General features: G+C 43.7%; 1 protein-coding gene and 1 long non-coding RNA gene across 2 annotated transcripts; both read left to right on the forward strand.

The window, feature by feature from the left end:
* Positions 1-2,868: 2,868 nt before the first annotated feature.
* TBC1D2B (TBC1 domain family member 2B) lies at positions 2,869-69,688 on the forward strand. Its single transcript, XM_040413643.1, has 13 exons — positions 2,869-3,484; positions 24,988-25,141; positions 29,181-29,328; positions 41,732-41,904; positions 43,313-43,479; positions 56,396-56,776; positions 61,478-61,588; positions 63,112-63,305; positions 65,281-65,775; positions 65,968-66,085; positions 66,600-66,785; positions 68,837-68,958; positions 69,087-69,688. The coding sequence occupies exons 1-13, from the start codon at positions 3,137-3,139 to the stop codon at positions 69,280-69,282; spliced, it is 2,793 nt and encodes a 930-aa protein (XP_040269577.1). The 5' UTR covers positions 2,869-3,136; the 3' UTR covers positions 69,283-69,688.
* A 29-nt stretch (positions 69,689-69,717) lies between these two features.
* Positions 69,718-80,866, forward strand: LOC120985612. The gene is made up of 3 exons (XR_005775561.1): positions 69,718-70,119; positions 79,024-79,031; positions 80,827-80,866. It is a non-coding gene; the product is annotated as an uncharacterized LOC120985612 (long non-coding RNA).
* The last annotated feature ends 63,313 nt before the right edge of the window (positions 80,867-144,179 follow it).

Here is a 144,179-nt window from a genome sequence, read left to right on the forward strand (position 1 = left end):
CAAGAAGACATAGGGACAGATTTATCATGACTCTGACAGCTCACTCCACTTTCACATATGGCTAAAGTCAGTTTTAGCCAAGTCAGATTTATGATCGGCCCTTTAAGACTGTAATAAATGTGGTTTGACGGTAGCAGTTATCCATCAGTAAGCAGCTTTACAAAAGTCGCACGTTTTTATGAAAAAGTCGCATGTTCTAAAAAGTCTCATAAGATAAGCATGGTCCTCACTGGAGTGAAATTGCGACTTTTTTGCGACTTTTTTGCAACTTTTTAAATAGTCCCAATAGTAAATCTGTCTAGAGATTCATTTACATAAGAAAACACGCCCACTTTCAGAAAACTGGCGAGCATAGTGCAGAGCAAAAAAAAGTCGCAAATTTGTGCACAGTTTTAGCGTTTGGGACTTTTTTTGGGACTTTTTCACTCCATTATTCTGACCTGAGCTAATGATAAATCTGGCCCATAAAGTTCGTAAATAATCTAGAAGAAAGTATTTATCAGAATCAACAAGGTCATCTTGAAATGCCCTTACCTTTTAGAGAACGACCTCATCTGCTAAATAACAGAAATCTTGCCCTAACAAGATTGAAATATTTGAAGAAAAAGATGGGAAGAGATCTCAAATTGAAGCAGGATTATTTGAAATTGATGGAAGGCATCCTCGAAGAAGGACATGCAGAGAAAGTTAATAACCAACCTAAAGAAGGAGAAGTGAGGTACATCCCACATCAAGGTGTTTACTACTCAAAGAAACCAGATAAGATTAGAGTAGTATTTGATTGCTCAGCAAAGTACAATGGTGCTGCATTAAATGATCATCTACTAAAAGGACCAGATCTTACAAACACTCTGCCTGGAGTACTCTGTAGTTGAAAAGATGTTCCACCAGTTTTATGTGAAAAATGAAGATAGAGACTTCCTGAGGTTTCTATGATGGGAGGATGGAGATACAGATACAGAGCCAGCAGAATACAGAATGAAAGTACATTTGTTTGGAGCAGCATCATATCCAGGTTGCGCCAATTATGGTATGAAGTACCTGGCTAATCAGAATGAAAAGGATTGCCCATCAGCAGCATATTTTCTGAAGAAAAACTTATATGTAGATGATGGTCTCATAAGTCTAAAGTCTACAGAATCTGCAATCAAACTAGTGAAAGAAAGCCAAGAGTTATGCGCAAGAGGAAACCTGCGCCTTCACAAATTCATCTCAAACAACAGAGAGGTACTGGAATCCATCAGTGACTCTGAACTTGAAGCAACAATGAAGAATGTACAGTAGATCTCAATTATGATCATCTTCCAGTTCAGAACGTACTTGGATTGGGATGGAATGTAGAAAACGATAAGTTCTTCTTTGAAGTATCTATTGAAGGGAAAGTTGCCTCTAGACGTACCATTTCAATGGTTCCGCCAAAAAAAACGGAATGTACTCCTTATGCATTCCGTTTCCGTTTTTCCGGAAACATGTCCTATTATTGCCCGCAAATCACGTTCCGTGGCTCCATTCAAGTCAATGGGTCCGCAAAAAAAAATGGAACACATACGGAAATGCATCCGTATGTCTTCCGTATCCGTTCCGTTTTTTCTGAGCCATCTATTGAAAATGTTATGCCCAGCCCAATTTTTTCTATGTAATTACTGTATACTGTACATGGCATACGGAAAAACGGAACGGAAAAACGGAACGGAAACGGAAACACAACGGAACTCAAAAACGGAACAACGGATCCGTGAAAAACGGACCGCAAAAAACTATAAAAGCCATACGTTCGTGTGAACTAGGCCTAAAGCGGAGCTTCTAATTGGTTGCTGTCCTGTTGCTGGGGGAGATTTCCAGCTCTGTGATTTGCTCTTGCCCGCAAGGCGGGAAATTTGTCCCCTTTTATATTCCCAGGTTCGCCGCTACCTCAGGGCAGTCGTCGCGGATCTGGACAGCGCCCGCCCTCCCTTAATTTTGTGCTACCTGTCGCTGTGCTTTATTAGAGGGGCTGTATCGCTCAGCTGATGCTGAGTGGATCTTGGTCTATATGGATGGTTTTAAATTGGTATTTATTGTTATGGTTTTAATTATTAATTCATTTATTAAATTATTTATTGGTTTTAATTTTGGTTACCCTTAATAAAGCACTTCGGCCATTTCTATTCCATTAAAAGTTGTCAGTGTTGTTATTTATCTAATCACATATAGTTGAGGCGGAGCGGTGTCATTTGCCTCCATGATCCCTGCACAGCCGCCGAGCCTTACTAGCATCGCGTGTGACGCTAGGGAGGCTCGTCCCTGTTACTGCCTGCTCCCGCGGTCACCGGGGACATGCAGCGGTGGCTGTGCGGGGATCAGGAGCGACGCGAGTGGCGGGGAGCGGGGTAGGTATAATCTACACGAGGGGCCCAGCCATTAGGGGGGTCATTATAGGGGTTGGATAACCCTCTTAATGTGCCAGGGCTCAGTGTGCAGTTCCTTGTGCCGGGGGTGGCACCCAGTCCTGGGATAGGACCTGCACACCTTGACAGACCTCTCCTTAACCTGGACACGTCTCAGGCTTCCTGGAAACGTTTATTTGCAGTATTCATGTATGTGACATACACTGGTGCTAGGCACGAGTGCTCCAGCGTTACATACGTGGCAGTGCGCTGTACACTAGGGTGGAAACCATATTAATATATTTATTTTGCAATGGTCGTGACTAGTTGGCTAAGAACTGGTCAGACTAAAGGGGAAACATACGCCCCTCTGAAACTTACTTTCATGGCACGGCTAGGCATGACGGGTAATGTAGTTTGTGCTTTGATTCGTGCTTAGGTTTTCCTGGACGGGAAACTACAATTCCCATGAAGCACTGCGCTGGCTTGCAGTCAGGGGATATGGAAAGCAGTGGAGGGCGCAGAGTGCGGAGAGTGTGAACGAAGGCTTTTAGCAAGACAAGTGATTGAGAGACTAGGCAGCAGTGGTCAGAGCCCGGAGGCAGGCTGTGAGGAAATGTACTGCGATCACATGTGCAGCTGACAGGATATACTGGTGCTCAGCCCTCATACACTCTGCATTGCAGCTTCTAGGAAGTTCCATCTTCTCCTCACTGACTGCTGTATGACTGGAGACACTGGGCACCAGTGCCCCATGGGAAGACCCACTCATGCCGGAGGTCACAGAGATGCCAGGGGTGGAAGACAGAAGAGGTAGTCAGGACCCTCCTCCCATTGGAGATCACAAGACTCCATCATCTGGAGACCCCACCAGAGACTCACCACCCAGGCTTTGTGGACATCTGGCCAAGCTCTCTGGAAAAGGACCTTTGAGGAGCTTCAAGAATCGTTGGTTTGTCTTTGACCCAAGAAGGTGCCATCTCTATTACTTTAAAAGTCCTCAGGACACCCAGCCACTGGGTCACATAGACATTGGTGATGCCTCTTTCAGCTATGACCTGGAGGCAGATGAGGGACAGTTTGAGATCCACAGCTCTGGAAGGGTATCCATGGTGCGGGTAAGTATTGCCATATGTTTCTGGTGTGGTTACCTCTTGTGTAGGTGGATCTGACCATAGTTTCCTTAGAAGCTTGTTCTTTAGCTGCATTTGTAGTTTTCCTTACGAAATGCAGCGTAAGTATGTCAGCAAGGCCATTCTGTCGTAACCATTGGCAGTATGACTACGTGATGGTTCTCACAATGTTAATGAACACTGTTTAACTCTAAAGCCTTGTCTTGCTTTCGAGAAAGCTTGGTTTTAAAGTGTTCCTCCAGGCGTACTCTCCTACCCGGTGTCAAATTGACAGATGCGCCTACGTTCTGGGTGGTATAGTTGGCGAGGCATGCAAAACCTGGTGAGTATCACAGGGATCTTACTACGACCCTTGTGCAATATAGTCACACTTGGCTTAGAGCCACCACCAGGGGTGCACCACCAATGAGGCCAGGTGAGGCGATCACCTCAGGCAGGGGCAGTGGAAGGGCCATGGGCAAAGAGCGCTTTCATTGTGGCAAAGGGGTTAGGTTAAGAAATTGGCATTGGGGGAGGGGGCGTTTTAGTTTTTGCCTCAGGCAGCAGAAAGGCTAGGTTCACCCCTGGTCACCACCCAGCATGCAGCAGTCTCTCCCCAAAGAGTATGGCTGTAGGAGAACCTTGATAGGGATGCCCTGTCTCTAGATGGGATAGACAGATAAGATTAGGGACTGCACTTATAATAGAGGGCCCTAACTACCATCGACAATGGAAGTTACTTGAGAGAGAGTCACGCATGCGCCGCAGTGCCTGCACAGCTCTCTCCATTCACTTCCATAGGAGCTCTGAAAATTGCTATACAAGCGTACTCTCCTGTTTCAGGAACGCCCGTAGTATTGAACGGAGAGAGCTGTGCGTGTGTGACCACCTCTCCATCACAACAGCCGCAAGATGCAGTGGCGGGGCTCAGACCCCTTTAGTTTTATGTGCAAGAGACAAGGACAAATGTCCGCTAGGCGGCTCCCCACCAGATGCTCACTGTGATTGACAGGTCTCTCCCAAGGCACAGACATGCCTATAGGTATCACCGACTGCAAGCCAATGTTAACACTATGAAGTTCTAGAATGCGGGATGAGCAGTGATTGAACAGCAGATTGAACTTACTGACAGTTTCCCTTTAAATAACATATAATGTACATGTGTTTATTGTCCTGCTGAATTGTGAACTGAATGGACCTTTTGTTAGAAGGTCACCCTGATTTTAAACTGATCACTGGAGGTCTGGATGAGAACCCTAGTCATCAGCTATAACCTGGGGGAAAACCTAATTGCAAGTGTTCAGTTTTTTTTGCTGTGCTGACAAACCACCGTGTGAATAAACCTTAAGGGGCCGATCACATGGCTTCTTTTCCAGGCTGATTTTAAAGTGGCTCTCCGGGAATTAAGAAAATGAAAATACTTAAATATTCCTTCATTAGAAATATATTCCTAAATACCTTTCATTAGTTATACAAAAATATAACTATTTATATAAATACAGTTTAATATGATCTTCAGCTGAATCTCTGTAGGAAATGAGTTCATGAGGAGACATGAAGTGCAGAGAGGAGGCGGGGGTGTAGATGATGAGCAGCAGCTCTTGTATGTAGTCTCCATTACCACAGCCCCACAGCTACTCAGACACTCGCGTTTTGTGGGGATCCGTCATGGACGGATCCGTTCAGATAATACAACCGTCTGCATCCGTTCAGAACGGATTCGTTTGTATTATCTTTAACATAGCCAAGACTGATCCGTCTTGAACACCATTGAAAGTCAATGGAGGACGGATCTGTTTTCTATTGTGCAGTATTGTTTGGCTCAGTTTCGTCAGATGGACACCAAAATGCTGCAAGCAGCGTTTTGGTGTCCGTCTCCAAAGCGGAATGGAGACTGATCGGAGGCAAACTGATGCATTCTGAGCGGATCCTTTTCAATTCAAAATGCATTAGGGCAAAACTGATCCGTTTTGGACCGCTTGTGAGAGCCCTGAACGGATCTCACAAACGGAAAGCCAAAATGCCAGTGTGAAAGTAGACCCTGTCCTGTCCGTCCTCTCTGTACTTCATGTCTCCTCATAATTAGAGATGAGCGAATTTCATGTCATGAAATTCGTTCACACTTTGTTTGGTGGTAAAAGCAGAATTGCGTTATGGATTCCGATACCACGGACCATAACACAAATCTATTACGGAATGCATAACGGAACGCCTTTAGAGGCATTCCGTCATAATAAAAGTCTATGGGCTGTGTAATGGATCCTTCCCGTTTCCGTTATGCAGGGGAGTCCTCGCCTGCATAATGGGGCGGATCCGTTTTGCAGCCCATAGACTTCTATTATGATAACGGAATGAATAACGGAATGCCTCTAAAGGCATTCCGTAATAGAATTGCGTTATGCTCTGTGGTATCGGAATCCATACCACAATTCTGCTTTTACCACCAAATGAAGCGTGAACAAATTTCAAAATATGAAATTCGCTCATCTCTACTCATAATCTCCATTCCTACAGAGATTCAGCTGAAGATCTTATCATCTGTATTCAGGATGATAATCCCTGACAAGTACAGCAGAGAGGAGGACGAGGAAGCTCTTTAGCTCATAACCTCCAATTGAAAACAATGGGAGGCGGATTTTTGATGCAGAATCTGCGCCAAAGTCAACTGCAAAAGACGCCATGTGAATGACCCCTTAGAGTGGTTATATACAATGACACCCAGGAATAGGGCCGCGTTCAAATCCCCGTCAAAAGAACAGGAAAAAAACCAAAAACGTATACTGTTTTTAAAGCATCTATTGTGCTCAGTTATGCACATTTTGCATCCGTTTTAGCCATTTCTGGCTTAGGCTACTTTCACACTAGCGTTCAGAGCGGGTCCGTCTGATGTCTGCTCAGACGGATCCGCTCCTATAATGCAGATGTTTGGATCCGTTCAGAACGGATCCGTCTGCATTATAGTTTGAAAAAAAAACTAAGTCGGAAAGTAGCCTGAACGGATCCGTCCAGACTTTACATTGAAAGTCAATGGGGGACGGATCCGTTTGAAGATTGAGCCATATTGTGTCAACTTCAAACGGATCCGTCCCCATTGACTTACATTGTAAGCCTGGACGGATCCGCTTGCCTCCACACGGCCAGGCGGACACCCGAACGCTGCAAGCAGCATTCAGGTGTCCGCTCGCTGAGCGGAGCGGAGGCTGAACGCTGGCAGACTGATGCATTCTCAGCGGATCCGCGTCCACTGAGAATGCATTAGGGCTGGACGGATCCGTTCGGGGCCGCTTGTGAGCCCCTTCAAACGGAGCTCACGAGCGGACACTCGAACGCAGGTGTGAAAGTAGCCTTAGTTATTTTAAAATTCCTACACAAACTATTCCCCCCCCCGTCTAAAATAACGGATCTCAGACAGAGATGGTTTAAACAGATGCAAAATGTGCATAACTGAGCATAACGGATGCTTAAAATACAGGATCCGTTTTTTTTTTGATCTTCTCACGGATCAGAAGAACGGAAAATTAAACGGTGATGTGAACCCGGCCTAAAAGTTGTATCCTTATTTTTTTCCCTAGACCCCATTCACACGTTACGGATGTGATGAGGATTTCAGTGCGGAACTTGCACCGAAATCTTTATGAAATTCCCAAACATTCTGCATCCAGTGCATGTAAATGGAGTTTTTGTCTTCCCGTTCACATGCATTGAAAACATTATGCACTACCCAAAGAAAAATCAGCCAGAAGCATACGCGAGCATCAACTTTGTAGGATAACAGGCCGACGTGGATGGACAGATCAGCGTCACAAACTGTTGCTATGTATAAAAAAATGTTTAGGCCTCTTTCACACGTCCGTGTCGACATCCCTGCTCATTGGTTCATCTATGAAGGTGTCCTTGAAGGATCTGTATTTGGTCCGTGTGTCCATTTTTTGATCTCCATGTGTGATCCTTGTTCCTTGGATACTACTAGGCTGAAAATTAATTTCCAGAGCAATGATTCATGAAAACAATGGACTTACTACAGATGCCCTTTGTGTTGTGTCCATGTTTTTCATGGAACCATAGACTATAAGGTGCATGAGGGATCCGTAATCATGGACAAAAATAGGGTGTGCTTTTGTGGTGTCAACAAGGTCCATCATAAACCCATGATAAGTGAAGACACACATGAAAGTCAGTGGATACTTGAGCTGTCTGTGGAGTCCACCGGCGGCACATGTCCACGATTCACTGAAATATGAGAGAAATGATCTTATTAGTTGTGTTGTGAGTCCGCGTACTTATGGTGGGGTCGGCAATGACAGACTCACAAATATCAGGGCTTAAAAGTCCAAACAGCTTTTATTTTCCATCCAACACAAGACAGTGGCATGCAAGTTCATTAGTCACTTTTTACATCTACCAGAAATTACCTTGCCCATCTGGGCGCTAACTATACATTAGGTTACCTCACCTATACAGGGAGTGCAGAATTATTAGGCAAGTTGTATTTTTGAGGATTCATTTTATTATTGAACAACAACCATGTTCTCAATGAACCCAAAAAACTCATTAATATCAAAGCTGAATATTTTTGGAAGTAGTTTTTAGTTTGTTTTTAGTTTTAGCTATTTTAGGGGGATATCTGTGTGTGCAGGTGACTATTACTGTGCATAATTATTAGGCAACTTAACAAAAAACAAATATATACCCATTTCAATTATTTATTTTTACCAGTGAAACCAATATAACATCTCAACATTCACAAATATACATTTCTGACATTCAAAAACAAAACAAAAACAAATCAGTGACCAATATAGCCACCTTTCTTTGCAAGGACACTCAAAAGCCTGCCATCCATGGATTCTGTCAGTGTTTTGATCTGTTCACCATCAACATTGCGTGCAGCAGCAACCACAGCCTCCCAGACACTGTTCAGAGAGGTGTACTGTTTTCCCTCCTTGTAAATCTCACATTTGATGATGGACCACAGGTTCTCAATGGGGTTCAGATCAGGTGAACAAGGAGGCCATGCCATTAGATTTTCTTCTTTTATACCCTTTCTTGCCAGCCACGCTGTGGAGTACTTGGATGCGTGTGATGGAGCATTGTCCTGCATCAAAATCATGTTTTTCTTGAAGGATGCAGACTTCCTCCTGTACCACTGCTTGAAGAAGGTGTCTTCCAGAAACTGGCAGTAGGACTGGGAGTTGAGCTTGACTCCATCCTCAACCCTAAAAGGCCCCACAAGCTCATCTTTGATGATACCAGCCCAAACCAGTACTCCACCTCCACCTTGCTGGCGTCTGAGTCGGACTGGAGCTCTCTGCCCTTTTCCAATCCAGCCATGGGCCCATCCATCTGGCCCATCAAGACTCACTCTCATTTCATCAGTCCATAAAACCTTAGAAAAATCAGTCTTGAGATATTTCTTGGCCCAGTCTTGACGTTTCAGCTTGTGTGTCTTGTTCAGTGGTGGTTGTCTTTCAGCCTTTCTTACCTTGGCCATGTCTCTGAGTATTGCACACCTTGTGCTTTTGGGCACTCCAGTGATGTTGCAGCTCTGAAATATGGCCAAACTGGTGGCAAGTGGCATCTTGGCAGCTGCACGCTTGACTTTTCTCAGTTCATGGGCAGTTATTTTGCGCCTTGGTTTTTCCACACGCTTCTTGCGACCCTGTTGACTATTTTGAATGAAACGCTTGATTGTTCGATGATCACGCTTCAGAAGCTTTGCAATTTTAGGAGTGCTGCATCCCTCTGCAAGATATCTCACTATTTTTGACTTTTCTTAGCCTGTCAAGTCCTTCTTTTGACCCATTTTGCCAAAGGAAAGGAAGTTGCCTAATAATTATGCACACCTGATATAGGGTGTTGATGTCAATAGACCACACCCCTTCTCATTACAGAGATGCACATCACCTAATATGCTTAATTGGTAGTAGGCTTTCGAGCCTATACAGCTTGGAGTAAGACAACATGCATAAAGAGGATGATGTGGTCAAAATACTTATTTGCCTAATAATTCTGTACAGGGTGTATACTACAAATCCAAACACTGGGATCAGGCTTTTCATAGCCATCACAGGTCATGCAACTTCCAGGCACTGACCCTGAATGAGGCTCTCAGCCCTGTCTTTATCCCCACAGCAATGAGCCCAGCAGCTACACCCGGGGTTATCTCGGGCTAGGGGAAAATGGAATGAGAGGGAATGGCAGGTCCCTCTACCATAACCCAAAAAAACCCACCAACAACCCCCAGAAAAGTTAGAAAAACACTCATATGAAATATGCCCTCCATTCCGTAAAAATCCAGGCCCATGAAATACTTTAAACCGAAAATGCCTCAACAAACTACACTTTGCATCGGAGCATTCTGAGTGAGATATACACCCGCTCCAGTACTGTATAATAAAAGAGAGAATTAAATTTTTTTTTTTTCTTTTTTACGGTATGTACAGAGGTATATCTCCGTATATGTGGAGCTTGTATGGCACTGTATTGTGGTTTCCGTGTGGAAAATCTGCAGCATAAGTCCTCTTTCACATGAGCGATACAGATCACGTCAGAATCTTTTCAGGGAAAAACTGATGGTTTTGAACGAAATATGAATTTGTTTTACGTTCAATGTAGGGCTGCAGTAAACGATTATTTTTAGAAATCGAGTATTCTATCGATAATTTTTTACAATTATCGAATAATCTAATAAGAAAAATATGAATTAATAGACTGTTTTCCTTTATAAAAACTCATCAGACCCCCTACAATCAGTCCCCAACCCCCTTCGTTCCCCCCCTGTGCGATCAGCTCCACTATCCCCTTGTGCCATCAGCTCCCCCCCCCCCTTGTGCCATCAGCTCTCCCCCCCCCCCCTTGTGCCATCAGCTCCCCCCCCCCTTGTGCCATCAGCTCTCCCCCCCTTGTGCCATCAGCTCTCCCCCCCCCTCTTGTGCCATCAGCTCTCCCCTCCCCTTGTGCCATCAGCTCTCCCCTTGTGCCATCAGCTCTCCCCCCCCCCCCTTGTGCCATCAGCTCCCCCCCCCTTGTGCCATCAGCTCCCCCCCCCCTTGTGCCATCAGCTCCCCCCCCCTTGTGCCATCAGCTCTCTTCCCCCCCCTTGTGCCATCAGCTCTCTTCCCCCCCCTTGTGCCATCAGCTCTCTTCCCCCCCCCCTTGTGCCATCAGCTCTCTTCCCCCCCCCCTTGTGCCATCAGCTCTCTCCCCCCCCCCCTTGTGCCATCAGCTCTCTCCCCCCCCCCCTTGTGCCATCAGCTCCCCCCCCCCTTGTGCCATCAGCTCTCTTAGCACCCCCCGCCCCGCCTTGTGCCATCGGCTCTCTCCCCCCCCCCCCTCCCCCCCCACTTGTGCCATCAGCTCTCTCCCCCCCCCTTGTGCCATCAGCTCTCCACCCCCCCCCCCCTCCTCCTTGTGCGGGAGGAGAAACGGGAGGCCGCCCGTTGTGCCTTCCGCAATTTGCGAAACAGAACGGGCGGCCCATTGTAGAAATGCCTATTCTTGTCCGCAAAACGGACAAGAATAGGACACGCTAGATTTTTTTTGCGGGGCCTCGGAACGGTGCAACGGATGCGGACAGCACACGGAGTGCTGTCCGCATATTTTGCTGCCCCATTGAAGTGAATGGGTCCGCACCCGAGCCGCAAAAAATGCGGCTCGGATGCGGACCACAAAAACTGTTGTGTGCATGAGGCCTAACACATGGATTTTGGTGCGGAAACCCAGCAAAAATCCACACAAAACTTAGTGCAGAAAATCCACATAAGGCAATCTGCGTTTTCTGCAGATCAGATGCCGATCCATTTATTTCAATAGGGTCACAAACGATGTGGACAGCACAGGGTGTGCTGTCTGCATGCATATTTCCGTTCTGCGGGATCCCCCCCCCCCAGAAAAATTTAAAATATCCTATTCTAGTCTGTTCTGCGGACAAGAATAGACATTTTAAGAGAGGGCACGATGTACCGATCCACAAAATACGGAACCTTCACGGCCGGTATCTGTGTTTTGCGGATCCACGATTTGTGGACCACAAAAATGGATGCAGTCGTGTGCATAAGACCTGCAATAAATGCAGATCGGATGCAAACAAAAACCACGGTTGTGTGCATAAGTCCTAATGCAGTCTAATCCTGCAAATGTCTTCATTATGCTACTAAATAGATAAAAATCCTTTAAGGATAATTCAGCTATACTGCTTTCTGGGCCAGTTTTCAGGAGACAGATCCTGTTGGGGAGGAGAGTGTTTGTTTTAGGGTTAATGATCTACCAAGTACGGTAAAACTATGCACTGTGCGGATAGATTAGATGACGTATATACCGTACAAGAAGAGATGAATCACTCTAGTATTTCATTAAAGGGGTATTCTCATCTCAGACAATGGGGCCATTTGGCTAGGATATGCCCCATTGTCTGATAGGTGTGTGACCCATACCTATACCGAGAACGGAGCCCCAAAAGTGGTGGAGGGCACACTGTGCATGCGCAGCCACCCACAATTCATTTTCTATGGGGCCGGCAAAAATAGAAATAGCTGAGCCAGCGCTTGTCTATGGGGAGAATGCTTGGTGGTGTCCGGACCGGAGTCCTCCAGCCACTACCTTGCGGGGCTCCGTTCCCGATATAGGTGCGGGTACCAGCGGTAGGACTCGCACCTATCAGACAATGGGGGCATATCCTAGCGATAGATTAGACAACCCCTGTACAAATGTTGGGGTCCTGGTAAGTATTTCACCAGGATGCACCATTCGCACTGGAGGTTCCTCGGTCACTATAGTGCTGTATATGTACTTCAGTGGAGCAGTTCTCTGCACAACTGCTGGTCGGGGTCAGTGCGATGCAGAGAAAGTACTTGGTTTCCCAGTGATTGCTCCGCCACCAACCTGAAAGTTGCTACCTGCATGGGAAACCACGTTTATGTAACTCTCTTACAGACCTCAGGGTCATCTGCACAGATCTTTTGGTACACCATGTGCCGCAATCTTGTGCCCAGTATGGCACTGTATTACACAGGTATTCTAGAGGTAAAACTGGCTTAGCTTCCCAACTAATCAGATTGCACCTTTTAATTTTACACTGCAGACAGGGCCGGAGGGTAGGAGACCAATGATGCCTGCCCCTGTCAATCTAGGGTAGCAGGGCGTGGCCAGAGGTGGGAAAACAGAGCCTCTAGGACGGTCCTAGGAGCAGGGGCAACACCCCCCTGCTCCTAGAGGCTAATTAGCATATTATAAAAGTTTGTTTTTCTCAATAACGGCGGCAGGCAGTGAGATGGCACTAATATAGTTATGTTCAGCTGACACTAGCACATCGCTAATGTCAGTCAGCTTGATACCCATTTTTCAGGTTACAGAAACTATTTAATCAGTATTTTGTGGAAGCAGGTATATCAAACCCCTTAATTAGTATTTTGTGGAGGCAGGTATATCACACTCCTCAATTTTATTTTATTTTTTGCCACAACAGTTATATCACACCACCCTGTTTATTTGGGGTGACAGGTATAGCACACCCCTCAATCAGTTTTTTTGGGGGCAACAGGTATATTACACCTGTTGCAAATAGTTGTTCCAATAGCGCTTGTCCCTCTATATACCTGCGGTATCGCAGCAGAACCGCACACAACTGCCGCACAATACAAATGCACTATATACTTTCTATGTTAGAAAGTATATTATAAGTATATCACACCTATCGATAGCACACCTATACCTTAAAAGGACTTTTGTGGCCCTATTAGCTAGCGTTTGGTGTCCCTAACAGCCTGTCCCTGCTCCACAAAGCAACCTCTCCCTACACTGGCAAAACACAGAATGTAAAATGGCGGCCAGATCGGGTTCTGAATAGAAATGTGTTCCCTGTACAGCGCGTGGCCATGAGTGCCCATGTGCTCACAAAACGGAAACTGGCTTCCTCCTTTAATTCTCAATATCAATAGGATCCCATAGGATGGACTGACACTGATCATAATCTTAAGGCCTAGCCCACACATCTCTCTGATTTTTGGCTCACAAATACAGAACTGGAAGAAATCTTTCTGTAAGGCTTCATGCAACAACCAACCGTATTTTTCATTTGTGTGCTATCTGCATTTTTTATGCGGATGGCACACTGACCCATTCATTTCTATGCGATCATGCGCACATCCGTAGTTTTTTGCAGATCCGTGTGGCCGTTTCACAGAATATTGAACTTGTCCTTTTCTGGTCAGCGTCCTTTCTATTGATGGGTGTGAGACACAGATGGTATCTGTAGTTTTAGGATCCGTGATTTTGTGTACCGAAATTTTTGGCTGGTTTTGGCTAATAGTTCACGAATGGAAATCACCTGAGCAAGCACTGACATGTGAATTGGGGCTAATATTTCTTGGCGATATAACATCATGGTATATGATGGCCAAGTGATGGCATTCGCTATCAGGTTGTTCTTTTTTTGTACTCTTTTGCATCCTGTTTTGTGTTGACTATGATGCTTGTATGAAACCTGCCTACGCACAGGTATTTTCATTTCCTGACACGTGGTGTTTGAGGACCAGGTCATTGTTAAATGTGTTGACTGGAAACAGGATTAAGAACAATTATCAGGTGCAGTTTGGTCATGTAAACACCCACGTGCTCTTCGTAATGTGCAAAAGTCAAATCCCCTTCAGTGTCAGGCCCTGATCGCATCACGTTTTCAGCCTACATTGGAGCTACGTATGTACGTCTGGAGGTTGCAAGCTATCACACTGCATAGGTATTCAGCGGGATATGTCGCTAACAGGCTGCCATTGTGATAAAAAAAGCATAGATACCACCCTACATAAAGTTAAAGTAAAGAGAAATCTAGTGTATAGCGTGAATAATAAAACAGCAATTATTATACCACAGCGAAATACAGCAGTGGTTAGTGCAGCCCAATGCGTTTCATCGTTGGCTTCCTCAGCGGTACAGAAGCCACCTCACACTTCACCAGTATAATGTATGTATGCAGGGTGTCCAATCAGTGTGTGTATGTATGTATATATATATATATATATATATATATAATCTCACAGAAAAACAAGGGTAAGCAGGCACACTCTAATCTGGGTACAAACAAGTATTTTATTTGTAGTAAAATAAGATGGGTCGGGGTATAAAATTAATAAATATAGAGATGGTAGAGATAAAAAATATAGTTAATTTAAAAAAGATAGTCTTTTAGTAGAAAAATATGAGTAGTGGGTGATCACCACTGGGTAATGAATACCCTGTAAAATATCTGGAAAAAATATATCTGGAAAAGAGATCTGGAAAAAAAAGTCTTAAAGTCTTTCATATACTGTTATGCATATGATGATGGCCACTGTTTAGAAATAAAGTTGGATAAAAGATATCTTATAAGATAGCGTAGTCCTTTATGGAGGTGAAGAAACGCCGAGCAGAGGATGATGGCTCTGTTTGTATGGTTTATATAGATGTCAGTTGCCGCACAGTGCGGGATAAATATTGCACTGTTTCAATATTTCTAATAAAGCAGCAGGCATGTACATATAGCTGTAATTCAAAGCTTTGGATAATATGTAATTTGTATTTCTTATGCCAAGCTGTGGAGGGAAAAAGGAGCTCTGAGCCTGAGTGCGGCGTCCCGCACTGTCTCTGGCTGCAGAGGTCACTTACCCTTCCTAGCGCTGCTTGTGTGTAATTCTCCGGCAGTGGTCGACAGTTCCTGGAAGGCTGTGTTGGTTCAGTCCTGTTCAGAGTCGATAGCGTCCCTCGTGTTGCCTAGGACGCTGGGGGGCGCGGTTCGCGCGTCTGGTGGATGACGTCAGCGGTCCCGTGATCGCGAACTTTTCAGAGTTTGTTCTCCGTATTCCTCCTGCTCTGTTTCAAGTGAATGATCCAATAATCCTCAGCTGCTTAAACGCGTTTCGGGACGCAGGTCCCTTCATCAGTAAGACCTTATGCTCCTGACTGGGTGAGTCAGACTAAGCAGTTCTGCACCTCTATCATTTGGCTAAGAGGTAGAGCCGTCTATCCCCTTGATTTTACTATATAATATATATATATATATATATATATATATATATATATATATATATATATATATATATATATATATATAAAAAAGGAAAGCAAATGGCGGCACTGGAAAATACAATGTGGGTGCTAGGTCCAGGGATGTAGCAGCTTACCCAGTGGCGTGGGGCCCGCGGCACTGGGGGGCCCGTAGCGCAGAGAAGGCCCCGCCCACACTATTTGGCCCCGCCCACTCATGACCTGCAGCCGGCTAATTGCTTTTTTCTCCCCAGGGCCCAGCCCTAACATCAACTCATCTTTGACCTGACCTCCTCCTTACCGTCTGCCGGAATCAGGATCAAACACCAGCCTGCATGTGGCGCTCGTGCCGCTGGCCAATCAGCACAAGGCAACTCTGTTGAGGCAGCTGCTGATTGGCCAGTGGCGCAAGGGGGCGGGCGGGAGAATCGGCTCGAACTTCGCCGTCGGGCCGGCCCTTCAACAGAGACGAGTCAGTGCCTGCCCTGAGCTGAGGAGAGAGAGGGAGTCCGGAGGAAGATTCTGAACTCTGAAGCAGTGGTGAGTAGTACTGTGAGTGAGCACTGAGCAGTGCACCGGTTGTGTCCCTGGCTGGCCTGAACTTGAGTCTTGAAGTAAGTCACTCGTCTCAGACTCAGTCAAGTGAAGTACCGTTCGTTCGTCCCACTCCCTGCAGCAGTGCCTGGCCCGGCCGACTAGTCCGAATTCCAAATATATTATGGGGTGTCTTTTTACATATACCCATGCTGGGTGAGATAAATATCTTGGTCAAATGCCAACTTTGTATAAAAAAATGGGAAAAGTTGTCTTTTGCCAAGATATTTCTCTCACCCAGCATGGGTATATGTAAAATGACACCCCAAAACACATTCCCCACCTTCTCCTGAGTACGGAGATACCAGATGTGTGACACTTTTTTGCAGCCTAGGTGGGCAAAGGGGCCCATATTCCAAAGAGCACCTTTCGGATTTCACTCGTCATTTTTTACAGAATTTGATTTCAAACTCCTTACCACACATTTGGGCCCCTAGAATGCCAGGGCAGTATAACTACCCCACAAGTGACCCCATTTTGGAAAGAAGAGACCCCAGGGTATTCGCTGATGGGCATAGTGAGTTCATGGAAGTTTTTATTTTTTGTCACAAGTTAGTGGAATATGAGACTTTGTATGAAAAAAAAAATCAAAAAAAAAAATCATCATTTTCCACTAACTTGTGACAAAAAAATAAAAAATTCTAGGAACTCGCCATGCCCCTCACGGAATACCTTGGGGTGTCTTCTTTCCAAAATGGGGTCACTTGTGGGGTAGTTATACTGCCCTGGCATTTTCCAGGGGCCCTAATGTGTGGTAAGTAGGTAAATGACCAGTGAAATCCGAAAGGTGCTCTTTGGAATGTGGGCCCCTTTGCCCACCTAGGCTGCAAAAAAGTGTCACACATCTGGTATCGCCGTATTCAGGAGACGTTGGGGAATGTGTTTTGGGGTGTCTTTTTACATATACCCATGCTGGGTGAGAGAAATATCTTGGCAAAAGACAACTTTTTCCATTTTTTTATACAAAGTTGGCATTTGACCAAGATATTTATCTCACCCAGCATGGGTATATGTAAAATGACACCCCAAAACACATTGCCCAACTTCTCCTGAGTACGGCGATACCAGATGTGTGACACTTTTTTGCAGCCTAGATGCGCAAAGGGGCCCAAATTCCTTTTAGGAGGGCATTTTTAGACATTTGGATACCAGACTTCTTCTCACGCTTTGGGGCCCCTAGAATGCCAGGGCAGTATAAATACCCCACATGTGACCCCATTTTGGAAAGAAGACACCCCAAGGTATTCAATGAGGGGCATGGCGAGTTCATAGAAATTATTTTTTTTTGGCACAAGTTAGCGGAAATTGATATTTTTTATTTTTTTCTCACAAAGTCTCCCGTTCCGCTAACTTGGGACAAAAATTTCAATCTTTCATGGACTCAATATGCCCCTCACGGAATACCTGGGGGTGTCTTCTTTCCGAAATGGGGTCACATGTGGGGTATTTATACTGCCCTGGCATTCTAGGGGCCCTAAAGCGTGAGAAGAAGTCTGGAATATAAATGTCTAAAAAATTTTACGCATTTGGATTCCGTGAGGGGTATGGTGAGTTCATGTGAGATTTTATTTTTTGTCACAAGTTAGTGGAATATGTGACTTTGTAAGAAAAAAAAAAAATTCCGCTAACTTGGGCCAAAAAAAAGACTGAATGCAGCCTTACAGAGGGGGGGGGATCAATGACAGGGGGGTGATCAATGACAGGGGGGGTGATCAATGACAGGGGGGTGATCAGGGAGTCTATATGGGGTGATCACCACAGTCATTGATCACTCCCCTGTAAGGCTGCATTCAGACGTCCGTATGATTTTTACGGATCCGATCAGTCTATCAGTGGATCCGTAAAAATCATGCGGACATCTGAATGGAGCTTTACAGGGGGGTAATCAATGACAGGGGGGTGATCAATGACAGGGGGGTGATCAGGGAGTCTATATGGGGTGATCAAGGGCTAATAAGGGGTTAATAAGTGACGGGGGGGGGGGGGGTGTAGTGTAGTGGTGCTTGGTGCAACATATTACTGAGCTGCCTGTGTCCTCTGGTGGTCGATCCAAACAAAGGGGACCACCAGAGGACCAGGTAGCAGGTATATTAGACGCTGTTATCAAAACAGCGTCTAATATACCTGTTAGGGGTTAAAAAAATCACATCTCCAGCCTGCCAGCGAACGATCGCCGCTGGCAGGCTGGAGATCCACTCGCTTACCTTCCGATCCTGTGAACGCGCGCGCCTGTGTGCGCGCGTTCACAGGAAATCTCGCGTCTCGCGAGAGGACGCACCGGCGCGTCCACCCAGAACAACAGGACCGCCGCAAAGACGCAATCCTGCGTACGGCGGTCCTGAGGAGGTTAACAGAGTACCTTTTTTCCATCTGTCTTGTTCTTTTGATTGGATTTGTCAGTCTTGTAATTTCTTAAAAAAAATCGATTCTTATGATATGTAAATGACGCTGTAAGGAGCCCAGAGGGGCGTTCTTCTTTCTCCACGGTGCCCAGGAACGCCCCTCTGAAGTGCCGTGCCCGGCTAAATTTGAAAACTAATAACGCCTCCAAGACATTTTGCGCGGGATTTGGGATGCCGGCGAAAGGAGGATCGGGGTGTTTGCAGCAGAGCGCGGCGCTGAGGAGGGGGGGTGTTGAGCACTTAGCCGCGCCTCTGGGAGGCGATTTAGATGAACTTGTCTTGGAGGCGTTATTAGTTTTCAAATTTAGCCGGGCACGGCACTTCAGAGGGGCGTTCCTGGGCACCGTGGAGAAAGAAGAACGCCCCTCTGGGCTCCTTACAGCGTCATTTACATATCATAAGAATCGATTTTTTTGAAGAAATGACAAGACTGACAATCAAAAGAACAAGACAGATGGAAAAAAGGTACTGTGTTAAACATGGATGCATGAGAATTTTTTTTTGGTAAATTGCTAGTGACAGATTCCCTTTAACAGGGCACCCCAAATAAGGAGACCTGCAGGCTGCAGCAGATATCCCATGTGACAGGTCACCCCCAGGAAACCCCTAGGCTCCATTCACATGTCCGCAATGTGTTTTGCGGATACACGGAGCCACGGATCCGCAAAACACGGAAAACGACAATGTGCGTTCCGCATTTTGCGGACCGTACATTGCCGGCACTAATAGAATATGCCTGTTCTTGTCCGCAATTGCAGACAAGAATAGGACATGTTCTATTTTTTGGCGGAAACGGAAGCACGGATGCGGAAGTGCGGATCCGCAAATGTGGATGCGGACAGCACATTCCGGCCCCATTGAAAATGAATAGGTCTGCACCCGTTCCGCAAAATTGCGGAACGGATGCGGATCCATTTTGCGGACGTGTGAATGGACCCTAACAGTTTCTGTAGGTCATGTATAAATTTATTTAATGGGGGTGTGGCACGGGAGGAGACAGGTCAGGAAGTGGGAGGGGTCATGGTGGGTAGTGGGCGGGGTTAAGGGGCCCAATTCAGATTTTTGCTATGGGGCCCAGTGATTTCTATGTACGCCTCTGAGCTTACCCCATAGGATACAGATGAAAGACGGACAGCACTCCAAGTAAAAATAGTGGTGTTTATTCACCCATGTGGATGGCAACGTTTCAGCTCATACAAGAGCCTTTTTCAAGCTTGAAAAAGGCTCTTGTATGAGCTGAAACGTTGCCATCCACATGGGTGAATAAACACCACTATTTTTACTTGGAGTGCTGTCCGTCTTTCATCTGTGTAATATGTATGTGTGTGTATATATATATATATATATATATATATATATATATATATATATATATATATATACACAGCAGATTGATTTAGCGTAGTTATGGTTAGCTTAGACAGGGGTATTAGCAGACATATCGCCACCAGCACAAAGGGGCTAAACCCACATGGTCATATGCAGTTGCAAGAAAAAGTATGTAAACCCTTTTGGAATAATATGGATTTCTGCACAAATTGGTCATAAAATGTGATCTGATCTTCATCTAAGTCACAACAATAGACAATCACAGTCTGCTTAAACTAATAACACACAAAGAATTAAATGTTACCATGTTTTTATTGAACACACCATGTAAACATTCACAGTGCAGGTGTAAAAAGTATGTGAACCCATAGACTAATGACATCTCCAAGAGCTAATTGGAGTGAGGTGTCAGCCAACTGGAGTCCAATCAATGAGATGAGATTGAAGGGGTTGGTTACAGCTGCCCTGCCCTATAAAAAACACACACCAGTTCTGGGTTTGTTTTCACAAGAAGCATTGCCTGATGTGAATGATGCCTCGCACAAAAGAGCTCTCAGAAGACCTACGATTAAGAATTGTTGACTTGCATAAAGCTGGAAAGGGTTATAAAAGTATCTCCATGAGCCTTGCTGTTCATCAGTCCACGGTAAGACAGTCCACGGTAAGACAAATTGTCTATAAATGGAGAAAGTTCAGCACTGCTGCTACTCTCCCTAGGAGTGGTCGTCCTGTAAAGATGACTGCAAGAGCCCAGCGCAGACTGCTCAATGAGGTGAAGAAGAAAGAATCCTAGAGTGTCAGATAAAGACTTACAAAAGTCTCTGGCATATGCTAACATCCCTGTTAGCGAATCTACGATTTGTAAAACACTAAACAAGAATGGATTTCATGGGAGGATACCATTGAGGAAGCCACTGCTGTCCAAAAACAACATTGCTGCACGTTTACAGTTTGCACAAGAGCACCTGGATGTTCCACAGCAGTACTGGCAAAATATTCTGTGGACAGATGAAACCAAAGTTGAGTTGTTTGGAAGAAACACACAGCACTATGTGTGGAGAAAAAGAGGCACAGCACACCAACATCAAAACCTCATCGGAACTGTGAAGTATGGTGGTGGGGGCATCATGGTTTAGGGCTGCTTTGCTGCATCAGGGCCTGGACGGATTGCTATCATCGAAGGAAAAATGAATTCCCAAGTTTATCAAGACATTTTGCAGGAGAACTTAAGGCCATCTGTCCACCAGCTGAAGCTCAACAGAAGATGGGTGTTGCAACAGGACAACAACCCAAAGCATAGAAGTAAATCAACAACAGAATGGATTAAACAGAAGAAAATACGCCTTCTGGAGTGGCCCAGTCAGAGTCCTGACCTCCATCCGATTGAGATGCTGTGGCATGACCTCAAGAAAGCGATTCACACCAGACATCCCAAGAATATTGCTGAACTGAGACAGTTCTGTAAAGAGGAATGGTCAAGAATTACTCCTGACCGTTGTGCACGTCTGATCTGCAACTACAGGAAACGTTTGGTTGAAGTTATTGCTGCCAAAGGAGGTTCAACCAGTTATTAAATCCAAGGGTTCACATTCTTTTGCCACCTGCACTGTGAATGTTTACATGGTGTGTTCAATAAAAACATGGTAACATTTAATTCTTTGTGTGTTATTAGTTTAAGCAGACTGTGATTGTCTATTGTTGTGACTTAGATGAAGATCAGATCACATTTTATGACCAATTTGTGCAGAAATCCATATCATTACAAAGGGTTCACATACTATTTCTTGCAACTGTAGCTAACCAAAGTGGGGTTGATTAAAGCAGGATACCTAGCACGAAGGAGCTGTAGTGCTAGGATTAACAACAGTTGCAGTGGGTGGCAGCGCACATTACCACCACTACACTGAATAAATTAAGGTGCTGGACTGAGGCACAAAAAAGAGCCGCTGTATTGACTGGTATGCCAACAACCACCAACTCTCCGGCCACCGCCACGTATAATGTTTGTTAAACGCGTTTCCGTGCACCTAAGTGCACTTCATCAGGAGCAGAATGCACCTCGCTTGAGACCGCAACCTCTGGTGTGAGGTATGGCTTAAAGCTAAAGCCTAGGACAGATGTAGGGTAACCTGCCTATAGCCGGATACCTCTAGTGTGTGGCACGGCGTAATAGCTGGAACCTACAGCCCTGCCTAAGCCGTCCACCTCAAAACTGAGGGGCGGCGTGCTAGTGTGCAACACAATCGGCGCTATGATGGCCGCCTTAGCCCCTTTGTGCTGGTGGCTCTAGTTTGTGGGACCCACCTTTCATGCTTCTGTCATACATACCTCTCGTTAAGTGGCGCTATTAGTATCTTCAGTAGGTTAGGTCCCACAATTTTGTGATATTCACCTTTTCTACCCAGCTGGTAGCTGTCGTTTGGGTATATACCCTTCTATTTTATTCTAGTATCTTATTAATAAAGATTTGTTATTTTGTTTTAGCGTTCCTCTTCATATATACAGTACAGACCAAAAGTTTGGACACACCTTCTCATTCAAAGAGTTTTCTTTATTTTCATGACTGAAAATTGTAGATTCACACTGAAGGCATCAAAACTATGAATTAACACATGTGGAATTATATACATAACAAACAAGTGTGAAACAACTGAAAATATGTCATATTCTAGGTTCTTCAAAGTAACCACCTTTTGCTTTGATTACTGCTTTGCACACTCTTGGCATTCTCTTGATGAGCTTCAAGAGGTAGACCCCTGAAATGCTTTTCACTTCACAGGTGTGCCCTGTCAGGTTTAATAAGTGGGATTTCTTGCCTTATAAATGGGGTTGGGACCATCAGTGGTGTTGAGGAGAAGTCAGATGGATACACAGCTGATAGTCCTACTGAATAGACTGTTAGAATTTGTATTATGGCAAGAAAAAAAGCAGCTAAGTAAAGAAAAACGAGTGGCCATCATTACTTTAAGAAATGAAGGTCAGTCAGTCAGCCGAAAAATTGGGAAAACTTTGAAAGTAAGGGCTATTTGACCATGAAGGAGAGTGATGGGGTGCTGCGCCAGATGACCTGGCCTCCACAGTCACCGGACCTGAACCCAATCGAGATGGTTTCGGGTGAGCTGGACCACAGAGTGAAGGCAAAAGGGCCAACAAGTGCTAAGCTTCTCTGGGAACTCCTTCAAGACTGTTGGAAGACCATTTCAGGGGACTACCTCTTGAAGCTCATCAAGAGAATGCCAAGAGTGTGCAAAGCAGTAATCAAAGCAAAAGGTGGCTACTTTGAAGAACCTAGAATATTACATATTTTGAGTTGTTTCACACTTGTTTGTTATGTATATAATTCCACATGTGTTAATTCATAGTTTTGATGCCTTCATAGTCATAAAAATAAAGAAAACTCTTTGAATGAGAAGGTGTGTCCAAACTTTTGGTCTGTACTGTATATATTTAATCATTTCCAAAGCCCCAAAATGTCACCCAATATAATAGAAAATGAAGATTTAAGAAAAATAAGCAGATAACTAAGACAGATAAGACAAGTCCTTACATGTAACAGTCAGGAATGGCTGCTAACTAACAATGTATACAGCTATTTTACCAGAGAAGTGGCTTTGATTGGCTGGATCTGATTCTGAGACATTGTATGTGGAGTCTGGTTTCAACTTACGATGGGTCAGAAAAGACCATAGTATGTTGAAAATATTGTATCCTGAGGCCATTGTATCTTGAGGGATCACTGTATACAAATCTATAAAAAGTGTGTAATTCATAAACGTGATAGACACATTTAAAAAAAAAAAAAGGGGGAGAAGGCAAGTAAGTGCATAAAATGTAACAGTAGTCTGGATAAAATGTGGCATAGATATAAAAGTACCAACTCCCATTCCGTATACAGTTTAATTGTCACAAACTGCTTCATATGGAGATGCCAAATCCCGGGATTTTTCTCTGTATGACTCACTTCCTATATAGGGTTTCTGTACAATTGCAATTGTTTACTTATGTTTTGGTATACATTGATGTCATTGTTTTTTTTGTTTTTTTTAGCACAGTTTATTACCCCCCTTCTTTGGTGTATGTCAACTCCCCTATTTTTTAGCTTTTTTGTGATTTAATTATCACTATGATTTAATAAATGAATGATTATTACTCCTGTTGGTATTGTGTGTGCCCTTTTTGTCAGGGATATAATGTACACGTGTTGGCACTGTGTGCCCATTTTGTAGGTAATATACAGTACACGTGTTGGCATTGTGTACCCTTTTTATAGGTGATATACTGTACACATGTTGGTATTGTGTGCCTTTTTGTAGGTGACATACTGTACACATGTTGGTATTGTATGCCCTTTTTGTAGGTGATACACTGTACACATGTTAGAATTGCGTGCCCTTTTTGTCTGATATACTGTATACATGTTAGCATTGTGTGCCCTTTTTGTCAGGGATATAATGTAAACGTGTTGGCATTGTGTACCCTTTTTATAGGTGATATACTGTACACATGTTGGCATTCTATGCCCTTTTTGTAGGTGATATACTGTACACATGTTAGAATTGCGTGCCCTTTTTGTCTGATATACTGTATACATGTTAGCATTGTGTGCCCATTTTGTTGGTGATATACTGTACACGTTTTGGCACTGTGTGCCCTTTTTGTCTGTGATATTCTGTATATTCTATGGGACTGCTCAGCTATTTACAACAGTCCCATAAAGAACAAATGGAGCAGTAGAGCGCTTGCTCAGCCTGCCGCTTCATCAGGGCAGGATCGTTGGGTTCCCATTCTGGGAATCAGTTAGTGATCCTCTCTACTGTGGGTAGGGGATAACTTTCATACTTGGCACTACCACTTTAGTGTGATTATTTGTTATTACATTACATAGTATGTGCAGATGGAACGTTTAGTAAGTGTGTAAATAGATTGCCTCTCCTTTTAATGGTGAGTCTGGATCCAAAAGCAACCAGCAGAATTGTGATTGCAGCTCTGGAGAATTATACTGACCATTAGACTGTTAGGCAGGATCAGTACAAGATAAGTGATAATCAGTTTTATGTAAATTATTTGTACATGTAAAAAGATGAAAATACACAGATTTATAACTTTTCAGCTGTGAGCCATGGGACAATTGGGCTAAATGTGACTATTTTTTTCTCTCTTTTACTTCAGGCTTCTAGTCGTCAAGCAATGACTTACTGGCTGCAAGAATTACAGCAGAAACGTTGGGAGTATTGTAATAGCCATGCTATAGGAAAGCGAGACAGCATGGTGAATCCTACAGCTGGGCAGGTCCCCACTGGTTTGGTAGCCAAAGAAAGCTCAGGTAAAACAGATTCAGATTCTCATTAGTGTTTGTAAAAGGAATCTGTGACCGGTTTTATGTCTTCTCTGAGGGCAGCATAAACTACTAATGGAGACCCTGATTCATAACGGGTCACTTACTTTTTTTTTTTTGTAGTTAGTTTTTGACAGATTCCCTTTAAAGGCTGTGTATAAAATTTTGTTTTTTAGGATTGCATCTTAATCATTTTTGGCTAAAAATATTTTTTTCTATTGGCCTTTATTAAAAATATTGAGCTGTTCTGTCACAAAGTGTTAACAGTTTTTCTAGCTGCGTGATTGGTACTTTTACTTTGTGACGGTCATCTAATAAACCTTATCTCTAAACTACTAAAAGGTCATAAAAACTTAGGCCTCTTTCACACTTGCGTTGTTGGGATCCGGCATGCACTTCCGTTGCCGGAGGTGCCTGCCGGATCCGGAAAAACGCAAGTGTACTGAAAGCATTTTAGGACGGAACCGTCTTCCAAATGCTTTCAGTGTTACTATGGCACCCAGGACGCTATTAAAGTCCTGGTTGCCATAGTAGGAGCGGGGAGCGGGGGAGCAGTATACTTACAGTCCGTGCGGCTCCCGGGGCGCTCCAGAATGACATCAGAGCGCCCCATGCGCATGGATGACGTGATCCATGCGCTTGGGGCGCCCTGACGTCACTCTGGAGCGCCCGGGGAGCCGCACGGACGGTAAGTACACTGCTCCCCCGCTCCCCGCTACACTTACCATGGCTGTCAGGACTTTAGCGTCCCGGCAGCCATGGTAACCACTCTGAAAAAGCTAAATGTCGGCTCCGGCAATGCGCCGAAACAACGTTTAGCTTAAGTCCGGATCAATGCCTTCCAATGGGCATTAATTCCGGATCCGGCCTTGCAGCAAGTGTTCCGGATTTTTGGCCGGAGCAAAAAGCGCAGCATGCTGCAGTATTTTCTCCGGCCAACAAACGTTCCGTACCGGAACTGAAGACATCCTGATGCATCCTGAACGGATTACTCTCCATTCAGAATGCATTAGGATAATCCTGATCAGGATTCTTCCGGCATAGAGCCCCGACGACGGAACTCTAGGCCGGAAGACAATAACGCAGGTGTGAAAGAGCCCTTATTTAAGCCACATTCTTATCAGTAAGATAAGGACTGAGTGTTTATAGTGCCAGAGAGCAGAGATAAGGAGTCCGTCAGCTCCTGCTCTGACGGAAAAGACAGAAAATCCACAGGGTGCTACTACAGCATTTAAGCTCTGTACACAAAAAAGGGCTCCATATTTTTTTTAATAAGGACCAATTAAAAAAATTATTTTAGCTCAAAATGAGTACAATGCAATAATAAATAAAAAATTCCCCCAAAGGTGTACATGGCTTTTTAGGCTACTTTTACACCTGCGTTAGGTGCGGATCCATCTGGTATCTGCACAGACGGATCCGCACCTGTAATGCAAACGCTTGTATCCGTTCAGAACGTATCCGCTTGCATTATTCTTTTTTTTAAAAAGTCTAAGTTAAAACGTATCCGTCCTGACTTACATTGAAAGTTAATGGGGGACGGATCCGTTTTCAACTGCACCATATTGTGTCAGTGAAAACGGATCCCTCCCCATTGACTTACATTGTAAGTCAGAACGGATCAGTTTGGCTCCGCATCGCCAGATGGACACCAAAATGCTGCTTCGCATCCAGAAGAGCCAAACTGATGCATGCTGAACGGATCCTTATCCATTCAGAATGCACTGGGGCTGAACTGATCCGTTTTGAACCGTTTGTGAGATCCCTGAAACGGATCTCACAAACTGAATTCAAAACGCCAGTGTGAAAGTAGCCTAAGGCTTACTATAAAGTACCACAGATGGGAGAATTTGCCTATAAAATGTGGAGCTATGCAAAAGCACTGACCACCTTCTGCCAACCTTTATGACAGTCTGTATCTTGTGAGCCGGTTACAGGGTGCCGTAAAGTACAATCTATGGTCTGCAGCATGAGAGGAAGAGGACAAGCAAGAGAGCTTTAAACTTGGTATTGAAAATGTCAGTGACTATTGTTTTCTAGGACATTTGTAGTAATACAAGTGTATTATGCCATTGCTATTTGAGCTCTAACATATGCTGTACACTTAGATATAGAATTTTTTCAATATCTTGAATATTGAATTGACTTGAATAGGATGGAGCCGTCCCATTGACGTGAATGGAAAGGAGTTGTTGTAATTGCACTGCTCGCCACTGCGATGGTAAACTGGGAAGAGGACACAGCACTCGCACAAGCGCTGCCTTCTCTTCATACAGCTGATTGGCGGGGTGCCGGCAGTTGGGCCCCCCTCCTATCTGATATTGATGACCCATCCTGAGTGTAGGCCATCAATATAAAACAAAAGCGGATAACCCCTTTAAAGGGAATCTGTTCGCTCCGAAACAGCCCCCCAACTAGCATGAGCAGTATGTAGTGTAAGTGATGCTGAGTCCAATGATGTAATTTTTATCTTTATACTTGCATGTATACCTGCGCTGTGCTCCCACAAACAAGCAGTAAAATGCATTGAGAGGACTCCTCTTCGAGACCTCTCCATTGTGTGCACGAGCTCAGGAGTCCTCTCAATGCATTTTATTGCTGGTTTGTTGGAGCACAGTGACAGAATACAAGCAAGTATAAAGATAACAATTACATAGTTGGACTCTGCACCACCTAGGCCTGTTTCACGCAGCCAGCATTAGTTCTGGCCGAGCTATCTGGGTCCAGCATATCCAGATGTTACCGGAATGCCAACCGGCCCCATTGACTATAATGGGGTCCGGCAGAGATCTGGCTGCTACCGAGCAAATATGCCGGGAATCAGCTGGACAAATGCATGCATTATAGTCAATAGGGCCGACAGCCATGGTGCCATATTCGACAATTTAACCTTACATTATAATAAATACACAAGACTACCATTGTGGATAAAAATGGCCGCGGTCTTTATTAAACTGAGGGGGAAGGTGGGTAACCATAAATAACCACATTCCATTAATTAATAAACCATTGAAATTCCCACCAATATCAACTCAAGTCCATTAGTGCACTACTCATCAAGAGTCCACCCAGTAAGGCTGAGCGACTAACCCCCCCCTACCTCCCCCTATATTAAAAGACCGCGACTAAACCCTTGGGAGGGCGGGCGGGACACGATCTTCCTTCTTCAGTCTTCAGCCGCTGACAGAGCTCCCGATGGTGAGTGCCTTCCATAAATACACCTTTCTTCCCGCCGAAACTTGACCTTGACCAATCCATTGTTCCAGCTAAAAATAGCCCTTTGCCCAGCAACTGGTCAGAGACCTTCACTGCCAATCACCTTTACTCCAGCTGCCGGCTAACCACAGACTTCACCTGAGGAGAAATAAATGGCGGGAACAGAAGGGAAAGAAAGGGGGGGGGGGTGCAGAGGGAATAGAGACACCTAGCCACCAACTATACATAATATATGTCTCAATGACACCATGAGGGGCGAATGCCAATTACTGGCACTGCCCCATTCATTCCGGTAACATCCGGCAGTATCGGATCCAGGTATCTGGCAGGCTGTGTGATACAGGCCTTACACTGTACACCTTTTGCTCTAGTTTGGGGGGTATTTTGGGGCACACATACAGTTCTCTTCTGCTGTGCCACGTCACATTGATCTAGTTTACGTTCTGCGCTCCCATTCACATTGTGTGACTAAGCATTGGGAGAATTGTTTGTGTGCTGCTGCTTCAAATTGTGGGGGTAGTGTATATAGGGAAGAACCCTGCATGAGAATATAACATCAAGAATTAAAAAGAGGAAGGAAAAAATCTGCCATATACTTCTGCTGCAGGCTGTATGTAAATCCTGTAGATGTGAATTCTCATAGGTAGTGTACCTGTTCTGGCAAGACTAGAGATTTTCCTGTAACTACTCGTCATGCAGTTATGAAAATAGAACTTCATTTTGGTTGGCGCTCCAAGTTTTTTGTCTCTTTTTTTTTTTTTTTTAAATGTTATTTTTGTGACACTTTACACCTTTTTACGTTTTGCTGCAGAAATCCCAAGTCTACCCTGTATGGCTAATTCCGCAGAACGGGCCCGTGTCCACTTCACAGCTGACCTCGGAGATCAGACCCCTGACCATGGACCCAGTCAGTCGGGTGCAGTGCAGGGCTTGCTTAGGCAGTGGAGCAATGACATCAGGTACTCTCAATAAAAGGATGAAATTAATACATTTTCTTGTTTGTGCCCACACAATACGGCTGCCGCTTGTAAGTCTGTGTGATCGGCTGGGCTATGAAATAAGTATTTCAGCATAAGGAAACGTAAGATTTGGATTACAACATGAAGCTAGAGATGTTGTAATCCTGTTACATACGTTGTGCACTTGTGAATTATCCTCCCACAGACAAATAGAACGCTGTTACTTACTACAGTCTATAGGACGGCAGAGCCCGAGAGGCCTACTTCAGGTTCTGCTGTGTGGTTTAGATATGTATCACAGCCTAAACTTCCTGTGAAATGGCTTGTTATCTAAAGCCGAATGTGTTGCTGCTGTTGAGTCGTTTTACTGTTTAGTGAGTGGGTACTGTGAAATGACTGACGTCACCGCTTCAGGTCAGTCTCCTTGTACTAAAGGTTATTTAACCATTAGCCTATCTGTACTTGCCACCTACTTAGTTAGCAGGTTTCTGTGCAAAAAAGGGCAATCTACTACTCCACCAATCATGCTGAGAGGGTCTAGGAAGCCGAGAAGTGGGTTTCTGCTTGTAAGATCTTTGCACTTCAAGGCTGCTTTAGCTGTTTGTGTCTACAGAATGAACATTTCGTCAGGGACCACTAAATTGTTTCTTTAGGGTAGTTTTTTGGAGGAGGAATTGAGGCAGATCTTAAAGAGGACCTTTCATCGGTCCAAACAGTGTGAACTAAGTGTCATGATTTGTAGAGCGGCGCCCAGGGATCTCACTGCACTTACTATTATCCCTGGGCGCCGCTCCGTTCTCCCGTTATGTCCTCCGGTATGTGTTCGGTCACTTGTTTATAGTAGGAGGAGACTGCCCTTGTACTCCTGGGCGTCTCCTTCTCCTAGGCTGTAGTGCTGGCCAATCGCAGCGCAGAGCTCCCAGCCTGGGAGAAGAAGATGCCCAGCAGAACATGGGCAGTCTCCTCCTACTATAACCAAGTCCCCTAAGTCTCCGCCTACTATAACCAAGTGACCGAACATACCGGAGGGCATAGCAGGAGAACGGAGCGGCACCCAGGGATAATAGTAAGTGCAATGAGATCCCTGGGCGCCGCTGTACAGATCATGACACTTAGTTCACAATGTTTGGACCGATGAAAGGACCTCTTTAAGGCCTCCTGCACACGGCCGTTTTTTTTTTCCCGTTTACTGGCCGTTTTTTGCGTTCCGTATACGGAACCATTCATTTCAATGGTTCCGCAAAAAAAACGGAATGTACTCCGTATGCATTCCGTTTCCGTATTTCCGTTTTTCCGTTCCGTTTTAACATAGAACATGTCCTATTATTGCCCGCAAATCATGTTCCGTGGCTCCATTCAAGTCAATGGGTCCGCAAAAAAAAACGGAACACATACGGAAATGCATCCGTATGTCTTCCGTTTCCGTTCCGTTTTTTGCTGAACCATCTATTGAAAATGTTATGCCCAGACCAATTTTATCTATGTAATTACTGTATACTGTATATGCCATACGGAAAAACGGAACAAAAACGGACCGCAAAACACTAAAAAAAGCCATACGGTCGTGTGCAATAGGCCTAATGCTGTTTTTTTTCAGCCAAAGTCAGAAGTCCTTTATTTCCAGTGTCCTCTATAACAGCTACTATGTCGCTTATAGACCGGTTTGGTAGACTCTCGGGCCTTACGATTAATTGGCAAAAATCAGCACTGATGCTTATTGATGGACATGTAGTGTCTGAAACGGTCATAGCTAATAATATTCCCTGTGTGGAAAGTATTAAGTAATTAGGAATTCACATATCTCCTAGGCTAAGGGACTTTGAGGACTTAAACCTGTGTCCATCGTTGGGGGAATTTAGAGCGAAGGCTAAAGCATTGTGTAAACTATTCCTTTCAGTTGTGGGTAGAGTTAAAAGGAACCTGTCACCTGGATTTTGGGTATAGAGCTGAGGACATGGGTTGCTAGATGGCACAGGGACAGGACTCATCTCAGGTTAATTTGTATATGTATCAAATAGTTTTTTTTACACAATAAAAGCACACAGCGCTATGGGGACTGGGTATTGCGGATCTGCTAGCGGCCATCTAGCAGCCAATGTCCTCAGATCTATACACAAAATCCCAGTGACAGGTTCCCTTTAATCTCCTCAGGATGGTAATGATGCCGCAGCTGCTACACGTACTTCACAATGCCCTGGTTTGGCTACCCTTGGACAGATTTCATAAAATTAATGCTATATTCAGAGACTTAATATGGAGAGGAGGTCAACCTAGGATTAAATTGGAGACACTGCAATACTCAAAAATGGCGGGGTGGCTGGCGGTACCAAATCCTTGGATTTTTTATTTAGCAGCGCAATGTCAGCATTTTAAAGGGTGGAAGGATTAGACAGTTGCAAGAAAAAGTATGTGAACCCTTTGGAATGATATGGATTTCTGCACAAATTGGTCATAAAATGTGATCTGATCTTCATCTAAATCACAACAATAGACAATCACAGTCTGCTTAAACTAATAACACACAAAGAATTAAATGTTACCATGTTTTTATTGAACACACCATGCAAACATTCACAGTGCAGGTGGAAAAAGTATGTGAACCCCTAGACTAACAACATTTCCAAGAGCTAATTGGACTGAGGTGTCAGCCAACTGGAGTCCAATCAATGAGATGAGATTGGAGGTGTTGGTTACAGCTGCCCTGCCCTATAAAAAACACACACCAGTTCTGGGTTCGCTTTTCACAAGAAGCATTGCCCGATGTGAATGATGCCTCGCACAAAAGAGCTCTCATAAGACCTACAATTAAGAATTGTTGACTTGCATAAAGCTGGAAAGGGTTATAAAAGTATCTCCAAAAACCTTGCTGTTCATCAGTCCACGGTAAGACAAATTGTCTATAAATGGAGAAAGTTCAGCACTGCTGCTACTCTCTCTAGGAGTGGCTGTCCTGTAAAGATGACTGCAAGAGCACAGTACAGACCGCTTAATGAGGTGAAGAAGAATCCTAGAGTGTCATCTAAAGACTTACAAAAGTCTCTGGCATATGCTAACATCCCTGTTAGCGAATCTACGATACGTAAAACACTAAACAAGAATGGATTTCATGGGAGGATACCACAGAGGAAGCCATTGCTGTCCAAAAGAAACATTGCTGCACGTTTACAGTTTGCACAAGAGCACCTGGATGTTCCACAGCAGTACTGAAAATATTCTGTGGACAGATGAAACCAAAGTTGAGTTATTTGGAAGAAACACACAACACTATGTGTGGAGAAAAAGAGGCACAGCACACCAACATCCAAACCTCATCCCAACTGTGAAGTATGGTGGTGGGGGCATCATGGTTTGGGCCTGCTTTGCTGCGTCAGGGCTTGGACGGATTGCTATCATCGAAGGAAAAATGAATTCTCAAGTTTATCAAGACATTTTGTAGGAGAACTTAAAAGGGTTGTCCGAGTTATTTTTTTGTTCTTTCTATGTTCCTAACTAGGCAAATTCAACAACTTTACAATTAACTCACTTTACCTGCAGTGCCTGGTTTATCAGATTTGACTGAGGGTCACATGACCTGTGATGTCAGCCTCTCTCCCTGCTCTGATGAAGTTTGTTTACAAGCCTGTAAACAAGACGTCACTGTGCTGGCCACGCCCCCCTTCACTGCCGGGCTGTCTGCTCTCTCCTAGGATTCTTAACCCCTTCAGCTGCACAGACTGGGTAGCTGCAGGCAGTGAGGAGACAATGCTGGGCACTGGAGCTGACAGACTAGAGAGAGCATTGCACAAGAAGGTAGGGGGAAGATCCTGTGTGTATTAGCAGTGTCATGATACAGGTGGGACTTGTAGTTCTATACTTACAAGTTGCTGTTGATTCTCCCAGCACTCAGGGCAGCTCTTGTATCCACTCCCTTAGCAGTGCAGGGGGAGGGGCAGAGATTGTTGTTATTGCATGTAAACAAGGGCCAGAAGAGAAACAGGGAAATGAGGATATATATATATATATTTTTGCCTGAAACTTGCTTAGCTTAGTTATTTATTGCTGCCCATCAGATTTTCAGTGCTATATATTTTTTTTTTTCATAACTCGGACAACCCCTTTAAGGCCATCTGTCCACCAGCTGAAGCTCAACAGAAGATGGGTGTTGCAACAGGACAACGACCCAAAGCATAGAAGTAAATCAACAATAGAATGGCTTAAAGGATAACTGTCACATTTAGACCCTAATGTCAATTTTTATATATGTAGTTACTAATAACATGATATTCCAGAATTAGTTACTATTAGACTGACTTACCCCATATTTAATAAGATTCAGCCCTTAGCAACCAGTCTGCATAAAACTGCAATTTCACTATTCAGTTAAGATGGCCGCCACTGCCCTCACCCTGAGGCTAATCCCGCCTGCCCTCACTATCCAGTAACAATAGCCCCCCAAAAGTGTCAGTAACCAGAGCCCTCCCCCCTAAAGGGTTAATCTCCTGCAGCACAAAGGGGTCCTCTTACCACATGTTGCTTTCATTTATACACTGAGCAGATGTCAGATCTTCCTTCCCTTGTCTGCGCTGCTTCAACTCTACTTCTCCAGCTCTGCTGAGTGAGGGAGCGTCTGCCAAGTGCAGGGACAGGGAGAAGTGAACTGTTATCAGCTGCTGGGGAGGACCTGGCTTTAATCATTTACTTACAGTCCCTGGCTGTCAGTAATTTGACCTTGCACGCAGCCTGCTTCTGCGTCCTCCGTCTTTCAACAGATAGTCGGAACATGCCTAGCAACCCTATTTTAAGCACAGGTAAAAGTAGGCAGTACAGGGAACAAAAATGTGGAATTAAGGGGTAATTGAATACACAGTGAAAAGTTGAAATAGGGCCACCAAGGAGATATTAATCACCACAATCCAATACTCCAAAAAAAATATATATGACAGTTATACTTTAAACAGAAGAAAATCCGCCTTCTGGAGTGGCCCAGTCAGAGTCCTGACCTCAACCCGATTGAGATGCTGTGGCATGACCTCAAGAAAGCGATTCACACCAGACATCCCAAGAATATTGCTGAACTGAAACCGTTCTGTAAAGAGGAATGGTCAAGAATTACTCCTGACCGTTGTGCACGTCTGATCTGCAACTACAGGAAACGTTTGGTTGAAGTTATTGCTGCCAAAGGAGGTTCAACCAGTTATTAAATCCAAGGGTTCACATACTTTTTCCACCTGCACTGTGAATGTTTACATGGTGTGTTCAATAAAAACATGGTAACATTTAATTCTTTGTGTGTTATTAGTTTAAGCAGACTGTGATTGTCTATTGTTGTGACTTAGATGAAGATCAGATCACATTTTATGACCAATTTGTGCAGAAATCCATATCATTCCAAAGGGTTCACATACTTTTCCTTGCAACTGTACATTGATGGATATGACTAGTCAGATATTGCAGGGAAAAATAGGGGGGAGAAATCTAATGTGGATACTGGAGGGCGCAGGGATATATAGTCTGGAGGACCATCTTCCCTTAATAGGGCTTATGAAAAAAGTATGGGCCAAGGTTAAGCAGCTGAGAGGGGTCCTGGGTATCAGTGAATTCCGTTACGGAGCAACCCCCTCTTACTGGAGTCTCTCTCTCTATCTCTATCTCTATCTCTATCTCTCTCTCTCTCATAAAGGAATGGATGAATAAAGGGGTCCTTAGGATAGGAGATCTATTAGATAATGGAGTATTCAGGTCCTTAGCGGACCTACAGGAGAAATTCTGGATTCCTCGTACAAGGTTCTTTCAGTATCTTCAGCTGCGTCATGCGTACCACGATTAAAAAAGGCACTAATATTAATAAGTTAGAGACGGCCCAAAAATTAACGCTAACTGGGGGATATAAGAGAGGTTTGATATCTACGCTATTCACATTACTAATGGATACGTTTCTAGAGTCCCATCCGCTGACATGAATGAAGGAGTGGGAGAGGGATCTGGGGGAGATACAACAAGAACAATGTGAAGACATTTTAGAAGTGGTTCCACTGAGGTCACAGAGTTAATTTACAAATCTCAGATTTCAAAAATGCTATTTCCTGCTGCATTATCGAGAGCTGTCTACAGATCAAACAGCATCCAAACCTCCGAAGAGTGGAACCTGAAATAAAAGCACAACAATTCCTGCACAGAACCAGGTCTGCCATTTTAAAGAGGGGAAAGATTTTAAACAAACAAATCTTACTTTTTTAGATTGTATCCACCTCCAGATTACCTCCTGAGTATCTCCAATGCACTTATAAATGCTGCACTTTGAGAATGAACAAGAGAAATTGTCCCAGCTGTTTATAATTCATAGAGTGTACAAAATGCAAATATTTTTACATCATATTGGAGTCAGAATTAATGCGAGATGTCCAAGATGCTCATTGGAGCCAGCCGACCTGCTGCACATGATGTGGCAATGTCCGAATCTAAACAGATATTGGGAAGGCATATTGGAGACAATACATCAAGTATTCTCGAGAGAGTGGAAAGAGATCCCAAAATATGTATATTAGGTTATGTCTCTAAAATTGGGACAGATGAATATAGAAAGGTAGCGGTGGGGTGGATGTTGTAGCCAGAAAACTGATAGCCTTGTACTGGATACAGGAGAGGACTCCCTCACTGGAGGAATTCCGGATAAAGGTTAATAATATGTTGCTGTGTGATAAAGCTATATTCCTAAAAAGAGGATGCCCACAAAACTTTGATAAATTATGGAGTGACTGGTTGTCTCAGTCATATTGTGATTTAAAGGGGAAAGTAGGTGGAAAGCCACTGCTGGAGTGAGTAAGGGGTTGGGAAGGGGAGAGGGGCTAAGGGCAAGAGGGGTTGAGTGGGTAGATTTCCTTGCTTGTATAAAAAAAAAAATTATATATATACATACAGTGGATTGTACTTTATTTTTTGTTAAGATGTGATACTAACTGTATCTGTAACAATTATTTTGCTAATAATAAAAATGCTTTGATTAAAAAAAAAGAAGTCCTTTTATATTTCCAATTCCTTTCAAATCCACTTCTGGCTTTGGCTGAAAAACATGCAAAACTCTGTTTTAACCTACTCTAAAACTGAGCTCCAGAACTGTACATTTGCCCAAACTTGAACCTTCATGGGGTTGTGCTCGGTTAAAGACCAATTTCTGTAAGAAGCTTCTAGCACTTTCTAATGAGATGTTAAAGTGTCTCTTCAATTTTCAACTGTTACAAATGTGACAAGTAACTCAATGTAAATGTGTTTTTCTAAATCGCCTTTTAAAATCAGTCTTTGAACATCAAAGTCAAGGAACCTTTCAGTTTGATTAATGCAAGTGTCACATGCTCCAGCATTCTTTGCATTTTGCGATAGCTTGTGAATACACATACGTTTGCGAAACTGGAGCTCTGAAGACCAGAATAAGATGGAAAAAACATGAATTCTGCTTTTCCAGATTGTTTAAAGATAGAAGTGGATAGACCTGTACACAAATCTATAAAGAACAGGGGATGGATATGAATTTTCTCATGTTTATGTGGCACTTGATATCTAAGCACTATTGAGTTGGCCAAGATTATGTAAAAAAAATGGATACTTAGATGCTTTTCACTATAAATGAGTTTCTCAAAAAAATAAATAAGAAACTTCGGCTGTAAAGCTTTCCCTACACGGCTGTTGACCTAACTATACCTCCCACCCCCCTTACATGTCTTGGTCGAGCATGCATGGGTTCTGAATGGGGACAGTGGAGTAAACTGTTACCAAACCCTTCTGGTGGTGGCTTATCTAACCTGAAAAGAATGGAGCATGTTGAAATCTAATCTGCTGTTTGGGAAAAGTTAGGAAACCACCAAACCGATTAGATGATTGGGCGTTCCCACCTAAATTGGTAGGTTCAGCCAGTGGTTATATAATATATTTGGCCCACTTTACAATAGCTTACCCCCGTCCAGACCTGCATACATCACTAAGTCCTACATAGACCCCTTCAGGTTTGACTGATGCTGGACTTACAGTTGTGTTAAAAATAATAACAGTCAGACATCACTAACCTGATCAATCACTGTTTTTGGTAGAAATGATATTTCTACATGGCAAATAATTTACTAGCCGGTGTAGTACAGTAATAGAAATCCAACAGACCCAACAGTCATGACATGCATGCTTCTGATTCTCTCTAATTCAATCACTTATTGAGAGGGGCATGTTCAAAATAATAGCAGTGTGGAGTTCAATGAGTGAGGTCATTCATTCTTTGAAAACCAGGTGACAATTATTGCCCTTATTTAAGGAAGGAAGGCAGCAAATGTTGTACATGCTGGTTACAGTGCATTTCTCTCTGAAATTCTGAGGAAAATGGGTCGTTCCAGACATTGTTCAGAAGAACAGCGTACCTTGATTAAAAAGTTGATTGGAGAGGGGAGAACATATAAAGTGCAGAAAATGATAGGCTGCTCAGCTAAAATGATCGCAAATGCTGTAAAATAGCAACCAAAACCTGAAAGATGTGGAAGAAAGCTAAAAACTACCATTCAAATGGATAGAAGAATAGCCAAAATGGCAAGGACTCAGCCAACAATCAGTTCCAGGAAGATCAAAGAAGGTCTAAAGTTACCAGTGAGTACTGTTACAATTAGAAGACGCCTATGTGAAGCCAAGCTATCTGAAAGAAGCCACCGTAAAGTCCCACTGTTGATAAAAAGACATGTGCTGAAGAGGTTACAATTTGCCAAAGAGCACATTGACTGGCCTAAAGAGACATGTTGTGGACTGATGAAAGTAAGATTGTTCTTTTTGGGTCTAGTGGCCAGAGACAGTTTGTCAGACGACCCCCAAACACTGAATTCAAGCCACAGTACACTGAAGACAGTGAAGCATGGTGGCGCAAGCATCATGATTTGGGGATGTTTCTCATACTACGGTGTTGGGCCCATTTATCGCATACCAGGGATCATGGATCAGTTTGAATACATCAGAATACTTGAAGAGATCATGCTGTCTTATACTGAAGAGGAAATGGGAGTACCAACAAGACAACGACCCCAAACACACCAGTAAACATGCAACATCTTGGTTCCAGACCAACAAGATTGACGTTATGGAGTGGCCAGCCCAATCCCCGGATCTTAATCCAATAGAAAATTTGTGGGGTGACATCAAAAATGTAGTTTCTGAGGCAAAACCAAGAAATAGAGAATAACTGTGGAATGTAGTCCAATCATCCTGGGCTGGAATACCTGTTCACAGGTGCCAGAAGTTGGTTGACTCCATGCAACACAGATGTACAGCAGTTCTCAGAAACAGTGGTTATACAACTAAATATTAGTTAAGTGATTCAAAGAAAAGCAAAATCTTCAAACATTTTTCAGTTTATATAGTGAATGTTTGAGTTTGTAAAGAAGAATACAAACACTGCTATTTTTTTGAACAGTCTAATATTCACTTTTCTTCAATTTTTTAAGAGGCACAACACAAATTTGATATATTTTTCTTCATGTTTTGATTTGGAATAGAATGTGTAGTGTTCCTAATGCATTTGTGTGTATGGAAATAGAAGCTATTAGAAGGATTCTGAACTTTATTCACTTTTTTAAACACACTGCTATTATTTTGAACACAACTGTATTTGCTACAACTTTTAAAATCGAACATAGAACAAGTGACAGTACTCAATGAATGGATTAAACCAGGTGACTTCCATGTTGACAATAACTACTGTCCTTGGCTGGAAAAAAATGTATATAAACATGTATATAAAAAAAATTCTATAGATTTGGTTACTGCAAGGTTTTAGTATTTATCATTTAGAAACGTAACAGAAGCAGAATGCAGAACCACAAGTGAAATTATATTTATAGAGTCTCAAATGTTGTTATTGTCTAGAAATGTCTGTATGACTATCTAAGCTCCTGTACTTTATGGGATTGGCCGACATTACACCCAAGCCAACACTGGAGTTCTTTCAGATAAATGGCACTAGTGAGACAGTTCTTTTTCTCTGAGTGATCCAAAGCATTCGGAAAGTCTTCAGACCCTTTCACTTTCTACACATTTTGTTATGTTGTGGCCTTGTGCTTAGATTAAAAAAAAAAAAGTTTTCCTACATCATTCTGCACTCAATACCCCATAATGAGAAAGTGAAAACAGAATTTTAGATAATTTTTCAAATTTATTAAAAAGGAAAAACTAAAATTTCACATGGACATAACTATTCGGACCCTTTGCTATGACCGTTGAAATTTACCTCTGGGGGCCTTCCATTTCTCTTTTCACTTCTTATCTTTGAGATGTTTCTCTACCTTGATTGAGTCCACCTGCCTCTCTATAAAAGATCTCACAGCTGAGAGTGCATATCAGAGCAGAATCCAAGCCATGATGAGAAGAACTGGGTCAAAGGTTCATCTTCCAACAAGACAATGACCCTAAGCACACAGCCAAGCCAACACTGGAGTGGCTTAGGGACAACTCTGTGAATGTGCCCAGCCACAGCCCTAACTTGTACTCAAGCAAACATCTCTGGGGAGACCTGAAAATGGCTTTTTGATGGTTCCCTTCCAACCTGACAGAGCCTGAGAGAATCTGCAAAGAAAAATGGCAGAAAATCCCCAAATTCAGGTGTACAAACCTTCAGCCATCATATCCTTGAAGACCCGGAGGCTGTAATCACTGCCAAAAGGGATTCATTGAAGTACTGAGTAAAGGGTATGAATACTTTTGTCACTGCAAGATTTTAGTTTTTCTTTTCAATGAATTAGCAAAGATTTTGAACGTTCTGTTCTCACTTTCTCATTATGGGGTATTCAGTGCAGAATGATAGGGACGTTTTTTTTTTTATTTATTTAGCACAAGGCTGCAACATAAAAAAATTTGAGGAATTGAAGACTTTCCAGATGCACCTTGCATACACAGCTGGTCTCCTAGAAGAGGACCTGTCACCACGGAATGCAGTGCAGTCTGTTCACCGCAGCAGGAGGAGCTGTGAAGATAGATGTATAGTTTTTTGGGAAAAAATTCAGTATAACTTTTAATTTATTTATTTATTTAAACCTCTGCTCTTTCTATACTTAGGAGTCATGTGGGAGGTCATATCAGTGACTGACACCTGCACACTTAAGCATACAGGGTAGGACTGCCCGTATGACTCCTAAGCTTTGAAAGAGCAGAGGTTTAATAAATAAATTACACGTGTTACTGAATCTTTTCCCATAAAACTATACATCAATCTGCTCCGCTCCTCCTGCTCTATAATATGCTGCCTGCAGATTGTACTGCATTTCATGGTGGCAGGTTCCCTTTAAGAAAAGCCATTTTCTCCCTTACGCTGCTTCAAACCTCAGTAATTTGTGTCTAATTGCTAATGACATGCTGCTGGACATCCACCAGGAAAAAAATATGGTTGCTAGGAAGTGTTTTCTTAGTAACCAGACCGACTTGACCATAATCCCAAACATTCTAATAATTCGCGATCACAGGCAATAAAATGACTGGACTGTAGATATATCAAGACTATGCAAAGATAATTATTAATGTGCTTCATAACATAAGTACACCAAAAAGCTAAATATATTGTAGTTTTGCATTAAAGAGGTTGTCGAGCAGTATAATTTATTTATATATATATATATATATATATATATATATATATATATATATATATATAGACTCCCTGGGGTTTAAAAAAAAAAAAAAAGCAATACTCACCCTCTCTGATCCCTTGCTGTCTGCGGCTCTTGGCTCCTGATCCCAGCTGGACACACTGGAAATGCCAAGAAAGACTCTCTCAGCAGATCGGTGGCAGGGGTGGGTCACCACTATGACCATTGTTTGACTGATTGAGTATGGCTTTTTCTTATTTTTAACCCCTTGTAAACTATATATACTGTATTAAAAATATGCCGCTGCAGTATAATTCCATCTTGTTCATTAACTACCCTTGTCCCAATTCCACATTATGCTCAGTTTGCAGTGTCTTGGATTTAAAAAGCAGACATTTCATGGATCACTTTCTTCTCACTTAATGGGGCTCTCCAGGCTTTTAATATTGATGACCTATCCTCAGGATAGCTCATCAATATCAGATGTATGAGGAGACAGCACATGCACACCTTCCCTTCATACAGCTGATCGGCAGGGGTGCCGAGTGTCGGACCCCCGCAGATCTGATATTGATGGCCTATCCTGAGGATAGGTCATTAATATTAAAAGCCTGGAGAACCCCTTTAATTTTTGTCACAGTGAAAAATTTTCACCATGAATCCTACTTTCAGTAGCCATAATTTTCGGTACTACAAAAATAGATGTCAGGCCTTTCCTTGGTTTTCAGCAAATGAGTATAACAAATGCAGTGTCTGTACATGAGTTTGCATATACACTGTGTAAATAATGAATGCCTGTCATCTGGTCTCTTGTGTTGTGTTAGAAACTCCGTGCAGAGCCTACGACCTGGCCGAAATAGCAATGAAGGCAGGAAGAGCATCTTTTACACCAATGAGGAATGGGAGCTGCTTAACCCAACCCCTAGGGAGCTGGAGGAATCGCTTCTGCATGAGGAAAGGAGAAGACCTCCTATGGATGCAGGCAAATGGAACACAGGTAAAGCCTGTGCTAAATGATGCTGGAAGGCTTATTTGTGTCTTAGGCCTCATGCACACGGCCTAAGTGAGATGTGAGATCACTTGAATGGGTCCACAATTCCGGAGATGCGGAACGGAGTCATGGAACGGAACACCAGAAGCACTCTGGAGTGCTTCCCTGGTGTTTCTTTCCGTGGTTCCGCACCGCAAAAATATATGACTTCATATTTTTTTGCGGTGCAGACATACTACGGACCCATTCAAGTTGAATGGGACCGGCCCGCTGCACGGATTGCATTGGGGACCGCATTCAGTACAATTCCAACGATACCACACTAGTATAGTTTTTCTTGCTTTCTAATACTGAAAAAAAAAATGTAAACCTTAAAAAAAAAAAAAAATTTCAGCACTATATTCTGAGCCCTCTAACTTTTTTGTAGTTATGCATACAGAGCTGTGTGAGGGATATTTTTTTGCAGAGCGATCTGTACTTTTTAGTGATACCATTTTGATCACTTTTTATTTAAAAAAATTTGCAGGGAGTTGATGTGACATAAAATTGTTGAACTGGCCATTTTCGCATGCGGCGATGTCTATGCTGTTTGAAGCAGCAGAAACCCAGAGGCTATGGTGCCCGCTGCATGCGCAACTTGGTGCGAACATATACGGCGGAGTTCGCAAAGTGGTTAATGTCCCCATCACTGCTACACAGAGTAAACGATGGAATACAGTACAGATGTAAAAATAATCACAGAATTCCTGAATAATGTACTGATGCAGTAGAATTGAGTTAAAGGGCATCTGTCAGCAGATTTGTACCTATGAAACTGGCTGACCTCTTGCATGTGCACTTGGCAGCTGAAGGCATCTGTGTTGGTCCCATGTTGATATGTGCCTGCACTGCTGCTTTGAAGTTTTAATATATGTACATGAGCCTCTAGGAGCAATGGGGACATTGCCATTACAGCTAGAGACTCAGCTTTTTCTGAAACTGCCGCTCCCTCTACACTTTGATTAACTTTAGGAGAAGTCCTGGCCATATATGAGGACGTTTTCACTGCCTGGTCCTTTTCGATCAAAGTACAGAGGGGGCGGCAGTTGCAGAGACATCTGAGCCTCTAGGAGTAACAGCAACGCCCCCATTGCTCCTAGAGGCTCATTTGCCCCCCATTGCTTCTAGAGCTCCCCACTACATACTGACTTTTCTCAGCAATTGGGGGCAATACTGACATACTGACTTTTCTCAGCAATTGGGGTACATATGAACATGGGACCAACACAGATACCTTAAACTGTCAAGCGCACATGTAACGGGGCAGCCAGTTTCACAGGTACAAAACTGCTGACAGATGCCCTTTAGGCTGCATTTACATAGCTGTGCTTCACTTCTTTTTGCATCAGTTTATTTTTGACACTCCATTCCATAGGCAAGCTTCCATTACTAGGTGCACTGAGGAACCGATACAGCAGCGATAACACTTCTGTGGAGTCTTTACCATCAAGTGACTCCAAGATTGACTGTGACCTTCAAATGAGGCTTCAGAACCAGGAAGGTGAAATGGAAAGACTCAAACGGGAACTGACAAGCCAGAAGGTTGGCATCATACATATTATTGCTTTTACTGAATGACAAGTTTAACATATTAAGACCTGTATGTAAACCACGATAACAAAATAGTCATAATAAGATTACTATAAGCTTTTCTGACTCAAATTTGGTTGTTCTTGGCTTGGGGATGACTTGCAACACTAAAGCCTTACATATTTACAGCATTTACACGACCAATGTTTAGGCCGGTTATCTGGAACGAGCATTTCTATAAACACTCGTTCCTGATCATTGGCCCATGTAAAGGTGTCGTATATATCATCTGATCAATGAGTGAAACTCTTGTTCATCGAGTGAAATGATCTGCAGTGTGGACACCTCAATCATCGGTCCTGGCAACAGATTGTAGGGTGCTGACACACGTTCAGGTTTTTTGATGCAGTTTGTGAAGCCAAAATCACGTGGGGATCATAAAAGGAGAGAAAGTATTAAAGGAAATCTGTCACCTGGATCATTGCTATTAAACTAAAACTATTGCCTTGTAGCACTTACTACCTCCTTTCCAGATGTGCTTTTCTTTCCTTGCTGCTCGGTTTCTATCTTGACAAAATCCACTTTATTACATATGCAAATGAGCCAGTAAGGTGCCCAGAGGGGCGTTATTTTTGGTCAAAGGTGCCCGGGCCTGCCCTCCAGCAGAGCCCAAGCACGCCTCTCCTCGGCTCATACTCTACGCCCCCAGCAGCGCCGTTGTTGTCTTCCCCCCCAACCCACAATATCACTAACCGCAGATAACCCCGCCCATCCTTGCTTTCAGCGTCGCTGAAAAATCTCAACGCTTTTCTTCCAGTGAAACATTTGAGGCTGATGCCCTCAGTTGAACCGGAAGAGCGCAGCTGCAGGCAGTGTTCAGAACTGAGGGAATCAGCCTGAAATGTTTCACTGGGCATGCACCGAGGCCAGCGACATAATGGGGGGGGGGCATTTGGGTGTGTCCGGGGCTACAACGGCACTGCTGGGGGCGTAGAGCTGAGAAGAGTATTGAAAAGCAAGAAGAACTAAACAGATGTGGTATCGCCGTAATTGTACCGACCTGGAGAATGTAAGTAACAGGTCCACTTTACCGTATGGGGACATACAGAATGCTTGGGTGTATAGGGAGAGGCATTACCAGTAGAAAGAGGGGGCGCTCATGCTGCTCTACAGAGCACTAGTGAGACCTCATTTGGAGTATTGTGCGCAGTACTCGAGACCATATCTCCAGAAGGATATTGATACTTTGGAGAGAGTTCAGAGAAGAGCTACTAAACTAGTACATGGATTGCAGGATAAAACTTACCAGGAAAGATTAAAGGACCTTAACATGTATAGCTTGGAAGAAAGACGAGACAGAGGGGATATGATAGAAACTTTTAAATACATAAAGGGAATCAACAAGGTAAAAGAGGAGAGAATATTTAAAAGAAGAAAAACTGCGACAAGAGGACATAGTTTTAAATTAGAGGGGCAAAGGTTTAAAAGTAATATCAGGAAGTATTACTTTACTGAGAGAGTAGTGGATGCATGGAATAGCCTTCCTGCAGAAGTGGTAGCTGCAAATACAGTGAAGGAGTTTAAGCATGCATGGGATAGGCATAAGGCCATCCTTCATATAAGATAGGGCCAGGGGCTATCCATAGTACTCAGTATATTGGGCAGACTAGATGGGCCAAATGGTTCTTATCTGCCGACACATTCTATGTTTCTATGTATAGGGAATGCCATAAAAACAAAACCCATAAAACTGTTGTGTATTTTTTTTTTTTAAGCTCCCCACTACATTGTATGCAATATTAAATGGTGGAATTAGAAAGTGGAACTTGTCCCGCAAATAACAAGCCCTCATACGGCTATGTGGTTGGAAAAATTAAAAAAGTTATGGCCCCCGGAATGGCAGGGAGTGAAAAATGAAAACGCAAAAATGAAAAAAACCTCCGGGGCTAAAGGGGCCACAACATTCGTTCAACCTCTGCACCCTGTAAGTGTTTAACTGCATGGCATCTACATAGCAGCAGTGGTGTAGGGTAAGTAGAGCGTGGTCCCGTTCATTAGCTATAACTGCCCTGCACCACCACTACTATGTAGAAAGCATGCAGGTTAACCTGACTCCCGCCAGTCCTGAGGATGCACCATCAATTTTCAGATTTTTGTTCCCCGGCTTGGTGTAGCATATTCCTGTACAGCGTCTTGTTTCTTATCTTCTGGACACCCAGACTCTCCCACCAGAGACCTATCAAAAATCTTCTCCATTAGTAGCTGAGCAGTAATGTCTTCTGGCTAGGAAGTGGTGAAATAGGAAATGTGAGCTAAGCTAGAGTCTTGTGATGTCAGGTCAAAGCAGTGGAAATATTCAGCCATTAATCATGTTCATTTACTGGGCTTTGCTGCTCCTTTCCCAGCTGGATACGGTTAACTTCTGGATGGTATAAATAGCTGGATCATCATGTGAGCGCTCAGCCCGTCTCTCTTCCTTTTGGATGTTTTGTGTACTCTACAGCATTTATGTGATCTCGTGACATCTCTAGAATTCTTGGCAGCATAGGTAACTGGACACGGCTGCACGAAAGGCTTTTCTCGCTGCTGTCTTTCTTTATTGTTAGCAAAGAAGGAAATGCATATTAATATAACACAAGTAATTTTACGCCATTTCTAGAGCCAGGCGTATAGCCAGTATTAGGATCCTGTCGATACGTTGGTTGGCACATCAAGTGGTTTCCTGGTAGACACCATTTAAATCTGCCCTGCTAATGGATGATTGGTGATCGGCTTCGTACAGAATTACATAGACATTATCATTTGTTAAGGAGATTTACAAAAATCTGCCTCCTGTTTTATATAAACGCTACAGTCAAACAAAATTCCCTCCCGTGAGAAAGTATTAAGCAAATGTGGGGCCTTGTGTCAGGAATGCTATGAAGTCCAATCGGTGCCATGCATTATGAGTAGATATGTTAAAATGTCTACAAAAAATTCTGCCCATACACTTTCAGTCAAATGTCCAGCCCAGTGTGCATGTGTCGAAATCGGTCTGATCCTTTTGACCCCAAAATCTGCTCGTCGGGACACCTTCATACACTGGATATGCTGGGTTCGGCTGACTTTCTTTTAATGTATATGGGCACCTTCTGAGTTTTACTGAGTAGGGTGGAGGGAGATCAGTACACATGACAAAGAAAACCGATTTGTAGATTTTACCAAGGAAATGTGTCACCAAAAATGTTATGTCAGTTAAAACCAGATAGATACACATTATCCTTTTTTCCTAATCCGTTTTTATCTGATTACATAGTTCTTTATTCTATTTCTGAACATGATTATGGGGGCAGCCATCTTGTCTGAGCTGTTCTTAACAGCATTTAGAAAGCAGTAAGAAAGTTGCTTTACGGCAGCCCCATGGGCCATAGACATGGGGCTATAGAGTTATCTAGGCATGTTCTGTGATCTGTGCAGAGGTCAGAAGAAGAGATAAGCTCTGACAATCACCTATTGTCGATGGTGTATCATGTCTTATCTATACACAGAGCTGATATCATTACAGGCAGGATTAGAATGCCAGATAAGCAGGTAACTGCAGTAATGTGATCTGTACAGACCAAGAAGTGGCGTCTGTTATTAGGCTTAGTGTCCAGTGTGAAAACGACAGGATTTTATGGGTTTTGTTTAACTATAGATATTGATATGAAAAATTAAAAAAAACATCACCAAAAATTCTATGAAATGTGATTTAAACCTTTTAAAAGTGGACATGGGCCGTAGTAGGGCTCAAATAATAGAACATGTATTGTACTTCACTGGTACAAAAGGATGTGTACTGTGATTACTTCCCTTTTCTACTTCTGGGATCGCAAATTCAGAAAATAAAACTGTGAAAAATAGAGCATAGAGAGGGCCTTAGTTCTCTCACATTTCCTTATGCACTCTGTTAGAACACAGTCCTCAAGCAGATCTATATAAAAATAAAAAAAATTTGAAAGACCAAGGCTGGGTTCACATGATGTTTTTGTCTTACGTTTAAGGCTACTTTCACACTGCTGTTTCTGGGTCCGCCTGTGAGATCAGTTTCAAGGCTCTCACAAGCGGCCCAAAACGGATCAGTTTAGCCCCAATGCATTCTGAATGGATAAGGATCTGCTCAGAATGCATCAGTTTGGCTTCGTTCAGCCTCCATTCCACTCTGGAGGCGGACACCAAAACGCTGCTTGCAGCGTTTTGATGTCCGTCTGACGAAACTGAGCCAAACGGATCCGTTCTGACTTACAATGTAAGTCAATGGGGACGGATCCGTTTTTACTGACACAATATGGTGCAATTGAAAACGGATCCGCCTCCCATTGACTTTCAATGTAAGTCAAAACGGATCCGTTTGCATTATCATGAACAAACGGTAATGCAAACAGATCCGTTCTGAACGGATACAATCATTTGCATTATAGGTGCGGATCCGTCTGTGCAGATACCAGACGGATCCGCACCTAAACGCAGGTGTGAAAGTAGCCTAATGTTAAACGGATGCTGCAGACAGATGCCATAGTCGTATCCATTATCACAAAGTTCCATAAAAAATAACAAAAAACAACATATACACTTCAGTTATTTGGATCAGTTATTGTGAGCCAAAACCAGTAGTGAAGCCTTCACAGAGATCAGGTGTAATTATTTGATCTGCACCTCTTCTGTGTTTTTGACCCACACCTGGTTTTTGCTCACAATAACTGATGGAAATAACTGATCACATCACTGAAGTGTGAACGCAGCCTTAAAGGGGTTTTCTAAGATTTTTATACTGGGTAGGTCTGTAATGGCTAACCTCCGGCACAACTGCAAAAAAAGCGGGTCATTCAGCACATCCCATTGCGCAGGTGCACGTCGCCATGGCTAGAAACACAAAGGAAAAAAAATACAATGCAGCAGCACTCTGCAAACCAAATAACGTACAATAATGCCATAGTTATAGAAGATATTCCGGTGCTAATACTATGCTTATTTTGTAAATTGAGATTCTTGGCAAAAACATTTTGTTTAAAACATTTTGGGGCCCATCTGCCAGCACCCAGGCGATCTCTATAAGACAGGAACCTAACACTAAATACTACCTGTTATGTGCCATACTGGCCACCATAAAAATCAGGGAATGCAGGTTCCACATGCATGCTGGATCCACTCTGCCTTTTACCATTTTTAGTGCCATAATGGCATCCATTAAATCCAGGGAATGCAGGTACCAACATGCATGCTGAGCCCACTCTATACCCCCCCGGTGCCAGACTGCTTCCAATGAATGCAGGGAGAGCAGGCTACAGCTTTTTACTTACACTAATTAAAATCAGCCTATGGGGCAGACAGGCTAGTCAGGGGTGCAAGACTAACTGGAGTCAGCCACACCTCTGGTACAAACTGCAAAGAAAAAGGGGGTCAGTCAGCACATCCCAATGCGCAGGTGCGCACTGCCATGGCTAGAAACACGAAGATAAAAAGCACAATGCAACAGCACTCTGCAAACGCAAATAAAGTACAACAATGCCATAGTTATAGAAAATATTCTGGTGCTAATGCTACACTTATTTTGTAAATTTAAGATTCTTTTTGTATCCCAGTGATGACTAACCTCCGTCACTCCAGCTGTGGTAAAACTACAACTCCTAAGATGCACACTTGCTTGGCTGTTCTCAGGGACCCCCGCCAATCAGCTGTTTGAGAAGGCGACGGCGCTCCTGTGAGCGGCCTTCTCACAACTTTTCCTAAGCCAGTTCTCACAATTTCATGTGTCACGTGGCCTAGGTCCAGCCCAGCCCCATACAAGTGAATGGGGCTGAGCTGCGATACCAAGCACAGCCACTACACAGTGTAAGGCTGTGCCTTCTAATACAGCTGATCAGAGGGGGTACCGAGTGTTGGACCTCCACCGATCAGATACTGATGACCTATCCAGAGGATTCCAGAAAGTGGAGTAGGTGGTTGAGGAGGCGGTAGACGTGGTGGTGTAGGTGGAAGCTGCAGTGGAGGAGGAGGAGATAACCAAGACTATTTGTTTTTGTTTTGTTTTTTACTTTATTTATTTCTTGTGAATTTGGGAAGGCCCTAAAACATTGGGAAATGGAAAAGAGAACGCAAAGAGAAAGTGCGCTGGAGTATAACAATGGCTGGGTGCGGCCGGTATTCTTGCCCATTCAGCACAAGGGGATCCTGTGGGATCCATGCCTGGTTCATTTTAATTAACGTGAGCTTGTCCACGTTGGCTGTGGACAGGTGGCTGCGCTTGTCTGTGATCACCCCACCCCCCCTGCCGTGCTAAACACACGTTCGGACAATACACTGGCCGCAGGGCAGGCCAGCACCTCTAAGGCGTAAAGGGCAGGCTCGGGCCATGTGCCCAATTTGGAGACCCAGAAGTTGAATGGGGCAGACCCATCAGTCAGTACATGTTGGCATGTGCACACGTACTGTTCTACCATGTTGTTGAAATGCTGCTTTCTACTAAGACGTTCAGCTGGTGGTGCTGGTTGTTGTGGCGTGCTGACAAAGCTTTTCCACATTTCGGCCATGCTAACCCTCCCTTCTGAGGTGCTGGCGGTGCCCCTGCTGCTTTGGCGACTTCTTCCTCCTTCTCTGCCTTCGCCTTGTGCTTCCACTGAGTCCCCACCCCCCGCTGTCAGTTGGGAATGCCATGCGTGCGCTTGTACTAACACATCTTCCGATCATGCTCCAATGACGGAATTAAGGACGGCATGTTGTTTTTATAGCGGGAAACCAGCAGGGTGGCCACCCAGTAATCAGCACTGGTTAGAATGTGGGCAACTCGGCGGTCGTTGCTCAGGCACTACAGCATGTAGTCGCTCATGTGTGCCAGGCTGCCCAGATGCAACAACAAGCTGTCCTCTGTGGGAGGTGTATCGTCCTCTGTATCCCCCCAGCCATGCTCCAGTGATGCCCATGAGCTGCTTTGGGTGCCACCCTGCTGTGAACACTGTTTATCCTCATCATCATCATCATCATCATCCTCCTCCTCCTCCTCCAGAACTGTGTTCTGGCTGGACAGTTGTGTACCTGGCCTCTGCTGGTGCAGGAACCCACCCTCCGAGCCACTTGTGATTGACTGGCCTGATAACCGTGGAAATGATCCCTCTTTCTCCTGTGCCACATCCTCTTCCATCATCGCCTGAAGCGTTTTTTTCAAGGAGACATAGAAGTGGGATAGTAACGCTGGGGACGGCGTCATCGGCACTGGCAGTGTTGGTGGAGTACTCGAAACAGCGCAACACGGCACACCCGTCCTGCATGGAGGTTCACTCGTTGGTGGTGAAGTGGTGCTGTTCCGCAGAGCAACTCACCTATGCGTGCTGCAGCTGAAACTCCACTATTGCCTGCTGCTGCTTGCACAGTCTCTCCAGCATGTGCATGGTGGAGTTCCACCTTGTGGGTACGTCGCATATGAGGTGGTGAACGGGAAGGCTGAAGTTACGCTGCAGCGCAGACAGGCGAGCAGCAGCTGGGTGAGAACGCCGAAAGCCCGCACAGACAGCCCGCACTTTCTGCAGCAGCTCTGACATATCGGGGTAATTTCTCAGGAACCTCTGCACCACCAAATTCAGCACATGCGCCAGGCAAGGGATGTGCGTCAAACCGGCTAGGCCCAGAGCTGCTATGAGATTTCGCCCGTTATCGCACAGCACAAGACCGGGCTTGAGGCTCAGTGGCACCAACCACTCATTGGTCTCTTGTTCCATGCCTGTCCACAGCTCCTGTGCGGTGTGGGGTTTTTCCCACAAATAGCCTGCTGTCATTTCCCTCTGGCTGTGCTGAAGTTTTTTTTTTTTAATAGCGTTTATTTAACATTTTCAAAATAGTACAACAATCCCATAGGGAAAACAATACTGCAATACAGTCACACACGTAAGCAAGATCAGACAATTCCATCAATGTCATAATATACGACAGTAAGAGACATAAATGCTGTGCTGAAGTTGGTCGTGAAGGTCTTACGCTGACCAGATGGCGGCTGGGAACCACATACTTCACCAGACGGAATGACAGCATTTCAAAGCCCAGGAATTTTGAAATGCTGGCATTCAGGGCCAGGGATCGCTGGTGGGTAGGGGGTACTTGCTCTTTCTCTCCAGTGTTTGGGGGATGGACAGCTGAACGCTTCCATGGGGCAGTGTGGAGATGCTTTGGTGATGGTGGTGGTGTTGCTGCCACATCCTCTGTTTGCGGGGTGGCAGGTGCCACTCACTCCAAAGGGGGAGAAAGAGTCCGAGACTGCAGCGGAAGAGGAAGCAGGAGGAGCCTGAGATCTTTAGTGGTTTTTAAGGTGTTTACTCCACTGCAGCTCGTGCTTTGCATTTAGATGCCTGGTCATGCAGGTGGTGCTCAGGTTTAGAACATATATGCCTCGCTTCAGGCTCCGATCGCACAGCGTGCAAACCACTTGCGTCTTTTCTTCTGCACATTGCCTGAAGAACTGCCACGCCAGGGAACTCCTTCGGAGCTGGCTTTGGTGTGCTCAGTCCCTGGGTGCGTTGGGCAGTAGCAGGCGTACTGGCTAAGGGACGGCCGCTCAGCTTTTGCTCCCTGCTCCATTTTTTGGTGTGGGGCTGGCGCTGTGTGACCACCACCTCTTCCTCCGAACTGCATACGTCACTCACATGACCCTGTTTTCATGTAGTGTCTAGGACCTCATCATCCTCCACATCATCTTCCACCCACTCCTCACCCCTGCCCTCCTTGCCAGTCTGCACACTGCAGAAAGCCGCAGCAGTTGGCACCTGTGTTTCGTCATCATCAGAGACGTGCTTCGGTGGTCCTCCCATGTCCACATCCTGAAACATAAGTGGTTGGGCATCGGTGCACTAAATCTCTTCTACTTCTGGGGCAGGGCTAGGTGGATGGCCCACGGAAACCCTGCCAGCAGAGTCATCAAAAAGCATAAGAGACTGCTGCATGACTTGGGGCTCAGACTGCTTGCCTGATTTGCAAGGGGGTGAGGTAAAAGATAGATGCCCATTGGCTGCAGGTGCCAACGCTGCGCTTTCAGCTGGGGACCAGGTGGGAGACAATGTGAAGGAACTGGAGGCACTGTGAGCCACCCAATCTACTACTGCTTCTACTTGTTCTGGCCTCATCATTCATACACCAGTATTCGGACCTACAAAATAACGCTGAACGTTCTGTCGCCTACGTGCACCTGAGGAAGGTGTTTCATTTGGGGCGTGTAGCTGGCACAGATCGACCACATCCTCTCCCTGCAACAGGAGCACCAGCAGCACCACGACCTGGGCCACGTCACTTATTTGATGCTCTCCTCATTCATTGAGGTCACCCACTGAACTAACAGATGGATTAACTATATTAACTAGGGTTGTCCCGATACCGATACTAGTATCGGTATCGGGACCGATTCCGAGTTTTCTCGGCGGTACTCAGCCGCCGATACCCCGCCCCGATACATAAATAGAATACTTTTTTTTTTTCCCGCAATGAATATTTTTGCGGCCCGGCAAAGATGCAGCATCGGGAGAGAGGAGGGGCTGGAGTCCGTAACTATGGGCGGGGCCCGGTGCAGTCACTGTACTCTTACACCGGGCCCCGCCGCTCACCAAAGTATTTATAAACGTGAATCCTTATCCTGTTATTAAGTTGAACTAACGCTGCCCTCTCCCATGTTCCCATGTTCCCCTGTATCCCCCTGTAAGCTTCAATAGCAGGCAGAGCAGACGGCAGCAGTAACGTCACTCACTGACGTAGAGCGCCTGCTCCGCCCACTTTATGAATGAAGCAGGCGGAGCAGACGCGCGACATCAGTGAGTGACGTTACTGGTGCCGTCCGCTCTGCCTGCTATGGAAGCGTGTTCGTAAGTGCTGTGGGGATACAGGGGGATACAGGGGAACATGGGAGAGGGCAGCGTTAGTTCAACTTAATAACAGGATAAGGATTCACGTTTATAAATACTTCGGTGAGCGGCGGGGCCCGGTGTATTGGGGGACACTGTTATGAGGGGGATCTGTGGATGACATATAGCAGTGTCATCCACAGATCCTCCCCATAACAGTTCCATCCACAGATCCCCTATAACAGCACCATCCACAGATCCCCCACCAAATAACAATGCCATCCTCAGATCCCCCCACCCCATAACAATGCCATCCACAGATATCCCACCCCATAGCAGTACCATCCACAGATCCCCATAACAGTGCCATCCACAAATCCCCATAACAGTGCCATCCACAGATCCCCCATAACAGTGCCATCCACAGATCCCCCATAACAGTGCCATCCACAGATCCCCATAACAGTGCCATCCACAGATCCCCATAACAGTGCCATCCACAGATCCCCATAACAGTGCCATCCACAGATCCCCCATAACAGCACCATCCACAGATCCCCATAACAGTGCCATCCACAGATCCCCCATAACAGTGCCATCCACAGATCCCCCATAACAGTGCCATCCACAGATCCCCCATAACAGTGCCATCCACAGATCCCCTATAACAGTGCCATCCACAGGTCCCCCATAACAGTGCCATCCACAGATCCCCCACATGACAGTGCGTCATCCACAGATCCACAGATCCCCCAAAACGGTCACATGACATTTAAAAAAAGTATCGGTATTCGGTATCGGTGACTACTTGAAAAAAAGTATCGGTACTTGTACTCGGTCCTAAAAAAGTGGTATCGGGACAACCCTAATATTAACTTCCCTGTCACTGATGTAGTGCAGGTGTACCTCACACCAAAAATGGGTACATGTCACCCACCGATCTAACAGATGGATTAACTATATTAATTTCCCTGTCACGGATGCAGTGCAGGTGTACCTTACAACAAAAATGGGTATATGTCACGCACCGAACTAACAGACAGATATTATATTTTTTGTGTCAGGGGTACAAAGAATGGTGCATTGACCCTACAAAAAAAATCGCTATAGGTCACAGAATTAACAGCCAGATTAATGATTATATTTCTGTGTCAGGGGTGCAAAGATGGTGCATTGCACCCACAAAAGATCGCTATAGGTCACCCACAGAATTAACAGCAGATACATTTTTATATTTCTGTGTCGGAGGTACAAAGCTGGTGTATAGCACCCACAAAAAAATCACTATAGGTCACCCACAGAATACATAGCCACATGAGATTCCTAACACTGTCCCTCCCTTCAGCTGCCTGCTTCCTGTCCCTGCATTACTCAGAGCTGATGGGCTGTGCTACATGTGATCCTGCTTGTATGGAGCCTGGGTCACATGATGCACCGGCCAATCACAGCCATGCCATTACTAGGCATGGCTGTGATGGCTTCTAAATGCCCACAGCTTAAAAACGTATTGATTGGCTGCCCTGCAGCCTTTCAACAAGCTTTATTAAATGCTCCAACCGGAACTTTTGCAGCAAAGTACTTTGCAGTTCGGGTTCGCTCAACACTAAACATAACTTGATGTGAACTCGGCCTTATTCAGGCCGAAAAACTACCATGGCTGATTTGATGATGCATGAGTAAACCATGTCTTCAAGCACATTGCATAAGGACAGGATGATTACTTTACAATAGCCACATGTCAAATAATAGGAATTGTCAATCTACAGTTGACATCTCCATAAGATAGGGATGGTCAGCCTAAAGTAATCTCAGGGAACCACATCTGCTAAAACAGGACTGGTCAATCAATCTACAGTAGCCTTTTAAGGGGTTTTCTAGACTAATGATATTGATGACCCAGCTTCCTCAGCTCTGCTCTCATTCCCTTGAATGGGAGATAACATGCAAAAACCCAGCACAGCCACCACACTTTCAGTGTGTTCCCAGTGGTAGTTCCAACACATGCAGGTAACTGGTGATGGGTGTCAGACCTCCACCGATCTGATATTGATAACCCCTCTTGAGGATAGTTCATCAATATCATTACCCTGGAAACCCCCTTTGAGAGCCACATCCTATAAGTGGTTAGTCAATCAACATTAACTTTAAAAAGGTTGTCTGCTCTATAAGAACTTGTTCCTAAAGGTAGGGCCTGCTTTAAAATAATATGTGCTGAAGCTGGTAGTGGCTCAATTAAGACTGGACAACCCCTTAAAGGGAACCTGTCATCAACTTTATGCTGCCCATACTAACAGTGGCATAAAGTAGAGACAGGGGAGTTGATTTCAGCGGTCTGTCATTTATAAGTTAAAAGTAAGTGGTTGCTGAGAACCAACATCACAATCATTGCAGACAAATGAGTCCCGGCCACCTGAGAAGAGTCCTGGTTATCCATGAATTCCTGCTCTCCTGCCCACCTGCTGATGACTGACAGGCTTCTACCTAGTTTTCTCCCTTTCTCTCTAGGAGAGAACTGCCAATCATCAGCAGACGGGTGAGAGAGCAGGAGATTAGGAATAACCAGGACTCTTCTCAGGTAGATTTGACTCTTTTTCCCGGCCTGAGCTCCAATGATTATGATGCTGGTTCTCAGCAACCACTTACTTTTAGCTCATGAGTGACACACCGCTGACATCAGCATTTCTGTCACTACTGTATACTGCCCTCAGTGCGGTCAGCATAAAGTTGATGACAGGTTTCCTTTAAGAGCCGCATCACAGGGGTGAACAGTCAATCTGCGGTATATTCTATGAGCCATATCTCATAACACGTGGATAGTCCGTCAATCTACAGTAGACCTTAGAAGCCATTTTTACTGGTTTGGTATTCAGGCAACAAGATCTTTCCTACCCCACAATTGAAGAAAAAAAAAAATTAGACAACCTCCGTACATTTCTACCAGTATTGACTACCTGGCTACCGGGATTTGTCCAGCCCGATTTAACCTCAATGTATATTACAAATTTGCTTTTCCCAAAAAAATTAAAAAAAAGTACTCAAATACATTATTCTGTGGTGTGTTATTAGGATAACTAATTGTATGATTTCTTTCTCAGGAACTTGTAAAAGTTTTGCAACAATCCTTGAAGTCATCGCAGTATGATAAGTACTTTACCACACCGTTCAGTGATGAGCTTTCAAAAGACCATGTTTACTTGCTCCAACAAAAAGATGATCACATTCGAGATTTGAACCACATTCTGGAGAAACAGACTTTGGAGAAGGATAGTCTTCAGCAGGAAATTGAGAAACTGAAATGCAGCGTTCAGCAAATGCAAGAACAGCTCAGCATGATGATTGAAACAATTCAAGCAAAAGATGAAGTCATTATGAGGCTATCCAGGCAGATCAGCGACTATGAGGAATCTTCCCCATCATCTGGTAGCACTTCAGACTCCCCTGTTCAGAAAGATCTAGAAGAGCAGAACCGGTTACGAGTAAGTGCCTTTGTACATACCGTGGACGTGCACAAAAGAATTCCTTTCTTCTGTTAGAGGCGCTGATTATTTCCAGATGCTTATTCCTTCTGTACGCAAGCATTAAAAAGCACAGTCTGTGCGTACTTGGTAAACGATACCCTAGCATTTACCAAAGCTTGGGTAATATTTTGGTAAATGGCACAACCAGCTCTGACCTGTGGGGATTCTCTCTGGCAGTTGGGATAAGCGGGTGCAGTACAGAGGCAAAGTACAAGTTCGTAATCCAAATCTCCGTATTTATTCACACATAAGGTCAAATAAAAACACTCTTTGCAAGGTTGGTGTTTGTTCAAAAAACACTCTTTGCAAAGTTTGTGCATAACAAAAACGTCACTTTGTCGGCGGTTCTGCCTCCAGCAGTCCAAATGCAGGCTTTAGGTGGCCTGCACTCACAACACACAGGTCTTAGCTTTTCAGCCCAGCACAGGGCTCAGTTCCCACACCAGCGATTACCAGAGCTCCTCTGTCAGAGAGAGGTAATCACTCCCAGCTGACACTGCCGGCTGTTTTTTTTAATAGGCCAGTCAAGACCCGACCTAGAACGTGGGGAGTAGTCACCCACCCAGCACTTTTGACTACTCCCAGTAAGAGCCATCCCGGATCAGCTATACAGCCATACTAAAATAGTAAAGTGTCAATCAGCATTAGCTGCCGCTGACACCTGAAAATACCGGCTCTTACTTCACCGAGGCCAGGAACCTTGGTGACACATACCTTCCGTCAACGACGGACCCTTGTGCCTTCCTACACCACATATGAATGTTGGTAACAGAACACTGGAGAAACATAATCTCGCAAAGAAATCAGTGCTGTTCTTACATTTCTAACTACTCTATAAACCATTGTTATGTATGATTATAGCCAATGCTGAAAATGGACTACGGCTAGTTGCACATAGCGGCGGCGATCCGGCAGGCTGTGCCGGCAGGTAGTTTGTAAGGCTCCGTCCAGCCCCATTCACTATAATGGGGACCAGGTGGAGATCCAGCCGCATTCCGGCAAATATGCTGAGCACGGACCGGAAGAAAACTGCTGCCGGATTGCCGCCACAAGTGTGCAATCCGGCAATGGGCTTGTGTTCATATTGAAACATGCTGGCATCTCCCACTCTTTGAATCCAAAGCCCAAAATAATATGAGGACTTCATATATGGCCCTTAACTCCATGATTCAGCCAGAGCAGGATCAAGGGTCCTGCACACACAACCATGCCTTTTTGTATTTGTGGCTTGGAGATGGGAGAAATACCATGGCTGAGCAGCGCTCTCGTGTGCAGGATCACTCATGCCTGATCATTATGTTGGGAGTAGGCAATTGCAGCATTACTGCTGTAAACTGACAGTGGAGAGGGCATGACAACAAAATGAAGAAGATAAGGCAAATGGTTTCCTCCACTTGTAAAAATTGCTTCTCAATCTGATTTTTTTTTTCAAGACCATGTGTAGAATATAGGCCTATATAGAGTTTGCTGCTATAGTTAAAGCAGAAAGGTAAAATATTGTGTATATTTTTAGTGGTAAGTTCCAGAAAGTGTTATATTGGTCGTCATGCACAGGGCCATATCTGTAATGATATCAGCTCTGTGTACAGATAAGACAAGATCCACCATTCACAGTAGGTGATTGTCAGAGTTCATATATTCTTTCCTTGTACAATGACCTCTGCACAGATCACAGAACATGTCTAGATAACTCTCCCATAGAAGTCAATGAGGTCCCCTCCTGACCATTGTGTCTATGGCCCATGTAGCTGCTGTAAAGCAACTTTTTTTTAAATGCTTTTTAAATGCTGTTAAGAACAGCTCAGACAAGATGGCCGCCCCCATAATCATGTTCAGGAAATAGAATAAAAAATCTGTAATCAGAAAATAAAAACGGATTAGAAAAAAATATGTGTATCCATCTGGTTTTAACTGACAGATAACATTTTTGCTGACACATTTCCTTTAAACCACAACAGCATATTAGTACATCACTGTAAGTCAGTAGGTAAGCCTCAGCGACGTACTATTAGGCCCCTTTCACATGAGTGAGAATTCCACGCGGGTGCAATGCGTGATGCGAACGCTTTGCGCCCGCATGGAATCCGGACCCATTCATTTCAATGGGTCTGTGTACATGAACGGTGGTTTTCACGCCTCCCTTTTGCGTTGCGTGAAAATCGCAGCATGTTCTATATTCTGCGGTTTTCGCGCAACGCTGGCCCCATAGAAGTGAATGGGGCTGCATGAAAATCGCATCCACAAGCAAGTACGGATGAGATGCGATTTTCACGGAAGGTTGCTAAGAGATGTTTGTAAACATTCCGTTTTTTATCACGCACGTGAAAAACGCAGTGAATCGCATTGCACCCGCGCAATAAAAACTGAACGCGATCGCAAACAAAACTGAATGGCTTTGTTTGCAAAATCACGCATTTTTCACTGAACACATCCGCAACGCATCCGGACATAATCCGGACACGCTTGTCTGCAAGGGGCCTTACAGTGCTGTATTGGTGCGGGGTTAGGATCTATGTGGATGTGAGGTGTATTAGATTATTGGCACTTGCTGCTGGGATCACTATTAACTCTGATCCCAGTAGTTTAACCCTGTAAGTGCGATGCTACAAATATGTATTTTTTTTAAGTGTTATATTTTTTATGAAACCTAACAAAAACGATATAAATTATACAAATTTGGTATCATTGTAATCGTACTGACCTATAAAAAATGTAACTTTTCATTTTACCACACCATGAATGCTGTAAGAACGAAGCCCATAAAACAATGGTACAATTGCTTTTTTTTTTTTTTTCAATTCCACCCAATTAATATTTTTTCCGGCTTCCGAATACATTGTATAGAATATTAAATGGTGCCATCAGAAAGTACAACTTGTCCATTAAAATAAAACTCTCATCATTCTGGATTTTGTAAGGCGGGTAGTAAAAATAAGGCAAGGCAAAGGGTACTTTCACACTAGCTTTTAAGTTTTCCGGTATGGACATCCGCCATAGGGGCTCAATACTGGAAAAAAACGCTTTAGTTTTGTCCCCATTCATTGTCAATGGGGAAAAAACTGAACTGAACAGAACGGAATGCACCAAAATGCATTCCGTTCCGTTTAGTTGCGTTTTCAGACCGGAGAGCAAACCGCAACATGTTGTATTTTGCTTTTCGTCCTGGGATGCGGAGCAAGACTGATCCGGCATTACCCCAATGCAAGTCAATGGGGACGGAGCAGTTTTCTCTGACACAATCTGGCACAACAGAAAACTGATCCGTTCCTCATTGAATTTCAAGGGGGGTAATGCCGGATCCGTCTTGGCAATAGATAATACAACCGGATCTGTTCAGAACGGATGCAGACGGTTGTAGTATTAGTAACGGAAGCGTTTTTGCTTGACCCTGCCATATCCAGTAAAAACACTAGTGTGAAAGTAGCCTAAAATGGAAATTGTCAGCAAGAAGGGGTTAAATATTAGAAATAGGAATTTGTCTATTATGTTACTTAATTCCTCTAGAACTCGGGGCTCACTGCTTTTTGAATCTGGTGATTTGTCTATTTTAGTGTCTTATTTTTTAGGCAGCACTGTACTTCTTTCTGGATTAAGTGGATGAAATTTAATTGGAAATTAATATTTTTCTCAATAATGTCCTTTGTCATTGGAATTTTCATAATTTATACAATAGGAGGTATTCTTGACCATAAAACCATCCTTTGTATTAACACGATGTTACAACTGAGAGAGAGCAGATGCATTTGTGAGGAGGCACATTTACACAATAACTATGACAAGCATTGTGCATTCACATGGATCTGAACTGCCTTTACACGTTGACATGCTGAGTTGTATGTACAGTAACATAGTTTGTATTGTAACGCTGAAAAAAGACTGCAAAGTTGATCCAGGGGAAGGCAAAAACTCCTTCTGAGGTAGAAGCCAATTTTCCTCATTTTAGGGGGAAAAAATTCAGGCAATCAGAATAACTCCCTGAATCAACGACCCCTCTCTAGTAGCTATAGCCTGTAATATTATTACACTCCAGAAATACATCCAGGCCCCTCTTGAATTCCTTTATTGTACTCACCATCACCACCTCCTCAGGCAGAGAGTTCCATAGTCTCACTGCTCTTACCGTAAAGAATCCTCTTCTATGTTTGTGTACAAACCTTCTTTCCTCCAGACGCAGAGGATGTCCCCTCGTCACAGTCCTGCGGATAAATAGATGATAGGATAGTTATTACATTTCCCCTTAGTCATCTTTTTTCTCAAGTGAATAACCCAAATTTAGATAATCTTTCAGGATACTGTAGTCCCCCCATTCCAGTTATTACTTTAGTTGTCCTCCTCTGAACCCTCTCCAGCTCTGCTATGTCTTGCCCATGTTTAACAAGATGGAAGAAGTTTAGGCTATCCCTGAAGCAAGCCTTTCCTGGTGGTAAAATGTCTGCCACCAACTTCATTTTGGTTCATCTGAAATGAAGGTTCCTCCTTCTCACATGAGTGCAGCAAGTTTCTCTTGTCCATGTTTTGCTTTCTGTTAGTATCAAATCTTTGTATCAAGGTGGGAGCTCCTTCGTATCCATCTATCAAGTAATGGAAGTTCTGCTATTAATCTGTGATTTCTTAGTTGATTACAATGCATTTATGTCAATTGCTTGTTGTTCTTCACAGGACAGTTTACAAGGCTATAAAGCACAAAACAAGTTTCTCAATAAAGAAATACTGGAGCTTTCTGCCCTACGAAGAAGCACTGAGAAAAGAGAGCAAGAATTGGAAGCAAAGGTAGGTCTTCGATAAATGGCGGCAGAAGTGAACAAGTGTGGGTTCCCATTTACACAACATTGAGTGACTGTGCAGAGAATGTATCCATGTATTGTAGTTGCCTTGCTTCATGGCAGAAAGACATTCAAGGGTTCACTGTTTCTGGTGACATCGGATATCCTCCTCTATCTATTTACTAGGGATCGACCGATATAGATTTTTTAGGGCCGATACCGATAATTTGTGAACTTTCAGGCCGATAGCCGATAATTTATACCGATATTCTGGGAATTTTCATTTTTGAGAAAAAAAATAATTCCTACACAAATCTGCTGAAAATTAATATGTTTATTGTTAATGTGTATTTTTTTTGTTTATTGTTAATGTGTATTTTTTTTTATAAATCTTTTTCATTTATACTTAATATTTTTGTGTTGTTTTTTTTTTTTACTAACTTTTAGCCCCCTTAGGGACTAGAACCCTTGTCGTATTCACCCTGATAGATCTATCAGGGTGAATAGGAGCTCACACTGTCCCTGCTGCTCTGTGCATAGTGCACACAGCAGCATGGAGCTTACCATGACAGCCAGGGCTTCAATAGCGTCCTGGCTGCCATGGTAACCGATCGGAGCCCCAGGATTACACAGCTGGGGCTCCGATCGGAGGAGCAGGGGAGAGGGGATCCTGTGGCCACTGCCACCAATGAGTAATACTGGGTGGGGGGGGGGGGCGCACTGCGCCACCAATGTTTTTACTATTGGCCGGGATTGGGATGGGGGTGGGGGGCGCACTGCGCCACCAATGATTAATACTGGGGGGCTTGGGGGGGGCGCACTGCGCCACCAATGTTTTTACTATTGGGATGGGGGGCGCACTGCGCCACCAATGAAGATAAGTCTCTCAATCATTCATATACAGGAGGCTGGAGCTGGCTGCAGAATCACATAGCCGGCTCCCGACCTCTATGAGCGGTAGCTGTGATTCGCGGCACCTAAGGGGTTAACTACCGCGGATCGCAGCTATCGCTCATAGAGGTCGGGAGCCGGCTATGTGATTCAGCAGCCAGCTCCCGCCTCCTGTATATGAATGAATGAAAGGCTTATCTTCATTGGTGGCGCAGTGGCCACAGCCCCTCCCCTCCTCTATGTTCTCTCCTCTCATTGGCGGCAGCGGCATCACAGGGGGAGGGAGACACTGCTTCCTTCTCCCCTGTGCTGCGGAGGGAACACAGAGAGCGCTGAGAGCAGCGCGTTCTGTGTTTCCAATATGTTATCGGTATATCGGCAAAATAGATGCCGATACCGATAACGTTCAAAATCCTAAATATCGGCCGATAATATCGGCCAAACCGATAATCGGTCGATCCCTACTATTTACAATAGTATGTCCTACAACACATAGGACACCTGTCTCTGACTCCATCGTTGTGGAACAGACCACATAGATATTGGAAGGGTTTTGACCAAACAATACACACACCCTTTCTTAATAAAAATAGATTGTGTGGCTTTTAAGAAATTCACTGCTTGGTATTTTTTCTGCAGTATTCCAATCTGGAAGCCAAACTATGTCAGATAGAGAGCAAGTACCTTGTCCTCCTTCAAGAGATGAGAACGCCAGTGCGTTTGGATAGCCAAGGACCAGCCCAAGAGGTTGTGAATCAGTTGTTAGAGGATGCTCTAAAGGTGGAAACAGTTGAACACCCTGAACATATGTACGTCAGACCCCACACTATGAGGTATGGACTTCTTTGGTAGACAAAGCAGTTGTAAGCTCTGATATGCTGAAGCTTCCCTTGCATTGAGTGCTACCAGATTCCTGAGACATCTTTAAAAAAAAAATTAAAAAGGGGTATTCTCTTGAATGAGAGTGAATGCCCATCTTATGCAATCGCCAGAGTGGCCAAAGTTGTGGGCTGTGCTACACTGTTCCCTTAAATACTTTGGAAGTTAAGGGGAGCTATGGAAACAGCATAGCACAGCGAGCTACACTGTTTTCTGAGCTCCTGAGGTATGGAACAACCGGACAGCTTTTTCTGTAAGTCTAGCCACCCTGACTAGTGCATAAGATAGGTATTCCCAGCTAAGTCATGAGCTTTTAAGTTATTTTTATTGTATGTACACAACATAATGTATCCAAAAATACATTTCGATTATGCAAAACCTAAGGGTACTTTCACACTAGTGTTAGAGGAATCCGGCAGGCAGTTCCATTGCCGGATCTGTCTGACAAATGCATTGAAATACTGGATCCGTCTCTCCGGTGTCATCTGGAAAAACGGATGCAGTATTTATTTTTTTCACATTTTGAAAGGTCTGCACAGACAGAAAACCGGATCCGGTTTTCCAGAACACTTGAAACCGGATTCAGAATTAATACATTTCAATGGAAATCAATGCCGGATCAGGCAAGTTTTCCGGAATTTTGGCCAGAGAAAATACTGCAGCATGCTGCAGTATTTTCTCTGGCAAAATACCGTAAAAGTGACTGAACTGAAGACATACTCTCCAATTGCTCTCCATTCAGAATGCATTGGGATAAAACTGATGCGTTTTTTCCGGTATTGAGCCCCCAGGACGGAACTAAATACCGGAAAACTTTAACGCTAATGTGAAAATACCTTAAGTTCTGAATCAAAAGATCTAGTAACATAGTAATATAGTTTATAAGGCCGAAAAAAGACATCTATCCATCCAGTTCAACTTGTTTATCTTGCAAGTTGATCCAGAGGAAGGCAAAAAAACCTGTGAGGTAGAAGCCAATTTTCCTCACTTTAGGGGAAAGAAATTCCTTCCCGACTCCAATCAGGCAATCAGAATAACTCCCTGGATCAACGACCCATCTTTAGTAACTCTGACCTATAATATTACAAGCCAGAAATACATCCAGGACCCTCAATCTGAATCTATCATTTAAGTTACATACAATGAGAAGAGAAAGTGACACCCTTGAACACCTAAGAGGTTCTGGTTCTGGAGAGGCTAAGTAACCATAAAGAACAAAAAACATACTTTGTTTACGCTTCTGTTATAGGGCCACCGTGGTATTCGTCCCATCACAGAAAGTTGTCTGTATAGATTTAAGCATTAGTGTGTGTTTGGAGAGTACATATGATTTCAGATTACTTTTCAGAATAAACTGTTGTGTGTGTACATGAGTAGTAACACTGTATCTGGTTATGGTATGACTTGTATCCTACATTTTCCACCTCTACAGGCTCCATCTCTAATTTTCAGTTGACCCAGAGCTAATGCGTGAAAGCAAGGTGCTGTGATGTCTCCCTTACATAGGCATTATAGAGAAATTCTGAGCAGTGTAGATGTGAATCCAGTACTTGTTACAGTAAAGCACTTACTAATTGTTGCAGCAGCATTTCTGTATGTGTCTCTGCTTCTCTCTCACTTGGCTCCTCCTCCCCTTCCCTCTTCATAGACTTCTATTTGCAGCAGAAAATCTTATCCCTCAGTGAGCAGAGATGGATTTAGCAGTGAATTCGGACTGAGTGAACTTTTTAGGAGGAATGAGGAAAGGAACTCTGATTTGATATATTACAAAGTTTCTTATATTTGCCTTTAGTATTGATTTATGCAGAGTATGTTTAAAGTACAGCGACCATTTAAGCAGATATTTAGATATACAAAAAGTGCATACAATGTATTCTTTCAAGTGTGGATGTTCGCAGTCAGCTAATGCAATAATTTTTTTCCATGTAGCAAGTATGATATATATGGATTCCAGATCATCCCTGAAGATGATGATGAAGAAAAACTGGTGGCAAGAGTAAGAGCCCTTGATCTCAAGTCTTTGTCTCTGTCAGAGAGCCAAGAGATTTCAACCGTGGTGAAGTGGGAAAACTATTTTGCCAGCACAGTAAATCGTGAGATGGTCCGCTCACCAGAGCTCAAGAGTCTTGTACGTAGTGGGATACCCCACCAACATCGTTCTAAAATGTGGAAGATGTTTGTAAACCTACATATCAAAAAACTAAAGGAAGCGACTTCTCCGGGATATTTCCAAAGTCTTCTCCAAAATGCTCTTGAAAAGCAGAACCCAGCATCCAAGCAGATTGAGTTGGACCTCATGAGGACACTTCCCAACAATAAGCACTACACCTCCCCCACCTCTGAGGGCATTCAAAAGCTTCGCAACATCTTGTTGGCTTATTCCTGGAGGAATCCTGATATTGGCTACTGCCAGGGATTGAATCGGTGAGGGGAGTTTATGCTTGGATTCACCTGTTCTTATGAACAATCTTTCACATCTTTGAAGTCAGAATAATTATATTTTTGTAATTCACCAGTACATAGATGTTAATATTGTAGCATATATTAGGTTTTGTAAAAAGCATATTGATCAGGCTTTATATGGTATATGTAAATTGTATGTTCTTTACATTTCAGGCTGGCTGCCATTGCACTTCTTTACCTTGATCAGGAGGATGCATTTTGGTGCTTGGTTACCATTGTAGAGGTGTTCATGCCACGGGATTACTATACCAAAACTCTACTGGGATCCCAGGTATCTGTGTGGAAAGCGAAGACACATGCAACAAAGTCATATTTCCAAATTTCCAACTCATTTATATAACTTCCTGCCAATATTTTGCAAGTACTACACATGCAGACACATAATATTACAATACAGCGGTACAAGGTTATGCTAAAATGCCTTTTAGGAGGCTTAAACTGGGTATTCCCATCTCAGATACTTATGGTATATTGTACAGGATATGCCATAAATGTCTGGCAGACGCATGTCTGTGACCCGCACCTATCTCTGAAACTGGGTCCCCCAACCACATTCTGGTTGTTGAAGCTAAGGAAACTGCAGAGAGGGGTGTACCACGCTTTTCATAATTCCCATTCACTTCTATTGGAATTGTGGAACCAGCATAGCAAAGCCTGCTCTGACAAAAATGTTGTTGTCGGAATAAGTATTGGGGGAGGGGGTTATTAAATATGGCATTTAGCCTGATCACTATTCTTTTCACTGCAAGCCATACACATTTTAGATGTCTGCTGATATCTTGCAGGTGGATCAGAGAGTTTTTAAGGACCTGATGAGCGAGAAGTTGCCGCGTCTCAATGCTCACTTTGAGCAGCACAAGGTGGATTACACATTGATCACATTTAACTGGTTCTTGGTGGTATTCGTAGACAGTGTGGTTAGTGACATATTCTTTAGAATATGGGACGCTTTCCTATATGAAGGATCCAAGGTAAGAGTACAGATTGTAAATGTTTAACCCTATTCTTTCTATTGTGACTCACAAAATACCAAACCAGAGTACTTTGCTTTGGTTTGTACTTCTGTTCTGTTCTTTACCATTTACATCTAAAGATATTTCTGTCTTTCCTTTCACCAATGCCTTGTGGATACTCAGAAGCAACTGTGGGGTTATTTAGTACTGGATAACCCAGGCAATGATATTAGAAAGTGGGTTTCACCAGCGACACTCCGGCTGATCAACTATTTCACAGGGTCGCGGTCCAGTGAGAGCAGTGTCCCTTTCATTCTTTACAAGGCACTACTATGTATTTTTAGTAGCTGCTGTGCCTGTTTTTGCATCTCAGTCCTATTCACTTGAATGGGACAAAGCTGCAGTAAACTGCAATATCAGGCACAGCGGTTACTAAAAGTACAGAGTTGTGCCTGGTAAAAAGCAATGTGCAGCAGGGGTGTTGAGTCAGACCCCCACTGATATAATATTGATGGGGAGCCATATATAGGGCCATCAGTTTTAAAGATTTGTACAACCCCCTTAACCTGACTATGCACTAGCTGCTAGTTGACCGTTTTGGATGTTGCCCCTGATCCCTCTTGGCCAGTCATCTGAGAGGGCTGTTTCATATACATACCAGTTGTACATTCTACAGTCACCCTGAACAGTATTGTATTGGTTTGTCATGGTGACAGATTCGCCAATCCTAAAAAGTGAGATATTTATATATTCTAGTTGGCCATTCTTCCCTGAGCATGGCATACCTTCACTTATGAATATGCTCCCCACCCCGTTTTGCAGTAATGTCCTCCAAGTTTTCTGGCACCACACATGTCAGCCTGAAGTGACTACCCACAGAGGTGTAGCTCGTTACTTCTCTTCTTTGCTAGGGGAGGTTCCACCCCGCTGTGACAATCTCCATATGCAGCATGATCTCATGAGAACCGGGACTTCTCACAAGACCACGCTGTACCATAGCTTCCGACGGGACAGCGTCTCACTCAGACGGGAGTCGGACAATGCCGCAGAGAAGAGCCCTCTCTGCAGCAGTTGGGCTCTTCTCTGCAGCGGCGTCTCACTCCGGTCTGAGCGGCACTGTTGCAGTTCTCAAGATCACGCTGCATCAGGAGGCTGTGTGATTGAGATCGTCACAGCGGGGAGAAACCTCAACTAGCAAAGAAGAGAAGCGACTAGCCACACCTTTGTTGGGTAGTCACTTCAGACATGTGTGGTGCCAGAAATGTTGGGGGGAAGGGGGGCACACATATTCATAAATGAAATTATGCCATGCTCAGGCAGGGGCGGATTGGGAACTTAAGTGGCCCTGGAGAAGAAAAAAAAAAGTGGCCCCAACGTTGTAGGTAGGTCCAAATCGACAGAAGGTGTTGCTCAGAATATCATCCCACAGAACCGAATACACCAGTCCCTCTGTGGTAGCCATCAATAGCTGCAATGTTCTGTCCTCCTCCTCCTCCAATTGTGTCTAATATGGATATGGAGAAGGGTGGACTTCCTCTAATAATGACCTCTAGTAGTATGTATCCGGCCAGCGACAGTGAGGAGGGCTAGGGTGGTCCTATGGGCATCAGCCCACCAGGAAAATCCCCTGTATGGTCTATGGCCAATCTGCCCCTGTGCTCAGGGAAGCATGGCTAAGTAGACTATATAAATATCTCACTTTTTTGGACTGGTGACAGGTCCTCTTTAGGTCCAGCTGACTCCCTATTTTGTATTATACTTTTTGTGGTTTCACAAAGTTGGAAACATCTGTGTGTACATTTCTATTATGTGATACAGCCAGACAAAGTACACATGAAAATGGAGCACACCAGAATAAGTTGATATGTTTATTAGATATAAAAAATAATTTAAGACCGTTAAAACCACTAAAGTACATCAAACAAGGAGATACCGACAATAACAAACGGTACCCCCACAAGCACAGCGCACACGTATTGCCCCCAGCAGCTTTCTCAGGTTCTTATGTCACGTGTACATTTCCATTTATGTAATACTTGCGCACTATTATTGTCTGTCCATGCATTTAGGTCATTTTTCGTTTTGCGCTGGGTCTGTTCAAATATAAAGAAGAGGAGATTCTGAAACTTCGAGACTCTACATCCATCTTTAAGTATCTGCGATACTTCAGCCGGACAATTCTTAATGCAAGGTGTGTTGAAATAACAGGGTATGCCAGGAAAGTACATGAACAGCAAATTCGTAGTGTCTGGACATAGATATACAATGGCAATGGCAGTGGTTATGGGGTTTTAAACCGCTTTAATTACTTTGTTGCAGGAAACTGAGTAATATGGCCTTTGTGGATATGAATCCATTCCCTCTACGGCAGATCCGCAACCGCCGAACATACCACTTGGAGAAAGTCAGGCTGGAGCTGTCTGAGTTAGATGCTATCCGTGCAGACTTTATACGAGAACGAGAGACAAATCCAGAGAGGCGAGATCTCATAAGTGATGATGATGAGGACAATTAGGGGAGACTGTCATCATGGAGATCACTGAAAGAACTTGAGAAATAACGCTGGGCGTATTTCTATACTTATAGCAGTTTTCCTGTGGATAACCGTTTAGGATCAGTTTGCCAAGAAAATGATGGTAAATGTTTGAGATGAGAAAAGTGCCATTTGACCCTTTGTGGAGCATAATATCACAGAAATTATATAGTGCCTGGGCGTGAAAGGGATACTAAACCTAAAGTCTCTCATTTTTAGGGCTTATGCACACGGCCGTTGCCGGCCGTGCCCGTATTGTGGCCCGCAAACAGCTGGTCCGCTATATGCTGGCACCGGGCGTGTGCACCCCACATCACGGATACTGACCTATTCACTTAAATGGGTCCGCAATCTGAAAGGTCTGTGCGGAACGGAGGCACGGAACGGGGTTTCTGTCCGTGCCTCTGCACCGCAAAATAATAGAACATATTCAATTTGTTTTGCGGTGCGGACAGATCATGGACCCATTCAAGTTGAATGGGTCTGGCTCCATCGCGGCCGCCGCACGGATGGTGCCCGTTCGTTGGGGACCGCAAATTGCCCTTAATTTGCTGTACAGTTAGACGCAAAGTTGTTCCCTGCTAGCCATTCCAGGCATTAAAAAAAAGGCTGGATTTAGTGTTCTGCCATACTCACATGGCAAAATATGGCGCAGATAGTGTAGATAAAATGCTTGTTTTATGCACTGTTATACGCTTCAAGAACGCTTGAAAACAGCTTCCTATTGGGCCATAGTTCACACGGACAAGTATTTTTATGCTGCTGTTTCCCAAAAACACTTCAAGAATTGGCATATTAAGGGGGTCAATTATCAAACTGGTGTAAAGTAGAACTAGCAACCAATCAGATTCCTCCTTTAATTTTCTAAAGGAGCTGTCTAAAATGAAAGGAGGAATCTGATTGGTTGCTATGGGCAACTAAGCCAGTTCTATTTTACACCAGTTTGATAAATGACCCCCTAAGTGTGTTAGAAGCTGAATTTTGCATTCATTTTCAATGGGGCTGGAATGTGCTGTCCGCATCCGCAAAAGGCATTTTATATGAGTGTGCCGGCGATGTGCGGTCCGCAAAATGCGGAACGCACATTGCCGATGTCCGTGTTTTGCGGATCACATACGGATGTGTGAATGGACCATTAGTGAGCTTGTCCACAAAAATGTCTGATCCTGTCGTATAACTGCAATACTGAGATCCAGCAGAAACATGATAGGCCATTGATGAGGGTCCTAAAAACTAAGTTTTAGAGGAGAAAAAAAACATGCTGAAGAGTAAGAATAGTCAGGAATAAAGGGGCCAACAACCTTTTGCATTCTTTGCACTTTTGGGAAAAACTTTGTAGTAAATTAGAAGCACTTGGACGTTTCCGCATTAATCGTGTAGTGATGGCTTCACTATCATTCCAAGTCTTTTTATCACAGTATTTTTATAATTTTTTGTAACCTAAAACCAAGTATTTTTTATGTTACATTATGCATATTTTGATACCTTTTTTGCTTTGTCGCCTTGGATTCTTTAAGCAGCCATGTAAGTCCAACAGTATTATAAATGTATGGTTAGTATGTTATATCTCTACCGGTAGCTACAGCTGCTTGGGGTTGGTTTTGTGGAACTAGTGTAATGTCTCCTGTTTATGAGCCAGGATACCTAGGTCTAATCTGTTTTCAAATGATTACCAGCTAATCCTAATGGGTCAAATGACTTCCGTGATATTCTTGTGTTGTACTCTGCGGTGCTAGTCCAGTCCTCCTGCCTCTACTTGCATAAAAACTGCAGCAGCGGTATATTGCACGGGAGTCAGTTACTGTCCTCCGTAGGGATAAGCGAACCTGAAATTTACAGATTCGGGTTCGGCGTTCGGGCAATGGAGGAATCCCATTATGGATTCCGTTATAATGGAATCTAACGAAATTCTATGACTGAATGCATAACGGATCCGTCTGGTTTCCATGATGAAGGACGGAAAACAAAGTCCTGCATAAAGGAGACCAGACGGATCCGTTAGACTTCTATTACGACGGATCAAAACAGAATGCCTCTAAAGGCTTGCATTTTGCACTCCGTCATCCGTTATAAAGGAATTCATAACGGGATTTCTCCACTACCCGAACCTGTAAAGTTTGGGTTCGCTCATCCCTAGTCCTCAGCGGACATGATTCACCAACGCACAGTGATGTGCAGGTGTGACTGCTGCAGCCAGTAACTGTTCTCAGCTATATGCCAGAGATTGGCTGTAGCAGTCATATGCCTTATACCGGCACATCACGCTACAGGTTATAAACAAGCATCAGCAGGAGAACCGGACCAGAACCACAGAGAACAGCAGTGAGTATAAGATGATTTTTATCTTAAAGGGCTTGTCTAAGATTTTTAATTATCTCAGACAAGGAATAACACAAGGCACTTATGGGTCATGACAGTAAAACTAACATATACACTGTTCAAACCGTACATTAAATATGGTATAGTAAGCTGTACAACAACAATTCAATCAAATGGTCAATGTGGGTCATCCTCCATGCATAGCATAACCATCCTGCAAATAAAGGACGGATAGTAAAATGACTTTTATGGTATTCTTTGGAGGTTCCCATATCTTTGATGCCACTAATAGCGCTGCAGACTGCCCTCTTCCTGCTGTCAAAACCCCATTAAATCTAATGGGGGCCGATCTCGTTATGAGTAGCAGATATACATAGTTGTTATGTCATTTCCTATTGCAGTTATGCAAGTCACACGTGGCATGTAGCATACAATTATCATGCATTCTTGAAATGTGTTCTGTATTACAAATGTATATAATTGTTTGAAATGAGGTTATGAACCCCCATAGTCCCTCCTTGTAAAAGAACTACATTCCTCTTGCCACACTGACGCCAACCATGGTGGCAGCAGGCATTTACCCTCGTCTTTACCGTCAGCCATGAGCCGTCCAGGGCTGCCTGCTCCAGATATGCATCTTATGACTTCACTATGGCATGCTATTTTCTACCTATACCTTTTGGTAGGGCTGGATCCATTCCTAGGATGCTCTAATTTGACACCTTTTAGAGGACCTCCTCATGGTCTTTGTATAGTAGATGTCATGTAGCAACAATACTCTGCATGTACTATAATTGCTAGATAATATTTGTGTGTCATGTTTTATGTGCTAAAATACCATCAAGGGCATCTGTCAGCAGATTTGTACCCATGACTGGTCAGGTGTGATATTTTACTTGCCAAGCCCACAGCAGTTGCAAAGAGAGAGCAGAACCTCTAGGTGTAATGACAACACCCCCGTTGCTCTTAGAGGCTCATTTGCATATATAAAAACATCATCTTTCTGAGCAGTGCGGGCACATATGAACATGGGACCAACACAGATGCCTTCAGCTGCCAAGTGCACATGTAACAGGTCAGCCAGTGTCATAGGTACAAGTCTGCTGACAGATGCCAATAGAAGTTCATGTCACTATTGTTTTATCATCCAACTTGTGCATATTTTGGGAAGGTGGGATTCAGTGGTTTTCACTATGGAAATACTTCTGGGGAATCAGATGATGATAAATGCTACAATACAGCTTGGGGACTGGTTGCTGTAGAGTCTGCACTGAACTGGTGCATCCTCCTTGCTCTATACATGTATAGCCAAAGTGAACTTCACATTCAGCATCTTGCATATGTTATTTCCAAAACTTAGCTGAAACAGCAAGGTCCTCGTATCGATGATCAGTGTTGCATCTCCTTGTTTAATGCAGTTAGTGAAATGTTATCCTGATCATAAATGCTGGACTTTTTTCCCCCCTAAACCATTGTGTTATAATACTTTCTCCATTAAATCCAGACAGTCTTCATTTTACTTTTTAAAAGCTACAAAAGTGACTTTTTTTTTAATTAAAGGGAACCTGTCACTAGGGTTGAGCGATATACCGGTATCCACGATATACCACGAAATAAAAAAACGGGGACATGGCGATATCACTGTTTCCTAATAACCACGGTATTTAATGACGTCATAAGAGCGGTCGCATGTGTGCTGACCGCTTCTAAAATTTCTGCGTCCTGCCACCTGCTTACGTTCCCCCGGTCACTGGCCTCTGCCTCCTGCATAACTACTAGCGGGCGGAGGGCTGGACATGGCTGCAAGTGCGCTGGAGGGAGGGGACGAGCAGGCTTTTTTTTTTTTTCACTTTATATAAACCTGTCATGAACTGCTCCTCCCACGCCGCCGCCTCGCTCTGCTCCTTTTCCTCCTTGCGTCTTGCTGTGCTGCTCCGCCTCTTATCAGTGCAGTAGTATGAGTGACATATGACTAGAACTCGGTGGTACCTAACAAATAGACTTTTCTCTGTCCAATGGGGTAGCTAACATAAAGCAGTAAGTGATCTTGCTGCCATCTGCTGCAACATTACCAAGACTTTGTACAAACATTATTATGTGTCACCAACACATGTATCTTCATTCCAGTGTCCACCTGTGATGTGATATGCATATAAATAGAGACGTCACTGTGTACATACATGACGTGTATATCTGTATACATCATGTGTACTGGGCTCCGGTAGACTGATGGTTTACATTGATGGTGTTTTCTGTGTTTTCAGCTGCGTCACCCTTTGTGACAGCCCACTACTGACTGCTAACATAACCCCAGGCTATTTTACTACTCCTTCAGGTAATGACTGCAGTCACTGTCCGTGGTGATTTATAGGGGTAGGAGAACTTCATATTTGAAGTCAGCTTCCTCTCGTACTGCTATTTTGGGGGTGGAGAGTGACAGCACCACATAATGGTCCCCCCCCCCCCCCCCCCCATACCAGTTGTCACTTCTAGCCCATGTGGAGCCCTGTCCTCTTCTTTAAAATCTCCCAAACAAGACTTCCTACACGAATTACCCTAATAGGATCTTACCCCAGTTACATGGATCGTAAGAGGCGTCCCTACACTACCACACACCGCCCCATACAGTATAATGTCTCCTTGTGGCCCACCGCCCAATACAGTATAACGTCTTCTTGTGGCCCACCGCCTCTTACAGTAAAACGTCTCCTTGTGGCTGCCCCATACAGTATGTCTCCTTGTGGCTGCCCCCATACAGTATGTCTCCTTGTGGCTGCCCCATACAGTATAACATCTCCTTGTGGCTGCCCCATACAGTATAACATCTCCTTGAGGCTGCAGTAGTGCCCCATACAGTATAAAGTCTCCTTGTGACTGCCCCATACAGTATAACGTCTCCTTGTGGCTGCCCCCCATACAGTATAACATTTCCTTGAAGCTACCCCAGTGCTCCATACAGTATAATGTCTCCTTGTGGCTGCCCAATACAGTCTAACGTTTCTTTGTGGCTGCCCCATACAGTATAACGTCTCCTTGTGGCTGCCCCAATTTCCCATACAGTATAATGTCTCCTTGTGGCTGCCCAATACAGTCTAACGTTTCTTTGTGGCTGCCCCATACAGTATAACGTCTCCTTGTGGCTGCCCCAATTTCCCATACAGTATAATGTCTCCTTGTGGCTGCCCCATACAGTATAACATCTCTTTGAGGCTGCCCCAGTGCCCCATACAGTATAACGTCTCCTTGTGGCTGCCCCCATACAGTATAACGTCTCCTTGTGGCTGCCCCTCATTACAGTATAACGTCTCCTTGTGGCTACCCCAGTGCCCCATACAGTATAATGTCTCCTTGTTGGTGCCCCATACAGTATAACGTCTCCGTGTGGCTGCCCCCATACAGTATAACATCTCCTTGTGACTGCCCCATACAGTTTAACGTTCGTTTCCTTGTGGCTGCCCCCATACAGTATTACGTCTCATTGTGGCTGCCCCCATACAATATAATGTCTCCGTGTGGCTGCCCCATACAGTATGTCGTCTCCTTGTGGCTTCCCCCATACAGTATGTCGTCTCCTTGTGGCTGCCCCCATACAGTATAAAGTCTCCTTGTGGCTGCCCCATACAGTATGTCGTCTCCTTGTGGCTGCCCCCATACAGTAAAACGTCTCCTTGTGGCTGCCCCCATACAGTATAAAGTCTCCTTGTGGCTGCCCCATACAGTATAACGTCTCCTTGTGGCTGCCCCCATACAGTATAACGTCTCCTTGTGGCTGCCCCCATACAGTAGAACGTCTCCTTGTGGCTGCCCCCATACAGTATAAAGTCTACTTGTGGCTGCCCTCATACAGTATAACGTCTCCTTGTGGCTGCCCCTACAGTATAACGTCTCCTTGTCGCCCCAAGTGTTTTTTTCTTCTAAATGGGTATTTATCGCGATAAATTTCTTAATATCGTTATCATGGGAATATTTTTGATATCGCCCAACACTACCTGTCACCATGAAAATAAAATGTAAGCTATAGGCAGAATGTTATAGAGCAGGAGGAGCTGGGTAGATTGATAGATGGATTTATGGAAAAACATTTCAGTATAACCTGTGTATGATTAATTTACATTTCTGCTCATTCTGGGCTTTGAAGTCAAGGAGGCGGTCCTATCAGTGACTGACAGCCTTCCCTCTATGACTGTGTATACAGAGATAGCTGTCAGTCACAGATAGGACCGCCTCCTTGACTTCAAAGCCCAGAATGAGCAGGAATGTAAATGAATGAAATTCAAGTTTTACCGAAGCTTTTGCCTTCATACTATACATCAATCTGCTCAGCTCCTCCTGCTCTATAACATGCTACCTTCAGCTCAGACACCACGTTCAACGTGACTACCTTAATCATGTTCCCTATAATGATGTTTGCTTTTTTTTGTAAGAGCTTGTTTTACAAGTTCAAATATGAAAAGTATGCAAAAGAAGGTATACTGTCTGGTCATATCTGAGCATATCTACTGTGAAAGTTTCTCTTAATATGTATACTATGTATTTTAGTTTACCTATTTTATTGTGGTCTTTGCTGTTTGGAAAAAAAGTGGTTAGAGGAAGGGAATTCAGATTACACATATATACTGCTCACCAATCATGTGAACGGGTCCATGTCCACAGTTTGAATGGAGCTATAGTCACACATGAACACTGGGACTGACTAGTATAGCCGAGCTCTGTATTGTACTAGTCCCACAGTGACAAATTCGGGCAGCAGTGCTCATGTGTAACAAAGACCAGCACCTCTAAACAATATGAAATGAAGTCATTGAACTCCATTCAGATGGGGGAAATGGGGCCTGCTCTTATGATCGGTGGGGCTCTCATCAGTGGGACCTCCAGAAACTAGATACATCATTGACCTTGTGGATCTGTGATAAGTTATGATACTGGGAAAACCCCTTTAACTAATTTTATGGGTACATACATGTTGCCTGAAATCAATGCTTAATGTCAGGCGGTTTGCTGGTTAAACTGCTGTTTACCTGGAAATGAATGCATCCAGTAACATAAAAAAAGAAAAATGCCACCACGTGTGACCATATCTTTACAGGCATCAATCCCAAGGGTATATTCACATGCAATATTTGTAGCAGAAATGTATTCAAGTTTCTCAAAGCAATTCCATTCAGAGGAATATAACCAGTTTTTCAGTTTAAAAAAATTCCTGCAACAAATCTGATGCTTGTGCCTACACCCTAACACAGATGTCAGTACAGTCTGAGGTTTAAGACCCCCGTGAGCTGTATGTCCACAGCCATCCTAGGCTCTTTCTGCATTTAACATGTAATAAAATATCTAATAACAGCCTGGTGTCTTATTCTGTGAGTTTTGTTGTCATTACCAAAGTATTCATTATTTATAGTAATATAGGAATGTATTTTCCTTCACCACTCTGGATAGTAGATCTACATAAGACTATCCCTAGGTGTTCACCAGAGCCAACTGAAAGGCAGGTTGGATTTGTTTGCTAAGGACTCAGGTTACATCTGCAGAGTCAGGTGGCAGAAGACAGGTGTGAGCTCACAGGTAGCAGACCTATCAGATGCAGAGGAGTAGCAGGAGAAAAGTACAACCCTGAATCAAAGCCAGGAGAACCCAAATCAGTAGACAAGGGGTTAATCTAGAAACAAGCTGAGGTGAGAAGTGGATGGTCTGGGAAATACAATGCTGACTGAACACAGAGCAGAAACTGGAGCCAAGAATCAGTGAATCACAGGCATTGACCAGCAGGAAGGGCCAGTCTTAAATCCTCTTCCTAGCCCTGGAATTGGATGCTGAGCCAGGACCCTAATTGGCTCATCGCCTAAGCTCACTCATAGGTCGATCAGCCGGCGCTTGGCTGGTCAGAGATTGCATACACTGAGAAGCAAAAGGGTAACAATGTTTTGAACTTCTCATACTCATACATAAATTGGACTTGCAACTATTTAGCATATGATTAGTTATGCAGATTCTTGTCATGTAACTGCATTGTTGCTGTTTTGCTCCTGGTGGTGGAACAATCTTTTTCTTCTTCCTGGTCTTACATTCCCTAATAGCTCAGTGTGTTATTAGGTTGATTCCCAAGAGAAAGGTCACTGATTCGAAGCAGCCATGAAGATTTCCCAAGAAAAGTGAAACATCATCATCCAGCTCATCGATAGCGGTCTCTCGACCAAGAAAATTGCCAAACTGCAGCATGTGAGTGCCGTTACAGTTGGAAGAAAAATTAAGTCTGTTCATCCATTCTAAAGCCAAGAGGTGGACGTCCAGGCAAAATATCAGCAAGCCGGTTCATCACAAGGTCTATCAGTTCTGGTGCGACAAACACGGCAGTGGAGGTTGCTCATATGCTTCGTAATAGTGAGATCACAGACGTCCATGCAAGCACTGTGCAACGCACATTGCACAAATCTGTAATGGTGGGCCGAAAAAAGGTGAAGAACCCTCGACTTCAATATCTTTGGCTCGAGTTTGCAAAAAAGCACGACGTATACGTTAGCCTATCCATTTTTTTGCTGCACTTTGCAGGGTGGAAATACATTGTACACTACACTTTCCCATCTTGCAGAGTCCTGCAAAAAAAGGTATACTTTTTTTTATTATTATTTGCAATGGAACTCCATGGTGATAGATGCCACAGTATGGCATCTGTCTCTGGCGTCCGTTCATGTATATGGTTTTTGTGTATGTTGAATGTATGACAAAAACCCAGCCTTACGTGCCCAATCCAGCACTTTCGTTATTTTTGATGTTCTGCTCATCTAACGGAGCAGAACAACAGAAATAAATAGTGGTGGTGTACACATGCCCTAAGAGGTCAGTATTTATGTGGGGGAACCATTACTAGTCTAAATAACAGCATACAATTATAGTGAAGTGATAATGTCCAGTCCCTATAGTGGATCTTCCCCGTACTTTATCACTTGGCTTTAATGGCCTGCTGTGCATTCACTACACTACATGCATCCCACACACACTGTGCCACATACATCAGTATGTGATGTATGTGGGGCAGTATGTAATGATCACACACTGCACTACATACATTACACACTGTGCTACATAGATACATTACACGCTGCTGCTGCTGTCACCTTGGTCTGTGCATCAATCTTGATGTCCGGGCCATATTTGCCGGGGTCCTTGGGCAGTGTGCCCTCTCTCCTTACTACAGCCACCCCGGAGATCTAGCCCCTCCTCCTTCCAGCTCCCGCCAGCCTCCTCTGCTGCAGGGGCCTGTATCGCTCTGGCGCCTGCCCAAACTAACCAATAACAAAGCTCCTTGCAGTGAGGAGCTTTGTTATTGCAGGCACAGGCAGCATCACTGCACTGTCTGTGCCGTTCACTGCGCGCCTTGCGCTGATAAATTTCAGGGAAAAGTCTAAGGTGTATTGGTACACCTCAGACTTTTTCAAGGGATTAAAATGGCCTGAACAGACGTCTATAATGCTTGTACAGGCGTTATTGCGACCTCTGCCTACAAGACGAGTTACTTTGTACACTCAAGTGCTATGGGTATGAAAAGGACGACATAGTGTTTCAGCAGGACAATGAACCAAAGCATATGTCGAGATTGGCAAACAAATGGTTCAATGACAATGAAGTAGAGGTGCTGGATTGGCCCCCACAGTCCTCAGACCTCAACCCAATCGAACACTTGTGGGTAGAGTTGAAGAAAAAGCTGTATTAGTTTCTAAGTGAGTCGACCAGTATGCACCAACATTGGGAATGTGTAGAAGAGAGCTGGGCAGGGGCGGATTAAAGGGAACCTGTCACCTGCAAAACGCATATTAAACCGACCACAGTACCTTACAGTATCCCCCAGTGTGTTGCTAATCATATTTTTCTTTGCTCTTTGCGTTTCTTCATACTTGTTAAAAACTTTGTTTTAAAGGGAACCTGTCACCTGCAAAACACATATTAAACCGACCATTTAGATGGACATGCTGCCGGGATCGCGCTCTTCTAGCGCATGCGCGGTACGCTGCCTGTTACAGCGCGATCCTCACTCACCCGCCTACATTTTGCTGACTGCGGATGCTCCGGACAGTTTGATTGCGCGCGCGCCCGGCCGTCACGCTGTAACAGGCAGCATACCGCGCATGCGCTAGAAGAGCGCGATCCCGCCAGCATGTCCATCTAATTGTAGAGGAGGGGTAAGGGGCGGGCTTAGCTTTACTTGAAGCAAGGAGGCCGCTGCCCCCTTGACTTCAAGCCTGACTCGGAGACATCGCAAACCGACATTAAAACAAAGTTTTTAACAAGTATGAAGAAACGCAAAGAGCAAAGAAAAATATGATTAGCAACACACTGGGGGATACTGTAAGGTACTGTGGTCGGTTTAATATGCGTTTTGCAAGTGACAGGTTCCCTTTAAGTGCATGATAGGCCCGGGGCTGTCTACCCAACTCAGTCCGCCCCCCCTCCCTCTATTTTAGTTTTAGTTTTTTTTCTGTATGAAGAGGCTGCGGTGCTTCATGAGCGCCACAGTCTCTTCCTAGGCCTTCTGACATCACATTCATCAGTCACATAGCCTAGGTGCAATCACTCAGATGGGACAGAGCTGCAATACCAAGTACAGTGCTTTCATATGGATAGCGCTGTGCTTGGTAAGGAGCAAAGAGGCTGCGGCGCTCACTGGGACATCGCGGTCTCCTCAAACAGCTGATTGGTGGGGGTGCCAGGAGTCGGACCCCCACCATCTCATAACTCTCTGAGTACAGATTTCATAGATGTTACCTGCAGTCCTATGTAGCACCCCACATAACACAGTGAACTATTGTGTTATGTGGGGTGTTACATAGGACTGCATGGAACATCTACTACATTATCTGCACACAGAAAGTTATCACTGTTATCTGGGCTTTTACATAGGACTGCAGGTGCCAAATTAAAATTTTAGTTGCCAAATTTAAAATACATATGATTATGATAAAAAAAGAGACTTGAAGGAGAAGATGAGACGCAGGTCACAGTAGTGAGCCAGCGCTACATATAGGGGAATACAGCACCACATACCTGTTACATCCAGTGACATCTCCTGTCATGTAGACCTTCTCTTTCCTCTTCCCCTCCGTTTGACCCAGACTTCCATGACTAATTCTTTCAGCCGCATCTCGTCTCTAAAGAGTTTGTTACAGACACGTTAGAATTCTCATAATTGGGGTCATTTATCAAACTGGTGTAAAGTAGAACTGGCTTAGGTGCCCATAGCAACCAATCAGATTCCACCTTTCATTTTCCAAAGGAGCAGTCAGCAAATGTTGTGCCCATTCACAAGAAAGGTAGTAGGGAGGAATCGGGCAACTATAGGCCAGTAAGCCTGACATCAATAGTGGGGAAATTAATGGAAACCATACTTAAGGAGAGGATTGTGGAACATCTATAATCCCATGGATTGAAAGATGAAAAATAGCATTGGTTTACTTCAGGGAGATCATGTCAAACTAATCTTATTGATTTTTTTGATTGGGTGACTAAAATAATAGTGTCACCGCCAGCTCTCTGAGAAGCTCTGGCAGACGTTCTTCTGTACCTCTTGCATGATGTTCTTTGTTTTGGTTTCACTTTGTCATCTCTTTTCCTTCTCCCAGCTGTCACCTATTTACACTGATTACCTCCCTTTATATTCCCTCCCATACTGCCTCACTTTGCGGTTTATACTACTTCCTGGAATGTGTTCACTGCTAGAGGATGCAACTGCTGGTTCCTCAGATAAGTCTTTTTCCTTTATTTGTGTTTCCATGCTGGCTTGATTCTAGGTGACCCTGACTCCCTCCGTATAACGTGCAGGGAGCCGGTGGTCGTGTCCCCTCACTATTATAGGGTTTTCAGGTGTCACACAGTCTAGGTACGAGGGCATGCAATCCTCTATTATAAAGATCTTTGCATGGGCATAGCAGTCAGGGAGAGCTCTAGGGGTTTTATAGTGCTCACCCATATGTTCCTTAGTTTGGGATCAAGTCAGTCGGATGTTTATTTATAACTTCCAGTTTTCTCCAACACCATCCATGACATCATAAACCGCCAATACCGTCTTAAGCATGGATCCGGTTTCAGCCTTGATTGACCGCATGCAGGGTCTTTCACTGGAGGCAGCAGATCTCCGTAAAACTGTGTCTCAGTTTCAGGTGACCGGTTCTGCTTGCGTTCATGGAGTTTGTTCCGAGCCTAAGATCTCGCTTCCGGATACGTTCTCCGGGGGTAGTGAGAATTTTGTTCGCTTTAGAGAGGCTTGCAAATTTCATTTTCGCCTACTTCCCCATTCCTCTGGTGATGAGGAGCAGAGGGTGGGGATCATCATCTCGCTGCTCAGGGATAACGCTCAGTCTTGGGCCTTTTCGCTGCCGGTGGGGGCACGGCCCCTCCGATCGATGGATGAATTTTTTGTAGCCCTGGGGCAGATATATGATGACCCGGATCGTATTGCTCTGGCTGGATCTAAACTGCGTCTTTTATGCCAGGGTAAACAGTCCGCAGAGATATATTGTTCAGAATTTCGGAGATGGGCAGCTGATACTGGTTGGAATGATGCTGCACTCCGAAGTCAATTTTGCCATGGTCTTTCGGAAAAATTGACAGATGCATTTGCCTTTCATGAGAGACCTGCCTCGTTTGAGTCAGCCATGTCTCTAGCTGTTCGTATTGACAGGCGTCTTAGAGAGAGAGGAGAGATCACTCCTTCCTGTCATATTCAGTCCAAGGACAGTGGGGCGGTCTCATTCAGTGCGCAGGGGCCTCAGTCTCTCTCAATCCCCTCTGAGGAGGAGGCCATGCAGCTGGGTTTGCTTGCCTCTGATAGTAGAGGATTCAGCTCTCAGAGGAGGGTTTGTTTCTGTTGTGGGGGTATAAATCATTTGGCAAATGTTTGCCCCTCTAGGAGATTCAGGGAGTTTTCTGAGGGTAATAAAGAAACAAAAAGAAAAAAAACCTCTAAAAACTTTCCATCTGTTACTATTGGCAAGGTTGATGCGGAAATTAAAGGTTTGCCGTTTGCTTGTAGTTCCTGTTTTGTCCTACCTGCTAGGGTGGCGCTAGATAGCAAAAACATTGTTTGTGAGATTTTTGTAGATAGTGGAGCAGCTGTCAATCTCATTGATAATCAATTTGCTGTAACACATGGTTTCCAGGTATGCACTTTGGGAAAGGATATACCTGTTTTTGCTATCGATTCCGCTCCACTTTCTCAAAAATCGTTAAAGGGCATAGTTCATAATATCCGTTTGACTGTGGCTGATGCTCATGTTGAGGATATGTCATGTTTCGTCCTAAGCTGATTACCTACTCCTCTAGTGTTGGGGCTACCCTGTCTCACTAAACATAACCCCACCATTGATTGGCAAGCAAGGCAAATAAATGGTTGGAGTGACTTTTGCATAAAGAAATGCCTCACGGCGTCTCTTTCAGAGGTTTCTGCCAAGACTGTACCATCTTTTCTCTCTGAATTTTCGGATGTGTTTTCAGAGAGTGGTGTCCAGGAGCTGCCCCCTCACCGGGAGTGCGATTGCCCTATTAATCTCATCCCAGACGCCAAGCTGCCAAAATCACGTTTATATAATCTCTCCCAACCTGAAAGAGTCGCTATGCGTATTTATATCTCTGAGAGCCTGAGAAAGGGACACATCCGACCCTTGAAGTCACCTGTTGCCGCTGGGGTTTTTTTTGTTAAGAAAAAAGACGGTTCTGTAAGACCATGTCTGGATTTCAGGGAGCTGAACTGTATCACAATTCGTGACCCTTATCCGCTTACTCTGATCCCGGAACTGTTTAACCAGATTGTTGGGGCTAAAGTTTTTTCTAAGTTGGATTTAAGAGGGGCATACAACCTAGTCAGGGTCAGGGAAGGGGACGAATGGAAGACGGCCTTCAATACCCCTGAGGGCCATTTCGAGAATTTGGTTATGCCCTTTGGTTTGATAAATGCTCCAGCTGTCTTCCAACATTTTGTGAACAGCATTTTTCATCATTTAATGGGGAAATTTGTACTGGTGTATCTAGATGACATTTTGATTTTTTCTCCTGATTTCAAAACTCATTGAGACCACCTACGTCAGGTCTTGCTCATTCTGTGGGAGAATAAATTGTACGCTAAACTGGAAAATTGTGTGTTTGCGGTTCCAGAGATTCAATTTCTGGGTTTTCTTCTCTCCGCTTCTGGTTTTCGCATGGAGAATCAGAAGGCACTGATGCGGTTTTTGGGTTTTGCCAATTATTACAGGAAGTTAATTTTGAATTATTCCTCTGTTGTTAAACCACTCACTGATATGACTAAAAAGGGGGTAGATTTTTCCTCCTGGACGGTAGATGCGCTTAAGGCCTTTTCTAGTAACAAAGAGTTTTGCTTCCACTCCCATCTTGGTACAACCTGATGTCTCTCTGCCTTTCATTGTTGAGGTGGACGCTTCTGAGGTAGGTGTGGGTGCGGTCTTGTCTCAGGGTCCCTCTCCTGCCAAATGGCGACCGTGTGTCTTTTTCTCAAGGAAACTCTCCTCCGCAGAGAGAAATTACGATGTGGGAGACAGGGAGTTGTTGGCCATCAAATTAGCTTTTGAGGAATGGCGCCATTGGCTAGAGGGAGCCAGACACCCTATTGCCGTGTTTACCGACCATAAGAATCTGGCCTACTTGGAATCAGCCAAGCGTCTGAACCCGAGGTTTAATTTTGTTGTCACGTTCCGCCCTGGGGTTAAAAATGTGAAGGCTGATGCCCTGTCACGTTGTTTTCCGGGAGGGGGGAACTTTGAAGACCCGGGTCCCATTTTGGCTGAAGGGGTGGTCGTCTCTGCTCTTTATCCTGATTTGGAGGCAGAGGTTCAGGCAGCCCAGGCAGAGGCTCCTGATCTTTGTCCTCCTGGGAGGTTGTTTGTGCCTCTCGCTTTACGACACAAGGTTTTTAAGGAGCACCACGATACTGTCCTTGCTGGGCACCCGGGAAGTAGAGCCACAGTGGATCTCATTGCTCGGAGATTCTGGTGGCCGGCTCTTCGTAAGACGGTTGAGGGTTTTGTGGCAGCCTGCGAGACCTGCGCTCGTGCCAAGGTCCCTCATTCACGGCCATCGGGTTCTCTCCTCCCGTTACCCATTCCTTCCCGTCCTTGGATGCATCTGTCCATGGACTTCATTACGGACCTGCCTCGTTCCTCGGGGGAAGACTGTGATTCTGGTAGTAGTGGACCGTTTTAGCAAAATGGCGCATTTCATTCCCTTTCCTGGGTTACCCAATGCTAAAACGCTGGCGCAAACATTTGTTGATCACATTGTCAAATTGCATGGCATTCCTTCAGACATAGTTTCTGATAGGGGCACGCAGTTTGTTTCCAGATTCTGGAAGGCCTTCTGTTCTCGCTTGGGGGTTCGGTTGTCGTTCTCTTCTGCTTTTCACCCGCAGTCGAATGGCCAGACCGAACGCGTCAATCAGAATCTGGAGACATATTTGCGCTGTTTTGTGGCAGAGAATCAGGAGGATTAGTGTTCTTTTTTGTCCCTTGCTGAGTTTGCTTTAAATAACCATCGCCAGGAGTCCTCTGATAAGTCACCATTTTTTGGTGCATATGGGTTTCATCCGCAATTTGAGACATTCTCTGGAGAGGGGTCTTCTGGTTTACCTGATGAGGAGAGATTTTCCTCGTCTTTGTCATTTATTTGGCAAAAGATTCAGGGTAATCTGAAGAGGATGAGTGAGAGATATAAGCGTGTGGCGGATAAGATACGTGTGCCTGGTCCGGACCTGAATGTTGGTGATCTGGTGTGGTTGTCTACAAAGAATATCAAACTGAAGGTTCCCTCCTTGAAGTTGGGTCCTAAGTTTATTTGGCCTTACAAGATCTTGTCCGTCATCAATCCTGTTACCTTCCGTCTTGATCTTCCTCAGACTTGGCAGATCCATAATGTTTTTCACAGGTCCCTATTAAAACCGTATGTCCAACCCACTGTACCCTCCTCTGCCTCCTCCTCCGATTGTTGTTGATGGTAATCTTGAATTTCAGGTCTCTAGGATTGGAGATTCTCGTATTATCCGCGGTTCTCTCCAGTACCTCGTTCATTGGGAGGGCTATGGTCCTGAGGAGAGGATGTGGGTCCCAGTGGCGGACATTAAGGCCACTCGTCTCATCAGGGCTTTCCATAGGTCCCATCCTGATAAGGTGGGCTCTGAGTGTCCGGAGTCCACTCGTAGAGGGAGGGTTACTGTCACCGCCAGCTCTCTGAGAAGCTCTGGCAGACGTTCTTCTCTACCTTTTGCATGATGTTCTTTGTTTTGGTTTCACTTTGTCATCTCTTTTCCTTCTCCCAGCTGTCACCTATTTACACTAATTACCTCCCTTTTATATTCCCTCCCATACTGCCTCACTTTGCGGTTTATAGTACTTCCTGGATTGTGTTCACTGCTAGAGGATGCAACTGCTGGTTCCTCAGATAAGTCTTTTTCCTTTATTTGTGTTTCCGTGCTGGCTTGATTCTAGGTGACCCTGACTCCCTCCTTATTAAGTGCAGGGAGCCGGTGGTCGTGTCCCCTCACTATTATAGGGTTTTCAGGTGTCACACAGTCTAGGTACGAGGGCATGCAATCCTCTATCATAAAGATCTTTGCATGGCCTTAGCCGTCAGGGAGAGCTCTAGGGGTTTTATAGGGCTCACCCATATGTTCCTTAGTTTGGGATCAAGTCAGTCGGATATTTATTTATAACTTCCAGTTTTCTGCAACACCATCCATGACAAATAGATGGAGGAGGTGCAGTAGACATCGCTTATCTAGACTTTAGTAAGATTTTTGATGCTGTCCCACATAGAAGGCTTATCAATAAATTGCAGTCTTTGGGCTTGGACTCCCATATTGTTGAATTGATTAGGCAGTGGCTGAGGGACAGGCAACAGAGGGTTGTAGTCAATGGAGTATATTCAGACCAAGATCTTGTTACCAGTGGGGTACCTCAGGGATCTGTTCTGGGACCCATATTGTTTAATATCTTTATCAGCGAAATTGCAGAAGGCCTCGATGGTAAGGTGTGTCTTTTTGCTGATGACACAAAGATTTGTAACAGGGTTGATGTTCCTGGAGGGATACAACAAAATGGAAAAGGATTTAGGAAAACTAGAGGAATGGTCAAAAATCCGGCAACTAAAATTTAATGTTGATAAGTGCAAGATAATGCACCTGGGGCGTAAAATATAAGTGAGAGATATAAGCAGAATATAAAATCAGTCATACAGTCCTAACCTCAGTATCTGAGGAAAGGGATTTAGGGGTCATTATTTCAGAAGACTTAAAGGTAGGCAGACAATGTCATAGAGCAGCAAGAAATGCTAGCAGAATGCTTGGGTGTATAGGGAGAGGAATTACCAGTGCACTAGTGAGACCTCATTTGAAGTATTGTGCTCAGTACTGGAGACCATATCTCCAGAAGGATATTGATACTTTGGAGAGAGTTCAGAGAAGAGCTACTAAACTGGTACATGGATTGCAGGATAAAACTTACCAGGAAAGATTAAAGGACCTTAACATGTATAGCTTGGAAGAAAGACGAGACAGAGGGGATATGATAGAAACTTTTAAATACATAAAGGGAATCAACAAGGTAAAAGAGGAGAGAATATTTAAAAGAAGAAAAACTGCTACAAGAGGACATAGTTTTAAATTAGAGGGGCAAAGGTTTAAAAGTAATATCAGGAAGTATTACTTTACTGAGAGAGTAGTGGATGCATGGAATAGCCTTCCTGCAGAAGTGGTAGCTGCAAATACAGTGAAGGAGTTTAAGCATGCATGGGATAGGCATAAGGCCATCCTTCATATAAGATAGGGCCAGGGGCTATCTCCATAGTATTTAGTATATTGGGCAGACTAGATGGGCCAAATGGTTCTTATCTGCCGACACATTCTATGTTTCTATATAGTAATTTCCCCCACACTGCCCCATATAGCAATTTCCCCCACACTGACCCATATAGCAATTTCCCTCACACTGCCCTCATATAGTAATGTCCCCCACACTGCCCCATATAGTAATTTCCGCCACACTGCCCCATATAGCAATTTCCACTACACTGCCCCCACACAGTAATTTCCCCCACACTGCCCCATATAGTAATTTCCCCCACACTGCCCCATATAGTAATTTCCCCCACACTGCCCCATATAGTAATTTCCCCCACACTGCCCCATATAGTAATTTCCCCCACACTGCCCCATATAGTAATTTCCCCCACACTGCCCCATATAGTAATTTCCCCCACACTGCCCCATATAGTAATTTCCCCCACACTGCCCCATATAGCAATTTCCACTACACTGCCCCCACACAGTAATTTCCCCCACACTGCCCCATATAGTAATTTCCCCCACACTGCCCCATATAGTAATTTCCCCCACACTGCTCCTATATAGTAATTTCCCCCACACTGCTCCATACAGTAATTTCTTCCACACTGCTCCCATATAGTAATTTCTTCCACACTGCTCCCATATAGTAATTTCTTCCACACTGCTCCCATATAGTAATTTCTTCCACACTGCCTCCCATGTAGTAATTTCCACTACACTGCCCCACACAGTAATTTCCCCCACACTGCCCCATATAGTAATTTCCCCCACACTGCCCCATATAGTAATTTCCCCCACACTGCCTCATATAGTAATTTACCCCACACTGCCCCATACAGTAATTTCCCCCACACTGCTCCATACAGTAATTTCTTCCACACTGCCTCCCATGTAGTAATTCCCTCCACACTGTTCCCCATGTAGTAGTTTTCCCCACAAAGGAATTTGCCCCCCACACTGCCCCATCAAGTAATAACCCCCCACACTGCCCCCATTAAGTAATTTGCCCCGACACTGCCCTCCATTAAGTAATTTTCCCCAACACTGTCATCCATTAAGTAATTTTCCCCCACACTGCCCTTCATTAAGTAATTTGCCCCACACTGCCCCCCATTAAGTAATTCGCCCCCACACTGCCCTTTATTAAGTAATTCGCCCCCACACTGCCCTTTATTAAGTAATTTGCCCCCACACTGCCCCAATTAAGTAATTTGCCCCCATTTAAACATTTGCCCCCACTGTCCATGTAGTAATATGTCCTCCTCTGCCCCCCAAAATTGGCACACACACAAAAAAGCAAACAACAAAAAGGAAAATAAAGGCTAATACTTACCTGTGTCCAGAATGGTGAGGCAGGCGCGCGTACATCAAAGCGCTGCGCGTACCCATATATAGGCGCTCAATGACGTCATCACGCACGCCGTGCCGGGCTTTTACCACCACATAGGCCTCAGGCCTACTTGGCTTGAAGCCTATGGTGGTGATAGGTGGCGGGGCAGGGAACTATGTGCTCCTGTGCCCCGCTGCAGTATGTGGGCGTTCGGGTCGGCGTTGGGCCCCTGCGATGCCGGGCCCAGGGCTGCCGACCCGAACGTCCCATTTATAATCCGCTACTGGAGCTGGGGACAGATTTTGGTCAAGACATGCTTGAATCTGATGGAGAGCATGCCCAGAAGGATTCAGGCAGTGCTGAAAGCCAAAGGTGGGTTTTACAAAATACTAACAAAATATTAAAATATAGAATTTTAGGAGCCAAACAGCAACAATGCAGTTACATGACAAGAATATGCATAACAATATGCTAAATCGCTGCAAGTCCAATTTATGTATGAGATAGCCAAGATGATTGTCTAGAAAATGATGGCAGTCTCACGTTCGCAGCTGTAGTGGATGGTGAGATATGGAGCCTGAAAGTCAAAAGTTCAAAACATTGTTAACCTTTGGCTCATGAGTGTAGCAACCTTCCTGAAACAGCTATGCGCTGGATCGTGATTAGGTAAGTTCTTGAGAGCCAGAATGAAATCCAAACCACCAAAATAATCTTAACCCCTTAAGGACTCAGCCCTATTTCATCTTAAGGACTTGGCCATTTTTTGCAAATCTGACCAGTGTCACTTTAAGTGCTGATAACTTTAAAACGCTTTGACTTATCCAGGCCATTCTGAGATTGTTTTTTCGTCACATATTGTACTTCATGACACTGGTAAAGTGAAGTCAACAAATTTTATTTTTATTTATAAAAAAATACCAAATTTACCAAAAATTTGTAAAAAATTGCAAATTTCCAAGTTTCAATTTCTCTACTTCTATAATACATAGTAAAACCTCCAAAAATAGTTATTACTTTACATTCCCCATATGTCTACTTCATGTTTGGATCATTTTGGGAATGATATTTAATTTTTTGGGGATGTTACAAGGCTTAGAAGTTTAGAAGCAAATCTTGAAATTTTTCAGAAATTTTAAAAAAACAATTTTTAGGGACCAGTTCAGGTCTGAAGTCACTTTGCAAGGCTTACATAATAGAAACCACCCAAAAATGACCCCATTCTATAAACTACACCCCTCAAGGTATTCAAAACTGATTTTACAAACTTTGTTAACCCTTTAGGTGTTCCACAAGAATTTATGGAAAATAGAGATACAATTTCAAAATTTCTCTTTTTTGGCAGATTTTCCATTTTAATAATTGTTTTCCAGTTACAAAGCAAGGGTTAACAGAAAAACAAAACTCAATATTTATGGCCCTGATTCTGTAATTTACAGAAACACCCCATATATGGTCGTAAACTTTGCTGGACTGTTTTTTTTTACACCATGTCCCATTTGAAGCCCCCCTGATGCACCCCTAGAATAGAAACTCCATAAAAGTGACCCCATCTAAGAAACTACACCCCTCAAGGTATTCAAAACTGATTTTACAAATGTCGTTAACCCTTTAGGTGTTCCACAAGAGTTATTGGCAAATGGAGATGAAATTTCAGATTTTCAATTTTTTGGCAAATTTTCAATTTTAATCCATTTTTCCCAGTAACAAAGCAAGGGTTAACAGCCAAACAAAACTCAATATTTATGGCCCTGATTCTGTAGTTTACAGAAACACCCCATATGTGGTCGTAAACTGCTGAACGGGCACACGGCAGGGCGCAGAAGGAAAGGAATGCCATACGGTTTTTGGAAGGCAGATTTTGCTGGACTGTTTTTTTTGGACTCCATGTCCCATTTGAAGCCCCCCTAATGCGCCCCTAGAGTAGAAACTCCAAAAAAGTGACCCCATTTTAGAAACTACGGGATAGAGTGGCAGTATTGTTGGTACTAGTTTAGGGTACATATGATTTTTGGTTGCTCTATATTACACTTTTTGTGAGGCAAGGTAACAAGAAATAGCTGTTTTGGCACAGTTTTTATTTTTTGCAACATTCATCTGACAGGTTAGATCATGTGATATTTTTATAGACCAGGTTGTCACGGATGCGGCGATACCTAATATGTATACTTTTTTTTTATTTATGTAAGTTTTACACAATGATTTCATTTTTGAACCAAAAAAATCATGTTTTAGTGTTTCCATAGTCTGAGAGCCATAATTTTTTTCAGTTTTTGGGCGATTACCTTGGGTAGGGTATGATTTTTGCGGGATGAGATGATGGTTTTATTGGCACTATTTTGGGGTGATTTTGGGGTGCATATGACTTTTTGATTGCTTGCTATTACACTTTTTGTGATGTAAGGTGACAAAAAATTGTTTATTTAGCACAGTTTTTATTTTTTATTTTTTACGGTGTTCATCTGAGGTGTTAGGTCATGTGATATTTTTATAGAGCCGGTCGATAGACGTGATGATACCTAATATGTATACTTTTTTTTTTATTTATGTAAGTTTTACACAATAACAGCTTTTTTAAAACAAAAAAAATCATATATTCTGAGCCAAAGTTTTTTTATTTTTTGGGCGATTGTCTCAGGTAGGGGCTCATTTTTTGCGGGATGAGGTGACGGTTAGATTGGTACTATTTTGGTGGGCAAAGGCCTTTTTGATCGCTTGCTGTTGTACTTTTTGTGATGTAAGGTGACAATATTTTTTTTATTTAGCACAGTTTTTATTTTATTTTTTTATGGTGTTCATCTGAGGGGTTAGGTCATTTGATATGTTTATAGAGCCGGTTGATACGGACGTGGCGATACCTAATATGTCTACTTTTTTTATTCCCCCTATTTCTTACCAATTTATTTTTTACTTTATTTGGGGAAAATGACGTTTTTGTTTATTTATTACTTGAAACTTTTAATTTTTTGGGGGGGGGAAACTTTATTTTTTCAACTTTTTTTTTCACTTTATTTTTTGTCCCACTTTGGGACTTCAACTTTTGGAGGTCTAATCCCTTTTTCAATGCATTCCAATACTTCTGTATTGGAATGCATTGGCTGTATGAGTAATACTGTGTGTATTACTCGTAAAGGCTTCCGGCCTGTGAGATCCATGGATGTTGCCTTTATGTAAAGTCCTGTCTAAAGCCCACAGTATGGAAAGATGATAAGTGAGGAACATGAACATGTGGAGTCACTGTGGGTAGAAATACATGAAGGCAAAAACAATAATAAAATATTAATAGGAGTTTATTATAAGCCACCTAAAATACCAGAGTCCACAGAAATTCTACTTCTAAACGAAATAGATGAGGCGGCAAATCATAATGAGGTGGTTATTATGGGGGACTTCAACTAGACTGGGAAGCTGAAACCTGTACATCTCATAAAGGAAACAGGTTCTTGGCAATAACCAAAGACAATTACCTTTCCCAACTAGTTCAGGACCCGACTAGAGGGACGGCCATAACCAATAGACCTGACAGAACAACAGATGTGCAGGTTGGGGGACACCTGGGAAATAGTGACCATAAAAAAATTACCTTCCAATTGTCATTCTTCAGTGAAGAACAATAGTTCCAGACTTCAAAAAAGCTAAATTTAGCCAACTAAGAGAGGCCATAGGCCTAACTAACTGGGACAAAAATAGAAATACCTCATTGTAATAGTACATACCTCATTGTAATAAAAGGGTAAAGAACAAGAAACAAACAAGTGGATAAATAGAATTGTAAAGAAAGCAATAAATGACAAAAAGAAAGCATTTCAATCACTAAAACAGGAGGGTGGCGAGGAAGCATTGAAAAACTATAAGGAAAGAAAATAGAATATGTAAAAGACAAATAAGAGAGTAAAACTAACCCTAAAATGTTCTTCAATGGTGGCTGAGGGGGGATGAGTAATGAGGGGGAAGTTGCAGACAGCGATGAGGAGAAAGCAAAGCTATTAAATATTTTTCTCTCCACTGTATTCACTGAAGAAAAATAGTCAGATGAAATGCAGAATCTAAAAGTAAATTCCCTATTAAAGGTGCCCTGTCTGACCCAGGAATCAATGGATGTTGTATAAGCAAAAGCATTTGACACTGTACCACATACATTGCATGCATTGTATTTTTCTATTTGTGTTTTCCGCCATAGCAACGTGCACCTGCGCATTGGAATGTGCTGACTGACCCCTTTTTTTTCTTTGCACACTGTTCCACATACCACTGTACCACATAAAAGGTTAGTATATAAAATGAGAATTCTTGGACTGGGATAAAACGTCTGTATGTGGGTAAGTAACTGGCTCAATGTTAGAAAACAGAAGGTAGTTATTAATGGTACATACTCAGATTGGGTCACTGTCACTAGTGGGGTACCTCAGGGGTCAGTATTGGGCCCTATTCTCTTCAATATATTTAATAATGATCTTGTAGAAGGCTTGCACAGTAAAATATAAATGTTTGCAGATGACACTAAACTGTGTAAAGTAATTAACATGGAAGAGGACATTATACTGCTACAGATGGATCTGGATAGATTGGAGGCTTGGGCAGAGAAGTGGCAGATGAGGTTTAACACTGACAAATGTAAGGTTATGCACATGGGAAGGAATAATGCAAGTCACCAGTACATACTAAATGGTAAAACACTGGGTAAGGCCTCATGCACACAACAGTTGTTTTTTGCGTCCGCAAATAGTGCGTCCGCTAAAAAATCCTCTGGTTTTTTTTTGGAGGATCCGTTTTTTCCCACAGATCCCTTGTAATAAATGCCTATCCTTGTCCGCAAATGTGAAAAAAGTAGGACATGCACTATTTTTTTTGCTGAAGGGAAACACGGACGACGGACACGGAACACAAACGGGTGAACTATCAGCATTTTTTTGCTGACCCATTGAAATGAATGGGTCCCCATCCTATCCGCAAAAAAAAAACGGAACGGAGGCCGAGAAAAACAACTGTCGTGTGCACGAGGCCTTACACTGACATGGAAAAGGACCTAGGAATTTTTGTGAACAGCAAATTAAGCTGTAGAAACCAGTGTCAGGCAGCTGTTGCCAAGGCCAATAAGATAATGGGTTGCATCAAAAGGGGCATAGATGCCCGTGATGAGAACATAGTCCTACCACTTTACAAATCACTAGTCAGACCACACATGGAGTACTGCGTACAGTTCTGGGCTCCTGTGAACAAGGCAGACATAGCAGATCTGAAGAGGGTTCAGAGAAGGGCCACTAAAGTAATAACTGGAATGGGGGGGACTACAGTACCCAGAAATATTATCAAAATTAGTGTTATTCACTTGAGAAAAAAGTCTACTGAGGGGAGATCTAACTATGTATAAATATATCAGGGGTCAGTAGAGAGATCTCTCCCATCATCTATTTATCCCCAGGACTGTGACTGTGACGAGGGGACATCCTCTGCGTCTGGAGGAAAGAAGGTTTGTACACAACATAGAAGAGGATTCTTTACGGTAAGAGCAGTGAGACTATGGAACTCTCTGCCTGAGGAGGTGGTGATGGTGAATTCACTAAAAGAGTTCAATAGGTTCCTGGATGTATTTCTGGAGTGTAATAATATTACAGGCTATAGCTACTAGAGAGGGGTCATTGATCCAGGGAGTTATTCTGATTGCCTGATTGGAGTCGGGAAGGAATCTTTTTTCCCCTAAAGTGAGGAAAATTGGCTTCTACCTCACAGTTTTTTTTTCTTGATTTCCTCTGGATCAACTTGCAGCATAAGGCCTCTTTCACACGGGCGAGATTACCGCGCGGGTGCAATGCGTGAGGTAAACACATTGCACCCGCACTGAATCCGGTGATCTTCACGCATCACTTGTGCGTTGCGTGAAAATCGCAGCATGCTCTACTTTGTGCGTTTTTCACGCAACGCATGCCCCATAGAAATGAATGGGGCTGCGTGAAAATCGCAAGCATCCGCAAGCAAGTGCGGATGCGGTGCAATTTTCACTGATGGTTGCTAGGAGATGATCGGGATGGGGACCCGATCATTATATTATTTTCCCTTATAACATGGTTATAAGGGAAAATAATAGCATTCTTAATACAGAATGCTTACTAAAATAGGGCTGGAGGGGTTAAAAAAATTATAATAATTTAACTCACCTTAATCCACTTGTTGGCGCAGCCCGGCTTCTCTTCTGTCTTCTTTCTTCAGGACCTGGGTAAATTACCTGTGGTGATGTCACTGCGCTCTTCACATGGTCCATCACATGATCCATCACCATGGTAAAAGATCATGTGATAGACCATGTGATGAGCGCAGTGACGTCACCACAGGTCCTTAACCCAGGTCCTAAAGAAAGAAGACAGAAGAGAAGCCAGGCTGCGCCAACAAGTGGATTAAGGTGAGTTAATTTTTTTTTTATTTTTTTTTAACCCCTCCAGCCCTAATTTACTAAGCATTCTGTATTAAGAATGCTATTATTTTCCCTTATAACCATGTTATAAGGGAAAATAAATACAATCTACACAACACCGATCCCAAACCCGAACGTCTGTGAAGAAGTTCGGGTTTGGGTACCAAACATGCAGATTTTTCTCACGCGCGTGCAAAACGCATTAAAATGGAAAAATCTCGCATTTTCCCGCGACACACCCGCATCTTATCCTTCCCTAAAACATGACGCCCGTGTGAAAGAGGCCTAACAGGCTGAACTGGATGGACAGATGTCTTTTTTCAGCCTGATAAACTATGTTACTTTGTTGGTAATATAAATATACAAGTGACATGTCAGTCAGATATAGAGTGACTTTCCAAACACTTAAAGGACACATAAAAAAGGATTTTTATAATACATACTAGCAGAAGGACCCGGCTTCGCACAGGTATATTTCATCTATTTTATTTAATGTTTGTCTGTGTCGTTAAAAGATATCGACAGTATCCCCATAACAGTGACCTCTACAGCACCCCGCCCCATTAACAGTTAACTCCACAGTCCCTCACCCCTTAACACTGACCCCCCCCACAGTGCCCCGCCACTTTAAAATGGGACCTTCATAGCAGCCCATCCCCTTAACTTTGACCTTCACAGCAGCCCGCCCCTTTAACAGTAAGTTTCACAGCACCCCACTCCCTTAACAGTGACCTCCTCCAGGGCACGCCCCCTTAACAGTGACCTCTACATTACCCTGCTGCCTTAACAGTGACCTCCACAGCAGTTTCCCCTTTAATAGTGGCCCCTGCCCCTTAACAGTGACCTCCACAGTGTCCCCCCTTTAACAGTGACCTCCACTTGTGTATGGCAGTTAGGATATGAAGAGAAAGACTTGCAGGCTTGTATTGGCTTAGCTAATGCGGGTAATTTTTTGGGAATATCTCAGGAACGGTACATCCTTGTGGGAGCTGAGACCCCCACAAGATTTCTTTTAAGGTAGCAAGGGATGTGTATACCAAGTTTCGTTGAAATCGATGGTTGTGGTTTTGAGTGATCGCGGAACATACACACACACACACACATATATACGTCCTTCTTTATATATACAGTATATATATAGATGCATAAAAAGGAGAGTAAGCAGGTTAGGCATATATGGATAAAATGTGTATATATATACAGTACAGACCAAAAGTTTGGACACACCTTCTCATTCAAAGAGTTTTCTTTATTTTCATGACTATGAAAATTGTAGATTCACACTGAAGGCATCAAAACTATGAATTAACACATGTGGAATTATATACATAACAAACAAGTGTGAAACAACTGAAAATATGTCATATTCTAGGTTCTTCAAAGTAACCACCTTTGCACATATGCAAACTGTTGTAATTCCTACACCGTTCACCTGATTTGGATGTAAATACCCTCAAATTAAAGCTGACAGTCTGCAGGTAAAGCACATCTAGTTAGTTTTATTTCAAATCCATTGTGGTGGTGTATAGAGCCAAAAATGTTAGAATTGTGTCGATGTCCCAATATGTATGGACCTGACTGTATACTGTATATACACATATATTGTAATATAGAATCATTTAAGAAAAGAACAGAGCAAGAGCTGAGCCTACAGACATTAGTACCGCACTGCACTCTAGTGGTCTAAAAAGAGGCTGTTAATGGGTATGATAACGTGGAATGAGCCTAAGTGAATATATTACCATGCTAATCTCTAGCAAATAACATGACATGCAATTAAAAGTGGGTAAACTATGCAATGCAATTTATAAGTCATTATATATGTATAAAATAACACACAAGAAGCACTGTAGTAGACATATTTTAGCAGTCCTTAAGCTGGTAATACAGCATATATGGAATAATAATGAACCAAGGTGCAATATACTCTACTAATTTTGAGCTAAAATAATTTTTTCAATTGTTTATTAAAAATGTTCAGCCATTTTCCCAAGATAGCTGTCCAGCTTCTGTGTATTTGCAGAGTAGCAGGCTTTCTGAGCTCTGACTGCTCATGTGAAGTCCTTATCTCTGAGCTCAAACACTCATAGCTCATTTCTTATCAAACCGATAGGAATGTCTTAAATAAGTGTTTATGAGCTGTCAGAAGTTAAAAAATAAGGTCTTCACATGAGCCATCAGATCAGTTCCCTGATGGGACTGTGTGTAAACAGAAAGCCTGCTGCCCTGCAAATACACAGAGGCTGGCAGCTATACTGGGTTTATCCAAAGCAGAACATGTTGAGATATTCTTATTTCCAGTGAATGACGCACACGTCATCGTAGAAGCTTTCAACCAAACAACACTCACACCTGCCTCCCGTTACCGACAGTGCACTTGTCAAGCCAAGCAGATTGGCAATATGCTTTTAAGACTCCCATTCTTTCACAAACATTTGTGAAAGAATGGGTCGTTCTAAAGAGTTTACTGAATTCCAGCATAGTGTCACGGCAGACAGGATATAAGATACACAGATAACAAAACAAACAAGTTTTCTAGGCTAGAAGCTGGGGGATAAGGTCACCTCCTAGCAAATCCCTAACTGCTCTCCCTATTCTGCTTTGCCCACATTCAGACCCTAAAGGTGGGAATAATGTGTCCTCGTGCCTGGGCTGAGAATACCCTAAAATCCCTGAGATGGTGAAAGGGGAAAAGGGGCAGCCTGCTCCCTCAGAACCAGGAGGGGACAGACGACACACAAACAGCCTAGACAGCAAACCAAAGAAATCAGAAACCAACTTATCTTATCTGAGCAGGAAAAGCCAATCCTTCACTCCTTGCTTCCACAGCCTGACAGAAGCTATAACCCACACCGAACACTGGGAGGGGAGTAATTTAAACCAACGACCCCACCCAGTGCACCTGAAGGGAGGCGGATCTAGCACGACTCCAAAACAAAACAAATGACTAGACACGTGCTGCTAATCTGGCAGACCCTTCGTACATAGTCTGAGCAGGACATGACAGTACCCCCCCTTCTACGGGTGACCTCCGGACACCCCGAACCAACCTTATCCGGGTCGGATCTGTGAAAAGCCCTCACCAGTCGGCTGGCACTGACATCCAGCGCCGGAACCCACATCCTCTCCTCAGGGCCGTATCCCCTCCAGTTTACCAGGTACTGAAGGAAACCCTGAAGAACTCTAGAGTCAAGAACATCTGGAGATCTCGAACTCTAAATTTCCATCAACCAGAACAGGGGGAGGAGGCAATGGCAATGTTTAATATTTTTAGTGGACAACCACACCAGATCACCCACACACAGGTCCGGACCAGTCACACGTCTCTTGTCAGCCATTCGCTTATACCTCTCAGCCATCTTCTCCAAATTCACTTGGATCCTCCGCCAGATAGAAGACAAGGCAGAAGAAAATCTCTCCTCCTCTGGCATCCCAGAGGAACTAGTCCCAGAAAAGGTACCAAACTGAGGATGAAAACCGTATGCGCCAAAAACTTACCCGTGGACTCCTGCCTACAGTTATTCAAAGCAAACTCTGCTAGGGACAAGAATGAGGACCAGTCCTCCTGATTCTCAGCCACAAAGCACCTCAAGTAGGTCTCCAGGTTTTGATTAGTACGCTCTGTCTGTCCATTCGACTGCGGATGAAAAGCCGAAGAGAACGAAAGTTGAATGCCAAGCCAAGAGCAGAACACCCTCCAAAACCTGGAGACAAACTGCGTGCCCCTATCCGAAACCACATCCGAAGGAATACCATGCAATTTCACGATATTATCAACAAAAATCTGCGTAAGAGTCTTGGCATTAGGCAGACTAGTTAACGATATAAAGTGAGCCATTTTACTAAAACGGTCAACTACCACCAAAATTACTGTTTTCCCGGAGGAACTCGGCAGATCCGTAATAAAGTCCATCGACAAGTGCGTCCAAAGACGAGACGGAATCGACAAAGGAAGAAGTGAACCAGCCGGTCGAACCAACCTTTGACCGTGCACAGGTTTCACAAGCTGCCACGTAATCCTTAATGCTCTTACGTAACCCGGGCCACCAGAACATCTGGGACACAAGGTCACAGGTGGACTTACCACAAGGATGTCCAGCAAGGACAGTATTGTGATGTTCCTTGAATACCTTGTATCGCAGTTCTTCAGGAACAAACAACCTCCCTGGGGGACAAGAACCAGGAGCCGCCTCCTGGCTCCCAACACCTCCATCTCCAATTCGGGGTACAGAGTGGAGACCACCACCCCATCAGCCAAAATCGGAGCAGGATCCTCTGAATCACATCCCCCAGGAAAACTGCGAGACAATGCATCTGCCTTGATGTTTTTAACCCCCGGGTGAAAAGTAACCACAAAATTGAACCTGGTAAAAAAACAGTGACCATCTGGCCTGTCTAGGGTTCAGACGCTTGGCAGATTGCAGGTAAGCCGAATTCTTATGATCCGTATATACTGTAACGGGGTGAGACGCCCCCTCCAACCAGTGACGCCATTCCTCAAAGGCCAACTTGATGGCCAGCAACTCTCTATCTCCCACATCATAATTCTTCTCGGTGACCGAGAGCTTCTTGGGAAAAAAAGCACACGGGACCCACTTGCCAGGAGATGAACCCTGCGACAGCACCGCTCCAACCCCCACTTCTGATGCATCAACCTCCACCACGAATGGCTGAGACAGAATGGGAGCAGACGCAAAACACTCCTTAATAGTCGAAAAGGCCTGCAATGCCTCATCCGACCAGACAGAGACGTCGGCGCCCTTCTTAGTCATATCAGTCAGAGGTCTTACAATGGTAGAATAGTTCAAAATAAATTTTCTATAATAATTAGTAAACCCCAAAAAACGCATCAAAGCTTTCTGATTCTCTGGTCGGTCCCATTCCAGAACCGCCCGGACCTTTTCGGGGTCCATACGAAAACCAGAGTCAGAAAACAGATATCCCAAAAATGGAAGCTCCTGCACAGAAAACACACATTTCTCCAATTTGGCATATAATTTATTCTCCCGAAGGATCGTCAAAACCTGTCTCACATGATCCTGATGGGTCTTCAGATCAGGAGAGTAAATTAAAATGTCATCCAAGTAAACTACCACGAACCTCCCCACCAAATGATGAAAAATGTCATTGACGAATCGCTGAAATACCGCTGGCACGTTCGTCAACCCAAAAGGCATAACCAGATTCTCAAAATGACCCTCGTGCGTATTTAAGGCCGTTTCCACTCATCCCCTTCCTTGATTCTGATCAGATTGTAGGCCCCTCTCAAATCCAACTTGGAGAACACCTTGGCACCAACAATCTGATCAAAAAGGTCGGAGATCAAAGGAAGGGGATACGGATCCCGGACCGTAATACGGTTCAATTCCCGGAAATCCAAACAAGGTCTCAGCGATCCATCCTTTTTCATTACAAAGAATAAACCTACTGCCACCGGAGACTTAGATGGCCTAATATGACCTTTTTCCAAACTCTCGGCGATATACAGTACTTCCGCATGACCTCTCTTTCGGGTTGAGAAAGATTGTAAAGCCGAGACTTTGGCAACTTAGCCCCAGGGATGAGATTAACTGGACAATCATAGTCACGATGAGGGGGCAATTCCTGAGCCCTACCCCCCGAAAAGACATCCGCAAAATCTGAGAGATACTGAGGTAGAGCCATAGTGGACACACCAGAGATAGATGTGCCAAGACAATTATCCGAACAAAATTCACTCCAACCAATGATTTGTCTTGCTTGCCAATCTATAATTGGGTTATGTTTTGTCAACCATGGTAACCCTAAGACTATAGGAGCGGGCAAATCCTTCATGACAAAACAAGACATAATCTCAACATGTGAATCACCCACCCTTAACTGAATACCATGAGCAATATGAGTGAGACTCCTTTGAGAAAGAGGGGAAGAATCAATTGCAAAAACCGGAATCTCTCTTTCTAAAGTGCAAGTACTTAGACCCAGATTTTGAAGAAAAAGAAAGTCAATAAGGTTTACCCCAGCACCACAGTCAATGAATACATCACCAAAAAAATTTCTTGAGTCTAGACCACCATAGCTGGAAGGAGAAAACGAGTATTACAGGGAGCTTGCATACCTGCTTGCTCCACCACTCTATTCACACTACCAAGAGTCAGGAATGTTTTTTTTTTTTCTCTCTCAGTAAACCTCTTTGTGATTCTTTCTCATCAACATGTGGTTTAACAAAAGGACAAGCAAAAACAAAATGACCACTTTTCCCACAGTAGTAACATAGTTTATGCAATCTCCTAAAGTCTCTACTACCAGAACGGAAAGATATCTGACCCAGCTGCATGGGTTCCTCCCCCACCCCAGAGTTATATATAATATCACCCTGGGAAGCAGGTGAGACGAAACCACTCACAGAAGGGATCACTTGCGCGGAGGGAGCCTTACACCAATCTCTGATACGTCTATCTAACCATACTGCCAAAGACATAGCATTCTCTAAAGTATTTGGGTACTCATGAAAAGCCAGGGCATCTTTCAACCTCTCAGATAACCCTTGACAAAACTGACTACGTAACGCGGGGTCATTCCACTCTGACTCTGTAGCCCATCTCCTAAACTCAACGCAGTAAACCTCTGCAGTATGTTCACCCTGTAATAAATTACGCAATTTAGATTCCGCCATCGAGACCCGATCTGGGTCATCGTAAATTAATCACAGGGCTTTGAAAAATTCTTCCACCGACCGGAGGGTCAGAGAACCGGGCGGCAGAGAAAAGGCTCAGGAATGCGCGTCCCCTTTAAGCAGAGAAATGATTATACCAACCCTCTGACTTTCATCACCTGATGAAGATGGACGCAGCCGAAAATAAAACTTGCATGACTCTTTAAAGCGGATAAAATCATCCGCACCCCCTGCAAATCTCTCAGGAAGAGCGACTTTAGGCTCCCCACAAATTTGACCTGCACCTGATGCCAGAGCATTCTGACACCGTGTGACCGAACTACGCAGATCCGCAACCTCTAGAAATAATCCCTGCATGCGGTCAACTAGCGCATCAATTGATGCCATCACAAAACCGCTGAGTAATGGCAGTCAAAGTATGGCGGGTTATAATGTCACGGCGGACAGGATATAAGATATACAGATAAACAAAACAAACAAGTTTTCTAGGCGAGAAGCTGGGGATATGGTCACCTCCTAGCAAATCCCTAACTGCTCTCCCTATTCTGCTTTGCCCACATTCAGACCCTAAAGGTGGGAATAATGTGTCCTCGTGCCTGGGCTGAGAATACCCTAAAATCCCTGAGATGGTGAAAGGGGAAAAGGGGCAGCCTGCTCCCTCAGAACCAGGAGGAGACAGATGACAGCCTAGACAGCAAACCAAAGAAATCAGAAACCAACTTATCTTATCTGAGCAGGAAAAGCCAATCCTTCACTCCTTGCTTCCACAGCCTGACAGAAGCTATAACCCGCACGGAACACTGGGAGGGGAGTAATTTAAACCAACGACCCCACCCAGTGCACCTGAAGGGAGGCGGATCTAGCACGACTCCAAAACAAAACAAATGACTAGACACGTGCTGCTAATCTGGCAGACCTCCGTACATAGTCTGAGCAGGACATGACACATAGTCCTTTGATGGGATGCCACCAATGTAACAAGTCAGTTTGTGAAATTTCTTCGCTCCTAGATATTCCACCATCAACTGCAAAGTGGATGAATTTAGGAACCTCAGCAATTCAGCCAAGAAATGAAGACCACATAAAGTTACAGAGGGGGCACTGAGTGCTTGAGGAGCATACTGCCTAATAGTCGCCAATGCTCTGATGGCTTAATAAATGCAGATTCCCAAACCTCCTCGGCCATTACCATCAGCACAATAACTGTGTGCTAGGAGCTTTAATGGCACGTGTTTCCATAGCTTACAGCTGCATGAAAGCCTTACATCACCAAGCATTGGATAGAGGGGTGTAAAGCAGGCCACCACTAGAATCTGGAGCAGTGGAAATGTGTGCTTTGGAGTGACAAATGATGAGCCTCTAACTGGCAGTCTGGATTTGGAAATGCCAGGATACCACTTCCTGACTGCATTGGGCCATCTGTAAAGTTTGGTGGCAAAGGGATAATTTAGGTTGTTTTTCAGGGTTTGAGCTAGACCCTTCAGTCCCAGTTAGGCATGAGCGAAGCGAGCTTCGGATTATAGATCCGAAGTCACTTCATTCAAAACTTCGTTTGAATGCTGTATGGAGAACCGTCTCCATATAGCATTCAAATGTATGAGCTACGCAGAGGTGAAATTCGTTAAGTTCGAAGACTTCTGTGAAGAACTTCGGCATTCGATTATTCAACTTGAAAACCATTTCGGAGTCGCATACCAAGACATTTGGGACAATTGTATGCTTCCAACTTTGTGGGAACAGTTTGAGGAAGGTCCTTTTCTGTTCCAGCCTGACTGTGCCTCAGTGCACAAAGTAAGGTCCATTAAGAAATGTGTCACTTAGGGATAAATGACATTCTGAAATTCGCCCACGCCACTGTCCCTACCTGCTTGCATTATATTCCCTAAATGATGGCCCACAACTGGACGGCAATCCCTTCTTAAGTAAGTGCAGGGGCCTACAGGAAAAAAGCAGGGACAAAATAATAAAAATAGTGACAGATACACAGAATGGATAACTGAGGGGTCAGAACCAAACTGGTTTTAGCAGAATCGTACAAGTCAATACCAGGAGAATCAGGTCAAATACCAAATCAGAAACTGTAATGCAGAAGTTTTGCAGAATGTTAGGTCCAAATTATCAAGCAAAAGCAGTAGAGTCCAGTACACACAAAGGTCCAAAAATTCAGAAGTCAAAACACAATAAAGCAGGGTATAAGAGAAAAAACCTAATCACAGGCAACTGTGCCCAGTAGTTGCCTGTTTAAATAGAGCACTCCTTGTTCATGTAGGACATTCGGCCACGTCACCTGTGATGTCAAGATGTAGGATCCCAACCTCTTCCCATGATTGGCCAGTGCTCCAGGTCATGGAGCCTGGCCAGGTACTAAACAACAGGATGCCAGCAGAGCAGCCCACAATGGAGCATGCCTGCCAGCGATACATTGGGGCTGAGATGCTGGCTCCACAGCAAAGCAGACTGCACCTGCCGACCAGGAGGCCCATTATCTAGCAATGGGACTCCGGCAGTGGGTACAGGAGAGCACATCCTCTGGCCAATGACAGTATGGTTGGATGAGCTTGGTGTGAAAGAACCTGACTGGCCCCCCACAGAGCGCTGACCTCTACCCTTTCCAACACCTTTGAGATGAACTAAAATGGAGACTTCGAGCCAGGTCCTCTATTACAACATCAGTATCTGAAATCACAAATGCTCTTCTGGATGAATAGGCAAAGATTTCCACAGACAAATCTTGTAAAAAAAAATTCACAGAAGAGTGAAAGCTATTTTAAGGGTGGGGAAACAACTCCATATTAATGCCTATGAATTTATAACAGCATGTCATAAAAGCTAATTGAGATATACAGTGCATTCATCAGACCCTTTTCACTTTTTGCTAATTTTGTTAAAAGTTGCAACCTTATGCTAAAATAGAATACAATTTTTGCACTCAGTACCCCATAATGACAACATGGAAACAGAATGTTCTAAATCTTTGCTAATTTACTGAAAAGGAGAAACTAAAATCTTGCATTGACATAAGTATTCAGACCCTTTAGGTCCCTTTCACATGAGCGAGTGAACACATTGTACCCGCACTGAATCCTGACTCATTCATTTCAATAGGGCTGTGCACATGAGCATTGTTTTACACACATCATTTCTGCATTCAGGAAAAATGTTCTTTAGAGCTTATGCACACGACCGTTGTTGTTTTGCGGTCCGTTTTTCACGAATCCGTTGTTCCGTATCTGAGTTATTTTTTTCTCTGATCTAAGTCCTCTTCCGTTCCGTTATTGCACAAAACATATCTGCATGGTTTCCGTATTTGATCAGTTTTTTTGCGGATTGGAAACGGAAATAGTAACCTCTTTTTGCGGACCCATTCACTTGAATAGGGCCTCGGACCGTGATTTGCGGACAATAATAGGACATGCACTACTTTTTTGCAGAACGGAAATACAAATACGGAATGCACACAGATTACCTTCCGTTTTTTGCGGACCCATTGAAATGAACGGTTCTGTATACGGTCCGCAAAAAAACGGCATGGACACGGAAATAAAATACGTTTGTGTGCATGAGCCCTTATTATGTGTTTTTTACGCAGACCTAGTCCCATAGAAGTGAACGGGGCTTCAGTGAAAAACACATTGCATCCGGATGTAATCTGGATGCAGTCCAGATGCAATGTGTTTTTCACTGATGATTGCTAGGAGATGTTGTTTATAAATCTTCAGGGGTTTTTTCACACGCGTGAAAAACGCATCAAAACTGATTGCACCCGCGTGGAAAAACTGAAACACTGAACGCAATTGCAGACAAAACTGTCTGAAGTTGCTTGCGAAATGGTGCGAGTTTCACTGAACGCATCCTGACACAATCCGTATGGTTCATGTAAAAGAGGCCTTACTCAGGACTTAGTTGAAGCACCTTTGGAAGCGATTACAGACTCCCGTCTGTAAATGGCTGTCCGACGGTTCCCTTCCAACCTGACAGTGCTTGGGAGGAACTGCAGAGAAGAATGGCAGAAAATCCCCAAATCCAGGTGTGCAAACCTTGTGGCAGCATACGGATGGAGTAGAGTTAACACTCCTGTTTTCTGAGATTTCTGAGTTGTGTTATCTAATCTAAGCACAGGCTTCCTCTTCAGGCACGCTTTCCCACAGCGGAGATCGGGAAAAGCACCCTGTTCTATAAATAAGCCACAGCCTGTACTAGGTTTCCAGGCTGATTGTTAGTATATCCCAGTTCAGGCCACTAGGTGGCAGCACTTAACTGTGATATAGTGTTTTCTATACAGAATAGTGGAGCCATTTACATTATTCTGTATAAGTTGCAATCTGATGATTGCAAATTGTGGTCCACTTGGGGACCTAACAAAAAGTTATAAAAAAAAGGAAACAAAAAAATAATAATTAACCACTTAAGGACCACAGGTTTATACCCCCCTAAAGACCAGGCCCTTTTTTACAAATCGGCACTACACTACTTTCACCGTTTATTGCTCGGTCATGCAACTTACCACCCAAATGAATTTTACCTCCTTTTCTTCTCACTAATAGAGCTTTCATTTGGTGGTATTTCATTGCTGCTGACATTTTTACTTTTTTTGTTATTAATCGAAATTTAACGATTTTTTTGCAAAAAAATGACATTTTTCACTTTCAGTTGTAAAATTTTGCAAAAAAAACGAGATCCATATAGAAATTTTGCTCTAAATTTATAGTTCTACATGTCTTTGATAAAAAAAAAATGTTGGGGTAAAAAAAAAAATGGTTTGGGTAAAAGTTATAGCGTTTACAAACTATGGTACAAAAATGTGAATTTCCGCTTTTTGAAGCAGCTCTGACTTTCTGAGCACCTGTCATGTTTCATAAAAACTTCTATGAACTCACTATGCCCATCACGAAATACCTTTGGGTCTCTTCTTTCCAAAATGGGGTCACTTGTGGGGTAGTTATACTGCCCTGGCATTCTAGGGGCCCAAATGTGTGGTAAGGAGTTTGAAATCAAATTCTGTAAAAAATGACCTGTGAAATCCGAAAGGTGCTCTTTGGAATATGGGCCCCTTTGCCCACCTAGGCTGCAAAAAAGTGTCACACATCTGGTATCTCTGTATTCAGGAGAAGTTGAGGAATGTGTTTTGGGGTGTCTTTTTACATATACCCATGCTGGGTGAGATAAATATCTTGGTCAAATGCCAACTTTGTATAAAAAAATGGGAAAAGTTGTCTTTTGCCAAGATATTTCTCTCACCCAGCAGGGGTATATGTAAAATGACACCCCAAAACACATTCCCCACCTTCTCCTGAGTACGGAGATACCAGATGTGTGACACTTTTTTGCAGCCTAGGTGGGCAAAGGGGCCCATATTCCAAAGAGCACCTTTCGGATTTCACTGGTCATTTTTTACAGAATTTGATTTCAAACTCCTTACCACACATTTGGGCCCCTAGAATGCCAGGGCAGTATAACTACCCCACAAGTGACCCCATTTTGGAAAGAAGAGACCCCAAGGTATTCGCTGATGGGCATAGTGAGTTCATGGAAGTTTTTATTTTTTGTCACAAGTTAGTGGAATATGAGACTTTGTATGAAAAAAAAAATAAAAAAAATAATCAGCATTTTCCACTAACTTGTGACAAAAAATAAAAAATTCTAGGAACTCGCCATGCCCCTCACGGAATACCTTGGGGTGTCTTCTTTCCAAAATGGGGTCACTTGTGGGGTAGTTATACTGCCCTGGCATTTTCCAGGGGCCCTAATGTGTGGTAAGTAGGTAAATGACCTGTGAAATCCTAAAGGTGCTCTTTGGAATATGGGCCCCTTTGCCCACCTAGGCTGCAAAAAAGTGTCACACATGTGGTATCGCCGTATTCAGGAGAAGTTGGGGAATGTGTTTTGGGGTGTCATTTTACATATACCCTTGCTGGGTGAGAGAAATATCTTGGCAAAAGACAACTTTTCCCATTTTTTTATACAAAGTTGGCATTTGACCAAGATATTTCTCTCACCCAGCATGGGTATATGTAAGATGACACCCCAAAACACATTCCCCAACTTCTCCTGAGTACGGCGATACCAGATGTGTGACACTTTTTTGCAGCCTAGATGCGCAAAGGTGCCCAAATTCCTTTTAGGAGGGCATTTTTAGACATTTGGATACCAGACTTCTTCTCACGCTTTGGGGCCCCTAGAATGCCAGGGCAGTATAAATACCCCACATGTGACCCCATTTTGGAAAGAAGACACCCCAAGGTATTCAATGAGGAGCATGGCGAGTTCATAGAAATTTTTTTTTTTTGGCACAGGTTAGCGGAAATTGATATTTTTAATTTTTTTCTCACAAAGTCTCCCGTTCCGCTAACTTGGGACAAAAATTTCAATCTTTCATGGACTCAATATGCCCCTCACGGAATACCTGGGGGTGTCTTCTTTCCGAAATGGGGTCACATGTAGGGTATTTATACTGCCATGGCCTTCTAGGGGCCCTAAAGCGTGAGAAGAAGTCTGGAATATAAATGTCTAAAAAATTTTACGCATTTGGTTTCCGTGAGGGGTATGGTGAGTTCATGTGAGATTTTATTTTTTGACACAAGTTAGTGGAATATGAGACTTTGTAAGAAAAAAATAATAATAATTCCGCTAACTTGGGCCAAAAAAATGTCTGAATGGAGCCTTACAGGGGGGTGATCAATGACAGGGGGGGTGATCAATGACAGGGGGGTGATCAATGACAGGGGGGTGATCAGGGAGTCTATATGGGGTGATAACCACAGTCATTGATCACGCCCGTGTAAGGCTTCATTCAGACGTCCGTATGCGTTTTGCGGATCCGATCCATCTATCAGTGCATCCGTAAAAATCATGCGGACGTCTGAATGGAGCTTTACAGGGGGGTAATCAATGACAGGGGGGTAATCAATGACAGGGGGGTGATCAATGACAGGGGGGTGATCAGGGAGTCTATATGGGGTGATCACCACAGTCATTGATCACGCCCCTGTAAGGCTTCATTCAGACGTCCGGATGCGTTTTGCGGATCCGATCCATCTATCAGTGGATCCGTAAAAATCATGCGGACGTCTGAATGGAGCTTTACAGGGGGGTAATCAATGACAGGGGGGTGATCAGGGAGTCTATATGGGGTGATCACCACAGTCATTGATCACGCCCCTGTAAGGCTTCATTCAGACGTCCGGATGCGTTTTGCGGATCCGATCCATCTATCAGTGGATCCGTAAAAATCATGCGGACGTCTGAATGGAGCTTTACAGGGGGGTAATCAATGACAGGGGGGTAATCAATGACAGGGGGGTGATCAGGGAGTCTATATGGGGTGATCACCACAGTCATTGATCACGCCCCTGTAAGGCTTCATTCAGACGTCCGGATGCGTTTTGCGGATCCGATCCATCTATCAGTGCATCCGTAAAAATCATGCGGACATCTGAATGGAGCTTTACAGGGGGGTGATCAGGGAGACTATATGGGGTGATCACCACAGTCATTGATCATGCCCCTGTAAGGCTTCATTCAGACGTCCGGATGCGTTTTGCGGATCCGATCCATCTATCAGTGCATCCGTAAAAATCATGCGGACATCTGAATGGAGCTTTACAGGGGGGTGATCAGGGAGTCTATATGGGGTGATCACCACAGTCATTGATCATGCCCCTGTAAGGCTTCATTCAGACGTCCGGATGCGTTTTGCGGATCCGATCCATCTATCAGTGGATCCGTAAAAATCATGCGGACGTCTGAATGGAGCTTTACAGGGGGGTGATCAATGACAGGGGGGTAATCAATGACAGGGGGGTGATCAGGGAGTCTATATGGGGTGATCACCACAGTCATTGATCATGCCCCTGTAAGGCTTCATTCAGACGTCCGGATGCGTTTTGCGGATCCGATCCATCTATCAGTGCATCCGTAAAAATCATGCGGACATCTGAATGGAGCTTTACAGGGGGGTGATCAGGGAGTCTATATGGGGTGATCACCACAGTCATTGATCATGCCCCTGTAAGGCTTCATTCAGACGTCCGGATGCGTTTTGCGGATCCGATCCATCTATCAGTGCATCCGTAAAAATCATGCGGACATCTGAATGGAGCTTTACAGGGGGGTGATCAGGGAGTCTATATGGAGTGATCACCACAGTCATTGATCATGCCCCTGTAAGGCTTCATTCAGACGTCCGGATGCGTTTTGCGGATCCGATCCATCTATCAGTGGATCCGTAAAAATCATGCGGACGTCTGAATGGAGCTTTACAGGGGGGTAATCAATGACAGGGGGGTAATCAATGACAGGGGGGTGATCAGGGAGTCTATATGGGGTGATCACCACAGTCATTGATCACGCCCCTGTAAGGCTTCATTCAGACATCCGGATGCGTTTTGCGGATCCGATCCATCTATCAGTGGATCCGTAAAAATCATGCGGACGTCTGAATGGAGCTTTACAGGGGGGTAATCAATGACAGGGGGGTAATCAATGACAGGGGGGTGATCAGGGAGTCTATATGGGGTGATCAGGGGCTAATAAGGGGTTAATAAGTGACGGGGGGGGGGTGTAGTGTAGTGGTGCTTGGTGGGACTTTACTGAGCTACCTGTGTCCTCTGGTGGTCGATCCAAACAAAGGGGACCACCAGAGGACCAGGTAGCAGGTATATTAGACGCTGTTATCAAAACAGCGTCTAATATACCTGTTAGGGGTTAAAAAAAACACATCTCCAGCCTGCCAGCGAACGATCGCCGCTGGCAGGCTGGAGATCAACTCTCTTACCTTCCGTTCCTGTGAGCGCGCGCGCCTGTGTGCGCGCGTTCACAGGAAATCTCGGCTCACGCGAGATGACGCCTATTGGCATTAGCGTAGCCTGGGGGAGCCGCCGCAATGACGCCTTTCGGCGTTAGCGTGGCGGCAAGCGGTTAAAAATAAAATTCACCCCACTTTCCCCAAAAGAAAAATAAACAAAAAAGAAAATAACATTATGGGCATCACCGCATGCAAAAATGCCAGTACTATTAAAATATTCAAAAAAGTTAGCCCATATGGTGAATGGCATAACAGAAAAAAATAAAAAAGGCTGATTCATCATTTTTTCATCACTTTATCTCCCAAGAAAATTGAATAAAAAGTGATCATCATACACACCCCAAAATGGTATTGTCAAAATGACAGATTGTCCTGCCAAAAATGAGCCCCCCACACATCTCCGTAGACATAACTATAAAAATGTTATGAGGGTCAGTATAGACCGATGATAAGAAAAAAATAATGATGAGGCTTACTGAGGCTGGGCTTGCTGCAGTGAGTGGGCCTATAGAGGTCCTGAGCAGGGGTGCTGTTAGGGTTGCTACATTTCCCAACAAAAAATACTGGTTAAAGTTAAAAAGATTGGCGTGGATTAATACAGGTGTTATTTGATAATGTTTTACGTTTTGCTCCATTTTTTTTTTCCAATAAAATCAAACTTTTTACTGTTGGGGACAACCTGAGAATTTAATTTTTATCTAGCCTCTATTTTTGAAATGCTTCTGTGGGGATTTGAACTTACAACCATCTGCCATTTTTTCAACGCTTTACCTCCCAACAAAACTGAATCAAAAGTGACAAAAACAAAATACACATACCAAAATGGTATCAATAAAAACGACAGAATAAAATTAGCCCTCACACAGCTCTGTAGACGTAACTATAAAAAACTTAGTGAGGTCAGAATATGTCATTCAAAAGAAAAACATTTTTTTCAATCTTTTTACCTTTTCTTTATTAAAACACAAGAAAAACTATATAAATGTGGTAATTATACTGACCTGGAGAATGAAGGTAACAGGTCAGTTTAATTACAGGGGTTAAGAATATTGTGTTCCAAAAACATATTGGTCAAAAAAAAACTATTGCTCAGCAAAAAAATAATATATTAAATTGAACCATAAATATTTGCATCATGGGCCTACTTTGTCACAACTGTAACAATCTATAAATCCCATGCATTATTATCTACCCCAAAAGCCTTTCAGCCAATTTAAAGGGCATCTGTCAGCAGATTTGTAGCTATGAAACTGGCTAACCTGTTATATGTGCTCTTAGCAGCTGAAGACATCTGTGTTGGTCCCATGTTCATATGTCCCAGCAATCTGCATTTTAATTGACCGGGCCAGGCATGGAGACATTTTCACTATCCTACCCTGTCAATCAAAGTGAAAAGGGAGCAACATAAAGTGGAGCCTCTATGTGTAACGGCAACACTCCCATTGCTCCTAGAGGCTCATTTGCATATATATTAAAACATCATTTTTCGCAGCAATGCAGGCACCTATAAACATGGGACCAACATAGATGTCTTCAGCTGCCAAATTCACATGTAACAGGTCAGCCAGTTTCATAGGTACAAAACTGCTGACAGATGCCCTTTAAACATGGACTGGCCAGTTGTACACTATGGATGAGTTTCATAAAGTGCAATACTGGGGTGGCATCCACATACTTCTGTGTATACATTTTGTAGATTCTGTGCCTGCCAACTACAAGTTGCAAGTGTCCTGGCATTCAATTCTGATGGCATGTGAATGGTATTTTCATGCCCTACTAACTTAACATAACTCAGTTTTTAAATGCTGAACGAAATCATGGTCTCTGCTGTGCTTAAAATGAAACAGAATGGCAACTTGGAAAAAAGTTAAAAATATCTGAAAAGGCTGAACATCGCCAGCAGGACCCATGTACGAAACCTTATTATAAGCCATGACTAAGAGCTATTGTGGGTCTAAAATACGTCAGGATTGGAGAGTAATTTTCCAGCACTCTGTAGACCTTTTGTTCTGCATCTATTATCTAATCAAATAAAAATAGAACGTGAATGCAGAGAAAAGACACTACAGGGGGAGTTGGGGGGGTGGGGGGTGTAGGCGGTACCTTTCAAGTAATGCAGGCGCATAGCAATAAACAGAGAGAAAGTATTGTTTGCACATGAGGTCCAAAGATTATAACTGCAATGTCTATCATATATTCAACAGAGGTGTAGCTAGGCTTTCCTGCACCCGAGACAATATCAGAGTCACACGCTTAGCACGCCAAGGCAAATTTTTTAATACAAATCCACATCTCTAACTCCGCCCAATACATGACTGTACTCACCGAATCCCACTTGGGGCCCTTAGAGTTAAGGGTGAAAAGCTTACAATATGCTTATGATAATTTTTATACCTGTATTAGGTATAAAAATAGCCGCAAGCCCCCTTTTTGCAACTATTTTGGAGTGACGAGAGTGTGACAGGGGCGAGGACACCGGCCCTCGACACATTTACTATCTTTTATACCTGAAAACAGGAGTAAAAGAGGAGTAAAAACTACTCCAGTCAGGGCCCCAAAAGTTTTTACTCCAGCCGCATGGACTGCCGGAGGTGCACTTAATTCCAGGGAACAAAGATCAGCACAAAAAGCTAGTCTTTATAAATGACCCCCAATATGTACACCGGATAAAACCGGAACCGCTGGAACCGGAACAGGGTCCGTGTGCTTATAGAGCCATACTAGTGCCGGATAGCTGTACGTCACATTCTTTCTATCAAGTTGTCTCTACTTAGCTGTTTCCTATATTGCTTTTCCACGCTCCTGAAGAAGTGTCCATATGAAAGGGACACAGGAAACGCGTTGGGCATGATCAGCTAATAATGGACAACAGTAGCGGTGGTTAAATCCCAACTCCTTATTGTAGACAGCCGTATATATAAAACGGCTACCACGGCCAGATCAGCACTCTGGTCCTTACTCAGTGAGGGGCTGTGTCGGAAACTTTGGGGGACGGCCAAATGGTTAGCTGATAATGGTAATTATGAACATTCAGCGCTAGCCATATATAGGTGTCCCTTTAAGCTCTTAGTATCTCAGTCTTAGGTAGTATGTATGTGCAATTATGTGCACTTCTACTGTGGGACTAGATCAGACGCTATTAGTTGGAATAGAGTCATATATGGTCATTTTGGTTAGCATCAGTGGCCAGGGGCGTAGCTAAAGGGTCATGGGCCCTGGTGCAAGATTTCAGCTTGGGCCCCCTTCCCTCAGTGCTTTGTGGCCAGGGGCAGGGAAGTTCATTGCCTTCAAGCTGCCTGAGGCAAACATTGAAACTGCACCACCAGCTCCCCCCACCCATGCAAAATGCTTGACCTAACCCCTTCCCTCCAGCCAGAGGTGTTACTTGAACAGCATGCTTTTTCTATAATACCAGTGTCTTCTTATGTGCCACAAGGGTCTTTGGGCCCCCTCAGGCTCCTGGGCCTGGTAGCGACTGCTACCTCTGCACCCCCTATAGCTCTTGCCCTGTCAGTGGCCTCTCATACACTCACCGATATCTATTAGGTGTTTGTTTTGACTCCTCTGTCCTGATTTTGTAAGCCACTCACTGTTACATAAACATCACAGCGGTGACTGTCTTTATTTCTCAGGACATTGTTTCCAAATGCCTGATTTATTGCTCAAATCATTGGGCACCAGTTATTTGTTTTCTATTTCTTTAATCATAAAAATATGCAAGCTTTTTTGTTTTGTTTTAACCGTCCGTATCAGGCAGTATATGACAAAAATAATAATCACAAAAATAGGTAATAGTGACTGTCTCTGTTAAATCCCCAGCAGGGGACGCTGTGCTGGCCCTGTAAGACCTAACCATCCCAATGTATAACAGGGTAATCTAGGGCCTTTCCTCTTAGTGTTACCATACAGTACTAATGCCCTCATTGTGCCCCCACACAGTAGTTATGCCCACACTTCCCCCTATCACAGTAGTAATGCACACATTGTACCCCTCACAGTAGTAATGCCCTCATTGTGCCTCCTTCACAGTAGTATTGCCCACATTGTGCCTCCTTGACAGTAGTAATGCCCACATTGTAATGCCCACAGTAGTTATGCCCACAATGTGCCCCTTCACAGTAGTTATACCCACATTGTGCCCCCTCACAGTAGTTATGCCTACATTGTGCCCCCTCACAATACTAATGCCCACATTGTGCCCCCTCACTGTAGTTAGACAACATTGTACCTCTTCACACTAGTAATGTTCTTATTGTGGCCCCTCACAGTAGCAATGCCCACATTTTGGCCCTCTAATCATTACAATGTCTTTAAAGTGGAAGTTTAATATTAACTAGATGGTGTCGTTTCTGAAGAAACCACAGGATGTTGGCTTGAAATATAATTGGATGTTTGTGGCTCCACCCACTTTTTAAAATTTGAACCCAAGTGACCCAATGACTGACTGTGCCAAATTTGAGGACCCTGCCATTAACAGTGAAAGAGCAGCAGTAATTAAAATTTTCCCATATAAAACGAAATGGCTGAAATGTGATTGGCTGTTAAAGGCTCCACCCACTTTTCATAAATTCTAACCACACTCACCCAGTGACCCACTGTGCCAGTTTGGGGACTCTGGCTTTCATATTGTAAGAATAACAGTTGTTTACATTTTCTCATTGAAGTCAATAGGGAAAATCTGATTGGTTGTTTGTGGCCCCGCCCACTTTTTAAATTTGAATTCCCGTCACCCAGTAACCGAATGTACCATGTTTGAAGACCCTGCCATTAACAGTGTAAAAATGGCATCAATTTAAATTTTCCCATTGAATAGCACTAGGTAATATTTGATTGGCTATTTTAAGCTCCGCCCAGTTTTCCACATTTTAAGCCCAGTCACCCAGTCATGGTCTGTGCCAAGATTGGGGCCACTGGCTTTAAAACTATAAGAATGGCAGTATTTGAAAGTTTTACATTGAAGTCAATAGGTGAAATCTGATTGGCTGTTTTAGGCTCCACCCACTTTCCCTAAATTTTGACCACAGTCACCCAGTGAGTAATTGTGCTAAGTTTGGGACACTTGGCATTTAAACTGTGATATTAGCAGCAGTTTATCTGCTTTTCATTAAGGTCAAAGGCTGAAATCTGATTGGCTGTTGTAGCCCCGCCCCTTTTTTTCCTAATTGTGAACAACAGTCATCCAGTGACTAACACTTTAAGGTTTGCTAATTATGGCATTTAACATGTAAACATGGCAGCAGTCTTATTGTTTTCTATTGAAAATCAATGAGTAAAATTTGATTGGTTGTTTTTGGCCCCGCCCACTTTTCAGAATTTTAATCCCAGTCCTCCAGTGACCAACTGTGCCAAGTTTGAGGACCCGGCCATTACCAGTCTAAGAGCAGCGGCAGTTTTAAATTTTCCCACTGCCGCCCACTTTTTATAAATTTTAATCCCAGTCACCCAGTGACCCATGGTGCCAAGTTTGGGTATTCTGGCTTAAATACTGTGAGAATGACAGCAATTTAAATTTTCTCATTGAAGTCAATAGGGAAAATCTGATTGGTTGTCTGTGGCTCCGCCCACATTTTAGAGTCCTCAAAATGTGACAGAAATGTTCAGGTTGACCCCATGACTAAGTGATCCAAGTTTGGTGAGTTTAACTTCAAAGCTGTACGAGTGGCAAAAGTTTACAATTTTTCAATGAAAGTCTATTAAAAAAGTGGGGTCTTCGGGGGGGCCGCCCCAGGGGCCCGGAGGGTGGGATCGGTTGCCAAAGCACAAGCAACCTATTCGGGTATGTGCCGAACAAGTGCAAAGTTTGGTAATTGTACTCCTAAAACTGTGGGAGGAGTAGCGTATAGAATATTGCTAAATTTTCATTGGCCGTTGCTAGCTCCGCCCACTTTTGGGTGTGCCCTCACAATTTACCCTTTTATTCGGATTGACACCGACAATATGTGGTCCAAGTTTGGGGAGTGTAGCTTCAAAACTGTGCGAGTGGGAGCGATTTGAAAATTTTCCCTGTCAAAGTCAATGGCAAAAAAGGGATCTTCGGTGGTCCACCGCAGGGGCCCGGAGGGTGGGATCGCTTATTAAAGCACAAGCAACTTACCGAACTATAGGTTGAAGAAGTGTGGAAAGTTTGGCGTTTGTAACCCCAAAACTGTAGAAGGAGTAGCGGATAGAAAAAGGGAGGGTGGTAGAGAATAATAATAAAACGGAATAATAAGCTGAAACTAGAAAGTGTCGTTTCTGAAGAAACCACAGGATGTTGGCTTGAAATCTGATTGGCTGTTGGTGGCTCCCCCCACTTTTTTGAATTTTAATAATTTAATAAATTTAATAATTGGGTGCACCTAAGAGTCGGGGTGGGTGCACCTAAGAGTCAGGGTGGGTGCACCTAATCGTTGGGGTGGGTGCACCTAATGACTAGGGTGAGTGCACCTAAGGGTCGGAGTGGGTGCACCTAAGGGTCGGAGTGGGTGCACCTAAGGGTCGGGGTGGGTGCACCTAAGAGTCGGGGTGGGTGCACCAAATCGTTGGGGTGGGTGCACCTAATGACTAGGGTGAGTGCACCTAAGGGTGGGAGTGGGTGCACCTAAGGGTCGGAGTGGGTGCACCCTAGGGTCGGGGTGGGTGCACCTAAGAGTCGGAGTGGGTGCACCTAATCGTCGAGGTGGGTGCACCTAAGGGTCGGGGTGGGTGCACCTAAGAGTCGGGGTGGGTGCACCTAATCGTTGGGGTGGGGGCACCTAATGACTAGGGTGAGTGCACCTAAGTGTCGGAGTGGGTGCACCTAAGGGTGGGAGTGGGTGCACCTAAGGGTCGGGTGGGTGCACCTAAGAGTCGGGGTGGGTGCACCTAATCGTTGGGGTGGGTGCACCTAATGACTAAAGTGAGTGCACCTAAGGGTCGGAGTGGGTGCACCTTAGGGTCGGAGTGGGTGCACCTAAGGGTCGGAATAGGTGCACCTAAGGGTCGGAGTGGGTGCACCTAAGGGTCGGGGTGGGTGCACCTAAGGGTCAGGGTGGGTGCACCTAAGAGTTGAGGTGGGTGCACCTAATCGTTGGGGTGGGGGCACCTAATGACTAGGGTGAGTGCACCTAAGGGTCGTGGCGGGGGCACGTATGGGTCCACGTGGGGGCACCAAATAGTCCGGGTGGGGTCACCAAAGGGTCCGGGTGGGGTCTCCTAGTGGTCCGGGGGGGTCACCTGGTGGTCCAACTGTTCCAAGTTTAGTGACTTTGCCATTAACCCTCTAAGAGCAGCGGCAGTTTTAAATTTTCCCATTAAAACATATGGCTGAAATTTGATTGGCCGTTGTAGACTCTGCCCACTTTTAAACATTTGAATTCTAGTCACCTATTAACCAAATATATTAAGTTTAACAACCCTGCCATTAACAATGTTGATATGGCAGCAATTTAAAATTGGATCCGTGGTTCCGCAAAACACATACGAACCTCTGAATGGAGCCTTACAGGGGGGTGATCAATGACAGGGGGGTGATCAGGGAGTCTATATGGGGTGATCAGGGGTTAATAAGGGGTTAATAAGTGACGGGGGGGGGGGGGGGGGTGTAGTGTAGTGTGGTGCTTGGTGCTACTTATTACAGAGCTGCCTGTGTCCTCTGGTGGTCGATCCAAGCAAAAGGTACCACCAGAGGACCAGGTAGCAGGTATATTAGACGCTGTTATCAAAACAGCATCTAATATACCTTTTAGGGGTTAAAAAAATCGCATCTACAGCCTGCCAGTGAACGATTGCCGCTGGCAGGCTGTAGATCCACTCGCTTACCTGCAGTTCCTGTGAATGCGCGCGCCTGTGTGCACGCGTTCACAGGAAATCTCGCGTCTCGTGAGAGGACGCGCCGGCGCGTCCACTCAGAATAACAGGGCCGCCGCAAAGACGCAATCCTGCGTACGGCGGACCCGTAGTGGTTAAAGCATCCCAAAGTTACAGATTTTTAAAACTAGGCTCTGTCAGGAAGGTGAAAAATAACAGGAACGGGATGAAATCCATCTAGTGGGATTAATAATAATGCTTATTTACGGCATAGTGAAATAAAAAAATATGTTTTCCTTTAACCATGTGTACCCTGCTATAAACAAAAAAGTTGACGTATTTCAGGGGCAAAAGAGCAAAAGTATGGACACTAATGAGAAATTTAATTTGCATCAACCCTACCAACACTTTGCTATGGGGGTAATAATTGGTCCACCTCACAGTCGCACACATCAGTTGTGCTGCACTCAGGGCTCGGGCTGTTGTGTGCTCCTCCAGTCCCAGGCTGTAGAGAACAGAGAGCTGCTGATTGGTGGATTAGAATCTGATAAACCAATCAGCACTTCCCCTCAGAAACATGAATGATAATTGCTGTTACCAACTGTCATTCCTGGTTACCGGCTGCAGGAGGAGGAAGATGTCTCCCAGCTCTGCTGCATCACCCCCTCCCCCCGCCTCTGTCTGCAAGAGAGAAGCATCCGTGTGTCTGTAGTGAAGTCTGCGACCCCTCTTTAGATCATGGTAAGTTCTGACATTGCAGGAGGGGGATCATTACTGTACCAGGGAACTGTATGGGATGATTTATGTGTATGAAGAGGTTCATCTAAACCACTGCATAAGACGAGCGGAGCTTGTTCATAGCAGCCAATAAGGTTCCAGCTTTCAGACCATTTGGAAAGTGCCTTTGGTTCATCTATTCACTGCCCCCTTCATCGTACTGGTCACTTCCCACCCTAATTTACAGATCACTGCCTTATCTTACAATTCACTTCCATATATTACTGGTCACTGTCCTAACTCACTGGTTATTACCCTACTTTACTGGTCTCTATCCGCCCTATTTTACTGCTAACTGTCCTATCTTCAATTCACTGAGATTGATGATGTAGAACACCAAAGAAGATATGTTGGGAATTATGGGTTATCTCAATGTCCTGTTTTTGGGTATGGTCACGAATCAGTAAAATCAGTTTTGTGATACTACAATTGGGGTTATGGATGATATTTATTGTGGGTGACTCTCACAATTTACCCATTATTAATTACTGTATCGCCCATTATCGTATGTATCAGTGGTCTTAATAGTCTGACATTTCCACTGTCCTGTCTTACTGGTCATTACCCTATCTTACTGGTTATTATTCATCCTATCTTACTGGTCTCTGTCCTATCTTACTGCTTATGATCTCCCCTATCTTCCTGGATGCTGCTCTATCTTACTGGCCAATGTTCCCCCTATTTCACTGGTCACTGTCGCTGGTCACACAAACAATAGCAACCATGATAACACCAAGGTAAGGAGAGGCGATGATTAAAGGGGTTGTCCCACTTCATTAAATAGGGTTACATTAAATCATTGCCCCCCACTGAACATTTCTTATAATAGATGTAATTAAAAAAAACCATACTATTCAGCCTAAAAATGCTCCTTTCACTCCCCTTTGTTTGTGCTGGTATCCCATGGATACGGCCACATCTCGCCGGCCGCATCCATGCCGCACCTGTGCACTGGTATCTATTGCGATCCTGCAGCCGGCCTCTCACTCACACTGTGAGCGCGCACGTCGCATAGTTTTGCGCATGAGCGGGCGCCCGATCATAGCCGTGTATTACTGTTTTCTGGCAGCAGGAGGGAGCGCACGGCGTCATAGCAACCGAGGACGCTGTGCGCTCCCTCCTGCCGCCGGAATACAGTGATACTCTCTTATAGATCATAGCAGTGTAATACTGTTTTCCGGCAGCAGGAGGGAGCGCACGGCGTCATAGCAACCGAGGACGCCGTGCTCTCTGGTGCCCAGAAGGAGTCCAGGGCAATCCACAGATGCCCCCCACCCCATAAGTGCCATCCACAGATCCCCCCACCCCATAAGTGCCATCCACAGATGCCCCCCACCCCATAAGTGCCATCCACAGATCCCCCCACCTCATAAGTGCCATCCACAGATCCCCCCACCCCATAAGTGCCATCCACAGATCCCCCCCACCCCATAAGTGCCATCCACAGATGCTCCCCCCCATAAGTGCCATCCACAGATGCCCCCCACCCCATAAGTGCCATCCACAGATCCCCCCCACCCCATAAGTGCCATCCACAGATGCCCCCCCCCCATAAGTGCTATCCACAGATGCCCCCCCCATAAGTGCCATCCACAGATGCCCCCCCCATAAGTGCCATCCACAGATGCCCCCCATAAGTGCCATCCACAGATGCCCCCCCATAAGTGCCATCCACAGATGCCCCCCCCATAAGTGCTATCCACAGATGCCCCCCCATAAGTGCTATCCACAGATGGCCCCCCCCATAAGTGCCATCCACAGATGCCCCCCCCATAAGTGCCATCCACAGATCCCCCCCCCATAAGTGCCATCCACAGATGCCCCCCCATAAGTGCTATCCACAGATGCCCCCCCATAAGTGCTATCCACAGATGCCCCCCCATAAGTGCCATCCACAGATGCCCCCCCCATAAGTGCCATCCACAGATGCCTCCCCATAAGTGCTATCCACAGATGCCCCCCCCCATAAGTGCCATCCACAGATGCCCCCCATAAGTGCCATCCACAGATGCCCCCCCCCCCCATAAGTGCCATCCACAGATGCCCCACCCCCCATAAGCTGGGTAATAGGTCAGTGATAATATCAGACACCGGGAAAGCTGGGTAATAAGTCAGTGATAATATCTGATACTGGGAAAGCTGGGTAATAAGTCAGTGATAATATCTGATACCGGGAAAGCTGGGTAATAAGTCAGTGATAATATTGTACACCGGGAAAGCTGGGTAATAAGTCAGTGATAATATCTGATACCAGGAAAGCTGGGTAATAAGTCAGTGATAATATTGTACACCGGGAAAGCTGGGTAATAAGTCAGTGATAATATCTGATACCGGGAAAGCTGGGTAATAAGTCAGTGATAATATTGTACACCGGGAAAGCTGGGTAATAAGTCAGTGATAATATCTGATACCGGGAAAGCTGGGTAATAAGTCTGTAATAATATTGTACACCGGGAAAGCTGGGTAATAAGTCAGTGATAATATCTGATACCGGGAAAGCTGGGTAATAAGTCTGTAATAATATTGTACACCGGGAAAGCTGGGTAATAAGTCAGTGATAATATCTGATACCGGGAAAGCTGGGTAATAAGTCTGTAATAATATTGTACACCGGGAAAGCTGGGTAATAAGTCAGTGATAATATCTGATACCGGGAAAGCTGGGTAATAAGTCTGTAATAATATTGTACACCGGGAAAGCTGGGTAATAAGTCAGTGATAATATCTGATACCGGGAAAGCTGGGTAATAAGTCAGTGATAATATTGTACACCGGGAAAGCTGGGTAATAAGTCAGTGATAATATCTGATACCGGGAAAGCTGGGTAATAAGTCTGTAATAATATTGTACCTCGGGAAAGCTGGGTAATAAGTCAGTATTAACATCTGATACCGGGAAAGCTGGGTAATAAGTCAGTGATAATATTGTACACCGGGAAAGCTGGGTAATAAGTCAGTGATAATATCTGATACCGGGAAAGCTGGGTAATAAGTCTGTAATAATATTGTACACCGGGAAAGCTGGGTAATAAGTCAGTGATAATATCAGACACCGGGAAAGCTGGGTAATAAGTCAGTGATAATATCTGATACCGGGAAAGCTGGGTAATAAGTCAGTGATAATATCTGATACCGGGAAAGCTGGGTAAAAAGTCAGTGATAATATTGTACACCGGGAAAGCTGGGTAATAAGTCAGTGATAATATCTGATACCGGGAAAGCTGGGTAATAAGTCTGTAATAATATTGTACACCGGGAAAACTGGGTAATAAGTCAGTGATAATATCAGACACCGGGAAAGTTGGGTAATAAGTCAGTGATAATATCTGATACCGGGAAAGCTGGGTAATAAGTCAGTTATAATATCTGATACCGGGAAAGCTGGGTAATAAGTCTGTAATAATATTGTACACCGGGAAAGCTGGGTAATAAGTCAGTGATAATATCTGATACCGGGAAAGCTGGGTAATAAGTCAGTGATAATATCTGATACCGGGAAAGCTGGGTAATAAGTCAGTGATAATATTGTACACCGGGAAAGCTGGGTAATAAGTCAGTGATAATATCTGATACCGGGAAAGCTGGGTAATAAGTCTGTAATAATATTGTACACCGGGAAAGCTGGGTAATAAGTCAGTGATAATATCTGATACCGGGAAAGCTGGGTAATAAGTCAGTGATAATATTGTACACCGGGAAAGCTGGGTAATAAGTCAGTGATAATATCTGATACCGGGAAAGCTGGGTAATAAGTCTGTAATAATATTGTACACCGGGAAAGCTGGGTAATAAGTCAGTGATAATATCTGATACCGGGAAAGCTGGGTAATAAGTCAGTGATAATATTGTACACCGGGAAAGCTGGGTAATAAGTCAGTGATAATATCTGATACTGGGAAAGCTGGGTAATAAGTCTGTAATAATATTGTACACCGGGAAAGCTGGGTAATAAGTCAGTGATAATATTGTACACCGGGAAAGCTGGGTAATAAGTCAGTGATAATATCTGATACCGGGAAAGCTGGGTAATAAGTCTGTAATAATATTGTACCCCGGGAAAGCTGGGTAATAAGTCAGTGATAATATCAGACACCGGGAAAGCTGGGTAATAAGTCAGTGATAATATCAGACACCGGGAAAGCTGGGTAATAAGTCAGTGATAATATCAGACATCGGGAACGCTGGGTAATAAGTCAGTGAATATATCTATCTATATCTAGCACAGATCATATGGCTACTAGCTAACATGCATTTGGGCTGTAGTGATTTATTGTTTTTGCTGCACAGAATGGGTTTGTAACACAGGTTTTATGTGTAAAAGTGTATTAGAATGCAGGACAGCCACAAGTTACTACTACATTAGTTCACTAGCATTGGTCAGTGGTCACTGAGTGATTCCCCAGCAGGGGGATGGGCTTTACATACTCTGCAGGCTCCAGAAGGATGACTCATCCACATGAACGAGCACGCAAGGACTGAGCTCTCAGGGTGAGTCATGAGGAGGCGTGGCCGGCCTTCACTCAACTGCCTGAGCCAAACCAGGAAGTTATCAGGACATTTACTGCTGGTAAGATTGAAAAAGCAAAGTGGGACAACCCCTTTAAGGCTACTTTAAAACTGGCGTTTTGGCTTTCCGTTTGTGAGATCCGTTCAGGGCTCTCACAAGCGGTCCAAAACTGATCAGTTTTGCCCTAATGCATTCTGAATGGAAAAGGATCCGATCAGAATGCATCAGTATGCCTCAGTTTGCCTTCGTTCCGTCTCCATTCTGCTTTGGTGTCCGTCTGACGAAACTGAGCCACAATGTAAGTCAATGGGGACGGATCAGTTTTCTATGACACAATCTGGCACAATAGAAAATGGATCTGTCCTCCATTGACTTTCAATGGTGTTCAAGACGGATCTGTCTTGGCTATGTTAAAGATAATACAAACGTATCCGTTCAGAACGGATCCATCTGTGCAGATCCATGACGGATCCGCACCAAACGCGAGTGTGAAAATAGCCTAATTATTTATTAAGTCCACTGTTTTTGGTAGTTCACAGCACAAGGAGAGATTTATCATTCCTGTACACCAGAAAACTGATAAACAAAAGTTGCAAATTCCTTTTAAAATGTTTGTAAATGGCGTTTTACTGCCAGCCTCTTCATTTTTTGAAAGGGGTGGACTTAGACATTAGCCCCAGAAGATTTACTTGATGTATGCCAGTTTTCTGCTGTAAATGATGACCGAAATCTATGGCAGCTGTGAGCTGGCCAAGAATTCATTCAGGGTGCATAGACTGTCAGAGGATGCACTTAATTTGTAACCAGGCGTGAACTTCATGATAAATTAAATGCATCCCCCCTGATCTTGATAAATTTCCGCTGAGATGTTTAGTGAGTGGAAAACAACTCCAAACATGTTCTGACAGTTGCTGGCTATTATGGGATGATGGGAGTTGTATTTCTACAGCAGCACTTGCTGAGCCAGAGGTTGGAGACCATTGTTCTAGAAGTTGAAATAATTTCTTGCATCAATCGTTATCAGGGTTTTGCTTTATTTCTAGTTTACATAAAATTTTATATTTCTTCTCTATTGCCTCCACAATTGCCTGGAAATGATTTATATGTTGTATTCTTCCTTGCAGGTGTGCACATGTCCATTTTGTAGGAAGGATGACATCACAGCTACAGAGTTGACCGTCTGATAGCCTAGCTTGACTGCCCACCTCTCCTGAAGACCCCCTCAGTCGAGTGGAGGACATCATCTCTGAAAGAGGGTCCCACAGATGCATCCTAGCAGTTTGAGCACCACTCCTACAAGAGTCAATTCCCTGAGTGATTTCACTGGGGAATTACTCCAGGGTGGTACTTGTGTTGGGATGCACCTCTGGCTGACTATCATCATTCTATAAGATAATGATGTAGGTGTGTGCTGTCAATAACCCCATAAAGATTTGTGAATGTTTAGATTAAATGGCTACTATCAGACAACCAGGAATGGATGTCTAACATCCCATGATCTATGCAGCTTATCTGGATACTTCATGCAGTACGGGAAGTCTAAGTGGCCATTTATGGACAGGTAGGAAAGATAGTTAGCTAACAAATGAGAAATGCATATATGAGTGATAATGTAATGATCAAAAGAGGAAAAAATGTGTCAAGAAAGAATTAACTCTGATTTCTTGTATCAATCATTATCAGAGTTTTGGTTCATGTCTGCTTTCTTTCCACTTTCCTGCTTCTCCTCTATTATATAACATTCAATTATTGCCTGGAAATGATTAATATGTTATATTCCTAGTTGAGGGCGTGGATATGTCCATTTTGTAGGAAGGATGACATCACAGCTACAGAGTTGACCGTCTGATAGCCCAGCTCGACTGCCCACCTCTCCTGAAGACCCCTCAGCTTTTTGAGAGTTGGGTGGAGGACATCATCTCTGAAAGAGGGTCCCACAGATGCACCCTAGCAGTTTGAGCACCACTCTTACAAGAAGAGTCAATGCCCTAAAAGCGTGATTTCACCGGGGATTACTCCAGGGTGGTCCTTGTGTTGGGATGCATCTCTGGCTGGCTGTCGTCATCCTTTTAGGTAGATAATGAAGTGTGTGCTGTCAATAACCCCATAAAGAAGCGGAATGTTCAGATGAAATGGCTACTATGAGGTTTTCAGGAAGGGATATCTAACATCCCATAATGTATACAGCTTACCTAAATACTTCTTGCAGTACATGCAGTTTAAGGGGCCTTTTCTAGACGGCTAGGACAGATAGTTAGCTAACAAATCAATGAGAAATGCATATATGAATGATAATGTAATGATCAAAAGAGTTGAAAATGTGGCAGGAAAGAATTAACTCTGATTTTTTGAATCAATCATTATCAGAGTTTTGGTTCATGTCTGCTTTCTTTCCACTTTCCTGCTTCTCCTCTATTGATATAACATTCCATTATTGACTGGAAATGATTAATATGTTATATTCCTAGTTGAGGGCGTGGATATGTCCATTTTGTAGGAAGGATGACATCACAGCTACAGAGTTGACCGTCTGATAGCCCAGCTCGACTGCCCACCTCTCCTGAAGACCCCTCAGCTTTTTGAGAGTTGGGTGGAGGACATCATCTCTGAAAGAGGGTCCCACAGATGCACCCTAGCAGTTTGAGCACCACTCTTACAAGAAGAGTCAATGCCCTAAAAGCGTGATTTCACCGGGGATTACTCCAGGGTGGTCCTTGTGTTGGGATGCATCTCTGGCTGGCTGTCGTCATCCTTTTAGGTAGATAATGAAGTGTGTGCTGTCAATAACTCCATAAAGAAGCGGAATGTTCAGATGAAATGGCTACTATGAGGTTTTCAGGAAGGGATATCTAACATCCCATGATGTATACAGCTTACCAAAATACTTCATGCAGTACATGCAGTTTAAGGGGCCTTTTCTAGACGGCTAGGACAGATAGTTAGTTAACAAATCAATGAGAAATGCATATATGAGTGATAATGTAATGATCAAAAGAGGAGAAAATGTGGCAGGAAAGAATTAACTCTGATTTCTTGTATCAATCATTATCAGAGTTTTGGTTCATGTCTGCTTTCTTTCCACTTTCCTGCTTCTCCTCTATTGATATAACATTCAATTATTGACTGGAAATGATTAATATGTTATATTCCTAGTTGAGGGCGTGGATATGTCCATTTTGTAGGAAGGATGACATCACAGCTACAGAGTTGACCGTCTGATAGCCCAGCTCGACTGCCCACCTCTCCTGAAGACCCCTCAGCTTTTTGAGAGTTGGGTGGAGGACATCATCTCTGAAAGAGGGTCCCACAGATGCACCCTAGCAGTTTGAGCACCACTCTTACAAGAAGAGTCAATGCCCTAAAAGCGTGATTTCACCGGGGATTACTCCAGGGTGGTCCTTGTGTTGGGATGCATCTCTGGCTGGCTGTCGTCATCCTTTTAGGTAGATAATGAAGTGTGTGCTGTCAATAACCCCATAAAGAAGCGGAATGTTCAGATGAAATGGCTACTATGAGGTTTTCAGGAAGGGATATCTAACATCCCATGATGTATACAGCTTACCAAAATACTTCATGCAGTACATGCAGTTTAAGGGGCCTTTTCTAGACGGCTAGAACAGATAGTTAGTCAACAAATCAATGAGAAATGCATATATGAGTGATAATGTAATGATCAAAAGAGGAGAAAATGTGGCAGGAAAGAATTAACTCTGATTTCTTGTATCAATCATTATCAGAGTTTTGGTTCATGTCTGCTTTCTTTCCACTTCCCTGCTTCTCCTCTATTGATATAACATTCAATTATTGACTGGAAATGATTAATATGTTTTATTCCTAGTTGAGGGCGTGGATATGTCCATTTTGTAGGAAGGATGACATCACAGCTACAGAGTTGACCGTCTGATAGCCCAGCTCGACTGCCCACCTCTCCTGAAGACCCCTCAGCTTTTTGAGAGTTGGGTGGAGGACATCATCTCTGAAAGAGGGTCCGACAGATGCACCCTAGCAGTTTGAGCACCACTCTTACAAGAAGAGTCAATGCCCTAAAAGCTTGATTTCACCGGGGATTACTCCAGGGTGGTCCTTGTGTTGGGATGCATCTCTGGCTGGCTGTCGTCATCCTTTTAGGTAGATAATGAAGTGTGTGCTGTCAATAACCCCATAAAGAAGCGGAATGTTCAGATGAAATGGCTACTATGAGGTTTTCAGGAAGGGATATCTAACATCCCATGATGTATACAGCTTACCAAAATACTTCATGCAGTACATGCATTTTAAGGGGCCTTTTCTAGACGGCTAGGACAGATAGTTAGTTAACAAATCAATGAGAAATGCATATATGAGTGATAATGTAATGATCAAAAGAGGAGAAAATGTGGCAGGAAAGAATTAACTCTGATTTCTTGTATCAATCATTATCAGAGTTTTGGTTCATGTCTGCTTTCTTTCCACTTTCCTGCTTCTCCTCTATTGATATAACATTCAATTATTGACTGGAAATGATTAATATGTTATATTCCTAGTTGAGGGCGTGGATATGTCCATTTTGTAGGAAGGATGACATCACAGCTACAGAGTTGACCGTCTGATAGCCCAGCTCGACTGCCCACCTCTCCTGAAGACCCCTCAGCTTTTTGAGAGTTGGGTGGAGGACATCATCTCTGAAAGAGGGTCCCACAGATGCACCCTAGCAGTTTGAGCACCACTCTTACAAGAAGAGTCAATGCCCTAAAAGCGTGAATTCACCGGGGATTACTCCAGGGTGGTCCTTGTGTTGGGATGCATCTCTGGCTGGCTGTCGTCATCCTTTTAGGTAGATAATGAAGTGTGTGCTGTCAATAACCCCATAAAGAAGCGGAATGTTCAGATGAAATGGCTACTATGAGGTTTTCAGGAAGGGATATCTAACATCCCATGATGTATACAGCTTACCAAAATACTTCATGCAGTACATGCAGTTTAAGGGGCCTTTTCTAGACGGCTAGAACAGATAGTTAACAAATCAATGAGAAATGCATATATGAGTGATAATGTAATGATCAAAAGAGGAGAAAATGTGGCAGGAAAGAATTAACTCTGATTTCTTGTATCAATCATTATCAGAGTTTTGGTTCATGTCTGCTTTCTTTCCACTTTCCTGCTTCTCCTCTATTGATATAACATTCAATTATTGACTGGAAATGATTAATATGTTATATTCCTAGTTGAGGGCGTGGATATGTCCATTTTGTAGGAAGGATGACATCACAGCTACAGAGTTGACCGTCTGATAGCCCAGCTCGACTGCCCACCTCTCCTGAAGACCCCTCAGCTTTTTGAGAGTTGGGTGGAGGACATCATCTCTGAAAGAGGGTCCCACAGATGCACCCTAGCAGTTTGAGCACCACTCTTACAAGAAGAGTCAATGCCCTAAAAGCGTGATTTCACCGGGGATTACTCCAGGGTGGTCCTTGTGTTGGGATGCATCTCTGGCTGGCTGTCGTCATCCTTTTAGGTAGATAATGAAGTGTGTGCTGTCAATAACCCCATAAAGAAGCGGAATGTTCAGATGAAATGGCTACTATGAGGTTTTCAGGAAGGGATATCTAACATCCCATGATGTATACAGCTTACCAAAATACTTCATGCAGTACATGCATTTTAAGGGGCCTTTTCTAGACGGCTAGGACAGATAGTTAGTTAACAAATCAATGAGAAATGCATATATGAGTGATAATGTAATGATCAAAAGAGGAGAAAATGTGGCAGGAAAGAATTAACTCTGATTTCTTGTATCAATCATTATCAGAGTTTTGGTTCATGTCTGCTTTCTTTCCACTTTCCTGCTTCTCCTCTATTGATATAACATTCAATTATTGACTGGAAATGATTAATATGTTATATTCCTAGTTGAGGGCGTGGATATGTCCATTTTGTAGGAAGGATGACATCACAGCTACAGAGTTGACCGTCTGATAGCCCAGCTCGACTGCCCACCTCTCCTGAAGACCCCTCAGCTTTTTGAGAGTTGGGTGGAGGACATCATCTCTGAAAGAGGGTCCCAAAGATGCACCCTAGCAGTTTGAGCACCACTCTTACAAGAAGAGTCAATGCCCTAAAAGCGTGATTTCACCGGGGATTACTCCAGGGTGGTCCTTGTGTTGGGATGCATCTCTGGCTGGCTGTCGTCATCCTTTTAGGTAGATAATGAAGTGTGTGCTGTCAATAACCCCATAAAAAAGCGGAATGTTCTGATTAAATGGCTACTATGAGGTTTTCAGGAAGGGATATCTAACATCCCATAATGTATACAGCTTACCTAAATACTTCTTGCAGTACATGCAGTTTAAGGGGCCTTTTCTAGACGGCTAGGACAGATAGTTAGCTAACAAATCAATGAGAAAGGCATATATGAATGATAATGTAATGATCAAAAGAGTTGAAAATGTGGCAGGAAAGAATTAACTCTGATTTCTTGTATCAATCATTATCAGAGTTTTGGTTCATGTCTGCTTTCTTTCCACTTTCCTGCTTCTCCTCTATTGATATAACATTCCATTATTGACTGGAAATGATTAATATGTTATATTCCTAGTTGATTGCGTGGATATGTCCATTTTGTAGGAAGGATGACATCACAGCTACAGAGTTGACTGTCTGATAGCCCAGCTCGACTGCCCACCTCTCCTGAAGACCCCTCAGCTTTTTGAGAGTTGGGTGGAGGACATAATCTCTGAAAGAGGGTCCCACAGATGCACCCTAGCAGTATGAGCACCACTCTTACAAGAAGAGTCAATGCCCTAAAAGCATGATTTCACCGGGGACTACTCCAGGGTGGTCCTTGTGTTGGGATGCACCTTTGGCTGGCTGTCGTCATCCTTTTAGGTAGATAATTATGTGTGTGTGTGTTGTCAACAACTCCATAAAGATGTGTGAATGTTCAGATGAAATGGCTACTATGAGGCGGCCAGGAATGGATGTCTAACATCCCATGATCTATGCAGCTTATCTGTATACTTCATGCAGTACAGGCAGTCTAAGGGGCCTTTTCTAGACAGGTAGGATAGATAGTTAGCTAATAAATCATTGAAAAATACATATGTGTGATAATGTGATGATCAAAATGGTGAAAAATGTTAAAGAAATAAATTATTTCTGATACACTGCCTGCCTGTAATCTAATTTCATTCATATTAATAATATATTCTGTTGTGCTTGAGAAAATGATACTTATATACGCATAAAAACTTTTTTAACAAGAAGACCTCATATCTTCAGGACCCGTCGAGCCTACCATCAACACCCCCACATTCCAAGAAGACAAGGACACATATCTCTTGAATTTGACTGCTTGCATTCTAATAAGTTGTTTACCATCTTCAATACTACATGCTCTTTGCATGCTGTATGTGACTTTATTGTAATCTTACAATATATTGCCATATTACTCTATTGTAATCCCCTGCGGGGACCCTTAAAATGAGTGGAGAGGGAATTCTACTTGAACTAGATGATCGCGTTAATTGTCTTATGAAGAATGCCTTCATTAAACTGGGCAATTTTAACCAGTTGTTGACTGCCCATTTATATACATCTGGGGGGTGTTGCATTTAACTACACAAGGACATTTCTGAGTGTCCTTGCAAAGTTAGGATACTTTCACATCTGCACTTTCACTTTCAGCTATTGAGATCCGTCATAGGATCTCAAAAGTGGGGAAAACGCTTCAGTTTTTTCCCCATTCATTGTCAATGGGGATAAAACTGAACTGAAGGGAACAGAGTGCACCAAAATGCATTCCGTTCTGTTTCATTGTGCTCCAATGACGCACACAAAAACACTGCAAGCAGAGCTTTTGAGTGCGTCCTGGGATGCAGAGCAAGACGGATCCGTCATGACTCTCAATTGTGACAGATTTGTTTTCTCTGACACAAAAAAAAAGATCCGCCCCCCCCCCCTTGACTTACAATGGTTTTAGAGACGGATCCGTCATGGCTATTTTAGAGATAATACAATCTGATCTGTTCGTAATGGATGCAGAAGGTTGTATTATCATGACGGAAGCGTTTTTGCTTATCCTTGATGGATCCAGCAAAAATGCAGATGTGAAAGTAGCCTCAGCAGTTGCAAGGACATCATGCAGCTGCAGAAGCAGTATTCCCCCTTAGCTGGGGCTAATATGTTGGCCTCTGTTACAGGAGAAATCAGCAATTAAAAGAAATCTTAAAAAATAAATAAAAAAATGTATAAAAATTATAAAACATTACCAATCAGGGGCATTGCTGGGGTCTCAAAAGATCCAGGGCCCAAGCCCCAATGCATATGGCTCCAGTCGACACCCCACCGCTCGCACTAGCACTAAAGATTTTAGGCTTTCACACTTGCGATAGCAGGGTCCGGCAGGCATTATAGTGATTGGGGCCAGAGCAGACTTCTGGTGGCATGGTGGGCTAGCGTTAGCACGGATCCGGCAGGCTGTTCCCCCACTGGAACAGAATGCCGGACCCTGCTACCGCAAGTGTGAAAGTAGCCTTAATTGCTTTACTTGCTGCATAGACACTATCAAACATATAGGACTATACAGCAGCACATACTTCTCACATCCACAGCCTCCCAGGTGATGTCTACTCTGATGTAGATGTTTTCTTTCATCTTCTCCTACACAACTTATTTCAGCCGTGCCCCATCTCTGCAGAGATTAACGCATAGACATACGGTATTATGATTAAATAAATTTATTAAAACAATACAAAGTTTACAGTCTATTATTTTCTACTATGTATATATTTATACACATGAACTGTAAATATATATATTTATACACGTTAAATATATATATATATGCGGGGGGCGTGGCCTGGACTGGGAGCGCAATAACTGCTTAGCTCAAGAGCTCCCTTCAGGCATCCTGCAAAAGCGACTTATAAAGCAGTGGCTCACCAAAAACTTGGCAACCATCAACCCCTTTAAGAACCCCACTCCACAAAAGATGCCCAAGCGGGGTAAGAAAGAAGCTCCTAAGCTTCTTATAGCTTTTTTTCGACGGCAAACAATGGTGCTCGCAATCCCGAAACCGCGAGACAGGCGGAAATGGAGTCCATGAAATCCAAAATGGCGGACCAAGAAGACCGCAACCGGCGGAACAATGTAAAATTCCGCGGCATTCCAGAATCCGTATCACCAGCCAACTTGGTCATATTTCTCCAGAAACTGATCATCACTACACTCCATGCTACAGATACGGATGTAATTATTGAAAGGGCCCACAGGCTACCAAAGCCTAAATCTCTCCCTGACTCAGTACCAAGGGATACAATTTCACGTATCCACTTTTATCACATAAAGGAGCAGCTCATGCAGGCGGTGTGAAAGAAAGGCAAGCTACCTGACCCCTTCCAAGAGGTAACACTCTTTGCAGACCTCTCGCAGCACACCTTGGCAGCAAGGAGAAAACTACTACCCCTCACCAAAAGCCTTCGTCATCACGAGATTCCGTAGTGGGGCTTCCCAAAGAAGTTTATCATGACCAAAAATGGAGATCAGCACCTCATCACCTCCCTGGAAAAAGGACTCCATTTACCGCAAAGTTGGGGGCTACACCATCCAGATGCCGTCTCACCTAAATTCCCCATACAGCCGTCTAGAATACCTATAGAGTGGCTATCCACATCACGGGACACGTGAGGCCTTCATACTGTATTCCAAAATGCAGGACACTATTTTATGATTCATTAAACTTTCCCCATGTGTAACTCCCAAGAGTTGTGTTACGAAACTCTTTTACCCCGTTACAATCTGCTAAGAGAATTAACTTTGTCATCTGATGTAATTTTACATAATAACCTCACAACTGTGCATTATAAGCCTTGTTAAATGTATATTGTTGTCATTCTTCATGTTTACCAGCAGGTGGCAGCAATGTTCTGGCAAGGAGCTAGGTTCAGTTTAGTATTTCTGAGCTGGAATAGTTCATTCCAGCTTGGCTCCCCCCTCTGTAAGCAGAGTGGACTGTGTCCATATCCTTACAACAACAACCAAGAGAGTATATATAATTCATAATTCCATCAATATAAAATAAATATTTATTAATAATTTTTAAAAGAGTGTACAAAACACTGTCATAAACAACATAAAGTACGAGTTTCCAAAGTTGTGGCTTTATTGCACAAGTAATTTGACGCTATAGATGTGGTACTATAACTTTGGAAACTCGTACTTTATGTTGTTTATGACAGTGTTTTGTACACTCTTTTAAAAATTATCAATAAATATTTATTTTATATTGATGGAATTATATATACTCTCTTGGTTGTTGATGTTGTATTGAATTATTGAGCATTCCGGTCATGTTTGCTTATACTAGCTGCAGACCTTGTTGTGTAGTAATGTGTCCATATCCTGCCTCATGGTGAGGGAAGGAAGTTAAGTCAGTGTGCCACTCACCCCTGCTAGGGTAAAGCTGTGCGTGTAGGAGCTCCCAGATATAGGGAATAAAGCCAGGATCTTGTCTCGGCTAAGACATTGATGATCATCCCCAGCCTGAGCCTTGCAGCCTCAGCTGGAAGAAGCAAGCAGACAACTCCAGAATTCCAGGAAGAAAGCATACACTGTGAAGATAACTGTGAGTACAGTCCAGAGACCCAGGAGAAGCCATATTCCTCCTCAGCTAGTCAGTCCCCATAAAGCAGAAGATAGAAAGTGTAGAAGCCAAATTCCTGACACAGTATAGAGCTAACAAGCAGACGTCCTTTCCTGCAAGCTCCGGGTACATGAGAGAGCAGAAGCATAAATTCCTGCCAACCATTGCCAATACCTGCTGGGACCTAAGAATAAAGCTGTATCTTGCTTGGATGAAAGTTACCATCAGTAAAGACAAGTTTGAACTTTACCAAAGGTCTGGATCTCAATTACTGCTGCAAATCCCTCTATTACTCCTACTAGCACCACACTCAATTTATTGCAAGTGATCCAGGATCCAGGAGTCCAGCCGTACTCAGGTAGGAGACACCGTTGACACTATACCCATATACCATACAGAGACATTACACCACTCTGGCATTCCTAACCTGGTGCGTGAGTTACAACACCTTAATGGGCCCTGCGACAGTACCTTGCGCACACTGCAATTGGCGTCACGAACAAAACTATAGACTATCACCTACATCTGACCCAGCCATTGCATAATTTGGCGTCGGAGTGCATACCCCGGTCCAGCTCATTGCACATGGTTTGTGCAAAATGTGTGGATGTAGTTGACTATATCAAATAAACATTTAGAAGAATAGGTGCACTACTGTGGTGGATTCAATCAACAAAATCTGACTAAACCCTCATACTAATGTTAAAAATGAGACTTTAGCCAATATATCCTTATATGAGGGACATACCGGAGCCCTCGCACCACATCAAGGTATCTCAGGTGGAACGGGACCTCACACTAACCTACCTATGCCATATGGGCAGTACCAGGGGAGCTGTTTGCTGTGATTCGGACCTTACACATCTATAATTTGCCCACTGGCCCCTGGTACTGCCCATATGGCACAGGTAGGTTAGCTTTAGGTTCCGTGCCACCTGAGATACCATGACGTGGTGCACGGGCTCCGGAATGTCCTTCATATAAGGATATATTGGCTAAAGTCTCATTTTTAACATCAGTGTGAGGGTTTAGTCAGATTTTGTTGTAGCTCATATGTTATCCCATGAGCAATGTAAAAAATGCAAATCAGACATCATATACAGGGAGTGCAGAATTATTAGGCAAGTTGTATTTTTGAGGATTAATTTTATTATTGAACAACAACCATGTTCTCAATGAACCCAAAAAACTCATTAATATCAAAGCTGAATATTTTTGGAAGTAGTTTTTAGTTTGTTTTTAGTTTTAGCTATTTTAGGGGGATATCTGTGTGTGCAGGTGACTATTACTGTGCATAATTATTAGGCAACTTAACAAAAAACAAATATATACCCATTTCAATTATTTATTTTTACCAGTAAAACCAATATAACATCTCAACATTCACAAATATACATTTCTGACATTCAAAAACAAAACAAAAACAAATCAGTGACCAATATAGCCACCTTTCTTTGCAAGGACACTCAAAAGCCTGCCATCCATGGATTCTGTCAGTGTTTTGATCTGTTCACCATCAAGATTGCGTGCAGCAGCAACCACAGCCTCCCTGTCATGGTCTTACCTGCTTGCTGCTCTCCTTCGTTTGACATGTGCTGGCGGCCATCTTGGGTCCTGGGTTTCTTGTAGCCTTCCACCCTGCGGCTCCTCCTTCCCCTGGGAGGAGCTGGATGCCTAGCTCATATATATAGGAGGTCTGTGGCTTCAGTTCCTTGCTTGGTCCTCTTGTGTTCACATGCTTCTAAGACTGCTGCTGCTTCTGGTTCCTGATCCTGGCTTTGTCTGACTACCCTGCTGGTTCCTGATCCTGGCTTCGTCTGACTACCCTGCTGGTTCCTGATCCTGGCTTCGTCTGACTACCCTGCTGGTTCCTGATCCTGGCTTCGTCTGACTACCCTTCTGGTTCCTGACCTCTGGCTTCGCAAAGACTCTGCTCGGTTTCACCATCCGTTTGGACTTTTGCTTTACAGCTTTATTTTCAATAAAGCCTTCTATTTTCACTTATCTCTTGTACGTCTGGTTCATGGTTCCCTGACACTCCCAGACACTGTTCAGAGAGGTGTACTGTTTTCCCTCCTTGTAAATCTCACATTTGATGATGGACCACAGGTTCTCAATGGGGTTCAGATCAGGTGAACAAGGAGGCCATGTCATTAGATTTTCTTCTTTTATACCCTTTCTTGCCAGCCACGCTGTGGAGTACTTGGACGCATGTGATGGAGCATTGTCCTGCATGAAAATCATGTTTTTCTTGAAGGATGCAGACTTCTTCCTGTACCACTGCTTGAAGAAGGTGTCTTCCAGAAACTGGCATTAGGACTGGGAGTTGAGCTTGACTCCATCCTCAACCCGAAAAGGCCCCACAAGCTCATCTTTGATGATACCAGCCCAAACCAGTACTCCACCTCCACCTTACTGGCCTCTGAGTCGGACTGGAGCTCTCTGCCCTTTACCAATCCAGCCACGGGCCCATCCATCTGGCCCATCAAGACTTACTCTCATTTCATCAGTCCATAAAACCTTAGAAAAATCAGTCTTGAGATATTTCTTGGCCCAGTCTTGACGTTTCAGCTTGTGTGTCTTGTTCAGTGGTGGTCGTCTTTCAGCCTTTCTTACCTTGGCCATGTCTCTGAGTATTGCACACCTTGTGCTTTTGGGCACACCAGTGATGTTGCAGCTCTGAAATATGGCCAAACTGGTGGCAAGTGGCATCTTGGCAGCTGCACGCTTGACTTTTCTCAGTTCATGGGCAGTTATTTTGCGCCTTGGTTTTTCCACACGCTTCTTGCGACCCTGTTGACTATTTTGAATGAAACGCTTGATTGTTCGATGATCACGCTTCAGAAGCTTTTCAATTTTAAGAGTGCTGCATCCCTCTGCAAGATATCTCACTATTCTTGACTTTTCTGAGCCTGTCAAGTCCTTCTTTTGACCCATTTTGCCAAAGGAAAGGAAGTTGCCTAATAATTATGCACACCTAATATAGGGTGTTGATGTCATTAGACCACACCCCTTCTCATTACAGAGATGCACATCACCTAATATGCTTAATTGGTAGTAGGCTTTTGAGCCTATACAGCTTGGAGTAAGACAACATGCATAAAGAGGATGATGTGGTCAAAATACTCATTTGCCTAATAATTCTGCACGCAGTGTAGTAAAAATACCGTATCCCTTTTATTTCAAAATTCCATCCTTGGATCCATAAATGCAGATTGATTATTAACCATCATTGGAACATATTATCTAGGGCTTATCCCTCCGTTGAGGAATTCCAAAATCGTCCGCTTATTTGCTATAAACGAAATAAAAACATACGTGATATGGTGGTGCGGGCAGATATAGGCAGTGTTCAAATGGTACAACGACAAACTACATTATCCACACTGAAAAAAGGCACTTTTCCCTGTTTAGGCTGCATACATTGTTCCAGTGTGATCAAAGGTGAGTATTTCTCACATCCACATACAGGGAAACAATTCCCCATTCGTGGTTTCTATACTTGTAACAGTAACTTTATTGTTTATTTATTAAAGTATCCATGTGGTCTATTATATATCGGTGAGACTTCAATGCGCATAAAGGATCGTTTCTCAAAACATAAATCTACCATACGGAAAAAGAACCTGCTTCTACCTATACCGCACCACTTTGAACGGTGTAATCATAATATCTCGCAACTGCGGTTTCAGATAATAGAACATGTGTCACAACCGCGTAGAGGTGGTGACAGGGTTAAGATGTTGAAGAAGCGTGAATCCTATTGGATTCACACTTTGAAAACATTGGAGCCCAAAGGCTTGAACCGCGAGTATGACCTCCACAGTTTCTTGTGAATCTTCAGCTCTCCATATTTGTCTTTCTATATATAATATGTTTTTTTTGGATGAAATTTCTACCATATTTGCAAATCAACTTATTAGATAATTTGTTTCTTGTTCTTTTTTCACCTTTAGAAAATCTGAAGACATCCCAGCGGCATCACTACTCTGCAACCCCATTTAACCCTATCACTGCCATTATGAAATTTTCAGCATTTGAATTGCTAATTGATTGCGGTTGGGATCCTTTCTTCATTTTCTTTATGCTCTTTATTTGCTTCACCTGGATAATTGTCCCTGTTGATTTTGTAACCATGGTATTGTGATGTCATTTCCGCCTAGGCGGGTTATTTAAATGCCGTGTGTTCATGTGTGTTTGTATCATATCCCATACGTTTGAGAAAGGCTCCAGATGTGAGTCGAAACGCGTCACGGATTATATGTGACAATAAAGATTTCCTTTCTTCAAGACATAGTGAGTGCCGGTCTTTCTTTACTGCATTCTTGAGATCGTTATCTCGGACGCGAGCACCACGCCACTTGTTACGGAGTGCCGGCTGATCATCATTTTCATCATATAGTACATGACGATTTCTTTCTAACTTAAAACCAGCCCTGTACCTCACATGGATCCAGAGATCTGCCCATTCATTGCCCCACTTGCTCTGATTTATTTGAAGCTGGCAGCTCAGGAGTTGTGCACTTTCTCAGGGTAGAGATGAACGTACCAGTTCGCAACAAACCGGGTTCGTTACAAATTTTGTCAAATTTCAGCCAGCAGACAAACCTGAACCTTTTTAGTTTTGTATCAAACAAATCTAGTAAAACAGCGCAGGGGTTGGGTGGGGGGAATAATTTTAAAACACGTGTATTACCAACCAGACAATAGATGTAGCATTTGAAATCTCAGAGAAAACACCTGAAATACTAGTCCAAACTCTGTATCAGGGCATCTCCACATTTACACTGATTTATTTATTTTTTTGTTTAACTTTAGGAAATAGCATATGTGTGTCTTACAATACAGAGGGTAGCAGAGAATAGCATTTATGAGTGATAACTAGGGTTGAGCAAACCCGAACTGTAAAGTTCGGGTTCGTACCGAACTTTAGGATTTTTGGACACCGGACCCGAACCCGAACATTTTCGTAAAAGTTCGGGTTCGGGTTCGGTGTTCGGCGCTTTCTTCGCGCTTTTTGAAAGGCTGCACAGCAGCCAATCAACAAGCGCCATACTACTTGCCCCAAGAGGCCATCACAGCCATGCCTACTAATGGCATGGCTGTGATTGGCCAGAGCAGCATGTGACCCAGGCTCTATATAAGCTTGGGTCACGTAGCGCTGCACGTCACTCTGCTGTTACAAGTGTAGGGAGAGGATGCTGCTGGACTTGTGATTTCAGGGAGAGCATAGGAGAGAATCTAACTCAGCGATCTACAGACAAATAGTTGTGTGGGTGCAGGGCACTATCGTTTTACCCTGCCCTGAGCAAAAATACAAACTTTTAGAATTCTGTTAGTTAGGTGGGTGGCGGCGGCGGCGACCATTTTATGCATGCTCAGTGCACCAGCACTGCATCTGAGCTTTTGGGACATTACAAATCACCATTTTTTTGGGGCAAACTACAACATCTGGATTAGTCAGTATGCAATTTAAGGTATAAATACACCCATCATTTTCTGGGGTATTGAAAAACACACTTTTTTTTCTCTCAAAAAACAGTATTTGCCAGATCTGCAAGTGTTAAATTCAAGTTTAATATATTCCACATTCATATTCTGTTAGCAAAAAAAGACTTTTTGGGCAATCTACAACATCTGTATTAGTCAGTGTGCAATTTAAGCTAGAAAATACACCCATCATTTTACACTTAATTGACAAAAAACACTATTTTCAGGCCTTGCAGCATCAGCACGTGTGAAATTACAGGCTTATATACTGCTGTCAAATTCAGTTGTTAAACAAACAGTCGTTTGGGCTCCAAAAATTTAGTTGGCAGCCTTTGATGCAGATGTCATTGTGAGATAAACCCTTAATACATTTGGGTTACATTCAGAGATCTTAAATACCGCCATTTGGTGCACCAATATTGAATTCAGGCCTACAAAGGTTCAGGCCCTGTGAGATACCACCTCTACATACAGGGGTTTGAATTAGGCATTTGAAATACAGCCATTTGAAATATAGCCTTTTTGTGCAAAGATATATTTACTTCAGGCCTACACAGGTTCAGACCGTGTGAGATACACCCCTACATACCGGGGTTTGAATCAGACATTTGAAATACAGCCTTTTCGTGCAAAGATATATTTACTTCAGGCCTACACAGGTTCAGACCGTGTGCAGGGCCGGATTAAGAGCATCATGGGCCTGGTGCAGAAGATTTTAATGGGCCTTTTTATCGAAAATTAAAACGCAACGCAGAGCAACTTTTTATAGCACAAATAAAGTGTGAATTTACGCAAAATTACACATGTGAAAATACGCATGCATAAAGTTTGAAGTGTGAACGGGTCTGCGTAATCCCATTCAAGTCTATTGGACTAAAGTTCATGCGTAATTTTGAAGCAGATTTAGGCACGGGTTTGCGTGTGAAAAATCTGCTGTGTGAACTTAGCCTAAGTGTACATCTCTGGCCACAGTTTAAATATACAGCCATCTATATATATGGCTGTATTATGTATAGCCACCCCCCAAGGAGTTAACTAGTGCTGCTGGATATGTCATTCAGGAGCATGTTTTTAGTTTTCCATGCTCCTGAATGGCATATCTGTTTATAATAGATCAGGCTCAGCTATTATAAAGATATATATGCCTATAAGCAGATATGCAATTCAGGAGCATGGAAAAGCTAGGTGAAAAAAATAATCACCCAGCTTTTCCATGCTCCTGAATGACATGTATAAATTATACAGTATACAGTATAAAAGGTGAGGTGAGCCAATGCTGATTTACTTACCGCCTATGAGTTGTTTTCTGGGCAGTACACTGAAGGCTGCTGAACGCGACTCACCGCTGGCAGCACCCCTGACTCCACGCAGGAAGAATTTTGAACTTCCCGCGCGCAGCAGCCGTCACGGTCTTTCACTTTACGGCATGGCCTAGGCCCCAGGGGAGGAGTCTGACGTGACGACGCAGCGCAGCGTGCACAGCTGACCTGTCACCTAACCTGATCTGTCAGCTGTCACTGTCCTGGTGAGTTCTGTACCGGCCTGGGAGATTTCTCCTTGCGCGCCGGCCCTGTCATCATCTGACAGTCGGCACGGTTCGGTCCTACTAAAGGATCGCGGGGAGGCCGCCAGGCAACCTCAGCGAGGCGGCCTATGCGGGCCTAGCTCCGGTTGGCCTATGCGGGCTGCTGGGCCTATTTTCATGCAGGGGCCTGGAGCTGCAGCTCCATCCGCCCCTACGTTAATCCGGCCCTGACCGTGTGAGATACCACCCTACATACAGGGGTTTGAATTAGGCATTTGAAATACAGCCATTTGAAATACAGCCATTTTGTGCAAAGATATATTTACTTCAGGCCTACACTAATTCAGGGCGTGTGAAATCCCCTCTATACATACAAGGGTTTGAATTAGGCATTTGAAATACAGCCATTTGAAATATAGCCATTTTGTGCTAAGATATATTTACTTCAGGCCTACACAGGTTCAGACCATGTGAGATACCCCCCTACATACAGGGGGTTGAATTAGGCATTTGAAATACAGCCTTTTTGTGCAAAGATATATTTACTTCACGCCTACAAAGGTTCAGACCGTATGAGATACCCCCCTACGTACAGGGGTTTGAATTGGGCATTTGAAATACAGCCATTTGAAATACAGCCTTTTTGTGCAAAGATATATTTACTTCAGGCCTACACAGGTTCAGACCGTGTGAGATACCCCCCTACATACAGGGGTTTGAATTAGGCATTTGAAATACAGCCATTTGAAATACAGCCTTTTTGTGTAAAGATATATTTACTTCAGGCCTACACAGGTTCAGACCATGTGAGATACTCCCCTACATACAGGGGCTTGAATTAGGCATTTGAAATACAGCCATTTGAAATACAGCCTTTTTGTGCAAAGATATATTTACTTCAAGCCTACACAGGTTCAGACCGTGTGAGATACCCCCCTACATACAGGGGTTTGAATGATGCATTTGAAATACAGCCATTTGAAATACAGCCATTTTGTGCAAAGATATATTTACTTCAGGCCTACACTGATTCAGGGCATGTGTGATACCCCCCTACATACAGGGGTTTGAATTAGGCATTTGAAATACAGCCATTTGATATACTGGCTTTTTGTGCAAAGATATATTTACTTCAGGCCTACACAGGTTCAGACCATGTGAGATACTCCCCTACATACAGGGGCTTGAATTAGGCATTTGAAATACAGCCATTTGAAATACAGCCTTTTTGTGCAAAGATATATTTACTTCAGGCCTACAAAGGTTCAGACCGTGTGAGATACCCCCCTACGTACAGGGGTTTGAATTAGGCATTTGAAATACAGCCATTTGAAATACAGCCTTTTTGTGCAAAGATATATTTACTTCAGGCCTACACTGATTCAGGCCGTGTGAGATCCCCTCTATACATACAGGGGTTTTAATTAGGCATCTGAAATACAGCCATTTGAAATACAGCCTTTTTGTGCAAAGATATATTTAATTCAGGCCTACACAGGTTCAGACCGTGTGAGATACCCCCCTACATACAGGGGTTTGAATTAGGCATTTGAAATACAGCCATTTGGAATACAGCCTTTTTGTGCAAAGATATATTTACTTCAGGCCTACACTGCTTCAGGGCGTGTGAGATCCCCTCTATACATACAGGGGTTTGAATTAGGCATTTGAAATACAGCCTTTTTTTGCAAAGATATATTTACTTCAAGCCTACACAGGTTCCGACCGTGTGAGATACCCCCCTACATACAGGGGTTTGAATGATGCATTTGAAATACAGCCATTTGAAATACAGCCTTTTTGTGCAAAGATATATTTACTTCAGGCCTACACTGATTCAGGGCGTGTGAGATACCCCCCTACATACAGGGGTTTGAATTAGGCATTTGAAATACAGCCATTTGAAATACTGCCTTTTTGTGCAAAGATATATTTACTTCAGGCCTACACTGATTCAGGGCGTGTGAGATACACCCCTACATACCGGGGTTTGAATCAGACATTTGAAATACAGCCTTTTCGTGCAAAGATATATTTACTTCAGGCCTACACAGGTTCAGACCGTGTGCAGGGCCGGATTAAGAGCATCATGGGCCTGGTGCAGAAGATTTTAATGGGCCTTTTTATCGAAAATTAAAACGCAACGCAGAGCAACTTTTTATAGCACAAATAAAGTGTGAATTTACGCAAAATTACACATGTGAAAATACGCATGCATAAAGTTTGAAGTGTGAACGGGTCTGCGTAATCCCATTCAAGTCTATTGGACTAAAGTTCATGCGTAATTTTGAAGCAGATTTAGGCACGGGTTTGCGTGTGAAAAATCTGCTGTGTGAACTTAGCCTAAGTGTACATCTCTGGCCACAGTTTAAATATACAGCCATCTATATATATGGCTGTATTATGTATAGCCACCCCCCAAGGAGTTAACTAGTGCTGCTGGATATGTCATTCAGGAGCATGTTTTTAGTTTTCCATGCTCCTGAATGGCATATCTGTTTATAATAGATCAGGCTCAGCTATTATAAAGATATATATGCCTATAAGCAGATATGCAATTCAGGAGCATGGAAAAGCTAGGTGAAAAAAATAATCACCCAGCTTTTCCATGCTCCTGAATGACATGTATAAATTATACAGTATACAGTATAATAGGTGAGGTGAGCCAATGCTGATTTACTTACCGCCTATGAGTTGTTTTCTGGGCAGTACACTGAAGGCTGCTGAACGCGACTCACCGCTGGCAGCACCCCTGACTCCACGCAGGAAGAATTTTGAACTTCCCGCGCGCAGCAGCCGTCACGGTCTTTCACTTTACGGCATGGCCTAGGCCCCAGGGGAGGAGTCTGACG

Source organism: Bufo bufo, chromosome 1 (assembly GCF_905171765.1).
Source record: "Bufo bufo chromosome 1, aBufBuf1.1, whole genome shotgun sequence".
Taxonomy (NCBI): domain Eukaryota; kingdom Metazoa; phylum Chordata; class Amphibia; order Anura; family Bufonidae; genus Bufo; species Bufo bufo.

Excerpts from the sequence above, each read along its gene's own strand:
- TBC1D2B (XM_040413643.1), top strand. The coding sequence starts at position 3,137 with ATGCCGGAGGTCACAGAGATGCCAGGGGTGGAAGACAGAAGAGGTAGT. Across the intron at positions 3,485-24,987 it reads GAAGGGTATCCATGGTGCGG|GCTTCTAGTCGTCAAGCAAT; the intron begins GTAAGTATTGCC and ends CTTTTACTTCAG. Across the intron at positions 41,905-43,312 it reads TGCAGGCAAATGGAACACAG|GCAAGCTTCCATTACTAGGT; the intron begins GTAAAGCCTGTG and ends TCCATTCCATAG.